Genomic DNA, 112,925 nt, shown 5'->3' with positions numbered 1-112,925 from the left:
AGTATTGCTTGGAGGTCTATCCTGGGAATAAATGAGTCACCTGGGCCTGAAGCTGCCGGGCTGGGAGGGGCTGCTGGTGGAGACATGAAGTCAAGTCGTTGGTGGTGGTGGTATTAAAGTACAAAATAATAGTGACAATGGTAATAGCTACAAAAATAATTTAGCTGCTATTTACTAAAGGCTTACCATGGGCCAGTGTCTGAACTAAGACTTTTACCCACATTTTGCCACTAGATCCTATAATTGCCCTAGAGTCTTAAGACAAGCTGAGTAACCCTCCCAGGTCACACAGCCAAAAGGGGCCTAGAGTTCTTACTAAAAAAGGACCCCTGACCCCTCCCTTACCCAGCCTGGTTGCACCAGCCCATTCATCCCATCTCCTTCCTGACTCTCACCCTTGCTCACTGTGGCTGGAGGAATTAGGGAACCAATCTAATATTGATTCTTGGTCCCGAAATAATGCTGCCCTTTTGTCCCAGCAGAGACAGGAAGGTGTTCATTCCATCGTTGGTTTGGATGCACAGTAGGCTTGCTGCCCTATGACTGAAAGCTGAACTGTCTGCAGAGCCTTGAATTTCTGTCCTGGAGTAGTAGGTGTTCTGGGCTCAGAGTGAAAAATAAAGAGAACTCTGTGACCTGCCAGGATTATAAGTACTGTTCCGGCTGCAGAAGGGTTTGAATTGGGTCAATTTGAAATTTCAAATTGAACTGTGCGGTGTTATTTATGGTCAAGCCAATGCAAATAGTTTCTTAATGGTCATGAACCTTCCATAAAAGATGTAAGGATGGCTGTTTAACTATCATCTTTCACTTTCTCTTGCAATCCACACAGCAGCTGCCTAATGTGGTAATTGAAAGTCCCAGGAGGTACCTCTTTTGGTAACCACCGTATTGTTTAGGGACCACTAAATAGGGATCAATTTGAACTATTCTTTAGACCTGACCTAAATACTTCATAGTGCAGCCTGCATCTCCTTCTGCTTCTGTAATTCTTAATGAGGTTAGAATGCAACAGAAAAAAAGTTTTTATACAGCCATAAGTACAATAAATTTTATGCTCCTCTTACATCTAAGGGAAAGCCCAAGTTTTCTCTTCCATATTCTCTGGTACCGTTGGGTTCATTTATGCCAGTATAGTAGTAGTCAAACTTTATTTTATTTTATTTTTTAACATTTATTTATTTTTGAGAGACAGAGCACAAAGCAGGGGAGGGGCAGAAAGAGAGGGAGACACAGAATCTGAAGCAGGCTCCAGGCTCTGAGCAGTCAGCACAGAGCCTGACGCGGGACTTGAACCCATGGACACGAGATGTGATCTGAGCCTAAGTCGGACACTTAACGACTGAGCCACACAGGCACCCCGTGGCCAAACTTACAATAATAAAAGTTTTATTTATGTTCACTTTCACTACAGAACACAAAATAGATATATGTATATATTTATATACAAATATATAATAAAGTACTGTTATCCAAAATATACAAAAAATTCTTAAAACTCAACAAGAAAACAACCTGATTAAAAAATGGCCCAAAGACCTTAACAGATGTCTTCCCAAAGAAGATATACAGATTGCAAACAAGCACGTGAAAGACATTCCACATCATATGTCACCAGGAAAATGCAAATGAAAACAAAATGAGATACTATTACACACCTACTAGAATAGCAAAAATCCAGAACACCGGCAACACCAAATGTTGGCTGTGGAGCAACAGGAACTCTCATTCATTCATGATGGGAATGCAAAAAGGTACTGCCGCTTTAGAAAACAGTTGGCGGTTTCTTACAGAACTAAACACACTCTTACCATATGATCCAGCTATCACGCTACTCAGTATTTATCCTAATAAGTTGAAAACTTACGTCCACATAAAAATCTGCATATGGACGCTTATAGCAGCTTTATTCATAATGGCCAGAACTTGAAAGCAACCAAGATGTCCTTCAGTAAGTGAATGGTACTTCCAGACAACTGAATATTATTTAGTACTAATAGGAAATAAGCTATCAAGCCATGAAAAAACATGAAGGAAACTTAAATGCCATATTGGTAAGTGAAAGAAGCCAATTTGAAAAGACCACATACTGTATGATCCCAACTGTAGGACATACTGAAAATGGCAAAACCATAGAGAGAGTACAAAGATCAGTGCTTGCCAAGAAGGGTGAGGGGAGGCAGGTGCTGAGTAGGCAGAACACAGAGGATTTTTAGGGCAATAAAATACTCTGTATGCTATTACAATGATGAATACATGTCATTATACATTTGTCCAAACCTATTGACTATAAAACACCAACAGTGAACCCTAAGATAAACTATGAACTTTGGGTGAGTAGGATGTATCAATGTATGTTCATCATTTGTAATTAAAAAAAAGACTCTGGAAGAACAAGTTGATAATGGAGGAGGTTAGCCTCCATGTTGGAGCAGGGGGTAGAGGGTATATGGGAACTCTCTATACATTCCTGTCAATTTTGTTGTGAACCCAAAATTACTCTAATAAATAGTCTTTTTTTAAAAAATAGGCAAAATAAACCCACAAAATACTAATGGACTCATGTAAAATACACACACACACACACACACACACACACACGAGAGAGAGAGAGAGAGAGAGAGAGAGAGAGAAACAGGAGGTAGCATGTAAGAGGTCCTGCTGCCAAATTGGGGACAATTTGGCCATCAAAAAGAATAATGATAGTAATAGATTATAACTTCCACTCCACAAAATATCCATGAGTCCATAGTGATACTGAAAGAAAAAGAGAAAAAATGTTCCTTTATGAGAGAATGCAAGCCACTAAATACAGATAAAGTGATAGAATTATAAAGCAATAACTTTTGCAAGGCCAATGTAATATTTGGTTCAGGCAAGGATCAATAATGGGTGTTAAAACTTCCAGGTGAAAGGCTCCTGGGGAATAGGATATTCCCACAGCCTGGAATTAAGAGACAAAAATATATGTTACAGCCAAACATAATGTGTGACCCTCAATTAGATCCTAGGTTGGAAAAAAAGGTGCAGTACATGCCTTGGGGACAATGAAATGTAAACATGGACAGCATATAGGTGATACTATTGAACTGATGTTCATTTGCATAGGCGTGGTGACGGTACTGGCCATACTTTAGGAGATAAATGCCAAAGCAATAGGGCTGAAGTCCTTTATGTTTGCTACTGACTCTCAGATGTCTCAGTCAATAACTGGAGACTCTAGCTAAAGGATATTTGGGTGCTCATGTTACTACTCTTACAACTTTTTGTAGGTTTTTAATTTTTCCAAAATCATCTAGGGCAACAGAAACCTGCTTTCTCAAATCAATGAGCCATTAGTTTGCTAAATAACCTTTATAGCTAGGTGTGGGTGTTCTCCTTAACAAAGAGCCCCTGTCTCCAAGTTCAATACCATCAAGTGTAAAGAAGTAGAGGAAGATTAACACTGACCAGAGAACCCAGGAATCCTGACCGGACATATGTGCATCAGCTCTACTTCACTCTCGATACAATTACATCCAGTTCAAGCTTCCTCTGCCGCAAAGCACGGTTAAGTCAGCTCTCCTCTTCAGTGAATCAGACACTGTATGTTATGAGCAGCACTTGTAAGTCAGAACTCTAGCCATAAAAATATTTAATTAAGGATGGTAACATATTCAGAAACTATCAAAGTATGAATCAATCTTATTCTATTAGGACATATATATGGACTCTCTTTGAGATGCATTTTTTTTTTCAGGGATTCTTTTTTTTTTTTTTTAATTTTTTTTCAACGTTTTTTATTTATTTTTGGGACAGAGAGAGACAGAGCATGAACGGGGGAGGGTCAGAGAGAGAGGGAGACACAGAATCGGAAACAGGCTCCAGGCTCCGAGCCATCAACCCAGAGCCTGATGCGGGGCTCGAACTCACGGACCGCGAGATCGTGACCTGGCTGAAGTCGGACGCTTAACCGACTGCGCCACCCAGGCGCCCCAGGGATTCTTTTTAAGAAACTCTGAATGTGAACCCAAGTGGCCATTGTCATCTGATTTTTCCTGAGTAGTAAACTGAGATGAGCAAGGTTCCTCAGTTACCTAGAGAGGCAGGCCACATAGTTGGGGACATAGCCCCAGTCTGCAGAGTCCCAAGTCCAAGGTGCTCCCCAGTCTGTGACCATTTCCTTCATTCAAGCCCTGTGATTTGCACAGCTGGGATTTATTAACCACAGGACTGTCTTATCATTTGATATCTTGTGGAGCGTGTAGGTTTTATGGAGCTGATATATGGGGGTTTCGATTTCTTTAGTTTCCATTCCTAAAGTTATCCTAAGGTTAGGACTGCATAATGCAGTCTCCCAAAGGGGCTTCAGGACTTGCCCAAATGACTTAGGTTTCATGCCAAGATGGGAATTCTCAGACCAGAATTGGAAAGACAGCTTTAATGTATCACCTCTCAAGTCTCTTTTCAGATAATAACTTTCAGAAACTGGAGCCAAACATTTTGTCCTGTGTTGTCAGACAAGAACCTCCATTGCCAAAACCCTACCTTCTACATTTTTGTTCTTTTGTTTAATCTCATGCAGTCTTCTGACAGAAATTTATCACACCCTATTTTATAGCATATTATAAAAGTAGATAAAGCATGAAAGAGAAAAGCAGAGATTATTTAAAAGGAAATAAAGTTGTATAGACGTCAGATCAGTGTTGAAAAGCCTAGATAATTCAGGGCAAAATAACTCAACTATCGAAGAATTTAATTAACTGTTATTAGCTTGGAATAAGCTGATTTGGAAATAAGTCAATTTTACTCTACTGCTGTCAACTCTTTGAAATATAACAACAGAGAAAATTAGGGGTGTTAACAGGCATTCTGTCATCAGTACTTATAATGTTAATCTACCCTCTTCTGTCCTCTAGGAAAGGGCAGTCTGTTCTCTCAATAGCAGTACCCAAATCCCCATCTCACCATCAAGAAAGGCTTGATAGACCCCCGCTCCAAGAAGTTCCCTGCCTGGACACCACCATTTTACCACCAAAGATTTGATGCACCAGCGCTACCTAGCAAAACTTCTTACTCCCACCAAACACATACCATTATATCCTTTATAACACAAGTTACCAACTCCACTTCCTGTTGATCATTGCCATCAGCATACCAATATGTTCTAGAATTTCCTCTTTTTAGAGGGAAAAATCCCCCCCTGAACATACGTTCTGCTCCCATTTGCTGCCCATCATCCTGTCTGCTGCTCCTTGGGTTCTTCTATACCCAACTGTATTAGTAAGGTTTCTCCAGAGAGAAAGAACCACACTCTGTGTGTGTGTGTGTGTGTGTGTGTGTGTGTGTGTGTGTGTGTGTGTGTGTGTGAGTGTGTGAGTGTGTGTGCGTGTGTGTGCGTGTTTGTGTGTGTTTAAGAAGAGATTTAGGGGTGGGGAAAAATAAAAAATAAAAAAGAGATTTAGTATAAGGAATTGGCTCACACAGTTATGGAAACTGACAAGTCCTGAGATTCACAGGATGAGTTGGCAAGCTGGAAATGAGAAAGTCAATGGTCTAATGCCAGGCTGAAGACTGGCAGACTCGAGATCTTGGAAGAGCCAATGTTTCAGTTCAGGTCTGAAGGCAGGAAAAAACCGATGTACAAGTTCAAAAGCAGTCAGGCAGGAGGAATTCTGCTTTACTCAGGAGAGGGTCAGCCTTTTTATTCTATTCAGATCTTCAGTTGATTGAATAAGACCCACCCACATTAGGGAGAGCACCCTGCTTTACTCAGTCTACTGGTTTAAATGCTAATTTAATTTGACAAACACCCTCACAGAAACACCCAAGATAATGGCTGACCAAATATCTGAGCATCCTGTGACCCAGTCAAGTTGGGACACAACATTAACCATCAAACCAACCTTTAAATTTTAAGGGTTTGGGACTTTCTACCAGGATCTCTTCTCTCTCTACACTCTTCTCTTAGGAATTTCCACCAACGTCTATGGACATAATCTACCTAGTTTAGAAATATATTCCAGCACTATCCAAGAGAAACGTAGTGTGAGTCACATATGTTATCCATATTTTTGACTTTCAATTTTCAACTAGTTACATTAAAAATAAGTTTTAAAAAAGTGAAAATTTGTTTTAATGATAGATCTTATTTAACCCCATATACCAAGATATTCCTGTTTTAACATGAATCAATATAAAAAATATTAATGAGTGTGCCAGTGATCAATGCATTCTTCCTCAGTTCTGAGTTCACCACACATTATCTGCTCTGTGATAATGGAGCTTTAAGAATTTCTTCTCTGCAGCAAGCACAATGCCAACCTTTTTTCAGTAGAGGGACATTTCAGGACAGGGACCGGTTTCCTGGTTCTGGTGTGCTGCATTTTTGTTTTCTTCTTGCTCCTGCTGGGCTCCTGGCAGAGACGTGTGTGGATGGACATGCAGGGCCGCTCTGGCCCAGCCTCACACCAAGAGTGTGCAGTCCCCCAGCAAGTTCATAGCCCCAGCCCGAACCCAGTAACCCTCCCATCGTAACTTCCGAAGTAAACGCCAAACACCCCGGCTCTCATGCTCCTCTTCTGGCAAGTAGATGCCTCTATTCCCTCTCCACACCTGCCCATCGGCCTCAGGCAGACTGCAGCATGGATGGTGTTTCCCATGGTGCTTCTGAAACAGACACTGCCCTCTAGCTTGTGTACCACCCTGCTGGAGAGGTGGTTTCCAATGTCTGAGTCCCTTTGCACACCTGCATGCCAGATTTAGCTCACTGTACCCCAGAGGGGTGTTTCCTGCTTGCCTGCCAACTATGGACCAGCTCTGGCCTGGGCCACCCCATGAACTTCTCTGCCATCCAATGGGCTGCAGCTACACCTTCTCCAGTGATCTGAATCCCAGTCTTGGAGAGGAGGCCAACTTCCAAGTTTGTCCTTCCTTAGAGACTCTCCATTAGCCTAAGGATATTCTTTATAGTTCCCTTACGTCTTATTCCTTGTTATAGTTAACAGTTCTTTACATCAACTTTTACTATTCAAAATATTATATGATTTCTGTCTCTTGAATGAATCTTAACTGACACAATTATACCTTTTACTTTTTTTTTTTTTTTTTTTGGTCTTACTAGGTCCTTAAGTCTGATGCATAGTGTACTATTACAGAATATCTCAGTTCAGGCTAGTGCATGCAAGTGATTGATAGCCACATGTGGTGAGTGGCTACTATATTGGGCAGGATAGCTCTAGATCCACTGAATTGCATCCAAGTGCTGCAACTTAAGGTGTCTGAAATGGAATTATTTATTTCCTCCCTGTCCCAGTTTCCCTCCCACAGTTTTCTCTATCTTATTAAATAGCACCACGATCCACCCAATTGCACAAGTCATAAATTTAATAATCAGGGGCACCTGGGTGGCTCAGTGGGTAAAGTGTCTGACTTTGGTTCAGGTCATGATCTCACAGTTTGCAACTTCAAGTCCTGCGTCGGGCTTTGTACTGACAGCTCAGAGCCTGGAGCCTGCTTCAGGTCCTGTGTCTCCCTCTCTCTCTGTCCCTCCCCTGCTTGCACTCTGTCTCTCTGAAAAATAAACATTTAAAAACATTTAATACTCATGTCGATTCCTGCTTTTCTCTTTCTCCCTTTACCTCTACATTTTGTCTATTTTAACTCCTAAACAACCAGTTAATATGACAAAAGAAAAAAAGAAAACTAAGCTCTAAACATGAAACAAAATTCAAAAGATGAGAAATTGTTAAGAGGTCTTCATGCTATGTCTTCCTAATCAAAATCTCAGCTTCTTAAAAAGTATAAAGACTCCATATTAATAAGGACATGGTGAACTAGGCACGTTCACACACTGTTGGTAGAATTGTAAAATATACGGTCTTTCTGAAAACAATTGGTAATTTAAATCAAGTACTTTAAGTGTTCATAACCTGAGATCTTATTCTTAAACTATGCTCCCTAAAATATTAGATCTTCTCAAAGATTTATGTACAAAGATGTTCATCACAATGTATTTATATTAGAAAAAAATCCAGAAACAACAGAAATGTCAATGTTAAGAAGAGAGTTGAAATAATTTATTATAAATCAAAAAGATGTAATTTTAGAAAGACATAAATATATTTTCAATATACTTATTAATAAGTAGATGTTTGTATCTATAGGTTATAAATTTTTATCCTGAGAGAAACTCCAATTTTTAATAAATAACATAGCATAATTGCTCTAAAAAAAAGCTGCAAAGAAATATATTTTTGAAAATCTGAGTGGTGGAACTTATTTATTGTTCCAAATATTTATCAGATTATCTTTAGATGCTAGGCAGTTTTAGGCACAGGGGATATAGCAGCTGTACTAGTCAGCCTCCAAGATAATCTCCAATGATCCTCACCTCCTGGGATTTAATTCTTTGTGTAGTCTCTTTCCTTACTGAGTAGGATGGGCATACGTAATTAATAAAATAGAATGGAAGCGGTAGGGTGTGATTTCTGAGTCGAGGTCATAAAAGACATTGTAGTTTCTCCCTTGCTCTCTGGGATCACTTAGTCTGGAGGTAGCCAGCTTCCACATCATGAGAATATCAAACAGTCCTGTGGAGAGGTCCTCCTGGAGATGATTTCAAGCATCCTGGCACTAGCCAGCACCAACCTGCAGCTGCATGAGTGAGTTGCTTTGCAAGTAGATCCCTCAGCCCCAGTCAAGCCTTCAGATGACTACAGTCCCAGCAAACATCTAAGTGAACCCTCAGCAAAGACCCTGAGCCAGAACTGTCAAGCAGAACCCCTCCCGAATTCCGTACCCACTAAAATTATGAAATAATAAATGAGGGTTGTTGTTGCGAGTGACTAAATTTTGGGGTGATTTGTTACACGTTAGGAAGCTAATATAGTAGCAAACAAAACCAGATGGAAAGATCTGCCTTTTTTTTTTTAATTTTTAATGTTTATTTTCGAGAGAGAGAGCCAGAATGTGAGCGGGGGAGGGACAGAGAGAAAGAGGGAGACACAGAATCCGAAGCAGGCTCTAGGCTCTGAGCTGTCAGCATAGAGCCTGATGCGGGGCTCAAACCCACGAACTGTAAGATCATGACCTGAGCAGAAGTTGGACACTTAACCGACTGAGCCACGCAGGTGCCCCGAAAGCTCTGCCTTTATGGAGCTTACATTCTAGCAGGCAGAGAGATAAAAAAACAAAATGAATACATATATGGTAGGCTATGTGACAGTAATGGGATAGCAGAGAAGGGATGTAGGAGGACTTGGAACTTTACAGTCATGGAAGCCCTCACTGAAAAGAAGACATCTGAGAGAAGATCTGAAAGACATGAGAGAGGAGCCTTGCAGATATTTAGGGGCAGAAGGGTTGAGAAGGAGGAACACACCTGGCCAGGATTATAGAGCAGTGGGAGCAAAGTGGGGCGGGCGGGGGGGGGGGGGTCACACATGGCTTCACAGGCTTTTAAAGAACTTGGCTTTTATTCTGAATCATGTGGGGAACATTGAGGATTTTGAGCTGAGGAATGACATGAACTGATTAACATTTTAGCAGGATTCCTCTGGCCGCAGGGCTCGCATAGAGATTAAAGCAGGGAAACCAGATAGGAAGCTATTACAATAATCCAAATGAGAGAAAGTAGATGGAGAGGAAAATCAGAATGTAATAATTGCTGGTTATTTGTTTTCTTCCTTATACTTTTCTGAATTTTCCATTTCTACATTGACTCTTCATGACTTTTCTAATCCAAAAGAAAAACAAAAGTCTTTAAGGAGCCAGATGTTTGTGAGAACTTTTAGTCCTCAGCATTTTTTGGTTTTATTAAAATATAGATGCCCATGGAATTCTTAGTAAGATTTCAGCACAACAGGGTTGCTATAAAACAACACAAAGATGAGAGTCAAAAACTGTTGACTTTAGTCTGTGCAGACTTTGAACATAACAATGTCAGCTGAAAAACAAATGTGAAAGGACTTCATGTACCCTTTGAATATTTTCATTGCCTTTGTGCTCTGTATTTGACCATTCTTTTTCAATTTTAATTTTAATTTTGTTTTGAGAGAGAGCAGGCATGTGCATTTGCCTGTGTGAGCAGGGGAGGGGCAGAGGGAGACAGAAAGACAGAGAATCCCAAGCAGGCTCTGTGCTGCCAGCATGGAGCCTGACAGGACTTTATCTCACAATGGTGAGATCATGAGCTGAGCTAAAAGCAAGAGTCCTTAACTGACTGAGCTACCCAGGCACCCCTGACCGTTAACCTTCAAATATTTCACATACAAGCATTCCTTTGTGACTGGATTTCAGGATTTCTAGGTACTTGGCTAGGAGATAACTCTGGATAAAAATCTGTTTAATTAAATTAAAAACATATTAATTGAGCACCTATCATTTCCAAGGAATAGTGCTACACGAAGATAAAAAGAAGTGTTCCTCTAGGTATTTTTCTGTCATGGTAAAGATAATAGAGCTTTAAAGTCATTTTTAGTATATTGGCTACAATACCTTGCTCACCTGTTTATAATTCAGGGAATTTTATTTCATTTAGCAAATGTTTATGCCATACCTCCTATGAACTGGAAATAGAGAATCCTACACGGGGATGCAAAGGTGACTGAGTAATAGACGAGCCCTTGAAGAGTACATGGACTAGGTATAAAAATTTTATCTCAGTCTCAAGTACACGGGAAGTGAATGGCTTATCCCAAACCCAGAAAACGGAAACTTTTTTGGTCTTCAGTCCATCACAGTGGCTGCTACAATTGTCAATATCAATGCCTAGATTTCCTTTGCAGACAGAAAAGCTCCAACCTTTCTGTAACCCTTGTTGGTAGAGAGATCTTATGCTACTTCTCCTCAAGCCATGTGCCAGAGGGACAAAAGTCTCAGGCACTTACAGAAAACTGTTAACCACCCTCTCCCCTGAACATTTCTTCAATTTCCAGAAGCTCATCTTCTCTCCTAAGATTAAGCCATTTTCCTTTTCCATTCCCTATGGAAGATCCAGGTGGGGATGTCTGGAAAATATCTGGAAACTTCAATTTTCAGCCCAGACACATGAAAACCATCGATAACCATTAGAGACAAAGAAACTCAGACTCATGATGTAAAAGATCTAGCTACCCAAGAATGCTGGGAGGAAAAGTGACCTTCATTCTTCTAAGACTTGTATTGCTTTGAGTATAAAATACTAATGCTAGTACAACCAGTTACACCACCGTGCTGCTCATCCTCTAAGATGGGTTGGTCAAGTTTTTAAAAGTTTTAAAATTGGTAAAGGGCCAGATAGCAAATATTTTAGGCTTTGCAGACTACGCAATCTCTGTCACAACTACTCAATTCTGCTGTTGTAGTGTGAAAGCAGTCATATATAATATGTAAACAAGTAAGTGTAGCTGTGTTCCATCAAATTATACTTACAGACACTGAAATATTAATAGAATGTTTATGTGTCTCAATAAATTGTCCTTATTTTGATTTTTCCTCCCATTTTAAAATGTAAAACCTTTCTTAGCTCATGGGTTGTACAAAAATAAGCAGTGGGCTAGATCTGGCCTTTGAACTGTAGTTTGATTTCTGCTTTACGACAGTCAGATGAGAACTTTAACATGAAGGTCTCCAGAGTGCAAAATTATTTTCTTCCTTAAATAATGCATTTTTATATTTATCATTTTGCATTTATCACAGTCCTTACCACTTTCTGTCTTCAATGATTACTCCATGTGCACACATCTGTCTCTCCCAGGTGCCTGTGCTCCCTTTGAGAGGAAGCAATGATCATGTACTTCTCTGAGCTCCCACAGAGCCTAGGTATTCAAACTATTGTGATCAAATGAAACTGAGCACTGGGGAGAATAAAGTTGAACCGATAAAACAAGTTTATCATAGCGTATCATTTATACAAGACTGGCTTTGTTCCAGTAAAGGGCTATGAGATTTGTTATGAATGGTTTGTAATTATCTGTGTGTGCTCTCATTTTCTTATTCCCCCTAACTATCCCTGTTTACTCGTTGAATTACTTTTAAGACAGTTCTTTGAGGACCAGATCTGTATACAGAACTCTGCATTGCTAAGTTTCAACAGGAAAACTAGTGTTTCCAAAAAATGTTTTTTCTACTTATGATTTTATTTTTAAGGTTGTCGGAAAAATGTGAAATGATATTTGCATGTATTTTTAAAGATTAGAAAACTTGAAGTTATTTTTTTCTTTATATATGATTCATTTGGTTCATAGGTAAATAGCTTTTAGAAAATTAGCATGATCCTTTCTTTTGTCCTAGTAATATCTTATGCTTTCCTGCTTTGTATTTTATTAACTCTGCACAATAGTCTTGTGAAGTAGGTTGGACAGGAATAAAGACTCTTTTAGGTACAATTTAAAAAAATAATAATAACCCCAGACCACTGAAGCCAAAAAAACACAATGTTTTTGCTTAGGTAACTGAGAAGTCTAGGGATACATCTTTCTTGCATCTATGGCTGAATCCAAAGATTCAAATGACATCATCAGGGTCCTGTGTTCTATTGTTCAGTCAGATCTATTCTATTTTGTAATTTGCCCTCGTTCCCTCCCACTGCAGACAGGCCTCCTGCAAGTTGCTGGAGGAGATGGCTAATAGCAGCCCTAATTTCACATCATCCCAATACAAAGACACTAAATGCAGTTAACAGCATTCCTCACCAGCTCTAGTTGGAAAATCTTTCAAGGTGGACTGTAATTATCAGCTCAACCAGGACCACTTAATGGGAGAAGAATGGTTCCTCAGAAAGGATGCTGAACAGAATGGACATTCTCTGAAGTGGGCATACTCTATGAATGGCCATCTACATATGGGAAAGGGAAGCACAGAGAAATGAAGTAACTTTTTCATAATCACACTACTGGTTGGTGAGAAAGGTCAAACAGAAATCTATGACTTCTCACTCACACCTCATACAATGCTTCTGCTTTTGCCTGTATAACCATGCTATTTCTTTGCTGGATGTATCTTTATCTCACCGTTTCAAATAAAAGAGCCAGTCCCATAAGTTTTCATAAACACTATGATGTCATTCTATTACACCTATTTGTCTTCCTCATATACATCAGTAACTTCACATTCAAGTAACCATAATTAAACCTGCCTTATTTGCTTCAGTACTTGTGGATAACTCGGGCCTTGTAAAAGATTCTGATGATTTTCTGTAATTTTGGTTTTGCCCCCGCACATTACTGGTATTTTATACCAGCATTTTAAGTTGTTTTTTAAAAGTCACTCTTAGGGGCACCTGAGCAGCTTGGTCGGTTAAGCGACCCACCTCGGCTCAGGTCCTGATCACCAGTTTGAGCCCCACATCAGGCTCTGTGCTGACAGCTCAGATCCTGGAGCCTGCTTCGGATTCTCTGTCTCCCTCGCTCTCTGCCCCTTCCCTGCTCACGCTCTGTCTCTCTCTCAAGAAATAAACGTTAAATTTTTTTTTAAAAAGTCAGTCTTAGAATACAATATTCGAATAAACACACTGACAGTAATTATTTCTTTCCTTAATATATCCCCTAGTTTTTTGTGATGAATATTAACATAATAACACGATTTATTGTATAAGCGGCTCATCTTCCTATAAGCAGGCAAGTGGCTGTTTGGGCGGAAAATTTGACCCAGAACCAACCCCCTAGTTTGGTTTTGTTCAGTACTAGTTTTGCGAATGCGTGTCAACAGCTTGAAATATGAACCTTGGTAGCTAGTATCTTCCGTGCAAAAGGAGAGTGGAATTATGGCTTTATTTTGATACTTAGTGTAGGCTAAACTCTTGAAAGTAATAAATTGATATATGAATGTTAGTACTTCTACATGCGTTTAAAATCTGGATTTTCCTATGAACTCATCAAAATAAACATGTGAAAACTTAATGAGGAGTTCCTTTTAGTAGAATTGAATCAGTTTTCTAGAAAACTCAACCCAAAATGTCTTAATTGAGAAATACACACGGACTCACAACCAGAAGGCAAAAAATGTTTCTTCTAAGTTTTTCTAAGTTCCCTGATAATTATTTTCTTTTTATATTTTCTTGTACCTCGGCTGTGCTGTTAGAAATTCTCTTTTTGGAGCAAGGAAACTACACGAGAAAAGCATTCCATCTCCTCGCTCATTCCAAACGTCCCCTTTCGAGGTTATAGCCCCCATCTCTCCAGCCAACAAGGTTCTTTGCACCTCCAGCCAAGCCCCGAACGCCACCCAGAAGTGCACAGCGCCACCTCCTGGGAGCTTGGGCAGAGACAGTCAGGAGTCTGCGGCTGAGGGCCGACCCCTTGGTGACTGTCTTTAAGGCTCGGAACCTCAGAAACGCCTCAGTGCTTTCTGTGCACATACCCATCAGCCCTGAAGTCCTGCTTGGCTGCGTCTCCAACGCCTCCAGTTTGCCGGAGCAGAGTACGACTCCTCAATGCTGCCTAAAGTAAGGGATGCTCTAGGGGCGGGATTTCCCATGGTGGGTGGAACTTCACCCTGTGGGCGGGGCTTCGCTAGGTTTGGAAGGAGCTCAGCATTTGAGCAGGCTCTATGGGCGGGACTACGTTACGAGGGTGGGAACCCGCTCCTGAGCGGAAATACGTTTGGTAGGCGGGGCTTCGTCTGTGTCAGGCCGTGCTCTGTGGGTGGGACTCCGCTCGGTGGGCGGAACTATGGCCTGTGGGAGGAATTTTGACTGGCTCCTTTCCCCCCGGAACTTCCTGGATCGTGTGCGTGCAGATGGCGTCGCTTGGAGTTTGACGTGCTGCACGAGGTTATCGAAGGTATGGTAAGATGTTGATAAATTTTCTGGCAAACTGTCGTGAAGTTTCAGGGGCTTGGGACAGGACCGGTGGGTCTTGTACCGCTGAGGCCCGGTGGCTGGGTTCCATCGCGCGCGGCCTCAGGGCAATCCTACTGGGCAGCGGCGTGCCTGCTGGCCGAGGCCTGAAACCAAGGTGCCTTTGGGCCTTAAGCCCTTGTCAGGGAACCAGTTTTTCGTTGTCTCTTGTCATCCCAATTTTCACGTTGTTGTCAACAAAATTTCAGTATTGCCTCAGCCACCACGGTATTCCCTTCTCCACGAACCTTTCTCAAGTCCACGACTCTAGTAGACCTCTCCCTCTTGTGTCCATTTGTATGCTTCATGTAGCGACACATATCATGTGTCCGTGTTTGTATCACATACATGTTTTTGTATTGTCACATTTATAGCACAGCTGGCACATAGTACGTTATTAATAAATTCTAGATGAGTGATTGGATTTTTGGTTACTATTGGAAGAAGGATTTTAGATTATTTAATTGGGGGGATATGATGTGTATTTTCTACTTCCTCTTTAGTAATCATGAATTTCCTATTGTGTTCATGTCTGGCTTTTTTTTATAAGTAGGAGGAGTACCGTTGGTGTTTAAAAGCATTGCTGTCCCTAAGTAGTTTACTGAGGCTAGACATTGAAGGAGAATATAAATTTAAGTCCAGAGATAAAAGTTGAGGAAAGGAAAGAAAGAATGTGCAAAGTGTCTTCAAACAGCAATTTGTAGGCTAGGATGGGTATGTATAGAGAGGTAGCAAGAGATGTGTTTGACATATTTATGCTAGATTTGGGGTTCTGGCAATATACCAGGACAAAGATCACTGTCCCTAAGGCATGGGAAAAGTCACTGGAAACTTTTAATATTGGAGAGGTTCATCGCACAGCACTATGCATAGACTTGAATGCCGATGGCTTAAGCCAGGGGTTGGCACTCTTTCTGCAAAAGGCCAGATAATAAATACTTCAGGCTTTGTGGACTATTGTTGTAGCAGGAAGGTAGCCACAGACAATACATGACCAGGCTGACATAGCTGTGTTCTACTAAAACTTTACTTACAGAGACAGGTGCCTGATCTCATTTGATCCATTGGTATAGTTTGCCAATCTATGGTCCAACCAAATGGACCTAGGGACCATGCTGGTAATACAGTCCTGAACTAGGCAGTACTATACTATGTTTCTGTATTGGCTTTATTTGTATATGAGAGACCAAATCACATGATGTTAGCTCTGGATCTAATCTTCCTGGCTTTGAATCCTGACATTTCTTGATTACTAACAGTGTGACATTGGGCAAATTAGCCTTTTTCATCAGTTTTATCTATAAAATGGGGATAATAGTACCTCCCACAGTGTTGTGCAGAGTAAATTGGCTAAAGCAATAAAATGTTCACATAGTGCTTATACACATTTTAAAACCTCAATAAATCTTAACTATTAATATTTTTAAAATTTTCCTCATATGCATTGTTAAAGCAGATTTGAAAGACATTTCTAAGGTAAAATTTACAGGCTACGTGCATGTTTAACTATAGAGCAAAGAAAATATGTAAAATTTCACAACAAGAGCGATTCACATACAGGTGACATGGAAGTTGTGAAAGTAAGGTAGGAAGTGCAGAATTAAGGACTGATTTTGAAGAAGTGTACATAGGAGAGAAAGGCAAGTAAAAAGGAATGAAAAAGGAAGAAGGGGAGAGGAGTCCATCCTAAAGTATGATAGGAACCAGAGTGGTATAGTAGTATATAAACCAACAGAAGGATGGATGGTGGTGGTTAATGTTGTCATATGCTGCAGAGAGCTGAGAAAACAATTGTGTTGATAGTATTAATGAATTCAACCCGCAGAAATTAACATGGTACTTCCTATGGGCCAAGTATTGGAGATACAGAAAAGAATTAGGCACATACTCTGCATTAAACAGCAGAAAACTTAGTAGTGACGAAAGACATTGAAATAATTTAATACGTACAGCAACTTTAAAAAATCCGGAGTAAGATGGAATTTCTTACAATAAATTGGTACCTTTATTTTAAAAACTTAAATTGAGCTTAATTGAGTTCTGTTTCTTTTTTCCCTAGACAATGGCCAAGAGCAAACTAAGAGGACAGAGGTCCAGAAATGTATTTCATATAGCCAGCCAAAAAAACTTTAAGACTAAAAGCAAAGCAAAACCGGTTACCACTAATCTTAAGAAGGTGAGTATTATTTAAGTACTCTGACAGTATTGTTTGCAAGCCAAGCATAGTTGTAAAGCCACTGAAAAACTGAAAGCTATTATTTAAAACAGGTTCTTAGCCTTCCTCACAAAGGCAAGATAATTTTAAACATTTATTTTTTTTTTAAATGAAAAATTACCCCCCCTTTCTTGATGTATATGTATGAAAAGAAAAAAGCACTTTTTTTTGTTTTCTTTTTAAAGAGAGAGAAAGCACGTGAGTGGGGGAAGAGGGCCAGAGGGAGAGAGAGAACCCTAAGCAGGCTGCACACTCAGCGCAGAGCCTGACACAGGGCTCGATCCCACAGCCCTGGGATCATGACCTGAGGTAAAATCAAAAGTCAGACTCTCAACCAACAGAGGCACCCCAAGAAAAAAGCACTTTAACTGCAAATGCATGAGGCTCCAAAGAACAGTTTTAAAAGCTTTATCAGAGCATAGAAATTATCCAAAACCATGGTGTGGGAAACAGTTCTTATCTCTGACCCCAAGTATATTCAAGAACCTCCTGACAGAATCGAGACATGAAATGCTGATCGGCACCCATTCTTTTTCTTCTTAGTAATTCTTATCTCCCTGATATCTAGAACTCAAACAAAAACCTATAAAATGAAGATAAGATACTTTCTTAAAGTGCAAAATTGGGAAAGAAAGGAGTTTATTGTTTTTGTTTTTTGTGTTTTTTTCCTCAAAATATTTGGGAAATGGGAAATTTCTTCTTCAAGATTAAGTAGATTCTTTCAGGAAATTCTTCAAGAAAATGTTTTCAAGTTTAAGTAGTAGGTGGAGTCAGGTCTCCAGGACTTTGTAATTGGCAAAATAGTCAAAGATATGTAACATTGTATCTTTCAGTTTTCATGAACTAGCTAAGTTAAGCATTTTGATGGAGCATTTTTATGACTTACTTAGTAAATGCTATAAAGGAAATAAAGCTAGGTGATATGATGGGGTAGGGAGTGACAGTTTTACACAGGATTGCTTTCAAAGTTGACATTCAAGCCAAGATCCAGATGGTGGGGAGCAAGTAATGCCGCAGGATTTTTTACCTCAGGACCCTGGGTTCGTCGTCTCACCTCTTCAAAGAATGAAGAGGTGTACATAGAAAATGAGCAGCAGGCAAAGGTTTATTATTAGAGTATAAGATTGGAGTGTAAGAGTAGTAAGTAGGAAAGCTGTCTTTACAGAGAGGGGGCATTCAAAGTGAATGCCTAAGGACTGTAGGCAAGGGTCCTTGTTATATAAGGTTCTTGTCACCCCCCAGCCCTTCCCCCTTGTTCCTTCTCAGGTTTTATACCCTTACTGGCTTGCAGGTCTTGGTGCTGGATTGTCCATTCCTGATTGGCTCATTTCCATTGTACCAGGGGGTGGCCTATGGTCATACTTAGGTCTTTTGTCAAATTCCTGAAGGAAGCCTGAAGGGGAGTAGGTGGGGTCTGTTACTTTAAGAGGAACCTTATGCCTGAAGGGTTTGCTCGGGTCAGACACTCCCAGCGTTGTTCCAAAGTAAGTGTTTTTCCCTACCAGGGACCTCAGGTCCTAATCTTTACCTCTCTGCCTACTGAACCCTATCTTTTCCTTATCATAGTAATATAAAGCTCTGGAAAGTGTTGGGAGCAGCACACTTTACGCAGAGAGAATAACAAATGTGAAGGCCCCATGCTGGGGAAAAACTTGGTGTATTTGACTGACAGGAGATCATATTGTTTGCATAGAAGTGCTAGCCACTTTACGTATGCTAATGGAAAGATATATAAGGGAGGGAAATCTGGGTAGGCCGCCTGGTTGGGGAAGGTGTCAGATAGTTTTCTCAGAAAAGTGGCCTAATTTACTAGCTGGAGGTCTTAAGATTGCCAGGCACTATATACATGGTAAATTGAAGTTTGTGATCATGAATTTAAAGTGAAGCCAGCCAGTTAGATTTTCTGCAGATTCAGTTTTAGGCTCAGAAAAAGCTGTCAGTTGAGTTTAACTAGTTTGTCAAGTAGGTTTGATTAAGGAACAGAAGGAAGGTTAAGAGAGTAAAGGAGTGATTGATTAAATAATGGTCACGGAATCTGGGCTGGCTAAAGGAAAAAGTGACGATACGGAAAGTGAAAAATAGTGAAATTGGTGGGAGATTTCAGGAAGATTGAAGAATTGTTAATAAGCCAAGTGAACTTGAAGAACAGGAGGTGTTACAAGTTGCAGCCAAAGGTAATCCATGGAAGTGGATGGCTGAGGTAGGTAGTGGGAAAGAATCTGGGAGTTGAGGACCTGAACAGACTAAGAAACTAGAGGGTTAGGTTTTTGTTGAAGCCCCTCACCAGGCATGAGAGAGGTCAGTGAGCTGAGTTTTGAGATCTTTCGTGAGGGAGCAAGTAAATGTGTTGGCAGGTGACAGTAATGAGGAAAGAGGTATTAGAATATTCTGATGCATTAGAGGCAGAGTTTTTAAGGAGAAATGGTTTCAGAGCAGCAGTGAAAAACCAGATTTAAAGAGAGGAGGGTTGTAAGGGAAATTGTCCTCAGGAGACTGGAAGGGACTTCTGTTAAGGCAAGGAGGTCAAGGAAGGATTCTGAGATGGACTGTTAGAAGGAGTCTAAAGTGGAGCACCTGGTTGGCTCAACCAGTAAGGCCTGTGACTCTGGCCGTCAGGGTCGTGAGTTTAAGCCCCACACCAGGCACAGAGCTTACTTTAAAAAAAAATTAATTAAAAAAAAAAAGTAAAGCATTTGATCCAGGTTCCTCGTTTTACAATGAGAGATGACTATAGCCTAGGATTGTGGTCATGTATTTTAATGTGCCTGTACCATGTCTAAATATGATGTATGTCCACATAATTCTTATTTTTAAGAACACAGAACCTTTTGTCTAAAACTTCCCAATAAGACCATAAGAATTTTTGTGTAAATTATCCCCACAAATGGGTAGGGTTGATGAATTTTTACATTTTTAGGTTTAACAAGATTAAATTAAAGTTGGATATATTTTATTATTTATGGTTACAAGATTGTAGATTAATAACCTTTTTTTCTTTTTTAAAAGATAAACATTGTGAATGATGAAAAAGTTAACAGAGTGAATAAAGCTTTTGTAGATATACAAAAGGAACTTGCACATTTCTCCAAAGGACTTTCCCTTGAACCTCTGCAGAAACAGCTGGTGAGTGTGAATCATTTCCTTTTGTTACGGCTAATAAGCTAAACTCTAACTTTTTAAAGCCTGTGATTTGAATATAATTTTTAGTATTTGGCTCTCTACTATCCTTGGCTCTGTAGTATATATATATATATACTCAATATATAGCATATTGAGTCATTCAGACTCTAAAACATTGAGTCCGAATACGAGAATTTACTGTTCCGTTTCCAAAGGTATGACTAGAAGATATTAAATTAGGTAATATATTATATACAAGTCATTTTTGTTGACTGTTGTTATCTACATTTTTAAATACAATATTTTTCTCCCTTCAGATTCCTCAGCAGTGTCATGAAAACGAATCAGTTAATGTTGATGAAGCGACAAGATTGATGGCTCAATTGTAATACACTGGTGATACATCAAATACCCCAAGAAGACCAATAAATTAAATGTTTTATACAGTTTTATTTTTAAAAATCTTGTTAATGTACAAGCATTGGCACATTTTAAAAACAAACTACATAAACAGATCTTTCCTATAATCTAGGAAAGTGGAATGTCAGAAGTCAACAAAATGTGATAAACTTAAAGTGCTAAAACAGAAGGCACTTCACAAAATCTGTTCACTGAAACAGTTAATATATCCTAGTTTACATCCTTCACTTTATAAGTGGCAGTGAATGTGTTTTTGGATTGGAGGACACACAGAAATATGGACAGTTTCGTGGCAGTAAAAAAATATAAGACAAGGGATGAGCCGCTGGCCAACTTTGTTTGTTTTTGATGACCTTCGTCTACTTTAAATTTCCTCTCATAAGAGGGAAAAAAACAGAAGGATTCAGAATTGGAAGAAAACGTGAAATCCCAGAATGTAATCACTTAAGGGGGAAGGGAGGGGATTTGTGGGTATTAAATCACTTTTTCCCCTGAAAAAAAGCATTTGTTTTTATGGTTGAAAAGAGCCCTTTGTTTTTATGGTTGAAGTTTTGTGAAGTAAAAAAGAAATTATTAGAGAACACTTCAGAATCAGTGAACTAAAAAGGTGTTACATTCATTATTTTAAATACTTAGGTTATTAAGAAGTCTAAAATGTTACAGTTAGAGGTAGATAACAGTCCCAAGTTTCCATGGAATCTAATAATTTAGTATCTGGACATCAAACAGATCACAAACTCCTTCATTATCATCTAAATTAAAGTTGTAGTCATCTGCCGGGGTAGGAGAAAGCCGTAAAAGAGGAAACACTGCAAGTAAAACAAATTCAGTGTTAAACATGGGTTTTATATACAGTTAATGATGTTTCACAGAATACTCTCAAATACATCTCTCTAAATATCTAAAGAAACTATGTTTCTTAATGTTATATAAGAATTTTTAGGAAATAATAGAAAAAGTTGTAATCAAATTAACGACTTCTGTTTAGTGTATATTTTGAAAGATTCTCATTTAAAGATAATTTATGCATTGGTATGACTTAAGAAATAGAGGTTAAAAATTTTTTTTATTTAAAAAAAATTTGTTTTAACATTTATTCATTTTTGAGGGACAGAGAGAGACAGATCATGAGCGGGGAAGGGCAGAGAGAGGGAAACTCAGACTCTGAAGCAGGCTCCAGGCTCTCAGCTGTCAACACAGAGCCTGACGCAGGACTCGAACTCACCAACTGTGAGATCATGAACTGAGCCGAAGTCGGAAGCTCAACCGACTGAGCCACCCAGGCGCCCTGAGGTTAAAATTTTTGTTGGTTGAACTTGTCACACTAAAATGTATGATTCAAAAACAGTGTCAAAGTATTTCCTCTGATCTCTGCTAAATAAGCTCCTACTTTGAAAAGAGAAATAGGAACTAGACTTCATAAAGATGCTGATGTTTTGTTTCTACAGAAATGTTTATTCTCTAAGTGGTTATTGTACCATTTGCTAATTTAACAGTTGCAGTTTCCTAGGTTCGGCTATATTTGTTAGGAAACAGGACTGAATCCAAGAATTTACAGGAAGGTGAAAGCCCAAGAGAGTTATTAAAGTAATTATAATATTTTGTTGCAATTGATTTTTAAGGATTATTTCAGATTAGATGATGACATGGGTAATGTTAGTAATAGTTGACATTGGTAGCTTGACATTGGCCTTTGTGGGGATATTTACAAAACTGGGTTTTGAGATTACCTATATATTATTTTACTTTTCTTGGCCAAATTCTTCAGACATGAAAAAGACTAGTGGGCTAACAGTTTAGAAATTTATTCAGTGAAAGTGATAAGTATCCCCTTATTGGCCTTTTTCTTTTCTTGAAATGCAGTAAAATAAAAATTGAAGGATGCCTATGATTTACTTTAAAGTGGGAGATTTTTCATGAATCATCATAGGATGTTAAGCAGTTAAAAAAATACACATTCTGCATTTCTTTTCAATCTTTTGCCACTTATAAACTCTAGAGAAGCATTATTGATATTTAAGTAGTAAAATTTTAAACTACTTACCATCAGAAGACATTAACTCATCAATGATATCTCCACTAATAGATCCTGCTGGAAACAAATATGATAATAAAGTTTTGTTACAGTTCTATTTATATATTTTGACAGTAAAAGGCAGTTACTTTAGGAAGCTTGGGTGGCTCAGTCAGTTAAGCATCCAACTCTTGATTTTGGCTCAGGTCACGATCTCACTATTCATGGGATCTAATCTCACATTGGGCTCTGTGCTGACAGCACAGAGCCTGCTTGGGATTCTCTCTCTCCCTCTCTGCACCTCCCCCACTCACACGCATGCACATATGCACATTTTCTCTCTCTCTCTCTCAAAATTTTTTAAAACGCAGTTATGGGGCTCCTGGGTGGCTCAGTCAGTCAAGCATCCAACTTCAGCTCAGGTCATGATCTTGTGGTTCATGAATGAGTTCAAGCCCCATATGTGCTGACAGCTCAGATCCTAGAGCCTGCTTCAGATTCTGTGTGTGTCTCTCTCTGCCCTTCTCTCTCTCTCTCTCTCTCTCTCTCTCTCTCTCTCTCTCTCTCTCAAAAATAAACATCAAAAAAAGGGCAGTTATTTAAAAAACAGCATATATTTAAACAGTAGTGTTTAAAAAGTTAAACACTAGCAGCTTTTATTAAAGTATAGAACTTTACAGAAAGATACCATTTTCATGAGCACCTACTCTGTGCTTCGCATTACTTTTAACTTCTAAACTCAAGATGTAGATCAAAAGACTCCTCATCATTCTCCCAAAACTGACTCCTTGGTTTTACAAAGTCAGTAGTACTGTAATTCTCCCAGTTACCCAATCTCGAAACTTCAACATTACTTTCCATTCCTCTAATTTATCTCCGGATCTCACACATCAAAGTTACTTATTTTATTTTACCTAAACAATACTTCTCAAATCTCTTCTTTCTCTTTCCAATCCCATTGTTACCACCCATCTTAGCCGTAATGTTCTTTTATAGTTACATAACTGCAGACACCATATATTCATTCTCCATTGCCTCTAATCTCTTCTGTTTCCCAGGCCAAAAGCATCTTCTTGTTACTCCTGTACTCACCAGTGTGCAGTTTCTAAGTTGCTACTTCCCTGCTCACAAGTCTTTGTCTTATTGGCTAAAGTTCCAACTCAGTCTGATATTCAAGGTCCTCTCTAAAATCTGACCCCAAATTACTTTCTCTACTATTTCCAAATACAAAACTATATACAGAAACTGCTGAAAAAAATTTTTTAATGCTTTGTGGAAGCTGACTTACTAATGGTGTCTAAATTAAACCACAGAGAGCTTATCTGTCTTTAGATTTGCCCCCATTAATTATAATTAGATCATAAACTTTTTAAGGAGTATACTTTGTTGTGCACGCCCCATTCTATATCTTAAGTATAGAAATACTTCTGGAGGAAGGAAAGGAGGAAAAATACCGTGTCCAGTTAGATCTTTATAGCCTCACTCTTAAGTATTGTGAATTCCCACAGTAGTAAGACTCATGCCACATTCTAATGAGACACATCCCAAAGGTAAAAATAAACAAATTGGATTGTGTACAATGTAGCTTTTAATGATCTGCAATATTACATCTAGACTGGCATGACTTAATTCATTCAGCAACTCTTTCAGATACTGAGAGAATATCTGCCATGGGCCCTTTATTTGGAATCAAATTTAGATGTGGACGGTACTCCTAATGCCCAGTTTTTGGAGATTTAGCTATTTTCATTTCAGATTAAACAATTTAGGAAGGCAAGATTTCCTAACTTGGAGTTGAGACCATTTATCAGCTATAAAACTAAACTTTCCAAATAAAAAGTATAACAAGGAATATGAAGAGGCAAATGTCACTATATTCTACAGTAGTTTGATTTTTCTTAAAGGTAATTGGAACACATTTCAATAATTCATCCTAGAGTGACTAAGAGATGAGTGACTAAGGTTTACAAAGTAAACCTCTGATAAAAAAGTTGATATGTGGGGTGCCTGGATGGCTCAGTCGGTTGAACTTCTGACTTCAGAAGGTCATGATCTAACCGCTCGTGAGTTCGAGCCCCATGTCTGGCCCTGTGCTGACAGCTCAGAGCCTGGAGCCTGCTTCAGATTCTGTGTCTCCCTCTCTCTTGGCCCCTCCCCTGCTCACACTGTATCTCTCTCTCTCAAAAATAAATAAACAGTAAAAAAAAAAAGTTGACATGCAAATATTAATGGGGGGGGGGGGAATGAACAAATTTCTATCAATTCCGAACATGGAATTCTAAGGAAAACTGCATACGTAGGTCCATTAACTATCTTTTCCTTGCTCACACTATTCATAATGCTACACGGTCTTAGCCACATTATACTGTATCCAATTATATATGCTGAATATACAATCAGATTGTGTGTGTATATCACCTAAAAAATAAATCCGTAGTAACAGAATTAAAGCAGGATCTGTTTTTAAATTTTCCTCATAATACCTATCCCAGTGTGTCCTGTGTAGGAGACACTATATACTTCTTAAGCTTACCATTTTTCCTCCTGTGTTTGGTAATAGAATGACCATAGCTGACAAATTCAGAAAAGCTCTCCAACTTACTTAATACGTTTTTCATATTTTTCCTTCTCTACTTTTTAAAACAAAGGCTCTAGACTCACCTGATGACAAGTCTGTGGCTGGAGTCTGTTGAAGATTTTGGTTTCTTTCAGAGACATGTTGCTCAGGCAGATTCTGAGTTGCTATGTTGGATTTCTGTGGAGTCACTGGAGTGGAGGGCTGAGAGGAGGGTTGTGTGAGGTCATCAGGTGGGGGAACAGGAAAAACCACAGGCTTAGATGAATTGGATTCTTTATTTATAAGCAGCACGTGGATAGGTCCTGAATGACTCTTTAGATTGATCTGGTATTTCTTTTGTCCATTCTGACCCTTTAAGGTTATTGGGTATAAACAAATGAATAAATATTAACATTTCTAACTACTTTGGAACACCAAAAATTAAGATAAGCAAAGCTATAAAGGACTAATTGTATATATAACATAGAATTATACATAGAATAGAGTCAATAAATGTCTTTGACTCAACTAGAGAATGTTTTGAAAAAGACCCAATTTCAAGCAATCTGGTATGGTGGGTATTTAAGTTGAACTTTTTCCTCAGCTAGGATTGCTGTATCAGTTATAGATATAGTCATTTTAACTGACTTTTTAAAAGATTATTGATTATATCATTACTCATTCCTTAATATTTTCTAGCTCAAAAAATCACATAAAAAAACTTTTATACTCAAGATGTTAAATGATTTATTCAGTCACTTCTATAATTTTACTAAAGTACTAAAGACATACAAACTCATATATAAATACTTTCAGATAGAAAACTTAAAAGCAGTATTTGAAAGTGTTTACACACAATTAGCTCTTGTTCAGCTAAAGATAATACATTTGTCCTTCTTAAGACAGCAGATCCACATTAAGAAAAGTTACCCTGCATACCATTTCTGGAATAGGTACCTCCAGCTGTGTACCAGAAGGTGCTTGAATGGCCAAAAGTGTATCACCTGATGAAAAAAATTTCTAAGTTTAGAAAATACTATTGATCTTGGAATACAGTGGCAAGAGTGTGAGCTCTGGAATCAGATGCTTGGGTCTGAATCCCAGGCTGGGTAACCTTGGGCTTTGGTTCCTAATTCTGTAAAATGGGGGGAATAAACCTTATTGCATAGATTTCTTTTGAGGATTAGATGAGGTAATATATGTAATAGATCTGAGAAGAGGGTAAATACTCATCGTTAGTTCTATTCTCATGAACAAATTCGGATTAAGTTAATTTTGCTTTCATTCAGTCTTGCATAAAGTCTGAAATTCCTGAAACTGTTAGCCTCAACACTGTTTACTTGAGATTTTTAAATTACTTAAGTGACTAGGGATACTAGAAATTAGGTATGATAGTGTGAAATCTTGAGCTTAAGTGAACTTAATTTTAAAGCTAAATTCTATAGCAGACTGTTGAGCTGAAAATTAAAAATACTTTCTCAAACTTTCTTAGAAAGCTCAGGATATATGGTGGCAGAGTAAAGCAATAAGGCCACACATATTGTCAACATAGCCTTGGAAAGTCAGATTTCACTTGGCAAGGTGCTTGGCAGATTTTTTTTTTTTTATGTGCATAATATGCATGACTGTTTAACAGGCCATACATGACTAATATAAATATGTATACAAAATTTCATTTTACTTGTATTATAATTATGGGGTACAGCCTCCTCCCCCCCCCCCCCCCCAACACACACACACCAATGTTATTAATACACTGTATTGTCCTGTCAAGGGGAAAACATGGAGGCAGGGGATGGGATGGAACAGGGTTAGGAGTAACTGTCCTGGTTATAAAATGGATTAACCTAACTCTGCCCTCACGCTTTCTTTGAGTTCATTTGTGACCAGCACACTGCACATGGTTTCTAAACGGTGCCAGTGAGAAATATATTTGATCAAATTTAATCACTGACCCTGCAATTCTGTGACTTTGAAACTGTTTAATCTCCCTCTGATTTAGCTGCCCCTCCCACACACAGTTTACACCCACCAATGCAGGCAATGAAGTGAAAACTGTGCAAAGCAGTTACTGTCATGAGAACGGAAACAAAGGCAGCCTATCACTACAGAGCACTGTAGAGTAACACAGAACGTCCACAGTTCCTGAAACTAATGACTTAGGGTGAGTGTGTGGGGGAATTTTGACTCACTCTCCGCTAAATAGGTTGACCAGAGGAAGAATGTTAGGACAAACTAATAGTACTTACCATTAAAGCAATTACAGATGTCTTCATGAGTTACATAGGAAAATGTACTGCCATAAGAGTTAAGGAACAACATGTATACCAAGGTCTCGGCATTTAAATTAAGATAATAAATCTGCAGGCCAAAATAAACAAAATGACCAAGTGCATGAAGGTGTTGCCACACATGGTCAGATAAAGACGTCTTTAGTCTGAAAAGGCAAAGATAAAGGTCCATAAGAGGGGTACCCATCCTTTGCTCTAAGAAGCCACTTTTGATTTTTGTGACATTTGAGTCCTCCATATTCCTCATGGAGACAGGGCTTCTGGGGCGGGGAAAGAGCGATGGGGAAAAGGATGCGGTCAGCAGGAGTGGAGAGCAACCATACATGCCTCCACATTAAGAATTTTCCTGGTTATGGTTTAGGGGTCTGGGAATGGCCAGAATCTTGGAAAGCAGTGCAGCAAAGTCTATGATCAGCTAGTTCAATGGTTTTTGTGTTTTGGGGCTCCACAAGGTACAGCCTGAAAACCCCACTTAAGTTATCAAATTGTTAAGGAGCTTTGGTCCATAGAAAAGAAATAACAAATGAGATCATGGACTTATTCAACAAATTACAAAACATAAGAAATTGGATACAGTAGTCAAAAATTCATGAGAGGTAGTAGAAGATAAATGCAATTAAGAGATTCCATAAGTATCTAGGTAAGTTTACAAATCAAGAGTATCATGTGTATCTAAGAGAACAGTGATTTTTAGGAAACACATGAAGTACATCACTAATTTTTTCCCACAACTTAATATGATGGATACATAAGCCTTGGTCCCCAACCTCAAGTAGGTTGTATCTTTCAGTTAATATTAGGCAAAAATGTATCCTGGATTGATTGCCAGCCCATGATAGTTTGGCTTGATAGTTTCAAGCCAAAATTAATTTTTCAAAACTTGAGAGGTAACTGAATTTTTACCACTTCAGAACACTGAGCACAATTATTTAAATATACCTGTGCATTTAACAATTCCTTCTAATATTCAGAGACCCCCTAAGCACACTTTAGCTAGCATGTGGCATCCTATTAATGGTAGATTTAAAGTAATGACTTTTTTTCCTCAGTGCAACAAAGGAACAATGTTAATAGATGTACTTTGTAATTTTAAGAGGTAAAAACTTTTCAAATATTAGTATAAATTATTAGAATATTATAAAATTAAAATACTTTATCCACTTAGAAAACTTTGTGAAACATTAGAATAAAGTAACTGATCTTCAGACTGGAAGAATGCATTATATACATACATATACTACAGCTACATGTGTAACTTATTTAAAAGGATATCTATTGTTAATCGAGTCGTCCATCACATTTTTGATGCTTTGCTGTAGCCACAACTTCTGCTGATCAAGTTCTCTTTCCTTCAGTTCTAGATCTTCAATTTCAGCTTTAAGATATCTTAATCTATCTATGACTTCTTTAGTATTACAGCCAGCACCTACACCTCTTAAAAACGTATGAGAATCAGTATCTCCAGTATCAGACCCAGGTTAACATCACTTAATTTTTATAGTAATAGAACTGAACTAGTAATTTATTCAAGACAAAAATCTTTACACTCTTCTAAAAAATCAAGCATTAAAATCCTTAGAAAACTTAAACATCGTACCTCTGAACATATTTGCTTAGAAAATTTATTGGCAAGAACAATCAAATCACAAAAATTCTCAGTGTTTTTGCCATACAGAAAATAAAAATTTTTATAAAGTCAAAAAAAGTTCTATGTTCTAATGGTGTTTTTCATCTAAAAGGACGGGCTAGTGACTGGCACCAAAAGGATGTCAAAGCTGAGGCATGTAGGTGGCTTAGTCAGCTAAGCGTCTGAGTTTGGCTCAGGTCGTGATCTCATGGTTCATGGGTTCGAGTCCCATATTGGGCTCTGTGCTGGCAGCGCAGAGCCTGCTTGAGATTCTCTCTCTCTGTCCCTCCCCCATTTGTGTCTCTCTCTGTCTCAAAGTAAATAAACTTAAAAAAAGAAAGAAAGAAAAGGATGTCAAAGCTACATAGTTACACCTGGAAGTCGCATGATATAGACTGAGATGCTGGTAAATTACAACCTTTTAATATTTTGGTGAGACTCTGGCTTTAAAACAGAACAAAACAAAAGAAAAAACTAGGGCCAAAGAGGACGAATTTGCAGGACTGAAAGTATTTTTCACATTCAAACATACAACCATACAACAGTTAATGAATGACAACATGCATTTCAATCAACTACTATACACAAGGTCATATTCCTATATATACGACATAGTTCCTATTCTTAAGGAGTTTCTATTAGTTGGGAAGCTAAATGCTCACGCAGAAAGGGATCAATAATACAAAGCAGTATGCAATGTGTGCCAAATGAGTAGCTTGAGGGAGAAAATAAGATTTGAATTTTCAGAGTGTAAATCAGACAGTGGAGACAGCAAGGGAATATCCCAACATAGGAGTCACATACAGAGGCCCAGAGCAGTGTCCAGGGAAAGATGAGGGGCCTGTTGAGAATACCAGGCCAAATGAGAGGGAGAGCCAGACGGTATAAAGGTCAGATTTTATACAGCATCAGGAAGAAAAATATAGGTTTTAGAGTAGGGTATTGGTTTGTAACTTACTTCCATTGTATACTATTTTTTGACTTTTTTTCAATCAGGTCAATTCCCTCTAAGACATTGGTGATATCATAAATTCTTCTTTTTTGCCTCACAGCCAAAGTATCTGCAGCCTGTTTTTAAAAAGGGGAGGGGGGAGACAAAGAACAATGAAATAAAGGGCAATTCCTATTTTAAAATTAAAAAAAGGTTGATTATGAAGTTCACAGCATGAGAACCCAATGCCAAATTTAACCAGTATGTTCAAAGTATCTCTCAAACATTGCAAATACCAAAGAAATTATCCCATTTAAAAGCCAGCAGATGTTAGAATGGGAAAAAAATATATAAAGGGTCATGACACAAAGCCCACAAAAATAAAAGAACACAGTGAGAATACTTCATGTCACCTTATGGACTAATCCTGAGAAGGAGCTCCTGATTATCTACCCACATCACTTCCTATTTTATCTGTTCATATACAGTCACCTAAAAACAGCCTTTATTGTTTTTTGAAACTTTGAAAAATTATATCTCAGCAGCTTGTTAGTAATTAAGATATTTGGGGAGTTCTAAATTATACACACACTTCAGTACTTTGAAATACGCTATCTGCATTTTTTAAACTCACAATGAAAATGGAGGAGTGAATCATGCCATCCCAACACAAAGCATAAACAAGAAATCAAAAAGAAATCAAAATTCATAGCACTAAGTTGTGGTACCAGCAAATATTATCCAAAAACCTGGTAGTCTGACTAAACAAAAGTAAGGTCAACAAAAATATTTCATGCCACCATGACATCAATAAATGCAGGAATGTTGTACTGTTTCTCTGATTGGTTCCCACTCACATTTATGAGCTTTGGTCCCCAATGGAACAGACACAATCTTAAAAAAGAGGTTATCCTGGGGCGCCTGGGTGGCTCAGTCGGTTAAGCGTCTGACTTCGGCTCAGGTCATGATCTCGCGGTCCGTGAGTTCAAGCCCTGCGTCAGGCTCTGTGCTGACAGCTCAGAGCCTGGAGTCTGTTTCAGATTCTGTGTCTCCCTCTCTCTCTGACCCTCCCCTGTTCATGCTCTCTCTCTGTCTCAAAAATAAATAAGTGTTAAAAAGTTAAAAAAAAAAAAAAAGAGGTTATCCTACAGCTCTTTTTCGGGGTGAGTTAGACAATAACGTATCTTGAATGTGGAGTCACACTGTAAGAGTCATGGTAATAATGAAAAAACACATTCATATCCTTACAATATTCAGCACATTATCCAAATTAATGAACAGATTTTAGCTTCACATTATTGTTTGCCAGCTCTCCCAAAGCATTATTACTTTCTTAATTCTTTAAAAACATAGCTCTACACACACACACACACAATCCAGGAAAGCATATTTTTGCAATCTGGACTTACTTTCTACAGGGAGCAAGTGTGACCAATTTCACGGGCATTTAATGTCAATTCTACCAATCCATTTCTTGTGCTACCAAAATACCAAGTTACCACTGTGCAATTATTCAGATCTTCAGGAAGGGGATCCATGCCTCAGTCAATGGGCCAGGAGAGTAAGTAGGATATGACAGAGAGAATGAAGAACCGGAAACTGAAGCTCTGAGTTCCCAACTCTGACTAGTTTAGTTCCATCTCTTCTAGAGAACCAGAAAATTAAAAGGACTAGGCATGGTTTTGTTGATTTCCTCTTTCCTTGCACTTAGCTTAGCAGTTTCCTCCCCTTCATAAAGTTTCTTGAGTTCGAAGCTGTTTTTCTAAAGAGCAATAATCTCCTGCAAAGTTAACTATAAAAATCTGAAGTTGAGAATTCATCTCACTTCCCTCTGAAGAGGCCCTCTTAAGAAGTAACCCAGAGCACTCCAAGCCAGCTCTACCTCACACACAAAAGCCTTCACAACCATAGCAATAGCTCACTGGTTAGGGTATTAGGACACGTTTGTATAAATTAGATTGCAAGAGCAATCAGTCATCAGGCAGAGAGCCATCAATGCTCACTTTTAGCTCAAGACTTTTTAAAGTTGATAATCTATCAGGGTGTCTGGGTGGCTCAGTCGGTTAAGCATCAGACTCTTGATCTCAGTTCAGGTGATGATCTCACAGTTGTGGGATCGAGTCCCATGTCGGGATTCTTTCTCTCTGTCTCTCTCCCTCCCCACCAAAAATAAATAAACATTTTTTTAAACAAAGAATAAAGCTTATAATCTATCTAGTTTATAATTTATTATGGTTTAACAATTACAAATTTTAGTCCTTTAATTTCCAAAACTAAACATTATTTCTTAAATACTTTTCTATTTAAGTATATAAACACATAAAGGACCAGCATATACAGAACATATGTCTTAAAAAGGATCTCCTGGGGCGCCTGGGTGGCTCAGTTGATTAAGCATCTGACTTCGGCTCAGGTCATGATCTCACGGTTGGTGGGTTCAAGCCCCACATCGGGCTCTGTGCTGACAGCTCAGAGCCTGGAGCCTGCTTTGGATTCTGTGTCTCCTTCTCTCTCTGCCCCTCCCCACCCCCCCCCATGCTCTGTCTCTCTCTGTCTGTCAAAAATAAACATTGGAAGAAAAAAAAAAGGGGGGGGATCTCCTGGAGGCTTTTATTTAGCAGCCCCATCTCCTTTGGATGTTAGCTTCTGGAGTTAGGCACACAGAGATCCAGTCCCAGTGCTGACACTTCCCATCTTCAGCTGGTCTCAAACTCATTAAGCCTCATTTCCCTTTTTGTAAAATGGAGTAATAACATACCTGAATTGTAGAGACTCAACTAGATAATCTAAGCACAATGTCTGCTGCATAATTAATACTTCAATGCTGGTAAGTAATAGCCTCATCATCAGATACAGATTGAAGCAGGGGATCATGGAGGTGATTTAGAGTTTTTGTGTATCTTGACCTATCACGTTATATGTAGTATTTTGAAAAATTGTATGAATTCTTATAGTTTTATGAAGTAATTCAAGACATCGTACTTAATGGAATCATAAAATCATAAAAATGAATCACAACCACCACCTTCATTCGTTTAGCACCTGTGATGTGCCAAGCTGGTTCTGTGTCTCACGGATAGAGTAGTAACAGAACAAAGTCCCTGCCTTCAAAGAAGGGAAAGAAGGTAATAATAAACAAATAATTATGTTAGGAGGAATGCATGTAGGGACTATATTTAACAGAATTTTAAAGCTCCCCGAATAAGGAAGCATTTGAATTGAATGGAGAAAGTGCTGACAAGCAGCAGTCAGAACATCTGACAAGCAGCAGCAAGAACAAAGAAAGGCTCTGAAGTGGGAATATGCTTACTTCCTTCAGGGAAAGACAGGAAGTCAGTATGGCCAGAACAGTGAGTGAGAGGGAGAAGAGTGAGAGAAAAGGGGGAAAAGGAAAGAAGGGAGAGAAGATGGGAGGGAGGGTGGGAAGGGAAGTGAGAGAGATAAAGACAGTAACACCATATGCCAAGGGGCCAGATCACTGGGGTCTTGCAGGCCATCGTAAAGACTTCCGCTCTTACTCCCAGTGAAATGGAAAGCTACTGGAAGGCTCCGAGCACATGGTGATTTGGTGCTATGCTTTAGCATAGAACAGGTTCATTCTGGCTGTTCTGGGTAGAAAAAAAGAGGCCAGTGAGAAGGCAATGGCAATAATCCATTCAAGAGATGGTTAGCTGCTTGGATGAAGGAGGCAGCTGTGGGCGTTGTGAGAAATGCTGAGATTCAGAATATATTTTGAAGATATAGCAGGTAGTAGATCTGAGAGCAGAGTTAAGGGTAACTCCACAGTTTATGACATGAGCAACTGGCCATGAGGAAGACTGCAGAAGAACAGGTTTGAGGAAACCTATTGGTTTCCTCCTTTGGCTCAGGAACTTGGCTTTGAACAATTTGACCTCCAAGGGGAGTAGTTCGGAAGACCACTGGACACGAGAGTGTGGGGTAGGACAAGTCCAAGCTAGAGATACAAATTCAGTAGTCATCAGTAAATAGACATTTTAGGTCACAGGGATGGAACCCACTGGATTCACCTAGCAGGTAAGCACAGAAAGAGAAGACATCTAAAGGCTTAGCCCAGCACACTCCAGTGTTTAAGATCTGGGAAGGGAGGTGCAACTTGCCACTGAAGACAGAGAAGTAGGAAGAGTGGGGTCTTGGAGGCCAAGGGAAGAGTATAAGTAAGAGTGACCATGTCAAGTACTGCTGTCAGGGTGAGTCAGATGAGCATGAGACCTGATCACGGATTTGACTTTGGCAAGGTCACTGGTGACCTTGGTCAGAGCTGTCTTGGCAGAGTAATGGAGTCAAAGACTTAACGGAGAAATTCCACCAGAGTGGAAAGAAAGCTAGAGCGGACAACTCTTTTGAAGAGTTCTGCTGCAAAGAGGAACAGAATAGAACAATGGGGCAGTAGCAGCAGGGAGTTGTGGGGTCCGGCCAGGAAGTTTTTCCCCTTCCTTTCTCTTTTCTTTTAAAGATGGGAGCTAATTCAACATGTGAGTTGTGCTGATAAGAACTGCCCGGTAATGGAGGAAGAGGGATAATTAACCATGCAGGAGAGAAGGGACAGCTGCCGGTAGGTACAGGGGAATGTGAATCAGGCTGAGGAATAGCCTTAGATAATAATGAGGCATATTAATAATTGAAGTCCAGCCGAGTGACCAGCGCAGATGTAGGTACGGTAATAGACAAGATAGGAAGAGAGACTAGACATTTCCTCCTGTTTGCTTTCTATTTTTTCCTAAGTGGAGGCTAGTGGAGGGAGGGGGGTGGGGGAGAAAGGGAGGAGGGGGCATTTAATGGTTTAGAAAAAAGGAGAAAGTGTAAAATATTCATCTAGGAGAGTAAGAGAGTAAGTAGTGTAAAAGGAATGCTGGACCCATCACTACTTTTGAAGTTAGTGGTGGTGAATTTAAAGTGAAACCCACGTGCAATAAGAGTACATCCTCATCCCATGTTGGCAATTAGCTATTGAAGACACGCACATGTGCATGCATCAAATGTACTTAAGAAGGTTACATTTGCTATTATAGATCTGACCTATAAAACATAAAGGAAGCATCTATTTGTACCAAACCAACTCGAGAGAAAAATAAACATAATCCTCTGAAAGAAATACATCTCCCCTCCAAATACTAAATCTTTTTCTAAAAATGTCACCACTGGGGTACCTGGGTGGCTCAGTTGATTAAGCATACGACTTTGGCCCAGGTCATGATCTCACAGTTCGTGGGTTTGAGTCTCATGTCCGGCTCTGTGCTGACAGCTCTGAGGCTGGAGCCTGCTTGGGATTCTGGGTCTCCCCTTCTCTCTGCCCCTCCCCCATTCATTCTGTCTGTCTCTCTCTCTCTCAAAAATAAATAAATGTTTAAAAAGAAATTTAAAAATATGTCACCGGTTGTAAACAGTTTGGTATCAATACATGGAAAAAAATTAAAGCTTGTGATACCATTAAGAGGTGGGCAAGCTAAATCAGGACAGCTGAGATCGCATATAAGTGCTAAAAAGAGCTTAAAGAATTTCCTGGCCCCACCCCTTCACCTTAACAAATGAGTCCACTAAGACCCTGTGTTAACTCTGGGAGGGAGAGATTATGTGGTAGGTTTATTTGAGTTAAGATTAGTTGCAGCTCATTTGTTCAAGAATGTTCTCCTGATGGAGCATGATGTTGCATTCAAAAGCACTAACATAAAAACAATAACTATGGGAAACATCCTGTCTTTCAGGTTCTCCATCTGCAAAGCAGGTACTTGACTCTCTTCCCGGCCCATAACCGTCAATACATGTGTACTCAGTGTTTTAGCTACTGTGTTTCAGAAACTAACACTACACGAAATTGGGCCAGAATCCAAAAGTAAAGAAGGTGCTATGGAAATACTATATAAAACCAATTCGATAACGAATTGCGCATATAAATGCACATGCACAGACACATACAGATGATGGGATGCCAACAATGAGGTGAAAAGAACTCAAGTGATACACCACCCAGAGTGCCCATAAAATATTTTTAAGAAATTTTAAAAACTGAGTGAACTGCCTTTCAACTGTGCCACATGGATTTTCTGTTGGTCTATCCTATAAGGTGTGGGATATGAAATTATTAGCTAATTTCATATACTGCCAGAGGTAATTAACATGTAGAATGTTTGATTTCGACCCACAGTTAAGACCATTGATAAGCCAGTAATGAGATAACTGTGTAAGAGGATCTTCTGAAAATGTTACCTAATTTAAGGCTCACACCATTTTGCAAAGTAGTTACCATTTTCCCCCTTTGATAGGATACAGATTCAGAAAGCTAATGGATAACCAAATGGAATTTGGCATTAATTACATATTCATGAAATAAGTTTGTGGCAGAATTTTTCAAATGGGCTCTATAATTTCAAGAGTTTAAATAAGTGCGGTGTGCCATCAAAATTCCCAAGCTGTAAAAATTGCACTGAATAAGCAAAGCGCCACTGGTACTTGTAACACAAGAACTGTGTAGGTATCTAAGGCTGTGGGTAACACCTTGTGCTAGAGAATGAGGTCTAAAAATTGAACAGCCCCATACAGTAGAGATAAAGTGTTACAAGAGGCTGAATAAAAGAGAGCTTACTTAAGGTGGAGGCAAGAAGGAGAGTTCCTGGAAGAGGCTGCCATTGTGTACAATGGATCTGGAGGGGATGGATGTTAAATCAATAAGGAAATGAAATACCAAAAATAAAGAACTTACTTTAAGGATACAAAAGCCTCCCTCAAGAAGCAGCACTAAGCACATAGTATTTTAATTCCCACTCAGTATCCTGCCCCAAAGGAATTTCTCCTAAAAAATCTCCAGTCCTTTCAACTACCTTAAACTGTCATCCATAAATATGATATTGATACATATACCAGTATCGTGTCTAACTTTATTTAAATCCAAGTTAATTAACATATAGTGTTATAATGGTTTCAGGAGTAGAATTTAGTGATTCATCACTTATATATAACACCCAGTGCTCATCACAAGGGCCCTCCCCTTGTAGGGGAGTTCCCCATCACCCATTTAGCCCATCCCCCCACCCAACATCCCTACAGCAATCCTCAGTTTGTTCTCTGTATTTAACAGTCTCATATGGTTTGCCTCCCTCTGTTTTTATCTTATTTTTCCTTTCCTTGCACTGTGTTCATGTTTTGTTTCTTAAATTTCACATGAGTGAAATCATATATTTATCTTTCTCTGACTGACTTAATTTGCCTGGCATAATATATTCTAGTTCCATCCATGTTGTTGCAAATTCAAGATTTTATTCTTTTTGATTGCCGAGTAGTATTTCTCTCTCTTTCTCTCTCTCCACACACACACACACACACACACACGCACACACACACACACCACATCTTCTTTATCCATTTGTCAGTCGATGAACATTTGGGCTGTCTCCATAATTCGGCTATTGTTCATAGCGCTGCTATAAACACTGGGGTGCATGTGCCCCTTTGAATCAGCATTTTTTTTTTTTATCCTTTGGATAAATACCTAGTAGTGCAATTGCTTGAGCTTTAAATTTGTTCTAATTTTTATTTATATATATATATATTTTTTTAAATTTTTCAAATGTTTATTCAGTTTTTGGGAGACAGAGAGAGACAGAATATGAGTGGGGGGGTGGGGACAGAGAGAGAGAGGGAGACACAGAATCTGAAGCAGGCTCCAGGCTCTGAGCTATCAGCACAGAGCCCGATGCGGGACTCAAACTCACAAAACATGAGATCATGACCTGAGCTGAAGTCAGACACTTAACTGACTGAGCCTCCCAGGCGCCCCTTATATTTGTTTTTATTGCAGTATGGTTGACATACAATAATTTATTAGTTTCAAGTGTACAACTCAGTGACTCAACATTTATATTCATTCTGATCACCATGATAAACCCAGCTACCACCTGTCACCATACAAAGTTGTTACATATTAGTGACTATATCCCCTATGTTATACTTTGTATTCCCATGTCTTATTTATTTTATAACTGGAAGCTTGAACCTTTGAATAAATTCTGCATACACTTTTAAAAAGGAACTTCAGGGGTGCCTGGGTGGCTCAGTGTCTGACTTCTGGTTTCAGCTCAGGTCATGATCTCATGGTTCATGAGTTCGAGTCCGCATCAGTCTCTGAGCTGACAGCTGCAGAGCCTGCTTGAGATTCTCTCTCCCTCTCTCTCTGCTCCTCCCCTGCTTGCTCTCTCTCTCCCTCTCTCCCTCCCTCCCAAAATAAATAAATGTTTAAAATAATAAGGAACTTCAGTTTTACTGTTTTACTCAAGTCACCAAAGATTACTCAAAAGAAGAAAAGAAGGTATTTGATAAAGTATCCATTTAAGTAGGAAAAGCCTGATGAAATTCTGAAATCTATAAATTGGAAACTCTAGATCTCGTCTAAGTCTTCAACTGCTTTGGAAATTCTTTTCTCATAAGTATTAACTTTTTAGAACAAGAACAAAATCAAGTGTGCATTTGCTCTTCTACCGTTTGGATTTGCCTCTGCACATTTTATATCTTCCTGCTGACGTAAGGCACAGAAGTGAGGGAATATGCTCGGAGATTGGCCCGACTTTATTTCTTTTTTAGAGAAAGAGCACCAGTGGGGGAGGAGGGTTCAGGGGGAAGAGAGAGATGAGGGAGAGAGAAAGAGAGAGAGAGAGAGAAAGAGAGAGAGAGAGAGAGAGAGAGAGAGAGAGAGAGAGAGAGAGAGAGAGAATATCTTAAACAAGCTCCATGCTCAGCACGGAGCCTGACATGGGGCTCAATCCCCCGACCCTGGGGAATCACAACCTGAGCCAAAGTCAAGTGTCACATACTCAACCAACTTGAGCCACCCAGGCACCCCCAGGCCCAGCTTTAACTTTATGACCCTGGGCAAGTTACTTAGCCTCTCTGTGCCTCAATTTCCTGGCTTGTATGAATTTTTTGTTTCTTATTTATTTTTGAAAAAGAGACAGAGGGCAAGTGGGGGAGGGCAGAGAGAGAGGGAGACACAGAATCTGAAGCAGGCTCTGAGCTGTCAGGACAGAGCCTGACATGGGACTCAAACTCCTGAACCGTGAGATCATGACCTCAGCAGAAGTTGGACACTTAACCAAATGAGCCACCCAGGCGTCCCTAAGATGTTACTATTGTAAGGATTAAATGAGCATATCTGAAACACTTTAGAAGAGTGCCTGGCACATGGTAGGCATTACAGTTGTATTAGCTATTATCACTATTATTGATCCAATTTCTCCCTTAAAGTAATAAGGAAACTTTGTTCTTGGAAAGGTATATCATAATAAAACACCCCAACCTGTGAACTAACTTTAACACTTGGGAAGATAGTCAAGCACAATGAAGTATGAAAAAAAGGTTCTGAAGAGTAAAAATAGATATAAAAAATGTATTTCCCTACTCAAAACATTCACCCCATTTGGATCCTATTGACTCCTTCTTTTCTAGGATTCCTAATGGCTTATACCATTTAGTACTCTTTTTTTTTTAAGTTTTTTTTTTTTTTTTTAACGTTTATTTATTTTTGAGACAGAGAGAGACAGAGCATGAACAGGGGAGGGGCAGAGAGAGAGGGAGACACAGAATCTGAAACAGGCTCCAGGCTCTGAGCTGTCAGCACAGGGCCTGACACGGGGCTCAAACTCACAGACTGTGAGATCATGACCTGAGCCAAAGTCGGACACTTAACCAACTGAGCCACCCAGGCTCCCCTAGTACTCTTGATATTAAGGTAGACTTCATCTGAAAGTTACTACTTTCACCCCTAATTTCTTTTCTCTTTCTTTTTTGCTGGTCTGCCTTCAACTTTTTGAGTCCTTTGTTGGCAAGTTTGTCAACACCAGAATTGTCTGAATTCATTTTCCACTACACAACTCTATTAAAAAGAAAAAGGAATTGCATACATTCACATGTACTATAGAAACAGGTTATTACTCATTTGATGTATTTTGTGTATTATGCTTTCATGGTGTTACCTTTTCATGGATTTGTTAAGCTTTCTGTGTTATTCCCCGCCCCCCTTAAAGTGTGACAGCAGTTCAAAGTGTGTTTCTGGTCAGTTAACAGTTACCTTTTAAACTTTTAATAACATAGTTATAGAAAGACAATGAGGTATAAAATCAGTGAAAGCCTAACTACCACACCAGGACACTGCTAATATAATCTCAGTTAACAGCGGCTGTCAACTGGAAACTCCTTCCTAGCCTTGTTAAGAATGCTCCCCAAATGTGTATGTTCCTGACTCTACAAGCTCTTCACTCCAGGAAAGAACCCTTCCCCACTCACTGAGGCCCTTTCACCCTTTTGAGCATCACTGCATTTGTTGCTTAGTCCCCTGGAACACACGTAATGGAGATTTGGCCAAAGTTGTGCTGATTTTGCTCTTTTTCAACATTAAATGCAAACTTTCAAAATCTTGGGATTCTCTTCTTCCTAAAAGTCGAGAATTGTACTGTAAAAGTGGATTTTCCTTTATTCTATTATAGAATAATTCTCAAAACTGTTTAATTTCCACTTGAAATTAGGCCCTTTAATTAGCAGTGTAAGATTTAAGAGCAACATATTATGTTGCAATTCAAAGATATGAGCAGTAACTATATCAGAGCATATGAAAGGGGGACCTTTTCAATCCCCAACTTCTCACATTTTCCCAAATGCAGAACTCACCAATCTTAGCTCCTAACACTAGAAGCTATTTCTGATTTGTGAATAGGATGGGAAAAAGAGAGGCAGCAGGATTCATTCCATGGCTCTCAAATGCCAGCAGGAATCAGAATCCCATGGGGTATCTGTTTAAAATGCAAATTCTGGGGCGCCTGGGTGGCTTGGTTGGTTGAGCGTCCCACTTTGGCTCAGGTCATGATCTTATGGTCCGTGAGTTCGAGCCCCGTGTCAGGGTCTGGGCTGATGGCTCAGAGCCTGGAGCCTGTTTCCGATTCTGTGTCTCCCTCTCTCTCTGCCCCTCCCCTGTTCATGCTCTGTCTCTCTCTGTCTCAAAAATAAACGTTAAAAAAAAAATTAAAAAAAAAATGCAAATTCTTAGGCCCCTTCTCTAGCCCTACATAACCCGATCTCTCAGGTCCAACATTAGAATCTGTATTTTTAGTAAGATCCAGGAGAGTCTGATACATCTACACATTGAGAAATACCATCTACACATTGGCTATTCCAATGTAGATGGCTATTCCATCTACACATTGAGAAATACTGTTATAACCCCTTTCAGGCCCCCACCTTTCTTCAAAGCGGGGGAGGGGCTGTTAGCTTAGTGCAAAAATAAAACTTGCCTGGTACTTTTCACACAAGACACTGCCTCTAGTTATGGTGGCTACATCACTTCCTCCTCCTTGGGGCAACTATATGCAGTTTGTACATTCCATTTCAGTAAGATATACAGCTTATGAGGCTTGCCCAAGGACACACTGCTGGGACCGGGAACGCAGAACTACTGTCTTGGATACAAGCCTATTTATCCTGTCCAGAGATGGAAAAGCGAGATGACGGACTTCTTTTTCTTTTTTCTTCTTCTTCTTTTTTGTACTGAATGAAGTTGTTTTTGAAATGACACCAAAACTTCGGAGGTGGGTACATGTTTTGCTTACCGCGGTGGTTCAGGGTGTCAATTCTGGCATTTATATGTCAATTCTGTGGATACTTTTTTTTTTAAGAAAGTTCTGTGCCCAATGTGGGGCTAGAACTCATGACCCCGACCGAGATCAAGAGTTGCATGCACCACTGCCTGAGCCAGCCAGGCACTCCAAAACTTTTCTTCTTTTCCTTTTCTTTCTTCTTCTTTTTTAAAAGTAAGCTCTACATCCAACGTGGGGCTTTAGATACTATGGATACCGATTGCCACTTAACCTCATCACACCTCACTTTCCTATCAGCAAAATGGAGATAGATCTCCTTTACACTTTTGTTATGAGGATTATTGATATTGGGTTGGTGTTGAATAATTAGTCATTGGAATAGATGTATCCAGATCACCTTTTTATGTGCATTTTTAATAATTTTATTTTTTTAGAGGAGATTTAGGTTCTCAGCAAAACTGAGCAGAAAGCAGAGTTCCCCATAGACCCCTGCCACCGCACAGGCATAGCCTCCCCCACTATCATTATCTCTCACCAGAGACATTTGTTAAAACTGATGAATCTAGGGGCACCTGAGTGGCTCAGTCGGTTAAGCGTCCGACTTCGGCTCGAATCATGATCTTCAGGTTTGTAGGTTTGAGCCCCAAGTCGGGCTCTGTGCGGACAGCTGGGAGCCTGGAACCTGCTTCAGATTCTGTGTCTCCCTCTCTCTCTGCTCATCCCCCACTCATGCTCTGCCTCTGTCTCTCAAAAATGAATAAACGTTGAAAAAATTAAAAAATAAAATGATGAGTCTACATTGACATGTCATATCACTCAAAGTCCAGAGTTTACATTAGGGTTCATTCTTGGTGTTACACGTTCTGTGGGTTTTAACAAATATGTAATGACATATATCCACCATTACAGTGTCATACACAGTAGTTTCATTGCCCCAAACACTCTCTTGTGCTCTGCCCTCTAGAGAACTTCCAGCAACTCCTGATCTCTCCCTGTCTCCATAGTTTTGCCTTTTCCAGAAAGCTATAAAGTTGGAATTTTATAGTATGTGGCCTTTTCATATCAGCTTCTCTCACTAAGTAATATACATTTAAAGTTCTCCCATGTCTTTTCATGGCTTGATAGCTTTTTTTTAAAAAAACAAAACAAACAAACAAAAAAACACTGAATAGTATTTCTTTGTCGGAACATGCCAGTTTATTTATCCATTCACCCACCAAAGAACATCTTGGTTACTTCCAAGTTTGGGCAATTATAAAGAAACCTGGTATCTACATCCATATGCAGGCAGACCCACGTTTCCAACTCATTTGGGTAAATGCCAAGTAGTGTGATTACTGAATCGCATGGGAATATGTTCAGTTTCCTAAAAACTGCCAAATGGTCTTCCAAGGGGTCTGTACCATTTACATTCCCACCAGTAATGAGAGTTCCTGTTGTCCCACATTCACACCAGTATTCAGTGTTTTGTGTTATTTTGCCATTCTAGTAGGGATGTCGTAGTATCGCTGTTGTTTTATATGTTTTTTTAAATTCTGGTAAAATACACGTCGTATAAAATTTATCACCTTAACCATTTTTAAGTGTGCAGTTCAGTAGTTTTAAGTATATTCACACTGATGTGCAACCAGACCCCACTACTCTTCTCATCCAACAAACTCCAAATCCATAGCATTAGTTTGCTGGGGCTGCCGTAACAAAGGACTGCAGACCGGGTGGCTTAAACAACAGAAATTTATTTTCTGACACTTTTGGAGGCTAGAAGTGCAGGATCAAGCTGTTGGCAAGTTTGGTTTCTCATGCAGCCTCTCTTCTTGGCAGATGGTCACCCTCTCATCGTGTCCTCTCACAGGCTTCCCTCTGTGGACATGCATCCTGGCATCTGTGTGTCCAAATTTCCTTTCTTCTAAGAACACCATTCTGATCGGATTAGTCCCCATCCCAATGACTTCATTTTAACTTCATCATCTCTTTAAAGGCCCTATCTCCAAATACAGTCACATTCTGAGGTACGAGAATTAGGGCTTCACCATATGGATTTTGAGAACATAGTTCAGCCCATAATGTGTTGACCCATGAAACTTCCCTCTCTCCCCTTCCTCCTAGCTCCTGGCAATCTTTTATTTTCTGTCTCTATGAACTTGACCACTCTAGTTACTTCATATAAGAGGAATTACACAGTATTTACCTTTTTGTAACTGGCATGTCTTCAAGGTTCATCTATGTTGTAGCATGTTTGGGAATTTCCTTCCTTTTGAAGGCTGAATAATCTTCCATTGTGTGTACATATCACATTTTGTTTGTTTATTCATCTGTTGATAGACATTTGCACTGCTTCTATCTTTCGGCTATTATGAATAATGCTGCTATGAACACGGGGTATAGAAGTATCTGTTTAAGACCTGCTTTCCAAATCTTTGGGCTATACACTTAGAAGTGAACCTGTCCTGAGAATTTTTAAGCATGCACTAAAGTTCTGGCTGTACTACTAATATATCTTTCCTCAGGCTAATTCTGTCTTTATTCTGTGACACCAAATCTTTGCTTTATGCCACAAAGTAAGATGTTATGTTAAATTATTTATTTCATCCAGGGCATATATTAATTAGCTAATCATAAATGGGTATGAGTCAGGGACCTGTGAGATAAGAAACATCATAAATACTTTATCATTTTAACCTAGGTACCATGCAGTCAATTTGTAACATAATTATAAGAGATAAGCCATCTTAATCATGCTTTAAAAAGTTCAAGACGGTACCAAAATGGCAAGTAAAGAAACTCAGTTAGAAATTATATTTAATAGGAGTTTCCAAAACAATAGATAGACAGTTCTGACTATCTTAACAGTTCTTTAAATCCTTACTTCTGGAAAAGTAGAACCCTAGTTTAATTTGTAAAATAACGTGGAATTCGCCATCAATACCCTCATTTTTCAAGTGATAGCTCAATACCTCTCTCTTCCGTCATGGGTAAAGGGATAAAAATAATCATGCAAAAACTCATGTTTTGTTACAAGAAACATTCCATGTTCTTACACAGATGAAAAACTTAAATGAGAAGTTTTTTGTTTTGTTTTAAGGAATACTAAAAGGAATTATAGCATAGTAAGAAAAATGGTCTACATTCAAATCTCAGCTCTGTCACTTTCTGCTTCATATTGGGCAAGCTACTTAACATGTCAGTTTTCTCACCTGTGAAATGGGGGCGTTAGTTAGGCTCAAGTTTCCAAGTTGTTAAGATGATAAAATTAGTTAAGATCTGTAAAAAGCCTGGAACAAACTCTCAATAAATGGTAGCTATTAACAGCATAAACTGGCAAACCAGATAAAGCTTGAGGAGCATGAGGTAATGTGTCATCTCACTGGAATAAAGAGATGTGACTACTGTACCCACTTTTATAAACGAGACTATGTGGTGTGGGAAGGAGATATGATTAAATTTCTCAAAACACTTTCGAGGTGTTTCTAATCCCTTCTAATTGTTAACTTATACTTGAACAGCTTTATTAGAATTTATTTGCTTTATTGGTCTACGTTCTCAGTTATATTATGAAGAAGAAATGCATCACCAAGATGGAGCATTATGTTATTTTTCAATAATGTATGTCATGGTTCACAGTAAGAAGCATCACTGGAAAGATTTCACTGCAAGATTTTTACATGAGTAAGATTTTACACATATATGAAAATAATTGAAAAAAATATATGTAAATAAATGAAGTATGTATATTTTTCATGTATATGTGAAAAAGAATGATACTCAAAGTGTACCTTAGGAGTAAAAAAAAAAAAAAATCACTGATATAAAGAGACAAAACGTAACTGCAAAAACTTTTGAAACTTTTAAGGAAAGTTCCAGGATGAATGGAACAATGTTGTTATGTAAACTCCACTCTCTCTACTCACTGTTCCTGTGACTTCTGGAGAACAATGCAATGGCCATAGATGAAACAGGAGGAAGTCTTAAGAATTTAAAAGCAAGAAATGCAAAGTTCCATCATTTTGCCAGGTGAGTTGAGAAAGAAGCCCTCAAAGTTTGGGGCGCCTGGGTGGCTAAGTTGGTTGAGCGATTGACTTCGGCTCAGGTCATGATCTCGCAGTCTGTGAGTTCAAGCCCCATGTCAAGCCCCATGTCGAGCCCCGTGTCGAGCCCCGTGTCGAGCCCCGTGTCGAGCCCCGTGTGGGGGTCTGTGGTGACAGCTCAGAGCCTGAAGCCTAACTCAGATTCTGTGTCTCCCCCTCTTTCTGCCCATCCCCTGCTCACCATCTGTGTCTCTCTGTCTCTCAATAATAAATGTTAAAAAAAAATAAAAAGAAAGAAAGAAAGAAAGAAAGAAAGAAAGAAAGACCTCAAAGTTAAACCCTCAGAGTGCAGCTGTATCTGGAAAACCCCAAAGTTCCCTGATTCCCTCTACTGAAAGCACAGTCCATTTACACAGTAAATTCATGATACAACTGAATGTCTAGATTTTGAACGATAGTTTACAAGCCGTGTTTTGTAGCATGTCTGGCACTCTGATAACCTCATGGCTTCCTTTGAAATCCTTTAAACCAAATCCATTTTAGTTCTTGACAATCTAAATACTATATATGCCATAAAGTACTTTCAGGGAGGAAGCAAGGGAGGAAGAGGCTGTAGAAAAAACAAGGAATTTCCAGAGTTGGGAAATTCCAGCAATAACACTTCAAAAAAGAGGATAGTAGAAACTACTTCCCCAAATGCAAAACGCACCTACCATGCCTCATTGGAATCCGAATAATTCAATTCCCCAATCACTTAAGGAACACCTACTGTGCTCAGGGAAAGAAATGGGCATTCTCAGACAAAACAGCACCCTCTGGGCTATAGTCGGGAAGGCCCTTGAGTCTTCCTTCCTCTCTACCTTCAGGAAGTACTATAAAATGCTCTCAGATGCCCCTTCTCTTGCTCTAGGCACAGCCTTGATGGTCTCTGTCACTCTTTCAAGCCAGGTGAGGTGGTCCCTCCTGCACTCCTCTGGCTGTTGGGACCAATCATCAGGGTAAAATCGGATTTCAGATATCGGGGACATGGCTAGGAGATGTCTGCAGTGATTAACGACTCATTAGTAATTTCTGCTTTCAAAGCTTTGGTTCTTACTTAAACTTGGGGCACTGGTTGAATTTTAATTCAAGTAATCACAGTCTCCTGCTCCTCAGCGTTGTGGAATCCTTCCAAATCCTGCTTGGAACGGTTAAGTGATTTTGTTTAACCCAACAGCTTTCGATGCATGTTGTTGTTTGAAAAATGTGAACTGTAGTCCACGACGGAAGCACACATTCTCAAGAAACAGGGGAGCTTACTGAGCGCTTCTCCCTCTTTGAGGGAAAGCTATAAAACATCCCCTTTTTGTGTGATGGCATATCTCACTTTTAGAAATCTGTACCATATATCAAATTAAGTTAAAATCAAATACCCCCTCCCATCAGGATGATGAAAAGAAGTGTACAAGGAAGAGGGTTTTTTTCTTTATTACTATTATTTTCAACGCGGAATGAGTGTGGAAAGTTCTTTTTTTTTTTCTTTCATCCGCAAAATCGGGTTGTTTTGTTTTGAACAACGGGAACACCGTCTCAAGTAGAATAGCCTATGAAAACCACCAATTCCCAACAGCAAAATCAATTCCCAGGTGTCTCCAGGCAGAGTGCCAGGGTCCCCCCTGCGCCTCTGCCACAGGTGGACGCGGAGCAGCTAGGACACTCGGGCGCCCTCGGGTTCCTGCGCCAGCAGAAGCCACGCGGGCGCGCTCCAGGTACTGGGCTCTTTGTCGAGAGCCCGGCGCTGCGCCGGGCCCCATTGGTCGTGCGGCCGGTCGGGGCCACCCGGTCCCTCGTCCCTCCCCCATCCTGGAGTCGTGGGCCTGGGCACCGGCCACATGGCCCTGGCTCTGGGGGGGTCGCCCGGTCCCCGCGGGGCGCGCCCACACCGCGCCGCCCGACCCCGCGCTTCAAGGGGGTGGGCTTCTCCGGGGGCCGCGGGCAGCTTAGTCCGCCCCCATCCCCGCCTCCCGCGCTCACCGCTTTGAGATCCAGGACGCCGTCCTTGGCCTCCTGCAGCAGCGACACGAACTTGGTGGTGAGCAGCCCCAGGCTCTTCTCGTGCCTGCTGCTGCCGCCCCCGCCGCCCCCGAGCTGCGGCGGCGGCGGCTGCTGCGGAGGCTGCGCCTGGGAAGGCTGTGGCTGCGGCCGCTGGCCCTGGCCCTGCCCCTGCGGCGCCTGCTGGCCCGAGCTCGCCGGCTCCGCCGCCGCCATCGCGTCCCCACGCCGCGGCGGTGCGGCCGCTCGTCCGTCCCCGCCCGCGGCCACCTGCCGGGCCCGCTGTGCAGCGGCCGCTCCAGCCGCCGCCGGCCGAGAGCAGGGCGGAGGGGCGCGGGCGCCTGCAAACAACAGGTGCGCGCGCGGCGCCCACCGGACTCGGGGCGGCTGGCGCGCCGGGCCTCCGCCCCCTCCCCAAGCCCCTGGAAGCGTGAATGGAGCCCACGACCGAGGGGAGGGGGAGTGGAAGCGCAGAGAAGGGGCAGCGAGGGGTGGGGACCCGAGTTTAAATGGCAGGAAGTGACGTCGTGGCCCGCGGTTGCCTGGAAACGCATTTTTCTGTGGGAAGGAGGAGCGCGCCGGGAGGAGGGGGAGCGTAGCTACTGTGTTTCACACTCGCCTCCCTACAGTTGGTGAGCTGCCTCGAGGAAGGACGACTTCCCGCAGCCACCTCAGGAGAAAGCAAGGACTTCTCTGCGGCAGAAAATCACTATGGCCAGTGGCCATTAGCTTCTGAGCTGTGAAGGTGGTTGGTTTCTCCATTTGTAGAGCCGCGGGAGATCAGCTTCGGGTCCCCTATGGTCTTTGGGTATTATCTGCTGAGCGCGTTTGCCGAGCTTTAAAGTAGTTGCAAACATTTCAGTGACTCGGACCAAGTGCTGGGTTTTATTCAGTAGATCGTCCTTTTAGATTTGTAACGCAGGAAAAGCAAAATCCTGGAGTTAGGGTTTTGTCCTCATCAGTGTAATGCCCCCAATTTCGAATCCAACAGACGACCAAGGTGCCGATACCCATGCAAACGCACGAGGGTTTATTTGCAAGCTCGAGCTTGGGCCCAAGTATACCCGACACAGCAGAGCAGGGACTTGGACCCCTAGGTTAAGAGGTGTAGCAGTTTTATAGGGGCCGGTGGCCAATGAGATTGTAACACACACAGAAAGTTGCATAGTCATGTCAGTCCACATGCAGGTGGCCAATTGAATTACAACTTACCCTATAGTAACCATTTGAACTAGCCTATCACTCTGGTCAGAATTGGCGGGCAAAAGGCGGGGTTTACATTCTTTGGCGGTTAGGGGTTCTGCCTTCCTATATGAGCGGGTTTCCAGTAAGGGTGTGCTCAGTGGCTTGACTAGGGTGGGGGAGTGTCTTAAGCAATAAGTAGGTCATATGGGGGTTATACATGAGATGGTGGGTATAGCACAAAATGGAGTTAGTCTTGCTCTGCTTGTCCAGGGGTAGGGGATTTTTGTTAAATTCCTTGGGTCCCACAATCAGCAATCAACTTTGTAAACAGAGAAACTGAAGTGTAGTCAGGGAGGCAGTGAATTGCCAGACTCACAACTAGACCCCAGATCTCCTGCATTTAGAAGTGTTCTTAATGCCTTATCAGAATCATATACCGTGTTACTTAGACTACTTGGCGCTCATAAGTTTGTGTGCTACGGTGATAGCCCAAACCATTTATGGTAAATGAGATGGCACACAGTTCTGAGTAAAAAAAAAAAAAAAAAAAAAATTGTCATTCGATTACACATTTTTGAGAATCAGGTCTAAATTTTAAATGAGTTTTTTTTTTTCACACTTGGAATAAATGCTCAATATATACTAGGTGAATGGAAATTCTATATGACAATAATTAAGAAAGCTTCATGCAAGATTTTACTTAATTTAAAATAACAATAAGCTAGCAAAAGCGGCTCACTAAAATGAAGTGAAATATTCAGACAGCAACATTAACAAGTAAAACTATACAGACGAAAAATGAAGTGAAATATTCAGACAGCATCATTAACAAGTAAAACTATACAGACCATTTATAATAAAAAATTTGTTTCCTTTTCATAGGTACAGAGCTTTATATTTTTAACATTTATTCATTTTTGAGAGTGAGAGAGACAGAGCATGAGCGGGGGAGGGGCAGAGAGAGAGGGAGACACAGAATCAGAAGCAGGCTCCAGGCTCTGAGCTGTCAGCACAGGGCCCAACTCGGGGCTCAAACTCACAGACTTCGAGATCATGACCTGAGCTGAAGTCTGACGCTTAACCGACTGAGCCACCCAGGCACCCCCATAGGTACAGAGCTTTATAAATAACGAGATAGTCTTCATTTTAAGCCAAAAATCCAAGAAATCTATAAGCAAAATGTGAAATTAAAAATCTGAAGTAAAACATGAAAACTGCAACTAAAAAAAGTTGAACAATTTATCTGAAAATAGCTTTTCCTGTGGATTTGGCATTAGCAAAATCAAAGACACATTTTGCAAATTGATTTTATTAATAGAATTAAACACTATAGTGCTTACTAAGAAGGTTTTACTTTTAATTTGAAGAGGGAACATTCTGCCATAGATGCTGGGATGGGAATTGATAAAAAACAAAATTATTGTAATAAAAAAAACCCCTTACATTTATGTTGTGCTTTAGTCAGCTAAGGGTGCCATAACAAAAATAGTGTAGTAATTCTCACAGTTCTGAAGCCTGGGAAGTTCAAGATCAAGGTGACAACATGGTCAGGTTCTAGTGAGAGCTCTCTTACTGGCTTACAGACTTTCTCTCCATGTCCTCACAAGGCAGAGACAGAAAGAGCTAGAAAGATCTCTAATGTCTCTTACAAGAACCCTAATTCCATCCTGAGGGCCCTACTATCATGACCTCATCTAAACCTAATACCTTCCAAAGTCTCCCTCCTGAAATACCATCATACTGGGGATTCAGGCTTTAACATATGAATTTGGGGAAGACACAATTCATTTCATAGCATGGAGTATCACTTCATAAAAGCTATTTTGGAAATTTTGAAAATTGTGCGTTTTTTATTTCAGTTTTTAAAGGTTTTTTTAAAAAGCAATTATTATACTGTTAATGATGCTAATAAGTCACTTTATGATAGGAAAAAGTAGGATAAAACAGGCAGAGAGGGAAATAATTAGGACCTGAGGTCCCTGGGTGGGGAAAAACACATATTTTGGAACAATGCTGGGAGTGTCAGACCACAGCAAACCCCCTCACGCTTAAGGTTCCTCTTAAGAAAGTAACAGACCACACTTACTCCCCTTCAGGCTTCCCTCAGGAATTTGACAAAAGACCTAACTGAAAATAAGTAGTAGACCATGAAACATATGACCCACAAGGAATGATATGGCCATAGACCACCCCTCATAGAATGGAAACAAGTCAATCAGTAATGGACAACCCAGCACCTAGAATTGTCCAGCCAATAAGGGAGAAGAAACCTGAGAAGGAACAAGTGGGAAGGGAAGGAGGTTGACCAGAACCTTATAAAACAAGGACCCTTGCCTATAGTCTTTGGTCATTCACTTTGAATGTCCCCTCTCTGTAAAAAGAGACTTCCTACTACTCTTACTTTCTGATCTTATACTCTAATAAACTTTTGCCTGTTGCTTATTTTGTGTCCACCTCTTCATTCTTCAAAGAGGAGAGACAACAAACCCCGGGTATTGAGGTGAAAAAAAAAAAAATCCTGCAACAACTTGAAATTTATTTTGCAGTGCTTTTGTATTTTTCACAGTAAATTTTTCCTTTGTTTAAATTAGCTGGGGTTCAACTAGAAAATATTCACAAATTAGCCATTTCAGTTAGTCTTCAAAATGGTATGTCTGTTAGAGAAGCTAAAATTCACTTATACCACTTGTTCCCAAACTTTACTGAGAAAAATCATCTATGGTATTTGTTAAAAATGCAGACTGTTGGATCCAAACCTCAGAGATGAAATCAGTATTGATATGAGAATTTGACTTGGAGATCTGCAGGTTTTGGTTTCAGGTAATTCTCACACACCTGGTGAAATACACTTTATGAAAAAATGAATAACACCATAAAAAATAATGAAATTATCCTTTTCCCTAAAAACAGCTAAAAATAAAAGGCTGATAATACAAAAGTCTTCTTATTTTTTTGAAATTTCTGCTAATGAAACTTTAAGAAACATGAAGTTAAAAAATCAAAATACAAATAATCATTAAGAGGGGTGCCTGGTTGGCTCAGTCGATAGAACATACAACTCTTGATCTCAGGGTTATGAGTTTGAGCCCCCTGTTGGGTATAGAGATTACCTAAAAAATAAAATCTTTAAAAAAAAAAAGGAAAAAAAAACCCCAAATGTGCAGAATTGTGTCATAATATGGTAGTTAAATATTTAAGAAAATCAAACCAAGTTTTAAATTTTTTAAAGATTTTTTTTTATTAAAAAAATTTTTTTTTAATTTAATGTTTATTTATTATTGAGAGAGAGACAGAACACGAGCTGGGAAAAGGCAGAGAAAGACAGGGACACAGAATCCAAAGCAGGCTCCAGGCTCTGAGCTGTCAGCACAGAGCCCAACATGGGGCTCGAACTCACTAACTATGAGATTATGACCTGAGTCCAAGTCAGAGGCTTAACTGACTGAGCCATCCAGGCGCCCCAAATATTTTTTATTTTTAAGTAATCTCTACACCCAGTGTGGGGTCAAACACATAACCTCAAGACCAGGAGTCCCATCCCTCAACCAAATTTTATTCTGGTCACTGGTGATGGCATACTGATTTTTAAATGCATGAGCCTATTTAGTGGTCATGATTGGTTATAACTTCCAACTCTCAGGTCTCCTGGAAAGTAACAAACTTCCATTGAAAGGCTGCCTTCATCAGCTTTATTTCTCCCTTACTTAATCTGTTCTGAATTAGTAAGAATAAAATTTGGCTTCTTATTTTTCCTTTCCAAACTTTGCAACACACAAACATCTATCTTCTGTATTTTCTAGGTAAAATAAGCAAACAAACAAAACAATACTACCAAAAAACAACAAACTTAGTTAAAAAATATGTTTCAAGGATTATTAATCCCCTCATTATGATAAACATATTCTTTGTCCATCTAAAACCTGCATGTTACAAAATAGGATAAGTAATGTAAAGACCTTGTCTTCACAAGCTTGTGCCCTATAAGTAGAAACAAGAAATGCCAAGTACATTTAAACATATATAGAAATAGAATTCACACAGATTTGAGAGAATTTAAATTTTATATGGTGACTTGTATTCTACCATACTGCCCTATCAAGGCAGTTTACAGAAAGAGCACATGTATCAAAAATATGGGATGACATTAAAAGAAACAAAAAGAATTGCCTCCAAAGCTCCTTGAAGAGTGGTATTAAGAATTCTAATTCTCAGGGTGCCTGGGTGGTTCAGTTGGTTAAGCGTCGACTTCAGCTCAGATCAGTCTGTGGGTTTGAGCCCCACGTGAGCTCTATGCTGGCTGCTCAGAGCCTGGAGCCTGCTTCAGATTCTGTGTCTCCCTCTCTCTCTCCCCCTCCCCTGCTCACACTCTGTCTCTCACTCTCTCTCAAAAATAAACATTAAAAAATTTTTTTAAGAAAAAAAATTTTAAAAATAAAGAATTCTAAAAAAGTTAATGCTTATGATCTGATATGTGGGGTCTGAATTTCAACCATACATGTTCAAATATAAGAATAAGAGATCCAAGTTTGTTATAACAAAGTATAATTCAACTAGTATACACTGCAAACTTCTATTATACATTAACAGTCCTCTAACTGCTCTTGTAGATAAAAAGGGAAGGCAAATAGGGTCAAACATTTACTGAAACTGAATGTCATTTATACCTTCCTGAAAAATCAAGTTGCTTAGCAACCCTCTTCCTTGGAAACATGGTTGATAATACCAATTCTTTGAAGTTTTAGTAAGATAAAAATGCTTATCACCAAACTACCAAAGCTTAAGAAGACAGCTTGTCCAAATAACGAGCCATCACATAAAGGCTTCTTGATTATAATACGTTGCCCCAATTAAGACAAAAACTTATACATCTTACCCTCAGATACAGACCCTTCGGCAACTAAAACCTCATGTCGAAAGAGTGTTGAAAATTTTTGGATTTATCACCAAGAGGGACTTTTCCAAGTCAAAAGTGTTGCTGTCGAAAGATAATTTCTCACCACTAATGATCCCCACATCATTCAATTCCTTGTGCAATGCCAGGACACCTATTCCCTAGAATGAAAAACAAAAGTACTCTAAATAAACAAACAAATAAGCAAATCCTTCAATATGACAAGAGGTACCCAAAAATTATCTAACCTTAAAATATGCAGCATACTATCTTCGTCTACTGCAAACTGTTTTATTTATAAAAATACACACTTACATAATTATATGTATGCCATTTTTAACAAAAATAATTTATTCAGCAAAAATGAAATTCAGGCTCATCAGCAAATATTTTCCAGCTAAGTCATGTTAGCCATGAACACTACCAAATCAAATAATATGTTCTTTTAGAATCTCTGAGAAAAAAATGCTTTGTAAAATGGAAAAAAATGGAAAAGTCAAAATAATACTTTTGGGAATCTTTCATCAGTCAGTGGACCATCCAATAACTTATCTTTTTCAACGTGTGCACATACTACTGGTATCACACAGAATGATTGTAGCTGATACATGGTCAAGAACTTCTTCATTATAATACTTGCATGACTAATACGGATTAGGAAAAATTTTAAATAAACATAACCAGAACATCAAACTAGTGACTTATGTTATTTAAATTGTGGCTGATAAAGGGATGTAATTTTTAAAAGTAAGTTAGTTTTAAAAGTAAATAAAAAACTAACAAGAAACTAACAATTTGTGTGGTGTGAAAATGTGATGAAAATCATGATGATAAAACTTATGTGATACCGGTTTTTAAGTGTATTAGTTTATTTAGTGACCATAATCACTTATAGTTTGGTAAACATTTATCTTTTTTAAAAAAATTCTTTAATGTTTATTATTTGAGAGAGAGAGAGAGAGAGAGAGCGAGTGAGCAGGGGAGGGTAGAGAGAGAGGGAGACACAGAATTGGAAGCAGGCTCCAGGCTCTGAGCTGCCAGCACAGAGCCTGATGCAGGGCTCAAACCTACAGACTGCGAGATCATGACCTGAGCTGAAGTCAGCCGCCCAACCAACTGAACCAACCAGGCACCCCAGTAAACATTTATCTTTTAGTTGACAGGAAGAAAACCATTTTGCTCTTCTAGTCTTTTTTTCTTTTTCTTTTTGACAGGAAGTAGAATTTATTGGTGGACATGAATAAGGAGGGGGCACTGCTGAGTTCTCATGAGTGCAGAGTCCAACATTTGTCCCAAGGGGCCACGATTAGGGATGTATTTGACCCCCACCCATCTGGGATGAGCCACTTTTCAGCACCATACCTTCAAATTCTTCCACATTAAACTTAATAAAGCTTCACTCCTTAGAAATGTGGATCTTCTGGTGGCTAGGGAACTTGAAGTTGGCCTTGCATAGGGTCTCAGTCACATGTGCCTCGTTCTGCAGGTTAGTATGGATGGACATGATGACTTGGTCGATGTGGACCCTGGCCACCGCCCTAGAGCTTTCCAAAATATCCCGCATACCTGTCTGGAGCCTAGATAGCATGAAGTCAGACATCAATGTCCACTGGAAAGGCCTGTCTCCAAGGTCCCTTGGGGAACCCATACAATCAACAGGCTGCATACACTACCAAAGAGGTACTATTTGCAGCCATTGCACCCTGGGTATCCTTCTAGTCTTCAGCCAGTTGTGCATCAAGGAGAATTTGCTCTAAAAGTTCAGAATATTTATGTGGGTTATATTAGTAAACAGAGCAAGAACACAGAGCAAGATTTCATAGGCTCAATAGTATTTACAAAATAGTAGGTGATGCATGTCAGCATTGTAAACACTGGGAGCAGAAAGGGCATCCCAGGACTGTAAAAGTGGACACCAATGTTGTTTACACTACTGTTCAGAAGAAAGTATCTGCCAATCAGGAAGCCTCTCCACCTCAAAGATTTAAAAACAATGGGAAGAAGTGGCACAGACAGATCCTCCGTGTCCCGCCATGATCCATATACTAAGAAAACAGAATCTAAAAGTGAGACAGTTACATTACCAACAAGTACCGCAGTATGGAGATGAAAGTGAAAAACTGGCTAACAAAAATAAAGTAATCCATTCAGAGCTGTGGCAGCTACAAGGGCACCCTATGGCAAGGTGGGTTGGGGAACAGGAGGATTCTTACACCCATGAAGTGTTAAATAATTATCTACTATGGGCAATTTTTCCCTACAATAATAAAATCCTGGAAAGATTTCAAAGATTCTTATGATATTTAGGCTTTAAATTTTCAAGGTTGTAAAAACAACCATCTCTTTAGGATTGAATAAAAGTATATTCCAAGACGTTTATGGAATAAAAAATATCCAACTTCATTTATAAAGTACTGCTTAATTAGATTGTTGTATGAGAAGACTGCAATTTGTACACTTCTTGGAGGAAGATAATGCAAAATTTAGTGTAATTACAGATGTTATAGTTAACAATTAACTAACAGATGTAACTACTTCTAGCCTTTCCAAAGCCTGGTAGGGGTCATGCTGGAAAATTGCACAGTAGCCTCTTGGAAAAGAATGTTCGGAAAAGAACATTCTGATTTGATGAGTCTCAGAGAAGACCCCATGGATTGATCCTCCCCAAATTCATTCTCAGTAGGTATATCCAACCAAAGAAAGCATGCTTGCTATTGTTTTGATTGTAGGTGGCTGTGTGCCTGACTCAAGACCTCTTTCAGGGAGTGACAATGGGGTGAGAGATTGGGCAAGGGGCTCTAGGGGCTTCCGATGAGAAGCAGTTAGATCACACTGTGATTTACACCCCAGGATGTGGTAATAAATGTTGGAAACACCAGTATGACAGAACCATAAGGAAAAAATACAGTTAGACTCCAGGCACTCTGAAAGAACTAAGTTATGTATTCTCGAACAGGCACTTGGACAAAAATGGTGGTCACACATCCACTTAATCTATAAATAAGTCAATTATACTAATATGTTCAGCAACTTGTGTCTCCCTGGATCATTGTGATTTAAGCCTTAAATTAGGCATGAGCAGCAATCTCATATCTCCAAAGGAAGTAAAGAAATAGAGAAGATAATTAGGGACCACCATTAGTGGTGGTATTGCTAGCCCATAAATCACAAATCAGATGGGACATCAAGTCTTCTTGATGACAATCTTCCCAATGAGTAGTCACAACTTTGGCAGTGTTATTCTCCTACTCCATAAAATGTGGATTCATCTATTGTTGCAGATTTACTTACTGGAACTTGCAATGATGAGATCAACCTAAGGACATTACTGCATCATCCACTACATTCATGATCTTTAAATATTAGTAGGGTTTAACGAAGAAGGGTAGCAACTGCTTATTTTCTAATAAAATAGAGATAAATTGCTATTCCCCTAAACACTCTGGCCATGTGGGTGAGCATTTTGGAATTCCAAAGGATGAGAGCAGGTAGAGTATCTTTTCCAATTACCCTTCAGAATAATAAACTGGAACCTCTATACCTAACATCTTAACTTTGTAGGAGCTCAGGAGTATTGAAGACAGCATATCTTTACTTTAGGAATTTGGTGTGTTAATATGTGCTAAGATAAGCTAGACTAGTGAGTTTAAGTTGAGGTACTTTCAAATCAAGATTTTGGACCCAGGGTGGGGGAATTGGACTAAGGTGGTCAAAAGGTATAAGTTTCCAGTTATATATAAATTCTGGGGATGTAGTGTACATGATTATAGTTAACAGTTCTATATTATGTATTTGAAAGTTGCTCAGAGTATATCATAAAAGTTCTCATCACAAGAGGGCGCCTAGCTGGATCAGTTGAAGGAGCATGTGACTCTTGATATTGGGGTTGTGAGTTCAAGCCCCACATTGGGTGTAGAGATTAGTTATAAATAAATAAAACTTTAAAAAAAGTTTTCATCATGAGAAAAAAATTGTACTGTGTGGTGATGGATGTTACTAAGTTGATTGTAATCATTTCACAATATATACATACATCCTATCATAATTTTGTACACCTTAAACTTACAGAATGTTACATGTCAATTAATCTCGATAAAACTGGGGGCAAAAAGATTTTGGATCCAGAGATAGGTTACAGTATAGGCAGTCCTTCTTGGGCTCCATACTTCAGAAAGCCAAATGATTTTTTAAACCTCTGATCTTTGAATCTTATCTATGCAAACCTCCCCTCCCCACACAGCCCTGGCCTCCACATACACCGATCATGGGTCAATATGGAGCCCATTTCTCTATCACACCTTTTCTTTGTGATTTCTTATTTGACTCATAGATTTAGAAGTTGCTGTTTAACTTGAAAATATTTGTGGACTCCTCACATTTCTTTCAATTTTAATATTTTTACTCTGGGTAGTGGCTGTCATCAACTTTTCCCACTTGAAGTTAGCTTCTTGGGGGTATAAATTTCTGATTGTCATAAAGTTTGACAAGCTTAGAACCATTATTTCTTCTAATATATAGGTTAGTTACATTTTATATATATCTTATTTAGAATTTATATAGATCACTCATGTCTCTCCCCTCTCCTTTGGTACTTCGCTGTATGTTGGTGCACTTCATGCAATCCATGTTTCTGAGGTTCTGCTTATTTTCCCTCAGGTTTTTTCTCTTCTTCAGATAATCTCCATCAACCTCAAAGTTCACAGATACTTCTGCCAGTTCAAATGCACTGCAGAGACCCTATAGTAAAATCGTTAATTTAAAAATATTTGTGTATCTACTATTGGTGAGCACTGTTAACATACCTTACTTTACTTTTAAAGTATGGTTTCCTTTAGTCCTTTGAATATATGGTGGTTGCTTTGAAGTCCTTTTTAAGGCTAACATCTGGGTCCCCTTGCAACTACTTTTCCTTTATACTGTGTTCCACTTTTCTATTTCTTTGTATGTCTTATGTATTTTTTTTTATAAAAACTGGGCATTTTAAGGAATCTATTGTAAGCTTTTGCTGTTCTTATGGGGATTTAGTAAATTTTCTTAAAGAAATGTTTAGGGGCGCCTGGGTGGCGCAGTCGGTTAAGCGTCCGACTTCAGCCAGGTCACGATCTCGCCGTCCATGAGTTCGAGCCCCGCGTCGGGCTCTGGGCTGATGTCTCGGAGCCTGGAGCCTGTTTCCAATTCTGTGTCTCCCACTCTCTCTGCCCCTCCCCCGTTCATGCTCTATCTCTCTCTGTCCCAAAAATAAATAAAAAAAAAAAAACGTTGAAAAAAAAAGAAATGTTTCATTTGCTGCATGCTCATAGGAAAATTTTCAGACTTTAAATGGGTGTTTTAAAATACTTTTCACCAGCTGTGGCTGTAAACCAGGTCCACAGAGTTCCTTGCACTGCCATTCCAGAAGTGGAACCTACTCTGATTTTTCAGGAATAATGTTTGGGTTTTCTTAATGGCTGTTGTAGGAATTACAATATGCATTTTAATTTATCAGTCATCTTTAGATTAATCTGACAAAATAAACTCAAGTATGGCTGTATTTCCTCCCAACTTTGTGTTTTTTTGTCACACATATCCCAATATATATGCTGTAAATTCAATATAGTGTTACAATTATTGCCATAAATGTCTTTTAATTAACAGAAGAAAAAATGTATTTATATAGTCCTATGAAAACTTACCCACAGGGATGCCTGAGTGGCTCAGTCAGTTAAGTGTCCAACTCTTGACGTTGGCTCAGGTCATGATCTCACAGTTCATGGGTTTAAGCCCTGCATCGGGCTCTGCGTTGACAGCACAGAGCTTGCTTGGTATTCTCTCTGCCCCTCTCCCCGCTTGCTCTCTAGCTCTCTCTCAAAATGAATAAACTTAAAAAAAAAGAAACTTACCTACATGTTTATTGTTCCCAATAGTCTTCATTTCTTCCAGGGGGTTTAAGTTAATGTCTGGTATCATTTCCTTTCAGCCTTTTAGAAATTGAACATTTCTTTTAAGGTGGGTTGGCTAGCAATAAATTCTATCAATTGTCTGGGAATGCCATTATTTTGCATTTATCTTGAGAGTTTTGCTGGATATAAAATTTTTGATTGACAGTTCCTCTTCTTCCCATATCAACTGTGTGACTGACTGCCCTCTGGCCTCTACTGCTTCTGATGAGCAGTCAATCGTTCCTCTACATGAATCGTATTTTCTTGCTGCTTTCAAGAATTTCCCAAGAGTTTGACTATAGTTCCCAGGTGTGGTTCTCTTTGTGTTTATCCTGGCTTTTACTGAAGATCTTGGATCTGTAGGTTAATCTTTTTCATCAAATTTAGGAAATTGTCAGCCATTATTTTTCCTCCTGACCTCATTGTGCATGTTTGTATGCTTGATGTTGTCCCACAGATTTCAGTAGGAATCTTGCCTCTAATGAAATGGAGCCCTCTCTTTTAGAAGCATTTGCATTTTTTTCTGATTGCATTTAATTTTTAAAACTTACTTCAGTGGCTGTTCAAAATATTCTTTCTTTTAGAAATAGTATTTAGGTTTTTTCCTTTTTCTGCATGCATAGGAGCATAAGAGATGACAAAAGTTAAAATAAGAATTCTTTTATATACAGTGATTAGAAGGGAAAATGAGCATGGAACAGTAGTGTTGCTGCTGAGGAACAGACAATGTTCATAAAACCTTAAGTATAATCTTTAATGAAAAAGTCATATGCATTCTAAAAAAGGGGTCATTATGAGTGATGTGGAGATGGTTACCTGTGCTTTGTTAAGAATGCCACATCTTTATCATACAGACTTCAAAGCTTTTCAGCTACACTTACGAAAAAAATGGAGCTACATCAACTAAAGGATGACCAATATATATATTAGTTTTTCATCAACACAATAATGTAACAACAATGATGAAAATATTTTACCTCATATAGTCTAAATACTAATCTTAATTTCTATTTACATATTTGTAGGCAAATGTGTAATTGCCAAACAATGTATATATAGCACAGAAACAAGAAAGTGTCATAAATCTGGTTGATAGGTTTTTCTAATACACATATTATCAACAATTTATTATAGAAACCTACAGATACAATTAAAAAATACTTGATCAAAAGTCTTTTAAAATATAATCAGAATGAAATGTGTACAAAGAGACATTTCAAAGTCGTAGCAGTTACTACTATTACAATATTTAATCATTTTTACAATAGGTCTGCTGTTCCATTTCAATTAAATTCATTCTCAGAAACATCACATTTCTCGCTGAATTTCAGTTAGAGCAAAAGCAAGTTGCTTGATTTTTTCTTCCATTGCTTTTTTGTTCTTGCATGTTTCTTGCAGAAGTTCACGCATTTCTTCTTCAACTAGATGAACCTAAATCAACATATAAATTCACTTTTTTTAATGAAAATATATTTTAAAAATGTATTCTGAAACAAAAAGTCAACACTTTACTCTCTTCAATTTTGTAACTTGTGGTATTCATTTAATGCAACGAGGTTAGTAAAATGTAACTTGTTCAAATACTAATAGGGAAATCAATGTGTATACTGTACACAAAGTACTTACATGTATATTGTCTATATCTCATGGGTGCTTGTGATGAGCACATAGGCATTTATTTTAACTCTATTTTAGAGCTTAGAAAATTTGTTCAAGTTATACAGCTTCTCAGTAGCGTATATGGACAGAAACCATTCTTTTGACTTAATCTTTCCACTGTCCTGTACTACGTATGAATAAGGAATCATGAGTTCAAGTAAAATATCAGTTCCTTATAAACTTTCAAAACAAATAACCTCCCTTCCTAAAGAAATGCTTTAATTTAGTCTATCTCATTTCTAAAATTGCTGTGGGTTATAAATTACCATCTTTTTGAAAGATAATTTTATCATTTCTTCCTAACCAATATTCTCCTAGGATTCTTTGTATTTGATCCTACTAATTTCTGCTTGAAATTCTCCTATGATACAACATTCCTGACAGTACTATCAATATGACCATTCCTTTCTGTTTATCTCCCTCTTCCTAATCTCTAATATAGATTTCCTAATTTTTTTTCCCTGAGAAAATTAGTATTTCTCCTAATTTAAATTATATTCATGTGATAATTTACAATGTTTTCATGATTATAACATTTAAGCTCTGGTGCCATTTCTCTAACTCTCAAACAGACACATCCCTTTGATATTATTAAGTCATTGGCACTAGAGGTCCAATATCAAACTTATTATTTCCCTTTCAACTAAGGGCCTAATCTTAGGTTTTATTTGGTATTACCTGATACACCCCTGTTAAACTTGGTAGATTTTAAAGAAAACTTCTGAAACATCTGTTGACATGAAATAAAATAAAGAACTACATTTTGAACAAGTTATACTTCCTTATTCATTATTTCCAAAGACCTTGTTGCTTCCTTCTTTGCACATAGACTCCTGAGGGTAATGTCACCTAATCACACAACTGTAATAATTATATGGAGTCACTCTTTCTGTTTATGAACTCTTTCCCAGTCACTGGTTTCTGAGTCTCTAGTCGTACAGGTATCTCACTTTCTTATTGCCACTTCAAAATCAAGGAAAAATGGAAATTTACAACTGTTCCACTGATCTAGTAGGTCTCAAAAGAGGGGACATATCAAACCAAACAGGTGTTACCTGCTGAGTTTTAAAATAACTGGGTCTAACTAAAATACAAGAGACTTAGGAAATCAAAGTCTCGGGGGGGGGGGGGGAAGCTCATGCATATGTATTATTAAAAAGCTCTAGGGGCATCTGGGTGGCTCAGTCAGTTAAGTGCTCTACCTTTTTTTTTTTATTTATTTTTGAGAGAGACAGAGAAAGTGAGAGGGGGAAGGGCAGATAAAGAGGAAGAGAGAGAATCCTAAGCAGGCTCTGCACTGTCAGCACGGAGCTTGACATGGGACTCGAGGTCACAAACCGTGAGATCATGACCTAAGCGGAAACCAAGAGTCGGACACTTAACCCACTGAGCCACCCAGGCGCCCCTGCATTCTACTCTTGATATCAGCTCAAGTGGTGATCTCGTAGTCTTGAGATCAAGCCCTGCATCAGGCTCTGTGCTGAGCATGGAGCCTGCTTGGGCTCTTCTTTCTGCCCCTCCCCAACTAGCATATGTGCACTCGCTCTCAAAATAAATATTAAAAAACAAAACAAAACCAACAAGCTCTATAAGGTGATTCTGATGTTGCTTCTGATTTAATAACACCTAAAATTCCTGTCGATGATATTAAATACCATTCAAGATTATCAAAGATAGTCTTAAACCCTAATTAACAAAACACATCTTGGGAGTTATTTCCAAGGTAGTGATGAATTGTACTTATTCACATTCTTACCCTGCCTATGTGTAACCAAAGGTGCTTCCATATGAGACTGATCAGGAATATGTCAATTTTTATTCAGAGATCATGCAGCAGGTGCACATCAGAATCAAACTTCTAATTTTGGTTTCCTTAGAATTCTACAACTAGTCTAAGTATTACTAGCATTTTGGCCTGATTGCACAATAGTTTTGGCAACATTCTTCATATCTATTCAGTCATTAAATCATAGTGCCTTTTCTCTTTATAATTCTCAAAGATATAATTTATTTAGCTATAATAATTTAATACTGATTATCAAAGCAAATTTTATTAATAGTACCTTGAAATTTGCAGAATCAATGTATTTCTGCTTTTCACTTGCTAGTTGTATTATTTCAGCTTGATGAGCTTCAACAATTGCATCAACTTGTTTTTTAAAGGCATCATCCATACTATTAAGCTTTTCCACAGCATCCCTTAAAAAAAAGCACAAAAACCATATTATCTTTGTTTATAAAAATTAGGCTTTCTTTTCTTCTTAGATGGCAGCTCTTACATTCACTTTTTCAAAAATGTTTATTTATTTTTATTGAGAGAGAGAGAGAGGGAGCACGTGCATGGGAGAGGGGCAGAGAGAGGGAGAGAGGGAATCCCAAGCAGGCTCTACGCTGTAAGCACAGAGCCCGACATGGGGCTTGATCTCACAAACTGTGAGATCATGACCTAAGCAGAAATCGAGTCAGATGCTTAACCAACTGAACCACCCAGGCACCCCATCTTACATTCACATTTTAGTGGAAGTATATATAACTCCATTAAATAGAAGAAGGTATCCTGGGTAATAAAAGACATAAGTAGTTCACCCAGCAGAATCTGTTAGTAACAGAACAGGGCAGGATAACATCAATGAAAATTTGTTACCCTTTTATCCTCTAAAAGTCAGAGTACTCTGGTTCCCATTTATTTTGAGTCTCATGGTATGATATATAAGCACATTCATAGATGATTGCTATCAATTTTTTTCTCTATGTGTTTGTAGTGTGATAATTTGAGAAGTGTACGTTATAGGCAGGTTTAGGTTTATGAACATGTAGATCTGACTTTTCTATGCTAATGTTTAACAGATAAAACCCTGTGTTAATAAACACATTAAACAGTACTGTATTCACAAAATTTTAGTGCCATAAGTTTCTCAGAGGCAAAAAACCAATTCCTTTATATTAAGTATGAATAATTTCATTTAAAAAAGTTAAGTCCACAATGAACATATTTTCTGCTTTTGGCATAGCCCATAGTAATAGACTGAACACTGGGTCCGTGAATCAAGTCTTTCTTATGTTCCCAGATGCAAGCAACCCTTAGTAGCTGTATGACTTAAGGGCAAGTCACAAAACTCTGCTTTTAAGTTTTTTAAACTATACAAACAGGATAATCCTACCTGTTCTGCCAACCTCACAGAATTATTGTTGGTTGCAAAATAAGATATAAGAAAAAAACCAATTATGTATTTTTTAAAAAATTTATTTACTTAAGTGATCTCTATATCCAATATGGGGCTCAAACCCACAACCCCAAGATCACGAGTCACATGCTCTTCTGACTGAGCCAGCCAGGCACCCCAATTTATGTATTATAAAAGGCTATATAAATAAAATCTGTTTTTATTAAAATTCTATTAAGTTAAAAATCTTCTATCTTACATACTAATCTTAGTCTACAATGCATAAAAGCATTAATGTATACAATCAGGTCTTTACTGTTTTGCTATTAACAACATGACAAACAATGCAATATAAGAGATTTTGAAAACTGTCAGGCTTTATGATTTATATTAACTTTAGGAACTGCTATTTATAGGAAATGATTATTTCTTTCAGGATATAAGAGACTCCCAATTGTGACAGGCAGGAGAGAAAATTTCAACAGGTTCCAAGCCAAAGTCCCTGTATTAGTGCTGGTTGAAAGCAAAGTGGAGCAGGGTCCATTAGCAGACAAACAAGACTACTGTCAGTCAAAACCTTTTCCATTTACACTGAGTTAAAATATAAGAAATCAAATTCCAGGTTCTATTAGATTTGATATAATGGGAACTGACCCCTACATGAGATTTTGCTGTTTATCCATATCACTCTTTAATCCTGACCAGAGTTTAACTGATCATTAAACTGTGTTACCTATTTTTCAAGGCAGCCAACTGTATAAATTATTTTAAGAAGTCCAGTTACATAGTTTACAAGGTGAAGCCTTCATTTCCTCTATGGGATTTCATAAAATCTACACACCGATGGCACCCAGGTATACATTTTCTTCCCCTTCTTTCAAATTAGCTCTCATCCTCAGTTTGTGCAGGCCTGCTACTGAAATCCGTTCTAGCTTCTTCAGGAGTTCACTGCCCCTGGTAGTTAAGGGACTGCCCATTCTAAACTCCACACAGAAGAGCCAAAAATATCACTAGATTTTCAATCAGTTTGAAAATAATCACAGTCATAAAAAAAAATATTCACCCAACAATTACTACTATGTGTTAGGCACTAAGTACCAAATAACTCATACAAGCCATATATACACATAAATACATTTACATATGCTTTTTACATCTCACCCATCCCAATTCAGTGTTTACATCAAAAGATCTCCCACAGAGGCAACACAATCCTAGACTTTAGCCTCTACTGCAAAGCTGTAATCATCAAGACAGCATGGTATTGGCACAAAAACAGACACATAGACCAAAGGAATAGAATAGAAACCCCAGAACTAGACCCACAAAAGTATGGCCAACTGATCTTTGACAAAGCAGGAAAGAACATCCAATGGAAAAAAGACAGTCTCTTTAACAAATGGTGCTGGGAGAATTGGACAGCAACATGCAGAAGAATGAAACCAGATCACTTGCTTATACCATTCACAAAAATAAACTCAAAATGGATGAAGGACCTGAATGTGAGACAGGAAACTATCAAAACCCTAGAGGAGAAAGGAAAAAACCTCTCTGACCTCAGCCGCAGCAATTTCTTACTTGACACATCTCCAAAGGCAAGGGAATTAAAAGCAGAAATGAACTATTGGGACCTCATCAAGATAAAAAGCTTCTGCACTGCAAAGGAAACAATCAACAAAACTAAAAGACAACCGATGGAATGGGAAAAGATATTTGCAAATGACATATCGGACAAAGGGCTAGTATCCAAAATCTATAAAGAACTCACCAAACTCCACACCTGAAAAATGAATAATCCAGTGAAGAAATGGGCAGAAGACATGAACAGACACTTCTCTAAAGAAGACATCCAGATGGCCAACAGGCACATGAAAAGATGCTCAATGTCACTCCTCATCATCAGGGAAATACAAGTCAAAACCACACTGAGATATCACCTCACGCCAGTCAGAGTGGCTAAAATGAACAAATCAGGAGACTATAGATGCTGGAGAGGATGTGGAGAAACGGGAACCCTCTTGCACTATTGGTGAGAATGCAAACTGGTGCAGCTGCTCTGGAAAACAGTGTGAAGGTTCCTCAAACAGTTAAAAATAGATCTACCCTATGACGCAGCAATAGCACTGCTAGGAATTTACCCAAGGGATACAGGAGTGCTGATGCATAGGGGCACATGAACCCCAATGTTTATAGCAGCACTTTCAACAATAACCAAATTATGGAAAGAGCCTAAATGTCCATCAACTGATGAATGGATAAAGAAGTTGTGGTTTATATATACAATGGAATACTACTTGGCAATGAGAAAGAATGAAATATGGCCTTTTGTAGCAACGTGGATGGAACTGGAGAGTGTGATGCTAAGTGAAGTAAGGCATACAGGGAAAGACAGATACCATATGTTTTCACTCTTACATGGATCCTGAGAAACTTAACAGAAGACCATGGGGGAGGGGAAGGGGAAAAAAAAGTTAGAGAGGGAGGGAGCCAAACCGTAAGAGACTCGTAAAAACTGAGAATAAACTGAGGGTTGATGGGGGGTGGGAGGGAGGGGAAAGTGGGTGATGGGCATTGAAGAGGGCACCTGTTGGGATGAGCACTGGGTGTTTTATGGAAACCAATTTGACAGTAAATTTCATATTAAAAAAATAAATAAATAAAAAAAAAAGAGAAAGATCTCCCACATATTTTAGGACTTACTTTTGTAGTTCAATACTTTTGTCTCTTTCCGCTTTAAGTTTCTTTTCCTTGTCTTCAAATTTTTCTTTTACTTCTTTTACTTGCATTTCCAGATGACTTAGAAGCTCTCCTTTATCATGCCACTTCTGACTAAGTGTACTAATACAAAAAGAAATAATTTAAAAAATAAAATTAGTTATATGAAACTATTAAGCCACATTTTATTTCTCAATAGGAAATACTATATAATACCTATAAGCTTTTCTAATTTCTTCAAGTTCTAATTCCTTTATTTTCAACTGCTGTTTTAGTTTTTCTTTTCTTTCATTGTGTCTTTCCAGTTTTTCAATTACGTCATCCAGTTGTAAAGATTTTTCATCAAGTTGTTCTTGGGTACATTTTTGTATTTCAATGATCTTTTCTTGTAATACTTTGATTTGTTCTTCTTTTTCTTGTACACACTTAGAGAAACAAAAAAACAGCACTTTATTTTTATTAACCCAGATGTCTCATTTTCTATTTGGATTTAATGGTTTAAAATGATTCTAAAAACTACAGATTAAAAAATAAACTGAATATTCACTAAGTGTTTTCAAAAAGATTTACAGGACATTTTTTAATAACAATCAACAAGAAACATCACTACTACTTTGTTTTAAGTGCTATTAAGAAAGATAAAATTCTAGGGGCACCTGGGTGGCTTAGTCAGTTAAGTGTCTGACTTCTGCTCAGATCATGATCTCACAGTTTGTGGGTTCGAGTCCTACGTCAGGCTCTGCTGACAGCTCAGAGCCTGAAGCCTGCTTCAGTCAGATTCTATGTCTCCCTCTCTCTCTCTCTGCCCCTCCCCTATTCATGCTCTGTCTCTCTCAAAAACCAATAAACATTAAAAAATTACAAAAAAAAAAGAAAAAGGAAGATAAAATTCTTATGCCCTTTACACTTTTTATTTCAGTAAGTTAGCAATTATCAATCATGGAGAAGGAAAAGCGGCACAATAAAAATTTTCAATTACTGTAATTTTGCATTTGAAAAAATGTTTGCATGACAGAAAGAAAGAGAAAACTCTAGGTGGATGACAGATACAGCAAAGACTGATATGCACAGTACATGTGTGGCACTAATTAAACTGCTATTTCTACTATATTCAACAGAAGTGCTTTCTGCATCAGGATGAGCAAATAAATGCTTTACCTCAAAACAAAGCATGATTTTATCACTATTAAAATGTCACATAAGAACAGGGTTTACATCTCCCCAAACTTTTTATGCTATCTTCTATACCATGAGCCAGACTTTATCCTGTATGTGCATACTACAAATCAGAGGATAATGAAAGATCAAAACCACCTTAGGCAGCGTTAAATGTCTGCAGGGATTAGGCTTCCTATAGGTGATTTATTCCAATGACTATTTCTTTGCTTTGTGGGGGCATGCCTGGATGTCTGGAACAGTCTGCTACATACCGACTACTGGTATCAGTCTCTGTAAGTGAGAAAAGATGAAATTGGCAGTTCTTATTTTTTCCTCTGCCCCACTCCACCTTGCCTTTTTTCCTTTTGGGAAGAAGATGGAGGCAAACACACAAATACTGGGAAAGGCCAATTTAAGTATATATTCATAAGAATTATAAACAATGCAGTTCAATTCCTCAGTGTGTTACATATGCAAAAATCTAAGCAAAGATGTTGGGTAGTCTCCTAGTCTTGACCAACATTTGCAAAAAAGTCATGAATTGTTTATTTTGTCCCCCTGACTCTCTGAAGCACTAAGAGTGAGCAGTCTTGACATATGTTATGGGAGTTCACAAAAGCTATAAAAATTATTATGAAATAACCCTATTAATCAAAAAGAATGATAAACATTGCAGCATCAGAGAGTACTATGACCCAGATATACTGAAAAATACCAAAATAATATATGGGGCAGAAACAGAATTTTTAAAAAAACTTCTGCTTCTGATTTCCATAGTCAGAAGCTAACTATAGATTCCATTTAATTGAAAATATCACACTCCAAAACATCAAACATCAGTATCAGGTTCATTTGCCTTTTGCAGAGACTTGTTCTCTCTCTATAAACTTTCAATATGAGCCACTAATTTCCCATGATTTTGGGCTAGAGAAAATCCTGAGAAACAACACGATCAGTGACAAACTTTAAAAGACCTGAAGGTTTTCTATTCTATGAACATCCAACTTAACAATAGATAAAGGTCATTATCGGTTTTAGATGAATTTACTGCTGAAAGAAATTATGCCTAACTATCTCTCTCTGTTACATGGTTGGCGGGAAAGCACCCTAATACTCACACCTGTGAGGCTCTGCAGTGTTCTCTAAAGTAAATGTAGTAAGTTATGGGAAAAGAATGATGGGTTGAAAAATCTGAACTTTTTTTTTAAAACCAAAACTCTAAAACTAAAACTCAACAGTGTTTTGGCTCCACTGTATCATTCATTACTAGTCATTTCCTTCCTGCTCTGAGACTGACAAGAAGGCAGTAGTCTTCTGTAGAAGTAGCTTTGTCAGATCAATGTCTTGTACCCATAGTATCCCCTGCTTTGCTTTGTGAAATTTAAAAAGCAAATCACAAGTCTTTCTGTTTCATACTTAGCTTAACTCAAAGGAAAATATGTTTGGCTAGAATTTTAAAACAAGAAAAAAGGCTTACTGCTAAAAAATTTCAATAATTTTCACTGCAAGTTGGCATGTATCACAGATATATTTGAAATTTTGGATATACTGAAACCAAATTTCAATGGAGTGAACAACAATGTAATTGCTTAGAATGATACAATTCAGGCATTCATGGCCTAAACCTAGCTAAGGATATAGCAACATGGTGATACAGATTTATTTTCTGTGCTTGATAAAGTCAAGTTCTCAAGGAGTTTCTTAAAAATGACTAAGAAAAAGAAAATTAAATGTTAGGCAGTTATAGCTACTCTGAAGAACGAGTTGTTACTTTTAATGGGTGATAATCTCATTTAGAAGTTTTTTAAATACTCCTTTCTCAGTTTTTACACTTTTTAAAAAAATATTTATTTTTAGAGAGAGAGAACATGTGTGAGTGGAGGAGGGGCAGAAAGAGAGGGAGAGGGAGAGAGAGAATCCCAAGCAGGCTCCTCACTGTTAGTGTGGAGCCCAATGCAGGGCTCAATCTCACGAACCCTGAGATTATGATTTGAGCTGAAATCAAGAGTTGAACACTTAACCCACTGAGCCAGCCAGGCTCAGTTTTACACTTTAAGAGATAATCTCTAGAAGAAAATTTTGGAGATCAAATTTGATTCAGTACTCAAGATAACTTTCAAAAAATTTCTCTGGAAAATTTTCATGTAACATACTTTGAAACAAGTGAACCTAGTAGTATTCTCTATTAAGATATGCCATATTGGAGAAGAAGGTGAAATGGTTTCCCCTGGGAACAAGCATAGTTTTACAAACTATTTCTACTTTTAAATACAGAATAGTTGGGTTTTGTCACAATTTTCAGAATTTAGCAATATTAGAAGATCCTAAACAGTGCTCTAAATGGATATTTTAAACATATAAAACATTAATTTTCTTAAGATTCCTAACCCTTTAATGACATTATTTTCAGTTATTTCACAGGACCATGATAACATCCCATAAAATTCTGAGGTAAAAGTAATTTAAAGTTAATAAAGGCCATATAGTCATTTTAAAAGGCAAAGGGCATAGATTACATAAGGAAACATCTGATAATCTGTCCCAAATTCCACAACAGTTGGGATTCACTGAGACAGATATTTATTCGATACTCTGATCCACAGATTTACAAAACTGCCACATGCTCTTTTCCCAAAATAAAGTATCAAACTTACAACTTTTAATTTTCCAATGGTTTCAGTTTGGTCTTCTATGATTTTGCACTTAATTCTTAATGCATCATTATCACGTTCATTTGCCTTTCTCAGAGACTCATTCTCTCTACATAAACTTTCATTTTGAGCCTCTAATTTGCCACGATTTAAGGCTAGAGACGATCCTGAGAAATAAACATCATGAGTTACAAACTTTTAAAGATCTTGGAGGATTTGTATTTTATGAATATCTAATTTAACAATGTAAATAAAAAGTAAATAAAAAGAAAAACTGAATAAAAACCCAAAATACATAAAGCATAATATAAAAGGAAACAGGAAAAGAACCAAAAGGCCCTTTAAACACCTGTGGCTATTTGGAAAACCTAAAGCCACAAATCAAAAACAAGTAACTCAGACATGTGATATTTAATTGATCAACTTATGACATTCAAACAATCATATTAAAGATTCTTATATGGAATGGACAAATGAGCAATTCTCCACTAAGACCAACATCTAGCTATTCATAATTTGTAATCTATGAAGGCCATAAAACAGTGTCTATCTCTTGCTTTAGTGATTGGAAAAGAAAGGAGACTAAGAGTAAATATACCTACACCTAAAGTGGTTTTCATTCATACACTATTCTCACATTTCTCTATGTATAACAAAAGTGTTACCAAATTTTTAGGAAAAAACATGAATACTGCATACTATACAAATAATTTAAAATAATTGTGTAAGAATTATTTCAATGACTTAGTTAGTTGAAGCACTGTAAATGTATACCTGATCAGAAAAGTAACCAAATTATGTTGGGAAGAAAACCAAAATTAAGAAAAAAATCAGAGCTGTAACTTCCTAACTAGTGTAATAAACTATTTCACATCTTAGGCATTTCATTTGGCTGTTTGGCTGGCAAATGCTTACTTATCCTTCCATATAAAGTGTTGCCTTTTTTTGGTATGTCTTAGGCAGAATTAATGAGCGCTTGTTTTTCTCATCAATACCCAGAATTGTTGGTTTAGAAGAATGAGCTATTTTCCCTTTGAAAATTTTACCTTGTTGTGCCAGCTCATGCCCCCATACTTTTCTTTCTGTCCTTAAACCATAAATTAGTGATTCCTTGGCGGCTAGCTCAGAAATGAGCTGGACTTTTTCATGCTTGAGAAGTTCTATTTGAATACTCTTCTGCTTGTCATCTTCAATCAAGATTTCAAGGGTGTTGATTTGATTCTGTATATCCCCAAAAAACATCAAAAAAAAAAAAAAAAAAGCACAGTATTACATTTAACTGCTCTATTTTTTACTTTTTGCATTTTAGGAGAAAAATTGTTATCTAACCAAATACAAAGTAAACGCTCCTAAATTTTACATTACAAAGGTTTTCATTTTAAGATAAGTGTACGTCATAAAATAAAAAGTCAAATTTTAAGGGACTATTCCTTTAAGAACGCTGAATTTTATTCTAATATCAGTTATCTTAAAAGAGCAACTACACATGTAATACTCAAAATTTCTCACCCAGCATTTATATCAATAATCTAAAGGTCACTTTCTGGAATTAAGTTTTCTTGGGCAAAATACCGCTCATGTTTAAAACTGAGACAACAGCACTAAAAAGGTTAATTTAAGAATTACTATAGCTAGGTCTATCTAAAGACAACCATCACCACCACAAGACTATCAGCAATTTGTGTGCCATTTCCCGAACCTCAACCATCTGAGTATCACCATCACAATTTCTGCTGTATCACAGACAACTGGAACCTATTTACCTAAGTACAGTTCTTAAATTCACTTATTTTATTTAAATACCATTTTAGTGTAAGCAATACAATCTGTGAAATCATTGTTTAATCTCCTAGTTATATTACTTTTCTCATATGCATCATATATATACTTAGCATTAAAATCATCACAATATACATGAGACTATGATATAAAAAATTAAAGAGGAAATAAAATGTTTCAATGTTTTACCTGTAAATTTGCTGCTGTTTCCTGTTTCAATTTCGAAACTTCTGCAAGTTTTGTTTTTTGCTCCTTCACCATACAGGTCAAATCTTTAATTAAAGAGGAAGATTCATTTTCTTTTCGTTGAGCCCAAACAAGAGCATGCTTGCTCTTTGCTAACTCAGTTGCAACATTTTCAAAACCATCTTTAACCTATATTTCAAAATTGCATTATAAATAGCAGTTCTCCAAATATTTAGAAACTATTTGTTTCTGTGGCTGTGTTCTAATAAAACTTTATTTACAAAAATAGGCCTAGGGTCTTTAGTTTGCCAATCCCTGCTCTATAGAAATAGGAGAGTTCAGGCTTCCCAATTCTTATTCCGGTGCTGTCTTTACTTGACCATTTATAATCTCACTCAGTTTTTGCAACAGCACTGAAGAGTAGCTATATTTTTGTGAAGAAACTAAGGCTCTAAGAATTTAAGTAATTTGCTTAAAATCATAGAGGCAACATGTAAATAAAGCTAGAATTCTAAAATGTAGTCCTCTCATCCAACCATATCTTGCTGATTTTGTTTTCAATAAAAAGCTAGATGCCAATTCTTACATCTTTAAATCTTCTGGCTTCAACAGTTAAAGCAATACGGAATTCATTTTCTAAATCCATATACTGTTGGTTTAATGTATCAATTTTTTCTTGGTACTCTTTTATATCTTGTTCATGCTTTCTTTCTTCTTTAGCTACTTCTTTAGCTAAGGCTTCTTGGAACTCAGCATCACTGAGAAACTCCCTTGTTTCAAGTTCTTTCCTGGAATGAAATACAAATAAAAATCGCAGGATGCTATTCATCTGGAAAGAAAAACTTTAAGGCTGTTTAAATAGTTATTAAATATTCTATATTCTCTATTGTTAACTTAAAATCAGCTTCTCACTTTCAAAAACAACCTAGCGGAGGATGGTAGTTAGACGAAGACTATATATATTCAGTGGTGATGGGGATAAAAGGGGTCTGCTGTATCTTAACTTCACTGAGATAGTTCAGAATCATTTTATGATTTCTGAAATTCTTCAGGTGCATTTGTAGAAGTCAAGTTCTACTTCACTGTATCTTCTTTGACATACAACTGTGACATACAACTAATATAGTCTGACTGGTACTGGTGGTTGGTTAAGAGAAAAAGATCAGTTAAAGTGTGAAAGTATTCACTGGTCTTTTGATATATAGGGCAAGTTTATTTAAATATGAGTTAATTCTTTACAGTTTTCCACTATTTTTCCTGAATAAGTCAAACCCATAATACAAAATCCATTATTTCTAGTTTTGGTTTCTTTAAATCAGAACAAGAAGTTAAAAGATATCTGTGAAGGAAACTAAGTGCAAAATTTTAGATTTTTACAATTATTTCCCCCCTCATCTTTTATAGTCGTTCTGCCCCTGCACATGTTGACAATTTTCCCCGGTGCATCAAAATTTAATTTATACAGTAAAAATTTCATTTACATAAGGGCAAAAACAAAACAGGTTTGGTAACAAACACAATTAACTCATGCAAATACACAATTCAACTGGTAGGGCAGTAAGTAGATAACTAGCTGCAAGTGTTCAAATTATTGTGGACTCCACAGAGCAGGGCTGGCAAACTATAAGTGATGGACCAAATCTGGCCGGAGACTCTTTTTTTTGGAAATAAACTTTTATTGGAACATAGCCATGCCCATTCATTTACATATTGCTTATGGCTACTTTATTACTACAAAAATATAGTTAGGTATGGCCTGCAAAGCCTAAAATATTTTCTATCTGGCCCTTCAAAGAAAAAGTTTGTTGACTCCTGCACTACAGAGGAATAAAGGCTATTGATTAATTTAACAGGTAGTTACCTGGAGGTCAATTAAAATAGTTTTCTCGGGGCGCCTGGGTGGCTCAGTCGGTTAAGCGTCCGACTTCAGCTCAGGTCATGACCTCACACTCTGAGTTCGAGCCCCGCGTCGGGCTCCTTGCTGACAGCTCGGAGCCTGGAGCCTGCTTCAGATTCTGTGTCTCCCTCTCTCTCCGCCCCTCCCCTGCTCACACTCTGTCTCTGTCTCTCAAAAATAAATAAACATTAAAAAAAAAAATTAAAAAAAAATAGTTTTCTCTACTACAATGACTGACTTTTGGTTGGGCTTGAAAAAATGCAAAATGAGCTTCATTATTATAAGTTCTTACCTCAATAAAGCCACCTATTTGTTTTTAAGCTATCAGTTCTTTCTGTAAGACTGATTTTAATGCATACCTAAACATGTTATTTTCCATGAGCTAATTTTGTCAGACTTCAGCACTGATCAATCAGTCTAGTTTTCGGTAAGTGAATAAGGTAGGGAGGAACCAAGAAGCTTTCTTTCTCTATTTTTAAAAGTCATTTTCCTGATGTATTTTTCATTTACCTGTGTTCTTGTTCTTTCAATGTAAGAACTTCATGAAGTTGTTGTACTTGTTCCTTTTCTTGATGAAGAGAAGTTCTAAGTAAGTTTATTTCTCTATCAGCAGCAGCAGCTTTGAGCTCCATCTCTTGGATAAGTCGTATCTGAGTAAATATATACATTACAGTATTTAGATAATACTCTCCCTGCTTCTATTTTAATGCTACTTCCCCAAAGAAAACGGACTTCTAAATAGAACCTGGTGACTAAGTTGATTTTTTTCCAAATTTATTAAATTAATGATGCCATGGTCACATAAAAGTACAGTCTTAGAAGCATCGGACTAGCATTAACTATTGTTTAGTTACATCATAGACCTCAATAACTTCCACTCAAAAGGCATGAAAATGAAATATCTTCGGGATCCCCAAAGAGACTTTTAAAACTTGGCTCCCAGAACATAAGCCTAATAACCTCCAATATTTCCACCAACTATTCTTAAAACTGCTTTGCAAGTGCTAGTCAGAAATAACTCCATGGTGGGGAGTGGGGGGCCTGATTGGCTCAGTTGGTAGAGCATCCGACTCTTGATCGGGGGGTTGCTAAGTTCAAACCCTACATTGGGTGTAGAGATTACTTTTATTTTCAGCATGAAAGTGACGTGGGGTGGAGGGTCAGAGAGAGAGGGAGAGAGAATCCCTAGTAGGCTCTGCACTGTCAGCACAGAGCCAGATGTGGGGGCTTGTACCCCTGAACCGTGAGATCATAACCTGAGACGAAATCAAGAGTCTGACACTTAACCGACTGAGCCACCCAAGTGCCCAAAATAAAATCTTTAAAAAAAAAAAAGAAAAAGGAAAGAAAGAATTCCACAGGAATTGTTACATTTAAATTAATTTTTGCATATAGTCTAACATCTTTGAAGTTTACTCTATAACAATAAAACTTGTTTCAAGATGAAAGCTATGAATTTGTGTTAATTCACATGGTTGATGGATTTAAAGAGAAATACCTGTGCTGCTTGCTGTTGTCCCTTCTGCCTCTCCATTTTTTCTAATGCTTTTTCCAGGGTTCTTAAGTGTCTAATGTGATACTCTTGTTGATCTCTTGCTTTGATTAATTCAATACTTAGATTTTTTACTTCATTTTGAAGTTTGTGAACCATAACTTCGAGTTGTGCTTTGGAATTTCTCTCTTTACATATAATTTCCTTTAACCTAAAGCGAAATTGAATGTGGTTTTAAGTATATTACACATACAAAAGGTTAAAAATTGTAGTAAATATTAAAGGTTACAGTAAAGAGGAAATTTGAAGTAGGTTTCAAATCCTCATTAGGTAAAAATGGCTGAAAAACAATATAACACAACTCTCTCCCATCCCTGAAAACACTGTGCCAAAAGGGAAACACTCCATACAAATTAATAAAATTTTATCTTATATGAACTTTGCTATTCAACAGCAAAACTTTATTAAACACCTAATTTGTTTCAGACATTATGCTAGGTATGGGCTTAAAAGCAAGCTAGATGGATTAAGATACAGCCTGTGCCTTCAAGGAGTTCAAGGAGAGGGAAGAGACATGGATACAGTTACAAAGCTGTAAGAGAGAATTGATATATAAATAGATACCTGGAAGTTAACTTTGACAAAGTATTGATCCCAGCTTTGTAATAGTTGGAACCGTTTGATTACAACTGAAAACTCTTAACTAAGTTAAAAGAGAGAATCTGTTGACCTACATGACCATTCAGAGAATGGGGTGCACTATTCTGAGGAGCCCCTGAAACCAAGGACATGAAGACCATAAGGGCTATTTGTAATTCTCTACAGGCTGGTTTCTGTTTTCCTAATGTAGGATTCCTTGTAAGTATGGAGAGAAGGAAATGGGTTCACATCCTAACAGCCCTGAGAACCAAATAGAAAAGATTATCTTTCTCTAGTTCAACTTAGAAGAGAGTTCTAGGAAAGGTCTGATTAGTCCAATTTGGTTCATATGCCCACTGTATGCACCAATCACTGTGGCCATGGACTAAGGCATTTCGTTTACCCAGCTTGGGTCAGATGTTCATCTCTTGACCAATATTATATAGGCAGAGAGGCAAATGATGAAAGAATACAAGTCTGGTGTTTGAAAATGGTACAACATGGGTGCCTGGTGGCTCAGTCAGCTGAGCGTCCTCTGACTCTTGGTTTTGGCTCCGGTCATGATCTCATGGTTTCATGAGTTCAAGCCCCGCATCAGGCTCTGCACTGACAGTGTGGAGCCTGCTTGGAATTCTGTCTCTCCCCAATTCCACTCTCTTTCTGCTCCTCCCTCACTTGCACTGTCTCTCTCAAAATAAATAAACTTAAAAAAATTTTTTAAAAAAGAAAATGGGACAACAAACAGCAAAGACACAGCCTCATGAATAAATTACTGAGCTAGGCAGCCACTCCTATATATATTTACTATAATTTCCAAGCCACAACTGAAAAAAGTACATATATCCATCAGGTGCTATAGAAGTCATTTCTCCAATTCTTATCCTTACTATGTCTCCTCTTCCCTTTGAGAGTAGTCTCCGAACTGGTCTTCCTTTGTTTACTTTCTCAACGCCAGTTTGGTGTGAAAGAGCATTAGCCTTTATTCTGTGGACCACCATATTTGGTGAATGAGGCAGAGCAGCTACGGATCAGTACAATCAGAACCATCCAAGCAAGAGATAAGGGCCTAAACTAAGGTGACAGTCTCAGGATAAAGAAAAGATAGTTCAACATCTTTTAGCAAGTAGAATAAAGAAGATACCAATACCAACTGGTTATGGGATATGAGAACAAGAAAGAAGCAAAAAAAAAATGATTCCTAAATTGCTAGCTTTGGTGGCTGACTGGATGAGACACATCATTTATTAGAACAGAGAATATAAAGTAAGGGAGCAGGGTAAGTCTACTTGTGGACATGCTGATTTAAGACACTTATGAGCAAGGTACACAAGGTATTTCTGGTAAATAATCAGATGATCAGATCTGTTGTTCATCAAGGAGATCTGGATGACATATAAAGATTTGGGGGTTTATAGGTTATGTGTTCAAAGCATAGTAGAGAAGATTGAGTTTCTGAAATAATGTATATTCAGAACATGGCACCTAGATGTTAGACTCTATTAGGGATGAGGAATGCAGAGTACCTACCAAGTCCCTTAAGGGGATATGAAAGTGTGTGAGGATCTAATGCCAAACGAACATTTGAGGTATAAATAAAAGGCAAATCAGAAATGATTGAAGCTGAATTTTTAAGAAAATAACGAATATATAACATGGTAAACATGGACAACAATGGAGAAGTTAAGCAAGGATAAAGATGAAGTGTGCCCAAAGCCTTTCAATTTAAATGGAAGCTGGCTAGCAGCCCCAGACACTGCTTCTTCAAAAATCCCATTAAATAATACCTACAATACAGAATAAAGCAAAAATTCATACACCTACAATTAAAAACAAGAGAAAACATAATGTCAAAGTCTGGAAGAAATTTTGATTAGAAGAAAAACAAAACTAAGCTAAAATAAAAACCACCCCTAAAACACTCACGCTTTGCCTCATAAAACTACAACTTCATAAAAGTGTGTGTGGGGAGGGCGGGGGGGAGGATATATCCTCAGGGTCCCAGGGGCTCTGTAAATCTACCACTGCACTCTGTTAGCTAAGTATGCACCTAATGCAAATAAGAGTACTGTTTTTCTGAGGCCGTCATAGACTGTTAATTTATCCATTCTGTTTCTTTACCCCTGACCAGCATCTTCTTATGTCAAAGACAGCATGTCCCAAAACAAATAAGGCAGGAAGTTGGTGGGTGGTGGTAATAGTAATAGTAATAGTAATAGTAATACTATAATGCATCATGCTTATATAACAGAGGTTCTCAGAGAACACATGATGAGTATCATAATTTTCCTTATAATGCGTGGGTACAAAGTATGAGAGAAGTAGGTAGTGGGGAATGAAAAATAACACACAAGTACCACAACATTTTATGAGTTAAATGCCTAAAAGAACCTGGGAATTGGGCTAGGAGCTGTGTACATCAACTTAACTAATCTATTAAGATCGTAGAAGGGAATTTATCCACTGTACAAACAGATAGGAAATGGAACTGAGAACAACTTCCCAAACGCTATCTGTTGGCAAATACTGAATCTAGAAACAGTGTGCTCATTCAAGGATAAGACACATAAATCAACAAGAACTATGGAGAAAAGTCTTGTAACCGTTTGAGGAAAAGTATCACTTTAGAAATAATTACCTACAGGAAACAGAAGATGACGTTACTATAATTTCAGAAAACTGGTATTCTTACAGAATGGAGTAAGACAAACCTGCATTAAAGAATACATACAGGACAAAAAAAACAAAAACAAAAACAAAAACAAAAAAACAGATAAAATGGGAAATGGAAATGGATAAGATGGAAAAACAGAAATACCAGAATAAGAAACTTGGGCTATCTGGTACCAAAGCCCACTGCAGAAGAGAAAATGCAACAGAGACCAAATAATGACCTCCAAAGCTGAAAGTTCGCCAATCCCTACCCTTAACAGAAACCAACACTTTACAGGAAAAAACTGCCAATCCCTGTTCCAGTCTCTTGCTCTTCTTCACTTATAATACTTAAACTTATCTAACACTTCTCAGCTTGAGGGCAGCAGCTTGACGGCAAATAAGTGTACCCTGAATCCTTCATTTACAAAAAAAACTTATAAAGCATTAAATCTTTAAATAAAATGAGTTCAAAACAAACTAAAACCACATACATTGCTTTTGGTCTTACTACAGCTAGTGTAAACTGAGGTACTCCAGTTCCAAGTTAGATTTACAGACTTTGCCCTTACCTATCTGTGGTGAGCATAGCCAGGGCATGAAAACCTTTTTTCTCCTTTGCATGTTTGTGCAGTTCATCAATATAATTCCTAAGTTTCTTTTCAGCTTGTTCAGCTTTCCACCTCTTCTCTCTCTCTTGGTCTAATTGTTGAAGGAGTGTCTGAAAAGAAACAATAGGGTTATGTGAACCTAGAAAAGTTACCTAACCTTTCACTGCCTCAATTTTATCATTTGTAATATAGAAATGATAGTTATCTAATTAAAAAAAATTTTTTTAACATTTTATTTCTTTTTGAGACAGAGAGAGAGCATGAATGGGGGAGGGGCAGAGAGAGAGGGAGACACAGAATTGGAAGCAGGCTCCAGGCTCTGAGCCATCAGCCCAGAGCCCGACGCGGGGCTCAAACTCACAGACCGTGAGATCGTGACCTGAGCTGAAGTCGGATGCTTAGCTGACTGAGCCACCCAGGCACCCCAATAGTTATCTAATTTAAAGGGCTGTGGTAAGAATTAAACAAACTAATGGAAGTAAAGCACTATATAGAACAGTGGAGAACAATGCCTGGTACATAATAGCCACTCAATAAATGTTAGCTGGTATTATTATTGTCCTAGTGATTATTATCTTTCAAACATTAAAGCCTCTATACTTGAGAATAGGGGGAGGAAACCAATGGCATGAAAGGTGTGATACAGGTTAAAAAGCAATTATTCTACTGGAACAACAATGCACATTACAATTGAAAGTGTAAGTAGCACTTCACAAATAAAGCAAGGGCAAATTGATGGAAAACATAAATCAATGTGTACTAAAATTCTTAACAACATGAGACTGATTAAGGCAAATACTGAAGAATATTTAAATTTCTAAAGGCCTTTTTTTTTTCTTTTTAAGTTAAGATCCCTGCCCAACGCAGGGCTCAAATTCACGACCCCGAGATAAAGAGTTGTACGCTCTACTGGGTGCCCTTAAAGCCCTCTTAATCTGGGATCTATGCATCCAAAATTGGGTTTCAGCAGAGTATGTGAAAACCTTGAAATTATACACATTTTTTGAGTGTGTAAAGTAGACTTCTCAGAGAAGACCCATAAATTTCCTTAGAAATTTAAAAGGGTCTGAGACCCAAAAGAAAGGAACCACTGTTTTAAGAAATAAGACTTTGAAAATTCTGATGTTTTTTTCTCCATAACCATATAACAAATGATTTCACCAAAATCTGACCTTAGATAAATGCATAATTTTCATTCCTTTACAATTTGCAAAAATAGTGTTACACAAAATCTGTAAATCAGGAAGGGAAAAACAACCCAAACCATCACCCTAATAAAATTATATGCAGTATTTTTTGCTCATAAAAACATGCATTATTTTACTAGGACTAATTCTACATTTAAAACTAAGATTATTCACATTCATTTTTTCTTAATCTCCTATGCCATACCCGGTAAGTGGTGTCTTCTGAGCTACTATTGTCTACTTTAATGAGCTCCTTTTTCTGTTCTTCTGATTCTTCTAATGTATTACAGTTTGCTAAAGATGATCTTACACATAAGTCTTTAAAGAAAGGTTGTTTCATTTTACGATTACAACTGCAAAGAGAAAAACACAGGTAATAACTCGGAAATGTATAGTATTTATTCTACTTTACACAACTTAGGTAATGACGGTCTATCAGAGAAAGGGATCCTTTTGTATAAATGTATATAAACGTGCTGATCAAATCTGAGCCAGCAAGGCTGAAAAGTCAAATCTCTGACATTAGAAAAGTAAGAAATATCGCTCTAAGCTTTAAAGGAACAAGCCAACAGTATTAACTTGTATCTCTGCGCCTTATTCATATTTCTAAAACTAAAACAATTACCTCATAAAAGGGTTGTTTTTGTTGTGGTGCTTAATAGTCTGAATAGTTTTGGAATAGTATGGGATTTTTGATCTTCGAGGAATTCTCCTATTACATTCTTTTCTGTTTCCATATTCGCTTTCAGAAGTCACATCCGTATCTCTTTTTGGTCTGAGATCTTTCTCGGGCACATTACTTATTAAAGAATCAGAAGTCTAGAATAAAAGAACCAACAAGGTTTGTTAAAGTTCAATTCAGTATAAAAGATTTAAATGTGATATTTCCTAAAACGTTATGATTTTTTACAAGATTAAGAGTTTATAAACTAGGTATGTTTAGAATTAAAGACAGGAAATTCAGCTTCTGGTATGGACAAATAAGTTCCGACAAGGTTGATTCTCAAGACAGCAATCACAAACTCTAGGAAAAATATAAACAACAATAAACAAAAACTATTTGGATACCCTAGAAAGTGAACAAAAGCTGGCTTATTCTATAGCTGACACTTAGAAAAAATGACCAGAACAGGGTGTTTCTATTTTTATGGTTTTTTTCACTTGAGAGCTTAACACAATCAGCAGTACGTAGGGAATCTGAAGTTTCAGGTAGAAAAACCATACACCTTTGGGCCTAAAGAATCACAGGCTAGTACAGACTACAAGAAGCCAGTAAAACATAAGAAAAAATAAACTGCTGTCCAAGACAGACAAATTTATAGTTCGAGTGAAAGCAAGTTAAATGTTTCTACATCTGAAGTATCAGTCTTTGGAGGGCTGTAATAGCATCTGAAGTCTCCACAACCTAACATTCACAATGTCCAGGATAAAATCCAAAATTATTCACCATAGGAAAAACCAACAAAATATGACCTATTCTCAAGGGAAAATGCAATCAGTAGAGACCTAACTTGAGAGGACTCAAATATTTAAATAAGCAAAAAACAACAGACTATTACTTGGGTATAAAAAAAGAATGAGATATTGCCATTTATGACAACATGGATGGACCTAGGTATTTTGCTAAGTGAAGTAAGTCAGAGAAAGACAACACCATATGATTTCACCCATATGTGGAATCTAAAAATCAAAACTAACGAACAAACGTACAAAAAAATCATCAAGTGACCCATAAATACAGAGAACAAACTGGTGGTTTCCACAGTGGAGGGGACTGAGGGATGAGAGAAATGAGTGAAAGAGATGAGAAGGTAGAGGTTTCTAGTTATGGAACGAATAAATCAGCATAGGGAATACAGTCAGTGGTACTGCAGTAACATTGTATGATGACAGATGGTAGACATAATTGTGGTGAGCATATACAGAGTTGGCGAGGTCAAAGCTTATACACATAGTTACTATGTGACCTAGCAATTTCACTACTAGATACATAGCAAAAAGAAATGAAAACCTGTGTCTACGCAAAAGCTTACTCATGAATGTTCATAGCAGCATTTCTCATAAGAGTCAAAAAATGGAAATTACCCAAAATACCCAAAAAGAATGGATAAAATGTGGTATATTCACTCAATAGATTAGCTGACACACAAAAAAATGAAGTACTGATACATGCTACAAAATAGATAACACCTGAAAACATTATACTAAGTGAAAAAATAGTCACAAAAGGCCACATATTGTATGACTCTATTTACATGAAATTTCCAAAATAGGCAAATCCAGAGAAAAATAAAATTTACCAGTGGCTGCCTAGGACTGGAGGGAAATGGTAGTGACTGCTAATGCGTACAATTGAATTGCACAGTAAGTGAATTATAACTCAATAAGGTGCTTATTAAAAACTGATTAAAGAAAAAAGATTTATCATATAAATTACAAGCATAAGAAGGCTGGAATGGCTATATTAATATCACATATAACAGACTTCGAGAAAACAATACTTCCAGAGACAAAGAGGAACATTTCATTAGGAAGACAAAGCAGTTGTAAACACGTACATGCTTAATACCAGAGCTTCAAAATATAATAAGCAAATGTTCAGAGAATTAAAGTAAGAAACAGACCAATCTACACTCTTAGATGGAGATTTCAACACCTTGCATGCGAGGGCTAGAACCAGACAACAAATAAATTTTTAAAAAATCACTATCAGCAACTGATAGAACTAGACACAAAAATCAGTAATGATACAAGTCATCTTAAGATACTATTAGTCATCCTGACTTAACAAGTTTACAATACACATTCTGTTCAAGTGCACAAAGATCCACCAAGATAGACCATATGCTGGGCTATAAAATAAGTCTCAGTAAATTTAAAGAGTAAAATTATCCAGAATGTTCTCTGACAAAATGGAAGGAAATTAGAAGTTACTAGCAATAAACATGTCTAGGAACCACAAATATTTGAAAATTAAATAAGACAGTTCTAAATAATCCTTGGATGAAGGAAGAAATCACAAGAGAAATTAGAAAATACTTACAGCTAGATGATGAAAACAGATGTCTAAAAATTTGTGAAATGTAGCTAACGCAGTGTTTAAAATTTTTTATTGCTTTAAATGTTTAATTAATTTAACTAGACGACTGGTGTAAAATCAGTAATCTAAGCACATTAAGAATCTAAAAAATGGGGAGTTAAGACCGTGGAGTAGTAAGAGGACTCTGGACTTGTCCCCTAAATACAGCTAGATCAACATTAAACCATTCTGAACACCTAGGAAATCGATCTGAGGATTAATAGAACAACCTACGTAATTTGAGGGAGAGAACACTGCAGGTACAGCACAGAGAGGTGAATTGAGGGAGAGAAGAGCTGTGGTACAGCAGAGGGGAAGGAGCCATTTTCACAGAGAGGAGAAAGTCACAGGGTGAGAGAGAGCAGCATATTGAGTTTGTGCAAGAAGACACTCCCCCTGAAAGCAGCTAGAGGGGGAGTGAAAACATGAACAGGGGTCTGCACAAGAAGACTGTTCCCCAAAAGCAATGACAAAGGAAAAAGGAGAAGGTATCACTACTATCCGTTTTTATACACAGCAGTGTCTAAAGTTTCAGAGCTCAGCCTGGCTGGTGCTCTGGCAAAGAAGCAGGGTGGAACACCAGGAGCAGGCAGCAGTGTCCAAGGATCCCCTGGGTCCCCCGGGGAGAAGCAGTTACCCTGCTTGGAGTGCATTTGGTACAGGTGATAAGCTCTCTCCCCAGGCAAAAGACCTAGTGGGTGCTATCACGCTACCACATTCACCCATATAAGAACAATGAAGTCAGCTGAGGGCAGCAAATCCTGGTGCCAGCTGTGTGTTGTGATTTACCATAAACTGAGCCACTGCCACGGCATGGTGATGCGACTATTTCCAGTGACAAGGTGGCCCTGGCCACAGGATGGTGAGATGCTCCCTCAGATCATTGTGCTTTCAAACTGTGGGGGTCTCTGAAGTGTGGGGTTCCAAAACAGAGCCTCACCTGAGACAAAACTCTGGAGAGGTGCTTCCTGGTAGGCAGACAGCTAGGACACAGACGGGAAAGGCGGGGAGCTGAGGACACAGGAGGGGAGACTGATCGTCCATCTGTGTGGGCACAAACATCCCACTCTGGAGACTAGAGAGCAGAGTGAAGCCATTTTTACCATTAGCCCACCAATAAGTATCTACCCCAGTGAGATAAACAACGCCACCAAGTGGAGAACAGAAATGTTAAACCAAGTACCGGCCACCTGTGCCTTCCAGGCACATCTCCACTAGGATTAAGTCCATTGGAGAATCAGAGAAACAGGCCACTCCCCCAGAAGAACACCAATGCCTTCCATGAGCTCAGTCTGCTGATCATAGACTGCTGCAAAATTTCAGCTCTAGGTGATCTAGCTTCGTTTGGGTTTTTTTTGTTGTTGTTCATTTGCTGTTGTTGCTTCTGTTTTTTTGTTGTTTTTTTTTCTTTTATTTCTTGGATGCAGAATGAACAAAATTTATTATTATTTTTTTAATTTTTAATTTTTTTTCTCTTTTCTTTTTTCTTCAAGCTTCTCTTAAACAGACCAAAACAAGCTTAGGCCTACCTTCCTTTATTTGATAGAAATTTAATTTAAAATTTTTATTTCATCCTGTTATTATTATTATTGTTTTTCTTCCTCTAAAATGACAAGACAGAGGAATTTACCTCAAAAGAAAGAACAGGAAGAAATGCCAGCCAGGGATTTAATCAATGTAGACATAAGTAAGATGTCTGAACTAACTATAAGGATACTAGTTGGGTTTGAAAAAAGCATAGAAGACATCAGAGAATCCCTTTCTGCAGAGATAAAAGAACTAAAATCTTGTCAGGCCAAAATTAAAAATGCTATAACTGAGATACAAACCCAAATGGAGGCCAGAAAAACAAGGATGGAACAAGGCAGAGGAGCAAATTAGCAATATAGAAGATAAAATTATGGAAAATAATGAAGCTGAAAAGGGAAACAAAGGTCAGGGATCACAAAGACTTATTACACAGTGATTTATTAAAATATAACAACATTTGTATCATAAGAGTCCCAGAAGATGAAAAGAGAGAAAAAGTGGCAGAAGGTTTACATGAGCAAATTATAGCTAAAAACTTCCCTAATCTGGGGAAGGACACAGACATTAAAATCCAAAAGCACAGAGAACCTTCATTAAATTCAACAAAAGCCAGGCATTGCCAACACATGTAGTCAAATTCACAAAATCCACTGATAAGGAAAGAATCCTGCAAACAGCAAGGGAAAAAAAGTCCTTAACCTACAAGGGAAGATAGATCAGATTTGCAGCAGAACTGTCCACAGAAACTTGGCAGGTCAGAAAGGAGTGGCAAGATATATTCAATGTGCTGAATGGAAAAATATTCAGCCAAGAATACTGTATCTGGCAAGGCTGTCATTCAAAATACAAAGAGAAATAGTTTCCCAGACAAACAAGAACTAAAGGAGTTTGTGACCACTAAATCAACTGTGTAAGAAATTTTAAGGGGAATTCTTTGAGGAAAAAAAGAAGACCAAAAGCAACGAAGATTAGAAAGGACCAAAGAGCATCACCAGGAACAGGTAACACAATAGCACTAAATTCATATCTTTCAATAATTACTCTGGATGTAAATGGACGACATGCTCCAATCAAAAGACAAAAGGTGCCAGAATAGATAAACAAAACCAGATCCATCTATATGCTACCTAGAAGAGACTCATTTTAGACATAAAGACACTTGCAGATTCAAAGTGAGGGGATGGAGAACCATCTAGCATGCTAATGAATGTCAAAAGAAAGTGGGAGTAGCCCTACTTATATCAGACAAAGTAGATTTTAAAACAAAGACTGTACAAAGAGATGAAGGAGGGCATTATATCATAATTAAGAGGGCTATATTTATGCCCCAACCTGAGAACACCCAAATATATAAAGCAATGAATAACAAACAGAAGGAAACTCATTGATAATAATACAATAATAGTAAGGGACTTTAACACCTCACGTAACAGCAATGAACAGTTCACTTAGGCAGAAAATCAACAAGGAAACAATGGCTTTGAATGACACACCGGACAGGATGGACTTAACAGATATATTCAGAACATTTCTTCCTAAAGCAACAGAATACACATTCCTTTCGAGTGCACATGGAACATTCTCCAGAATAGATCACATACTGGGTCACGAATCAGCCCTCAACAAGTACAAAAAGATCAAGATCGTACCATGCATATTTCTGGAATATAATGCTATGAAACTTGAAGTCAACCACATGAAAAAATTTGGAAATCCCTCAAATACATGGATGTTAAAGAACATCCTACTAAAGAATGAATGGGTTAACCAGAAAATTAAAGAAATAAAAAAATACATGGAAGCAAATGAAAATAAAAAGATGGACTGTCCAAAACCTTTGGGATGCAGCAAAGGAAGTCCTAAGAGGGAATTATATTGCAAATCAGGCCTACCTCAAGAAGCAAGAAAGGTCCCAAACCTAACCTTAAACCTAAAGGAGCTAGAAATGGAACAGCAAATGCAGCCTAAAGCCAGCAGAAGGGAAATAATAAAGATTAGAGGAGAAATAAATGATACAGAAACAAACAAACAGCAACAAAAACAGTAGAGCAGATCAATGAAACTAAGAGTTGGTTCTCTGAAAGAATTAATGACATTGATAAAACCCTAGCCAGACTTACCAAAAAGAAGAGAGAAAGGATCCAAATAGATAAAATCATGAATGGAAGAGATCACAACCAACACCACAAAAATACAATTATAAGAGAATACTATGAAAAATTATATGCCAAAAAACTGTGCAATCTGGAAAAAATTTCCTGCAAAACAGAAACAGGAAGAAATAGAAAATTTGAACAGACCCATAACCAGCAAAGAAATTGAATCAGTAATCAAAAATCTCCCAACAGGGTGCCTATGGGCATCTGACTCTTGATTTCGGCTCATGTCATGATCTCACGGTTCATGAGTTTGAGCCTCCCCGTCAAGTTCTGCATGGACAGTGTGGAGACTGCTTGGAATTCTGTCTCTCCCTCTCTCTCCCTCTCTCCCTCAAAATAAATAAGTAACATTAAAAAAAAAAATCTTCCAACAAACAAGAATCCTGGGCCACATGGCTTCTCAGGCATATTATACCAGACATTTAAAGAAGAGCTAATACCTATTCTCAAACTGTTCCAAGAAATAGAAATAGAAGGAAAACTTCCAAACTCATTCTACATAGCCAGCATTACCTTGATTCCAAAACCTGACAAAGACCCCACGAAAAGGAGAATTACAGGCCAATATCCCTGATGAGCCTGGATGCAAAAATTCTCAACAAGATACTAGCAAATCAAATTCAACAGTACATTAAAAGAATTATTCACCATGATCAAGTAGGGTTTACTCCTAGGCTGTGGGGCTGGTTCAACATATGTAAATCAATCAATGTGATACACCACATTAATAAAAGAAAGGCTAAGAACCATATGATTCTGTCAACAGATGCAGGAAAAGTATTTGACAAAATACAGCCACCATTGTTAATAAAAACCATGAACAAAGTAGGGAGAGATGGAACATACCTCAATATCATAAACACCATATACAAAAGACCCACAACTAATATCATCCTCAATGGGGAAAAACTGAGAGCCTTTTCCATACAATCAGGAATAAGACAAGGATGTTCACTCTTGGGCACGTGACTGATTCAACTGGTTAAGCGACCAACTCTTGATTTCAGCTCAGGTCATGATCTCATGATTTGTGGGACTGAGCCCTGCATGTGCTGACAGAATGGGGCCTACTTGGGATTCTTTCTTTCCCTCTCTTTGCCTCTCACACTCTCTCTCAAAATTAATAAATAAAATTTTTTTAAAAAGTCCATTTTCACCATTATTAGTTAACATAGTACGGGAAGTCTTAGCCTCAGTAATCAGACAACAAAAAGAAATAAAAGACATCCAAACTGGTAATGAAGAAGTCAAACTTCCATTATTTAAAGGTGACATAATACTCAATGCAGAAAACCCAAAACCCCACTAAAAAGTGCTAGAACTAATACATTAATTCAGCAAAGTCAAAGGATATAAAATCAACATGCAGAAATCTATTGCACTTCTATATACCAATAACGAACAGCAGAAAAAGAAATCAAGAAATTGATCCCATGTGCAATTACACCAAAAACAGGAAGATACCTAGGAATAAGCCTAACTAAAGAGGTAAAAGATCTACACTCTGAAAACTATAAAACACTTATGAAAGAAATAGAAGAGAACATAAAGAAATGGAAAAGCATTCCATGCTCATGAGTTGGAAGAACAAACATTGTTAAAATATCTGTACTACCCAAAGCAATCTACCCACTTAATGCAATCCCTATCAAAATACCACCAGCATTCTTCAGAGCTAGAACCCTAAAATTTGTATGGAACCACAAAAGACCCCAAATAACCAAAGCAATCCTGAAAAAGAAAAACAAAACTAAAGGGGTCACAATTCCAGATTTCAAGCTATATTACAAAGCTGTAGTGATGAAGGCAGTATGGTATTGGCACAAGAAGAGACACACAGATCAATGCAACAGAATAGAAAACCCAGAAATAGATCCAGAACTATAAGGTCAACTCATCCTTGACGAAGCAGGAAAGAACATCCAATGGAAAAAAGTCTCTTCAACAAATGGTGTTGGGATAACTGGATGGCTACATGCAGAAGAATGAAACTGGACCACTTTCCTTTTTTTCGTTTTTTAATGTTTACTTTCGAAGAGACAGCAAGCAGGGGAGTGGCAGACAGAGAACCACAAGCAGCCTCCGCACTGTCACTGCAAAGCCCAATACAAGGCTTGAACTCAAAAACCATGAGATCATAACCTGAGCCAAAATCAAGAGTCAGACGTCTAACCAACTGAGCCACCCAGGTGCCCACGGACCACTTTCTTACACCATACACATAAATAAGACCTAAATGTGATGAAAGACCTAAATGTGAGACAGGAAACCATTAAAATCCTAGAGGAGAACACAGGCAGCAACCTCTTTGACCTCGGCTACGGCAGCTTCTTAGCAGACACATCGCCGAAGGCAAGGGAAAGGAAAGCAAACGTCAACTATTGGGACTTAATCAAGATAAGCTTCTGCACGGCAAAGGAAACAATCAACAAAACTAAAAAGCAGTCTACAGAATGCGAGAAGGTATCTGTGAAAGACAAATCTAATAAGGGGTTAGTATCCAAAATCTGTAAAAAACTTACAAACAACACCCAAATGCAACACCCAAAAACAAATAACCTAGTAAGAAATGGGCAGAAGACATGAATAGACAATTTTCCAAAGACATCCAGGTGGCTAACAGACACATGAAAAGATGCTCAAGGTCATTCATCATCAGGGAAATACAAATCAAAACCACAGTGAGATACTACCTCACACCTGTCAGAATGGCTAACGTTAACAACTCAGGCAACAATAGACGTTGGCGAGGATGTGGAGAAAGAGGATCTCTTTTGCATTGCTGGTGGGAATGCAAACCAGTGCAGCCACTCTGGAAAACAGTATAGAGGTTCCTCAAAAAGTTAAAAATAGAACTACCCTATGACCCAGCAATTGCACTACTAGGCATTTATCCAAGGGATACAGGTGCGCTGTTTTGAAGGGACACATGCACCCCCATGTTTATAGCAGCACTATCGACAATAGCCAAAGTATGGAAAGAGCCCCAATGTCCATCGATGGATGAATGGATAAAGAAGGTGTGGTATATATATACAATGGAGTATTACTCGGCAATCAAAAAGAATGACATCTTGCCATTTGCAACTACGTGGATGCAACTAGAGGGTATTATGCTAAGTGACATTAGTCAGAGAAAGACAAAAATCTATGACTTAACTCATACGAGGGCTTTAAGACACAGAACAGATGAACATAAGGAAAGGGAAGCAAAAATAATATAAAAACAGGGAGGGGAACAAAGCATAAGAGACTCTTAAATATGGAGAACAAACAGAGGGTTGCTGGAAGGGGGATGGGCTAAATGGGTAAGGGGCATTAAGGAATCTACTCCTGAAATCACTGTTGCACTATATACTAATTGGGATGTAAATTAAAAAATTAAAAATTAAAAAAAGAAACATCAGGTATTGGGGGGATGCAGAGAAAGGGGAGCTCTCTTATACTGTTGGTGGGAATGCAAACTGGTGCGGCCACGCTGAAGAACAGTATGAAGGTTCCTCAAGAAACTAAAAATAGAACTACTCTACAATCCAGCAATGGGACTATTAGGTATTTACCCAAAGGACACACACACACGACTCGGATATTTATAGCAGCATTATCAACAATAGCCAAACTATGGAGAGAGCCCAAATGTCTACCGACTGATGAATAAAGAAGTGGTATATATATATTCAATGCAATATTACTCAGACATCAAAAAGAATGAAATCTTGCCATTTGCAACAAGGTGGCTAGAGTTAGAATGTATTATGCTAAGCAAAATAAGTCAATCAGAGAAAAGATGAATACCATATGATCTCACTCATTTGTGGAATTTAAGAAACAAAACAGATGAACATATGGAAGGGGGAGAGAAGGGAGGGAAATAAACCACAAGAGTCTTAATGACAGAGAACAAACTACGGGTTGACAGAGGGAGGTGGGTGGGAGAGGGCCTAGATGGGTCAGGGATACTAATAAGGGAACTTGTGATGAGCACTGAGTGTTGTATGCAGGTGATGAATCACTGAATTCTATTCCTGAAACCAATACTGCACTACGTTAATTAACCAAAATTTAAGTTAAAAAAGGGAAAAAAAGAGCTGAAAAATGAAGGGTATACTCAAAAGTAAATAGAAGAAATAAAAAAATGTAGGAATCAGTAATACAGAAAACAGAAAGCAGATTAAAATTAACAAAACTGGGGCACCTGGGTGGCTCAGTTGGTTGAGTGTCTCTTGATTTCAGCTCTGGTCATGGTCTCATGGTTCGCAGGATCAAGCCCAACATCGGGCTCTGGGCTGACAGCGCTGAGCCTGCTTGGGATACTCTGTCTCTCTCTCTGCCCCTTCCCTGCTCGCTCTCTCTCTCTCTCTCTCTCTCTCTCAAATAAATAAACTTAAGAAAAACTAACAAAACTGATTTTTGTAAAGAAAAACAAAACCCTTGGTAAACTGACCAAGACCAAGAAAAAAAAAAATACATGAAATAAGAGAGAGAGGGAGAGAGAGAGAAGACACAAATCCTCATGCTACAATTAAAGTAAAAAGAAATATTCCTCATGAGCAAATATGTAAAACCCTCATAAAACATTGATTAGAAACTAAATCCAAGAATATACAAAAGGATCCTATATCATAATTAAATGAGGTTTATTTTAAAAATGCAATGTTTGTTTAACACTTGGAAATTAATCAATGTAATTTACACTATTATGTGAGTAAAAAAGAAAACCATAAGATCAGAAAAAACATTTGACAAAAAAATATCAACAACATCAGAAAACTCAGCAAATTTGGGACAGAAGTAAACTCCTTAATTTGATAAAAGGGCAACTATGAAAAACTTAAGACTAACATCATACTGAATTGTGAAATATTGAAGGCTCTCCTAAGATGAGAAACAAGATGAAAAGTGCCCACTCTCACTATTTATCATCAGGATCACAATGGAGATCCTAGCTCTTGCAACAAAGCAAAAAGGAACAGCATAAAGATCAGAGAAGAAAGAAAACTGTCTCCATATGATCATTTATGTAGAAAATCACCAGGAATATAAAAACAAGTACTAGAACTAATAAGTAAATTTACCAAGGTCACAGGACCCAAGCGCTATATATGTGTGTGTGTGTGTGTGTGTGTGTGTGTGTGTATATACATATATATATACGTGTATATATACATATATATATACGTATATATACGTGTATATATATGTATATATACACGTATATATATATATATATATAAAAATTATATTTCACAAATAAGCAGCAATCATGGGATCTGAAACCACAAAAACTGTTTGATTTGTGATACTGTAAAACATAAAACATTTAGGAATAAATTTAATAAAAGATATGCAAAACTTGTATACTAAAACTACTGCTGAGAGCAATGAAAAAGATCTAAATAATAGAAAGACATATATAGAATGATTTCAAAGTTATGCTAAGTGTGGGGTGCCTGGGTGGCTCAGTGGGTTAAACGATCGACTTCAGATCAGGTCATGATCTCACCATTCTTGAGTTCAAGCCCCATGTTGGGCTCTGTGCTGACAGCTCAGAGGCTGGAGCATGCTTCAGATTCTGTGTCTCCCTCTCTCTTTGCCCCTTCCCTGCTTGTGCTCTGTCTCAGTCTCTATCTCTCAAAAATAAATAAACATTAAGAAAAAAAAAAGTTATGCTGAGTGAAAGAGACCTTACACAAAAGAGTATATATACTGTATGACTGCATTTATATTAGGTTCTGGAAGAAGCATTCAATAATCTATGATGAAAAAGTGAGAAAAGTGATTGCCTTGGGGGATCAGAAGACAGTGAGAAGGGGTAATGCTGAGCACGGTAATGTTTATCTTCTTAGAAGTTTGGGTAACAGATATATATATACTGTCAATTCAGGGAAAACACACATCTATATTTTACATCAAAAGAGATGATGGTTAAAAAAAATACTGAACTCTATAGTTAGTTATTTTGGGGGAAGTATACTAATGCTTAAGTGTTTTGGGGGAAGTATACCAATACACGTAATTTACTTTGAAATGTGTCATAAGGTACTTCTTCAAAATTTATTTTAATTTATTTGAAAGAGAGAGAGAGAGCACACACCCAAGCAAGGGAAAGGGGTAGAAGGAAAGAGAATCTTAAGCAGGCTCCATGCTTGGCAGGGAGCCCGACGTGGGGCTTGATCCCACACCCCTGGGATCATGACCTGAGCTTAAAACAAGAGTCAAAATGGATAGATATATGATGGAATAAGTAAAGTAAAATGTTGGTGGCGGAATCTAGTTGGTGGGTATACTGGTATTCACTAATAAATTTTATCAAGTTTGCTCTAAATTTGAAAATTTCATCATAAAATGATACGGAAAAACTAAAAGACAAAAGTCTTCACAGAGAACTCTCAAAATCAGTATAATAATTTTAAGTCCCATAGTTAAAAGTATCATTGTAGTATAACACATTTTCAGTAATTTAATGACTTCACTTATAAATTACTACTTTTGAAATAACAGAGTGTATACATCAACTGAAATTAAAATTTTACGTTTACCTTCCACACCAAGATTAGCAGATAAGAAGTTATTTACCTAATTTTGTTTTTAATATGTGGAGCAATGAGTCATGTTTTTTCCCCCTGTTAGCTAGAGTCCTATTTTTCGTTACAAGGTAGGAAGAACTGTCACCATAACTGAGTAAAAAGCATGATGGTGGAGAGAATACCAGACTGGTTATTAGAGATTTGGGTTTGAAGTTCAATTCTCTTACTAATAAGGATGCTTCAAGTCCCAAGTTTCTTTTCCATAAAATAAGAATGATATGTTAATCCCTATCTACTTGATTGGGTTGTTGTGAAAATGAAAGGAGGATGGCATAAGAAAAGCCGCAAAAGTTCACTTCATATTTAAGTTACTCAACTTAAATCTAAGTTCTGACATTGGTAGAAGAATCAGCCATTAGAAAAGATGTACGATGAAATCTGAGTAAATGGAGACGTCTGAAAGCTCAGTGACATGTTATCAACAATATCAAAGAATGTATAGGCTGGCATTGTTGTCCCAGTTCTATTACAATCTACCTATGTGGCCCAAATGAAATCTCTAGAGATTTCTGGCAAACAAAATCCTTTCATCCTTATTAATTCACTGACCTAAGGTAGATCTCTTGTTTATTGAAGCACTGTTAGTATTTTAAGTATGATAACAATTCAGAATTATTAAAAATCTTTTGAAGCATAAGTCCATTAGCGTTTTCTACTCCCCACACCCACCTCACTTGGAGGAAAAATTTTTGATTAAAATTTAATTACAAATATCTAGGTCAAACAGACTTTTGACTAATAGCCTCTTTGGGCTGTACCACAGTATTTCTACCTTACATCCAGGTAGGGGTTAAGTAATAATCTACTGCATTCTGGGAGGTGTGATATTTAAGAAAACAGCTGCTATTGTAGATCACAGCCAAGAATGCTAGAGCAAGGGTTGGAGACCTGAACAAAAATAAATCTAGGAATTGTAGTTCATCCACATAGTTCAAATATTCTAAAAGCCAGGGTACCAGTAGTAGGGGTAAAAAAAGAATTAATATCTCAGGAAAGTAGAGATTAATCTGGTGAGGGTCTGCTGTAAACAGAAATTGAAGCAGGAACTATGTAAATTCACTTGTCATTCAGCTCTAAGTTCTAGAAGTGGTTTTGATCATTAAACAAGTGAACATAATAGAGGCAATTAGATAATAGAGGATAATAGACAATAAAGAAATTCACATATCCTGTATGATAATAAACATTGAGTCCAAAGAGTTCTGAGTTTATTTAAGGTTGAAATAAAAGGTGGGTGGGTGGAAATAATATGAAGTACAGCAGAACAAAGGAATTACATAATAAACATTTGAAGGACAAAAAGGAAAATGAGTGAAAAAATTGTGTTACCTTTTTCTACCACTACTATTATAAAACTATTATTACAAATCCTATTTCTGCAAAGGAAAAAAATACATACATACCAATATGTTAACTGTAAAGTGTTTCTAGTTGGTTAGCTTGTATGGTATTTTTATTTTACATATTCTTAACTATTTTTTTCAACAAACACACTGCTTAGAAAAATAGGAAAAATAGTTACGTCATTGAGAAGCTGTAAAATTTGATCATCTATTTTCTGAAGTTTCATGTCATTATTAAAATTGTTTTCATGATTAACTTTCTCCGGCTCAGAAGATGGACACACAGATATAAAGGATGTCAAACCAGTATCTGTTGGTGATGCAAACTGATCCAAGGGAACTATCTCATCGATGGGTGGTGTTACCACTGGCATACTATCAATTATCTATGATACAGAAACAAACCAAAATCTTTTAAATTTATATTATTAGTCAAAATTTGAAGTTATCTTTTATATTTAAAAAAAAAACAATACCATACCTCATCTTCACTTATATTTAGTGGAGAATCTGAAGAAAATAAGTTATCCAAAAGACCTTCTAAGCACTGTAGGCGTGATGAATTTATTTTTGACAAATTTACTGGCTCACCAAATATGTTCTTGCAATCTAGGATTCTAAGCTGTGGCAACGTCTGGAGCAGAATTGCTCTGTACCCTTGGAAACAATATATTCAAAGTGAAAAGTCAGGCATTAAAAAGTTAGTTATTTCTAGAATACAGTAAATTTATCAGCTACCAGATATATCTAAATGATAAAATTAGTCCTGGAATGCAACAAATAAACTTGTAATAAAAGCTCCTTGGTCCTTCTCTAATATGTAATCATTAAATACAAAACAAACAAACAGTACCCACCACCCATCCCACAAAATCCTCCTGGTGAAGATCAGAAAGTTAAAAATCACCATTGCTGGATTTATCTTTCATAAAATTGCTTTAAAGTTATATCTGCATGATACCAGTAACAGTTTATTCTTTTTTTTTAACTTGTTTTTTTATTTTTTTAAATTTACATGCAAATTAGTTAGCACATAGTACAACAATGATTTCAGGAGTAGATTCCTTAGTGCCCCTTACCCATTTAGCCATCTCCCCTCCCACAACCCCTCCCGTAACCCTCAGTTTGTTCTCCACATTTATAAGTCTCTTATGCTTTATCTCCCTCCCTGTTTTTATATTATTTTTGTTTCCCTTCCCTTATGTTCATCTGTTTTGTCTCTTAAAGTCTTCATATGAATGAAGTCCTATGATTTTTGTCTTTCTCTGACTAATTTCACTTAGCATAATACCCTCCAGTTCCATCCACATAGTTGCAAATGGCAAGATGCCATTCTTTTTGACTGCCAAGTAATACTCCATTGTGTGTATATATATATATATATATATATATATATATATATATATATATATATACACCACATCTTCTTTATGCATTCATCCATCAGTGGACATTTGGGCTCTTTCCATCCTTTGGCTATTGTTGATAGTGCTGCTATAAACATGGGGGTGCATGTGTCCCTTCAAAACAGCACACCTGTATCCCTTGGATAAATGCCTAGTAGTGCAATTGCTGGGTCGTAGGGTAGTTCTATTTTTAGTTTTTTGAGGAACTTCCATACTGTTTTCCAGAGTGGCTACACCAGCTTGCATTCCCAAGTAACAGTTTATTCTGAACAGAAAGCCAAACATGTCTTTTATTTGTAATATGATTAGTATAAATATAAATCAGGTAATGTGGGTAACAACCAGAAATCCAGAATTTTGCTAATGAAGCCTCAAGCATTAGTACAATTAAACATCCCCAACTGTCCCCCTTAAATTACATATAACTAAGATTAAGATAGGCAATGTATCAACTATTCAAGAATATGTTTATTTTCCCTAAGTACAATTAAATATGAGAAATCTGATAAATCACCATTAATTTGTGTTTTGGCTAAAAGAAACACTTTAATTTTACTTAACCATAATTTTAAACAAAGGGCAATGAAATGGTTGGGAAAACTCCAAAATAAAGAAGGAGGTCTGGCAAATTAATACTAGAAATTTTGAAGGGAGATTAAGTAATTTTAGTAATAAGTATCCCTTCAATTCTAGGGGGATGGCAATCATGTTATAATACCTCATCAAATAAAGTGAAAAACAAAGGTTCAAACTGTAGTAACTAGAGACTCTTAAGACAAACTGTTAAGAAAAAATCCAACTTGGGTAAGTAGAGAAAAAATAAAGTTGTTTTAGCAATAAGGTTTCCTTTCAAGAAAAGAAAACTGAAGTTCACTATCCTGATTGTTAGGGAGACTCTATATTATATCGCCTGAGGAAAATAGTTAATCTCAAATCTATTATATTCTTGTCTGAAGTAAAATTATCAAAACAGGTTTCCATTCTGGGAAAAGCCTTCATACAGTTGCATATTAATAACAGAATGAAGCCAACTCTATAGCCAACTTCTACCCAAGCAGATCTTTAGAATATATATTCATATTCTACATTTGTCATCTTATTGCTTGGTTAAGCAACTTGAGATTAGTGAGTTCTAGAAACTGCAGTCTGGTCTGCTTTGTATTTGCCAGCTTTCAGGGATTCTGAATTAGCTCAAATGGCATTTCAGCAGTGTCTTCTATATATCATATTCAGTTTAAGCTTTCTTTCTTACAAAAATCATTTATTTATTAATTATTTAACACATTCACAGATAAAATTTAAAAAGTATACAGGAGGGGCGCCTGGGTGGCTCAGTCGGTTAAGCGTCCGACTTCAGCTCAGGTCATGATCTCTTGGTCCGTGAGTTCGAGCCCCGTGTCGGGCTCTGTGCTGACAGCTCAGAGCCTGGCGCCTGTTTCAGATTCTGTGTCTCCCTCTCTCTGACCCTCCCCTGTTCATGCTCTGTCTCTCCCTGTCTCAAAAATAAATAAAACGTTAAAAAAAAAAATTAAAAAAAAAAAAAAAGAAAAAAAAAAAGAAAAAGTATACAGGAAAAAATTTTCCTAACATTTCCTGATTTGCAGCTACCCTTTCCACTATTTCTGCATTTCCTGACCTCCAGCTACTTAATACCGGAGTTAGCCATTGTTACCAGTTTTTGGTGTAGCCTTCTAGATATTTTACATATATACTCAGCAAATACACACGTTACCCTTTGCGTACAAATGGCAACCTATTATTTGCAATGTTTTGTAATCGGCTTGCTTTTCTTTCTCTTAACAGTATATCTTGGAGATAAGTGCATACCAGTAGCTAAAGATTCTGTTTTTTATTTTTTTATGCCTGCACAGCATTATACTGTAAGAATATAACATAACATAATTTAATTTTGAGGCATTCACTTATCAAGCATAAAGCTGTTTATATAGAATTACTTATCTGTTCATCCTGTGTTCTTTTAATGGCAATTTGTCTTAAAAATTATTTGCGATTATGGTTTTTTCCAAACATGTAATAAAAAGTTGCAAAGCTTAAGACAAATAAAAGGAGATCATCAATACCAGTTGCTGGAAATAAAGGATCTTTGAATATTAACTATTACAAAAAGTATTAAATTAATTGCTCATACCTGGTACACGACAGACAGGGTTATCTTCTCCATTTGTCTCCAAAATGAGATTAGTCAAGAAGTGCAATCCTACCATACACTGAAGTAAGTGATGGATACTATCTATACAATTACTATGTAAGTCAATATATCTGAGTTTATGTTTAATTCCATGAAGGGGGATCAAACCTGGAGTACGGGGGGAAAAAAAAACAAATTTTTTGATACCACCAAAGTCATTTTTCCAAGAACTAATTAAAAAATAATTTTTACATGGGTTAGATTTTGAGACAAAGGAGCAGCATTAATAAGACTCTGCATATAGCTACAGCTAATAAATAAGGTATCCGTAAAGTCAATTTTTGTTTTGAAGGAACACAGGTTTAGCATCTCTTTGAGGCCCTAGCCTGGAGGTCTCTGGTTTTCTTCAAACACAACAATGTACCTCCCAAGGCCAATGTTATGTACTTCTATGAGAAGCATAAAGGCATGACTTAAGGCTCTCGATCAATACATATTTTTGATTAGTAGACATAAGCAAACACTGCAATATCCTTCAATTTTGTTGGTTTGAGCATAAAATACAAATAGCACCCATTTGATTTCGTTCCCTGGTACTAATTCTTACATGAATGCACCTAGAGCATGGTAATGTTAGGAACTAGGTTTGCAGCAGAGGCGACTGCTGCCTGGTACCATTCTCATTGACCAGCCTCGGACTTGAGCTGCAGCTGTGATGAATGCGGCCATGTACACTGCCAGTGTCTCCCCGGAGCACTTCATGTTTCTCTTTTCTTGCCTCAGAGCTCCCTTCAAAATGGAGCTTTTGAGCAAAGGTGCAGCCTGGAAATGTAAGGGAGTTAAAACCTCCAGGGATATTCCTAACAGAAGGGGGACTGTCAGTGGATGAATGCCCTAGTCTCCCTTCTTTTGGAAAGACCATTCAGAGGTGTACTCTATATTGTTCCTCCTGAGGTCTTATATACAATTTTGCTTGGTTTAGTACTCTCCATATATAAATTCAACTTTACCCACCTTTTTTTTTTCCTTCAATTTCTTCAACCTGACTGGTATACTCTTCTCTTCTCCATCTTTATTGGGCTAATTTCTACTTCTGTTCCTTACAGGGTTGCCTCTTCTTTTGTTCACAGTCCTCATCACTGACTTCAACTCATCCCTCATGTCCTCAGAAAAGTCTTCTCTGACAACTCTCTACAAGATCAGATTTTCTCTCATGCGTTCTTGTAAGTACTCAGCATTTCTTCTTAATTTCCTGTGACGTGTCTAAGTCCTTGTTCCACGTTACTGGTTCTTCCTCTCATGTTTTAACTTTATGTTCCTCTTACTTTTCAATTTTAAAGGCTCATTCCTGGTCTGCCTTCTCTGTTCATATGCTATCCAGGATGTCCTACAGTTTCATGGTTACAAATACCATTGATGTGCCAAATCTACAACTCCAACTATGATTCCCAATCTCTAAACTGCACGTTATACAAATACATAAACACATATGTCTAATAGGGTTCTCAAATTTAAGACAGAATCCTTACGTCTCACCCCCTCAACTCTGGTTTTTCCCCCAATCTTTCCCACATAGTACCATCATCCGCCTGTAACTACAGAAAAAACTCACAGCTAATTACCTTTGATTCCTTTTTTCTTCATTTCCTTATCTCAATCCATCAGCAAATCCTATGAACTCTACCCCCAAAATATATTCATTTGCTCCTCTACACTATTTCCACCTTAATCCGAGTCTCTCCTAACCAATCACTTGACTTCCACTCCTATCCTTCTAACATTCATTCTTACTCAGCAACCAAAGTGATCCTTTATTTTTAAAAAAATTTTTTTTAATGTTTATTTATTTTTGAGACAGAGAGAGACAGAGCATGAATGGGGGAGGGGCAGAGAGAGAGGGAGACACAGAATCGGAAGCAAGCTCCAGGCTCTGAGCCATCAGCCCAGAGCCTGACACGGGGCTCGAACTCACGAACCGTGAGATCGCGACCTGAGCTGAAGTCAGACGCTCAACCGACTGAGCCACCCAGGCGCCCCCAAAGCGATCCTTTAAAAACACATATATCACTTACTTGTTTAAAGCCCTCCTATGGCTTCCTATTGCACCTAGAATAATATGCAAACTTTTACCCTGAGTATGAAGCTGTGATCTGGCCTTTGCCTACTTTCTCATCTGTTTTCTTAGCACATTAACCCCTCATTACTATGCTCTAGCACATTACCCTTCTTTCTGTTCTTTTATCAGGACAGGCTTGAAGGTGAGGTGCCTTACTCTTTTTGCATGCTCTTATATAAAGTGCCTTTATTTATTGAACACATAAAATATTATCATTCTAAGAATTATCCATTAGAACTTACATGGTTTCCTATATTTTCTTCATACTCCTTATTACAATCTGATATGAAGTCACTAAAACACACTCTTTTTAGGTATACATATCAATGTATTCTAACAAGCATATACAGTTGTATAACCACTACTATAATAAGATGCAGAACATTTCCATCCCTCCAATCAACATGTCTCTGTTCCCATTTTCAACCCCTGGCAACTAATGATCTAATTTCTGCCACTAAAACTTGCCTTTGTCAGAATGCCGTATAAATGAAATCATACAGTGCAACCTTCTGTGTCTTACTCCCTGCACTTAGCCTATTTCTTTTTAGATTTATCCATATGACTGCATGTATCAATAGTTCATTCCTTTTTGCTCCCAAGCATATTCCATCATGTGGATGAATCACAATTTGTTTATTATTTGTTTATTGTTTACTAAGTGGTAAACGTATAGACTGTTTCCAGTTTGGGGAGATTATAAAGAATCATATAAACATCATTATATAAACAGCTATATAATCATATAAACATTCATGTACAGGGTTTTGAATAGACATGTTTTCATTTCTCTTAGGTAAATACCTAGAAGGACTGCATGATTATATGGTGAGTGTATGTTTAAGATTATAAGAAACCTTCAAACTGCTTTCCAAAATAGTTGTATCATTTCAGTTCTCCCCACAGTGTTTGCAAGTTCTAGCTGCTGTACAATCTCACCAGTCTTTTGTACTGTAAGTTTTTAAAACTATCTATTCTAGCAGGTATGAAGTAGATCTGATTACAATTGTAATTTGCATTTTCTTAATCACTAAGGATGCTAAATATATACATATATTTTTCATGTGCTTATTTGCCATTTGGATATCCTCTTGGGGAAGCGTCTGCTCAAATCTTTTGCTTATTTTCAAGGGGTTGACATAATCATATTTTTTGTTTTTCTTCCTCACTACAATGTAAGCCCTATGACCAGAACCTAATCTATTTGTTGTTGTTTTTCATCACTATAGAACAGTATGTGATACAGTGATCGTCAATAAATATTTGTTGAGTGAATGAACGAGCAAATCTTATCCAAGAGTCACATTCTTCAGATAAGGAAACTGCATCCAAATAGTAATAATATACTTTGCTCAACAGCATGTAGCAGTGACAAAGCTAGGGTTAATACGCAATTCTAATATTTTCACATCTTTGGGAAAAAACGTTTATTTTTTAATTTTTTTTTTGGAGAGAGAAAAAGAGAGAGCAAGCAGGAGAGAGGGGCAGTGGGAGAGAAAGAGGGAATCTCAAGTAGGCTTCATGCCCAACCCAGGGTTCTATCTCAAGACCCTGGGATCATGACCTGAGGCGAAACCAAGAGTGGGATGTTCAACTGACTGAGCCATTCAGGCATCCCAGGGAAAAAAGGTTTTAAAAAATTAAAGTATTCTTGAGGCACCTGGGTGGCTCAGTTGGTTAATCGTCCAGCTTCAGGTTAGGTCATGACACAGTTCGTGGGTTTGAGCCATGTATCAGGCTCTGTGCTGACAGTGCAGAGCCTGGAGCCTGCTTCGGATTTTGTCTCCCTCTCTCCCTGCCCCTCCCCCACTCGTACTCAGTCTCTCTCTCTCTTTCAAAAATAAATAAACATTAAAAAATTAAAATATTCTTGCCATTCCAGCTTAATGGTAGGGTTCTCTTTAATTTTCTATATATGAAATACCTGGCATAGGGCAGTATTTTTGTAGTACTGGGAGAAAAATAAACACATGAATAAAATTGTTTCAAATACTGATAGAATTGTGAAGATAATTAGAAGAAATCTGCCAGTTCTAACAGATAATTCTAAGAATAATCATGAAACTTTGTTCATTTTATCAGTGTATCACTTTACTCAATTAAAAATAGGTAACAATGTTTAACTTTGTAGACATGCTAAAAGTCAAAAAGAAAAAAAATTATTTGATCTTCAATTCGCAATAGCCTTTAGAATGCTGTATACCCATATGGCCCAATATCTTAGCACTAGCCACATACGGCTTTTTAAAATTAAGTTAAAATTAAATTGCAAATTTAGTTCCTCACTGCACTAGCCACATTTTAAGTGCTCCAAAAGGATACATCTGGCAATTAGTTGTCATACCACACAGCATAGATATATAATATTTTCATCATTGTAAAAAGTTCTATTATAACTATTCTTCTTTATATGATAGTATATTACTTATTTACGATTAAAACATTATTATTCTCCCAAACTAAGTCTTTCCCATCCAAGTTTTTTCTGTTGCCGAGCACCCTAGTTTATGTTCCTATTTTTTTATTTTAGCTGTAGCTTTGGCACCAAAAAAAAGAATTATGACTGAAGTACACTCTCTAGATGATATTTTGGTCAAAAATGGGATTATTCAGTTTTCAGCATGCTGAGCTCAGCCTAATTCATCACATGTAGCAAACATTCAGCATTATAGAAAATATAAGATTATCTACTTACCACTAAGATCATTGATGTGGTTATAAGATAAATTCAATCTAGTCAGATTAATTAGTGTTTCAAGTCCTAAAATAAAATAAAATAAAATAAAGCCTTTAAGGAATTAAAATAATTATTTAGAGCTACACAGTATTGCTATTTCAGACAGTTTGAAGCAAATCCAGTCAGATAGCAGTGAAATCAATTTTATTGGCATTTTACAAAATACTTAAAAACTGATAACTTTTCTTGAAGAAAACTCTTTATGTAGTAAAAGTTAGGCTCAGTTTTCAAAGGTTTATATTTTATTCCATTCTTTTGGGAAGAAGAAAAGCATTTAAATCATCTTTTTTATGCAAAGTATCACATGAAAATCACTTACAAACCTTCTATTCTTGTGATCATATTGCAGGACAAATTTAAAGTGCATAGTTTTGTCAGTGTATTTAGCCCTTCAATTTGAGTTATTTGATTAGATGACAGATCTAAGTGTTGTAAATTCCAAACATGATCAATGGCTTCAATTTTTGAGATGTTATTGCAATGAAGATTGATGGCATGAAGGGTTGAATCTAAAGATAACTCTGATATGCTACAAGAGAAAATATATGTTATCAAAAATAATTAAGGAACAGATTTTAAAATCATGACCAAATAATTAAAATCAACCAAATACCATGTAGATGATAATTATGTGCTCTACTCATTCTATAATGAAATCCTTCCTACTTATGGTAACATTTTAGTATCTCATAAGGTACAGTGCTTCTTACCACTAATCAGTATTTTGGACCATAGAGATAAACAAGAAATCCATTCAACAGAGGCAAGTGACCCTAGGCATTTCTAGCTTCTACATACATCAGCATATAATGAAGGCTGTAATTGTAAAGGCCCTGGAATCATAATACCCCAGTTCAAATCTGCATTCTACCATTTTCTTTTGCTAAATTACTTAAGTGAGTTAACCTCTCTAACCCCCAGTTTCTTCATTTCATTTAACCCTCACAACAATTCTCAGCAACCAGTATTGCAGAGAATACTGAATATCCTCAGTATTCTGAGATACTGAATAAAGATACTGAAGTTTGCAGATATTAAATAAGTTGTCCAAGTTCCTATAGTTATTACCTGAGGCAGTATAAATCCAGATCTGGCACTGGAGTTTATAATCTTGCCTTATTTACCATTTCCGACAGCTATTTAACCAGAAAGTAGTTGGTTTCAAAAGAAACCATTAGTTATTGCTATCTGTAGTGAAAGTCTATTTCTAGTGCTATTTCTAGTGAATTCCATCCTCCCTTCTATAAATTTGGAATGCACCTTCTCTAAATAGAACTCATCTCTTCATTCTCTCAATTACTGCCATTTATTACCAGAACCTTTCCTGAAGATAGTAGTTCCAGGAATAAAAACTACAGTGCACATAGTTCAGAGATGCTGGGTGGAGGAACAGTTGGGAATAGGAACACACAATGTTACAGGCATCTGTTCTATGTTCTGTAGCAGCTACCATAGAGGAAACCTAACTGGTGAAAGTGCAGGTTTAGTACTCAGGGAGTAAAATAAAAAACAAGGGATTCTGGTGTGCTTCCAAATTAGCATCAAGAATTTCAAATTCAAAATTAAAACACAAAAACACTTTAAATATGCCATAAGATCATTCAGCTCCTCCCTTAGAATTCAGACTGAAGCACCTAATAACTGGTGGCAGAAAATTAGCTACTGTCATTTACTGAGGTATCATTTAGTGCCAAGCCTTATGCTATTAACACATGCTCATAATGATGTACATTTATTTTCTGACACATTTTACTTTTTGGAAATTAGTACTTTGCAGATAATGTGGTACAGGAGAAAAAGCAGACCCTGAAATTAGACAGAAATAGGGTTTAAATTTGAACTTAATCACTCACAAGCTGCGTGAAGCTGAAGAGCTGTTTAGATCCTTTAAGCCTCCTGTCACTTATAAAATTGCCCTCTTGCAGAGTAATTGTGAGGATTAGTGATAACGTATATAATATGTACACATAAATGGCATTCAGTAAATAACAGCTATTATTAAATATAAATGTAAATATTCCTTTAAAACACATGTCCTTGGGGTCTTGTAGCAAATTTTAGATCAGAATCCAGAACAAGATGGTTTAATTATCAGCAGCAAGGTTCTGCATATGGCAGGGCATGCCACAAAGGAACAGCATGTGCAAAAGCACAGAGAAGCCTACTATGGAACTGCCAGTAGCGCAGTATGGCTAATCATAGAGTAAAATGAAGAAATGGTTAAGAGGGGAGACCGAAAAGGTAGGCAAGGACCAGTCAGTTAAAGCAGAACAAAGAACTTAGTATGTCATGCATAAACGGGCTACATGAAAGAGGGAAACGACTAGCTAAATATGATGTTTAGCACTTTCAAAAAGTATATGGATATAGGTATCATAGTGTTCTGCAAAGGAGAAATTAGAATGCAGGTGTAGAGAATTGAGGCAAAACTAATGAAGAGCAGTAAAACTTCGCTCCACAGCTGCTAGAGATACCACGGTGCCACTTTTTGTCAAAGTAAGAGAAGGAGCAGAAAAGACAAGACAGAACCGGAGAATGCTAACAATTACAGAACAAGTAAAAAAAAGAATAATTAGAAAAACGAGGAGAACCAGTAAAGGAGGGAGGATGGTTAAAGGCTGGTAGAGTCAGGTCGTAGGGCAGTTTCCAGGTTGCTCAGAAGTCCAAGTGGAAAGGAATAAGGACAATTCGTGGGACGAGGTACTTCAGAGCAATTCTGCAGCTCTAAGGCGGGAGAAAGCCGGACAGCATTTGTGTGTGGTCTGGGTAAAGCTGTGCCGCCTCCGCTGCACCGAGGCAGCCACCTACCCACAACTGCCATCCGGGGAATGCGCGGGCTGCTTCTGGCTGAGCAGCACCCTTTACCTTCGCAGGCCTTTGTCCATGAAGCACAAGTCCCCGCAGCTGCTGTCGCCGTCCCCATTTTCAACTTCCGCCTCCACCGGCGCCTCCATGGAACCGGCGACGGGAACCTTGATCTTAACCGGCGCCCAGAGCTGGGTCGGAGAGCCCGGAACACGCCTCCTTGGTGAGCGGAAGTCCAGCCCGAGAGGGCGGGGCGATGATCCCCCCACCCGCCCGTCTTCCAACCGACAGCCGGGCACTTTCCCGCCCTTACGGTGCCGCAAAGCGGGAAACCTGATTTTCTTCCCCAAGGGCTTCCCTCCTTTTTACGGTATCTAGGGCGCAACTCTCGAGACTTGCCGTAAAGGGAAACATCATTCCGCGTGGTAGCTGTTGGGGAAAGAATGAGTTTTTCCTTTGAAGCTGTTCTGTATGATTTTTGCGTTTTAGGTGGCTGACTTCTGAAGCCGATTTGATAGCAGTTTGTCTTTACAGAACTAAGTTAGTTGTTCCCCCACCGGCCATTGCACCTACTGTTGTTGATTCAGTCAGCAAACATTTATGGGATGCCTTTACATATGCCAGGCACTTACCTGTGCGATGAGGAATAAGTTGAAACCCATTCTCGTTCCTGGAAGCATTCACAGTTCAATGGAGGAAACAATTGACGTGCAACAGGGTGAGTGCTAGGAATAGCACTGGAGCATTTGTGCAAAATGTATAGAGATGTGGGTAGTGGGAAAGTTTTCTAAACAGTTATTGATGACTGAGCAGAGTCTTACTAGGTCAAAGGGCATTCTGGAAATGAATGACGTTTCAGGTAGCAAAACAATACCAGAAGGTCGAAGAGGCCACCTGGTAGGCTTGCTCTCTAACTCATGGGAATATTTAAAAATGGAGACAAAAGGTATGTCAGCTCTGAACCTGTCACTGTCTTGAACTAAACTCTTTGGTGGTCCCTCATTAGCAGTCAAATAAAAGCCTAACTTTCTAATCTAATATTGAAGATATTTCCAGTCTTAAATGTTAATCGGTCTCCTACTGTTTAGCTATACCTATCACGTTCTAAAATTTGTAGCCACCATTCACTACTTCCTGTTAATCATGTGCTTTGTCATATGTCTGCAGCTCTTTCTAACCAGAAATGGAGGTAGAATCTCTAACGGTTCCTCGATTCTGGGCTTGCTTTTGCCTTTTTTTGGAGGGGGGCAATGCATTTAATTCTAGTGCTGGGCAGAAACAAGTTACTCTAGCTAAGGACACACAGCACACAGATACATACATGAGCCCAGAAGTGCTTAGCTGAACCCATCCCAAATTGCAAAATATGGTAGTTAAATGGTAGTTAAATAAAGTGTTTTGTATTAAGCCAGTAAATTCCGGAAATGTGTTATGTAGGATTAGATGATTGATAAGTCACTAATCTCTGAATATCCATTAAAATACAGATTTTCAATGGGGAGGAGTATTATATAGTCTTACCTAATACAAATAACTGATGTAAGAAACAAATTATGTTATGGGTGCCTGGGTGGCTCAGTTGGTTAAGTGTCCAACCTTGGCTCAGGTCATGATCTCACAGTTGTGAAGTCATGGTTGTGGGTTTGAGCCCTGGGAGGGGTTCTGTGCTCACAGTTCAGAGCCTGGAGCCTACTAACGATCCTGTGTCTCCCCTTCTCTCTGCCCCTCTCCCACTCACGCTCTGTCTCTCAAAAATGAATAAGCATTAAAAAAAAATTAAAAAGAAATAAATTATGTTGTAATGGTATTAAATGTATTGGATCTTTCCTCCAAAATCATGGACATTATAATTAATTAATATATTGATTATGGTCACTGGAGTTAAAAAATCTTAGCACTTAAGAATTGACTTTTTTTTTTTATAAATTTTTTTTAACGTTTATTTATTTTTGAGACAGAGAGAGAGCATGAACAGGGAAGGGTCAGAGAAAGAGGGAGACACAGAATCTGAAGCAGGCTCCAGGCTCCAAGCTGTCAGCACAGAACCCGACACAGGGCTCGAACCCACAGACCGTGAGATCATGACCTGAGCCGAAATCGGACGCTTAACTGACTGAGCCACCCAGGCGCCCCAAGAATTGACTTTTTAGGGGCATCTGGGTGGCTCAGTCAGTTTAAGCCTCCAACTTGATTTCGGTTCAGGTTGTGATCTTAGGGTCATGAGAGTGAGCCCTGCCTTTGCTCTGCCCTGGGCATGGAGACTCCTTAAGATTCTCTCTCTCCCTCCCTCCCTCTCGCCCACTCCACTAGAGTGCTTCTGCACGTGTGCGCTCTCTCTCAGTAAAAAAGAATTGACTTTTTAAAATGATAGTTTGATGAACTACTTCTATCGTTTGTCTGGTTGTTGTTGTTGTTGTTGTTTAGCACAAATGCTTAGAAACTGCAGTTTTGCTTTGAAATTCTTTATGTGCACACCAAAATTTGTTAACTAAGTTTCTATAGGAGACCTAAGTCCTAAGTTTCAAAGAGCCTATCATTAATATTCTAAATAATATGTAATTAACACTTTTCAATTACTGTAGTCTGTAGTTTTGTATTTTTAAATGGCACTTCAGTTTGTTTTGGACTTGCTTTACATGCTGTCTATAAAGTATTCATGGGGTGGGTGCAAAATGGGCCATATATTTGGAGTCAGTCTTATTAGTGTGAGATCAAGATGAGATAGGCAGTCAGACTGGGCAGCAAGTTAGCATTGTGAGGGAGACAGAATGAATACTGTCTACTCTGGGAATATTTATTTAGAAAGGCTGATGTGGGACGAAGGTGTGTGCAAGTGACAAAGCAAGAGGTGAGAATAGAAAGTTAGGCTTGACTCAGATCTTGGAGAACCCGCAACAGTTTGTTTATCAGTTGGCATTTGGTAAAGGAAGGTAGTGATGGATTGATGGTGTGTTGGTTGCAGCAGTTGTCAGAGTGAGGTTGGGAGGAGATGCAAGAACACAAGATAGCAGAGTATTTATTAAGCAGGAGAGTGACAGGACTAGATTTGTGTTTTATAACATTATCTCTAGAGACTGAGTGGAGGTGGTTTGGAGGGAGATTAGAAGTGACTATATAAATTAGGAGGTTGTTGCAGTAAACTGAGTGAGAAAAATGAAGGCCTGGACAAGGGAAGGAATGATGAGGTGAGAACACCTGAGGAGGTGTTAGTAAGTTAGATTTTATAAGTTTTGTTTACTGATTTGGATGTGGGGTATAAGGCAGCTATGGTTTTTTTCTCCTTTTTCTTCATCTTAATAGTTTTTGAATAGCCTTTAGTGTTTTACTGCATTCCTGTGGGATCAAAATGGAATAGTGGTATTATATGCTATAATTTGTATTTGTCTTTTTCTATTCGAATCAATGTAGCACTTTTATGCTAATTTCTCAGATGAGATGCACAATGGCTTTTTAACCAACTAAATATATGTAAACTTAAAGATAAAAACCCAAAGCTTTTAAAATTTTACAATGACTTTCTACATATGGATCTCACTACGGAATATCAGGTCAGTAATGTGGGCCCATAGAATCATCCCCTTTGTGACCTCTGGCCTTGAAAATATTGCATTACTCATGAATTCCAGTTACTTAATTGTATATATCACCCCCTCCAAACACATGCTGTGCTTGTATATCTCTCTTTGTCAACCATTATATACAATATTTTTGTAATTTGTATTTTTTTGGTGTGATATTTTATTTATCCAGAATATTTGAAGAGTTAGTTCTCAAAAAATTGAATGTTTTAGATATCCGAATTTCTTTTTTTTCTTAATTTTTAAAAAAATTATTTGTTTATTTTGAAAGAGAGAGAAAGAGAGAGCCTGGGAAAGGGGCAGGAACGAGGGAGAGAGAGAATCCCATGTCTGTTCAGTTCTAACTGAAGTCTTTTTCATTTAGAACTTACTATTGAGATATGACATATTCTAGAGGGCCCTGAAACATCCCAAAAGATTTGTTTTCTCTCCTTATAATGAGAGATGTTAAACTAGTTAGACTTATTTTGTATGCTAAATTACATGGGAAGCACTGTCAAATAAATGATGATAAACTTTCTTAGGTTAGATTATATGGGTGAATACTATTAATATAACTGTTCTAGAATGTATATAAAATTCTTAAAATTTTGATTTGTCCTGGTATAATGAATGTTATCACTTGTACTGCTAATTATTGAAGTACTGTGTGTCATGGAAATAACCACATTTCCTTGTCAAGTCCATTATAATGAGTTCTCATCAGTTCTCTAATGATGAACATTTTTTTAAAAGTCTTTGGTCATTTACAGACAGTTATTGTTTTACTCTGATGCTTTTATAGAAGGTTCCCTGCAAAAGTGCTTCATCCTCAAGGAGATTCATGAAAATTACTTTTGACAAATATAGGTTTCTGATAAACTTAAGGTCATATAACTCAACTGGGTAAGAATTTCCAGAACTGGTAGGAAAACTGGATTCAAGCAGAACAAGAATTAATAACATGGGACTGAATGAACTGAAGAAGAGGATTATAATTTTTATGACTTCTTATTTGAAACATTGCTGGTTTTCTAATGTTTGTTTTTTCAGATTTAAGGAAACATTTTCATTTAAGCTGTCTATGACTTACAGCAATTTGGTAAAACATATTTTTGTAAACAAATATGAAGGTTTTATCTTTTTCTCCCTACTTGATCCCTCCAGAATTTGGACACTCTCAGTGAGTTTTCTTATCTTCATGGCAATATAGTTATTTGCATAAGTTCAATAAGAATGTGTTCTCTTTATAATAGGATATAATTGGAAACATTGGTTATATTGCCAAGACTTGCCTACAATGTCGTTTTTGAGAGAGATACATAGACTCAGATATGACCGGACAGCTTTAAGGAACTAAAGTTGACTTTACAGAGCCAATGAAGCCCCTTGGAAAAATCAGCCTGGTACCTTGCTTCTAGGGTCCTTACCAGGTGAGAAAGGAAGGTCACTTCTTGCAGCTGCAGTAACCTCAGGATATTTTGGCATCCTTGAGAATAGAGGAATTTACTCACATATATAGATAATTGTAGGCAAGTCTGATAGCAAGTGTTTGGCTCAGCTTCTTTGCCTTAGAGACTGTTAAAAGTTCAGTCTGAAGATTCCTTCTGAAAAGTTCTAGCAAAACAGATTTTAAAGAGCCCAGGGCACCTCTGTGGCTCAGTTGGTTAAGTGTCCAACTCTTGGATTCAACTCAGGTCATGATCTTGCTGTTCGTGAGATAGAGCCCCCCCATCAGGCTCCATGCTGATAGTGCAGAGCCTGTTTGGTACTCTCTTTCTCTCCCCCTCTCTCTGCCCCTTCCCTGCTTATTCCCTTTCTCTCTCTCTCTCTCTCTCTCTCTCTCTCTCTCTCAAAATAAATACATAAACTTAAAACAAAAAGAGCCTATATGGTCAATCACTATTCTTGCTGCACTTACGCAAACAATCAGGCCAAGTTTTTTTGAAACCAGACTTATTTTTCAAACAAATTAGTCTTAATTTGGCTATCTTTGGTGGAAATGAGGGTGATTTTAGAAAAATGAAATTCAATAGCACACCTTTGTGGGTATT

At 37.9% G+C, this 112,925-nt stretch overlaps 3 protein-coding genes, 1 long non-coding RNA gene and 1 pseudogene across 10 annotated transcripts; 1 reads left to right on the top strand and 4 right to left on the bottom strand.

The window, feature by feature from the left end:
• Nucleotides 1-14,607: 14,607 nt before the first annotated feature.
• RBIS (ribosomal biogenesis factor) lies at nt 14,608-20,578 on the top strand. The gene is made up of 4 exons (XM_019453385.2): nt 14,608-14,741; nt 16,857-16,973; nt 20,019-20,135; nt 20,450-20,578. The coding sequence occupies exons 1-4, from the start codon at nt 14,631-14,633 to the stop codon at nt 20,519-20,521; spliced, it is 417 nt and encodes a 138-aa protein (XP_019308930.1). The 5' UTR covers nt 14,608-14,630; the 3' UTR covers nt 20,522-20,578.
• E2F5 (E2F transcription factor 5) lies at nt 20,563-47,951 on the bottom strand. 2 transcript variants are annotated; one of them, XM_019453381.2, is made up of 8 exons: nt 47,605-47,951; nt 30,000-30,109; nt 28,687-28,848; nt 27,373-27,416; nt 26,063-26,127; nt 25,228-25,495; nt 22,597-22,644; nt 20,563-21,361 (listed from the first exon to the last, which is right to left on the bottom strand). In XM_019453381.2, the coding sequence occupies exons 1-8, from the start codon at nt 47,836-47,838 to the stop codon at nt 21,252-21,254; spliced, it is 1,041 nt and encodes a 346-aa protein (XP_019308926.1). In that variant the 5' UTR covers nt 47,839-47,951; the 3' UTR covers nt 20,563-21,251. The 2 variants fall into 2 exon arrangements, with proteins under 2 accessions (XP_019308926.1, XP_019308927.1); XM_019453382.2 differs by having other exon boundaries at nt 22,597-22,641.
• Nucleotides 43,283-45,840, bottom strand: LOC109269435 (uncharacterized). The gene is made up of 2 exons (XR_002081076.2): nt 43,755-45,840; nt 43,283-43,448 (listed from the first exon to the last, which is right to left on the bottom strand). It is a non-coding gene; the product is annotated as an uncharacterized LOC109269435 (long non-coding RNA).
• Nucleotides 47,952-55,315: 7,364 nt separating the features above from the next.
• Nucleotides 55,316-55,436, bottom strand: LOC128775367 (small nucleolar RNA SNORA70; annotated as a pseudogene).
• Nucleotides 55,437-60,349: 4,913 nt separating this feature from the next.
• On the bottom strand, nt 60,350-107,545 carry LRRCC1 (leucine rich repeat and coiled-coil centrosomal protein 1). 6 transcript variants are annotated; one of them, XM_019453377.2, is made up of 19 exons: nt 107,375-107,544; nt 104,833-105,038; nt 104,468-104,533; nt 99,657-99,824; nt 96,583-96,758; nt 96,281-96,487; nt 82,029-82,222; nt 81,609-81,756; nt 80,178-80,326; nt 76,324-76,528; nt 75,336-75,475; nt 73,515-73,716; nt 72,932-73,117; nt 72,010-72,184; nt 70,967-71,130; nt 67,371-67,579; nt 67,140-67,277; nt 63,339-63,474; nt 60,350-61,047 (listed from the first exon to the last, which is right to left on the bottom strand). In XM_019453377.2, the coding sequence occupies exons 1-19, from the start codon at nt 107,461-107,463 to the stop codon at nt 60,925-60,927; spliced, it is 3,081 nt and encodes a 1,026-aa protein (XP_019308922.2). In that variant the 5' UTR covers nt 107,464-107,544; the 3' UTR covers nt 60,350-60,924. The 6 variants fall into 6 exon arrangements, 5 of the variants coding, with proteins under 5 accessions (XP_019308922.2, XP_019308925.2, XP_019308923.2 ...); XM_019453380.2 differs by having other exon boundaries at nt 107,318-107,432; XM_019453378.2 differs by lacking the exon at nt 96,281-96,487 and having other exon boundaries at nt 107,375-107,543.
• Nucleotides 107,546-112,925: the final 5,380 nt, after the last annotated feature.

The sequence above is a fragment of the Panthera pardus genome, unplaced genomic scaffold, assembly GCF_024362965.1.
Source record: "Panthera pardus isolate Hobbes unplaced genomic scaffold, ASM2436296v1 HiC_scaffold_7, whole genome shotgun sequence".
Taxonomy (NCBI): domain Eukaryota; kingdom Metazoa; phylum Chordata; class Mammalia; order Carnivora; family Felidae; genus Panthera; species Panthera pardus.
The sequence above is the reverse complement of the archived record's forward strand: the minus strand, read 5'-3'. Positions and strand labels throughout refer to the sequence as shown.

Coding starts and splice junctions, on each gene's coding strand:
- RBIS (XM_019453385.2), top strand. CDS start 14,631: ATGGCCTGTGGGAGGAATTTTGACTGGCTCCTTTCCCCCCGGAACTTC. Junction 14,742..16,856: donor GCTGCACGAGGTTATCGAAG/GTATGGTAAGAT, acceptor TTTTTTCCCTAG/ACAATGGCCAAGAGCAAACT. Junction 16,974..20,018: donor TTACCACTAATCTTAAGAAG/GTGAGTATTATT, acceptor CTTTTTTAAAAG/ATAAACATTGTGAATGATGA.
- E2F5 (XM_019453381.2), bottom strand. CDS start 47,838: ATGGCGGCGGCGGAGCCGGCGAGCTCGGGCCAGCAGGCGCCGCAGGGG. Junction 30,110..47,604: donor GCGTCCTGGATCTCAAAGCG/GTGAGCGCGGGA, acceptor TTTTAAAAACAG/GCTGCAGATACTTTGGCTGT. Junction 28,849..29,999: donor AAAAATAGTATACAATGGAA/GTAAGTTACAAA, acceptor TACGTTTTTAAG/AGGTGTAGGTGCTGGCTGTA.
- LRRCC1 (XM_019453377.2), bottom strand. CDS start 107,463: ATGGAGGCGCCGGTGGAGGCGGAAGTTGAAAATGGGGACGGCGACAGC. Junction 81,757..82,028: donor AAAAACAACCCTTTTATGAG/GTAATTGTTTTA, acceptor TTCTCTTTGCAG/TTGTAATCGTAAAATGAAAC. Junction 63,475..67,139: donor AAAAGTATTGAACTACAAAA/GTAAGTCCTAAA, acceptor CTTTTTTTTAAG/GGATGCTGTGGAAAAGCTTA.